Genomic DNA, 132994 nt, shown 5'->3' with positions numbered 1-132994 from the left:
AGGCACAGAGCAATGAGGTAGCCATTCCAAGGATGAAGAAATTGCAGTGAAATTCTTACAACCTCTGGGTCCAGAACTGAGATTCCCAGGCATGCTCCCTTAATTATTTTGTTTCCCATATCAGTGACCATGACCACTTTTTTTTGTTCTCTCCCAGTGAAAACTATAGTTCAATGGTTTCCTACATTTGTCTTGTGAATCCCTTTCATGAAGGACAAAAAGAAATGTATTTTGAGTCCCAAGCATGTTAATATACTATACATAAAATTCTTTACAATTATTTACTGCTTAAGACACTATTAAAGAATTTTCAGCAACAAAAAATGTGTTGTGAACCCCCAGTATAATTTAATACTTTAATATATATTTATTATATTAATCCGCAATTAATATTAATATACTATTAATTTTATATATTATTTTACAAATATCTCATTTGATCCTCACTACAATCCGCTAAGTAGGTACTATTATAATCCTTGTTTTACTATTGAAGAAATTGAGGCCAAGAGAGGTTAAGTGACTTGTCTAGGGTCACACAGCTAGTAAAGTGTCTGGCAGTAGATTTGAAATCAGGTCTTTCTGACTCCATTGTGCCACCAACTGCCTCCCTGTACTTGCAAATCCCCTTCCCAAACCACTAAATGGAAATCAATGCTATAGCTGAACAGCTTAAAATTTAGCGAATTGCTCACCATGACTATAGTGTTCACTGTGAACTTGGGTTTGAGGGGATTTTTTTTTTTTTAATAATCAAGCAATCGGGTATTGGGGCTTGTGAGACTGTGAACTACCCAGGGTTGACACTATTTATAAAGACAAAGTGAACATTTCATTAATTTATTTTGATTTATCAACAATCACTTCCATATGCTTTTGAGTTTTAAATTTTTCTCCTCCTCCCTCCCCAAGATGGCACACAATCTGATATAGGCTCTACATATATATTCCTATTAAACATATTTTCACATTAGTGATGTTGTAAGTAAGAATTAGAACGAATAGGAGGAACCGCAAGAAAGAGAAAACAAAACAAAACAGAAGAAAAGAAAGAGCAAATCATATGCTTCAATCTGCATTCAAACTCCATAGTTCTTTCTTTGGATGTGGATAGCATTTTCCATCATGAGACCTTCGGAGGTGTCTTAGCCCTTCTCAGCAATGCAAGGATCTAAATCTGTCAAAGTTAGTCATTGCACTATGTGGCTGTTACTGTGCATAACATTCTGCTTCTGTTCACTTCACTCGGCATCAGTCCATACAGGTCTTTCCAGGTTTTTCTGAAGTCTGCTTGCTCATCATTTCTTATAGCACAATAGTACTCCATTACATTCATATACTACAACTTGTTCAGTCATTCCCCAATTGATGGGTATCCTCTCAATTTCCAATTCTTTGCCACCACAGAAAGAGCTGCTATAAATATTTTTGTACATGTGGGTCCTTTTCCCATTTTTATGATCTCTTTGGGATACAGTTGTAGAAGTGCTATTACTGGATCAAAGGGTATGCACATTTTTATAGGCCTTTGAGCGTAGTTCCAAATTGCTCTCCAAAATGGTTGGATCATTTCACAACTCCACCAGCAATGCATTAGTGCTCTAGTTTTCCCACATCTTCTCCAGCATTTATCATTTTCCTGTTTTGTCTTGTTGGCCAATCTGATAGGTCTGATGTAGTACCTGAGAGTGGTTTTGATTTGCATTTCTCTAATCAATAGTGATTCAGAGCATTTTTTCATATGACTATAAATGGCTTTAATTTCTTCATCTGAGAACTGCCTGTTCATATCCTTTGACCATTTATCAATTGGGGAATGACTTGTTTTCTTAGGATTCTTATAGTGAACATTTCAAACCAAAAATGGTAAGCAGACTTTCTGGGTGCCCGGAGGGAAATGCTGCAGGCTTTTCTAAGGGAGTCCAAGGGGAGAGAGGAGAGATAACATTACAGCCTGGGACTCTGTACTGGGGAAAGATTTCAGCAACTCAGAATCCATCCCAACAACATTTTCTTGTGTCCAACTGGCCCACAAAGTCTCAATCCCAGAGTGTGGCACATTCCTTGCCTTTGTCTCTCCCTCAGCTTCTGCTCCGCCGTCTTGCCTTCTCCCTTTCCATGAATGTTCTAAATCTCTCATCAGGAGAGGTTCCTTCTCAAGACTAGCTTCAGCTTGGATTCATTCAGACTGTGGCCAACCTTGACCTCCCCCTACCCCTAGCTTCTTCGCAGGCTCGGCTGCATCCTCTGCTAGCATTTACATAGTCCTTTTAATTTTATCTCATTTGAGCTTAACGATAACCATGTGAGATAGGTGCTAGTATTATCCCTATTTTATAGACAAGGAAACTGAGGCTGGAAAAAGTGAAGTGATTTGCCCCCATCATACAGGTAGTAAGTCTGAGGGAGGATTTGAATGCAGGTCTTCCTAATTCCAACACTCTAGCTTCTGAGCCTCCTGGCTGCCTCCCAATTTACAAATAATGAAACAGAGAAGCTAAGTGATTTTTTCCCCCAGGCAAAGATCTGAAACAGGATTCAAATGCAGGGCTCCTAATGCCAAGTTCAATGCTTGTCCCAGCCATGCCAGGATGTGGTCATCTTTGCTGGTTAGAGGGCCCACTGCATTCTATAATAGCTCAGTGGTTTTCAGTTGTATAAACAAACCAGAATAACTCCATGGACCAAAGATAAGAATCAGTCAATGTTTTAATGTCTGGTTGGAGAGATTACAAGATCAGATTTCCTCTGGTGCCCATAGAAAACGTGGGAATTTTCTAATCTTGGTCACTTAAGTATTCCTGATGTAAAGTACTTATATGTTATTAGACAGAAATGAAGTTTTGTTTGGAGATTAATTTTTCTGAAGAGTCAGTATTCTCCAGTTAAATATAAGTCCTCTTAGCACATTTCTTTGAGAGGGGTAAAACTTTTGAAAACTTCATGGATGTTTTAAAACCCTCAGAACATTCATCAGAGGGTGTTAATGGGACCTTAAATCACATAATCTAGTTTTCTCATATTACATGTGAAAGGGGCCTCTACAGTGATTCAGTGAGCAGGGCCCTTCCATTACACACCATTATGTCTTTCAGGAAGCAGGCTCTCTGGCTTTCATGCAGGGTGGTGGAACAGGACTCCCATTGACCAGTCGTCTTATTAGAAACAGATAGAAAAAGTGTTGTTTACAATTCCTAAATGTAATCTAGCCTAATCTCCCCTTATTCACAATTGGGCACAGTTTGTGGTCCACACAGTTTGTGTGCCTGGTCAAGACATAGGTACTGATAAAATTGCTTCTCCCAACCTATTACATGTTCAAAGTGGTCTGTTGCTGGGACTCAAAGGGGATTTTCAGAGGAATTCAGTGAACTTGTTGAGGCTGAAAGCAACGGGCCTTTTTATTTGGCTGTTCTAAAAGGAAGGCCACCTGGCTTAATTGGAGGTACCCAAGGGAGCAAAGAGAGGAAGGCAGGGGTCACAAGGGAAGGATAAGAGGGCAATGCTCACCCTCAAATTGGAGCAGTTACCAATACCACCAAAGCAGGACAGAGATGTCCAGCCAGGGTTGCCACCAAAGAGTCCCAGGCATGATGGTGGTGGTTGTATGTCCTTTGCTCTCGAAGAGGACCATGACACTCCCTGATATCATGGTCCTCTTTGAGAATGAAGGACAAACAACAATCCTGTGAGCAGTAGGAGTTGCTCCTCTGGGGACCCAACTGGAACTGGCCAGTTGGGCAATACAGTTCTTTTCTTTCTCTGTCTGGGTCGGTCTGTGTTGGATTGTGTCCCTCTTCGCCTCTCCCTCTCTCTCTCCCATTTTGGAAACATCACATGATATCTTGGGGTTTACAGGCCAAATTTCTTTTTTAAGGACCATGCCTTAATCCAAAATCACTCTGGCTCTCACTAAAGGGCCAACAATGGGTCCCAAGCCAAAACCCACTTGGTCATTGTTTGGGTTCTGATAGACTCAGAGTGAATGTAAATAGGAATTGTTTCTGTTTTGGCTCAGGCATGATGGTCCTTGACCAAGGAAGAAGGATGGAGTCCATGATGATCCTGAAAGACCTGCTTCTTTCTACCTCTTGGAACAGGTTTACATGAAGTTCTTACCCATTTTAGGGAGGGGCTCCTGGATCTGTCTTTACACTTAAGGGAAGCTCAGGAAGTTGACAAAGGCCAGATGTTTTTATAGGGAGGGACGGGGTCTCACTTAGACATATTTGATTGACTTTCCACCTCTCATGTCACAGGATAATCAGTGAAGTTGCATGGGAGATGTTTCCAGAATCAGAGAATTCCCATCAGATCCTGTAGGAGGAAAGGAGGGCCACTCGGGAGGAGGAGGAGGAGGCGGCATGGCTGGGAAACAGGTTGGAGAAAGATTAGATCTGAAAAACTAGAGCTTGTCCAGGTCTTCAACACTGTCATAATCTGGGCAATATGTATTCCTCATCCACCTTGTTTCTCCTATGTGGATGGCCAGGGTGGTATCTTTTGGGTCACCTTGGATTACTATGAGGAGGACCTGAAGGGTTCTAGGAAAGTGGTGCCAAACAGAATCAGGGGCCACTAGTCTGTATATAAGAATCTGTGGATGCATATTGACCTATTATTTATTTTGTCAAATATTTCCCAATTACTTTTTTCATCCAATTCCCATAGTGTTTGGTGGTGTTGCAGGACACAGTGCCACATCTGACACTTCTGTCTAGGGCTAGATTCCATCAATGCCTTATCATTTGCTAACAGGGACATTTATAGAGCCTCTCCATCAACAGGAAATACATATTCTGGTTGGAGTTGGTGAGGGGCATTTTCTATGACATTAGTGAACAGTTATCCCTCAAATATCTCTACAGTCATATCCGCCATGGAATATTCTGTGATTTTTACATATACGTGGGAGATAATTTATAAGAGGAGAATCTTTTTTTAGGTTGCTTCTTGCTGAAGTCAAATGATTTTGAAAAGTAATAATCAAACAGACTCTTAAGTATATTTAATGTGAAAGTAGGATATGAGACATTTATTCTTTTTTAAAAAGTATTTTAATTTATTATTTGTTTTTAACATTCTTTCTTTTTAAATTTTGAGTTCCTTATAATTCCTGTATATCACAAACAAAACCCTTCCAGAAAGAAATATCCAATTTAAGACAATATATATTCAATGACACCCTAATTAAATTACCAAAACATATTTTACTGAATTAGAAAAAAACAATAAAATTCATTTGGAAGAGCAAAAAGTCAAGAATATCAAAGGAACTAATGAAAAAAATGTAAAGGAAGAAGGTTCAGCAGTACCAGATCTTAAACAATATTATAAGGCAATAATTATCAAAACTATCTGGTACTGGCTAAGAAATTGAAAGGTAGATCATTAGAACATAGCAGACATACAATTTGCTGCAGTAAATAAATATAGTAACCTTGTACTTGACAAGTATAAAGACTTAAGTTTTTGGAATAAGAATTCATTATTTGTAAAATATTGTTGGGAAAACTGGAAAGCAGTATGGCAGAAATTGGGCATAGACCAATATCTTATACCACTTACCAAAATCATGTCAAAATGGATACATGAGACCTAGCTATAAAGGCAGCTATTACAAGAAAATTTGAAGAATATGAAGTATATTACTTATCAGACTTATGGATAGATGAACAATTTATAAATAAACAAGAGATGGGGAGCAGAGTGCGGTGTAAACTGGATAATTTTGATTACGTTAAATTAAAAAGGTTTTGTACAAATAAAATGTATCCAAGATCAGAAGGAAAGCAGAAAACTGAGAAAAAAATTTTATGGACAGTTTCTCAGATAAACTTCTCATATCAAATATATAAAGAACTTTGTAAAATCATTAAGAATACAAGTCATTCCCCAATTGATAAATGATCAAAGGATATGAATAGGTAATTTTCCAATGAAATCAAAACATCATATAGTCACATAAAATGCTTTGAGTCATTACTTATTTGAGAAATGCAAATTAAAACAATCTTGAGATCATACCTATCAGATTAGCTAAAATGGTTGAAGTGGAAAGTGACAAATGTTGGAGCGTATGTGGAAAACTTGAGACATTAATGTACCGTTGATGGAACTGTGAACTGATCCAACCATTTTGGAAAGCAATCTGGAATTATGACCAAAGAGTTGTTCTATGTCTCTGTTCTTTGACCCAGTGATAACACTACTGGGTCTATTTCCAAAGAGGATTAGGAAAAAAGGATTAAAAATCCATGTTCTAGGGGCTGGTAGGTGGCATAGTGGATAGAACACTGACCCTGGAGTTGGGAGGACCCGAGTTCAAATTCAACCTCAGACACTTGCTAGCTGTGTGACCCTAGACAAATCACTTAGCCCCAATTGCCTCTAAACAATAACAACAACCTTTGTGTTCTATTTGTATAAAAATATTTATGGCAGCTCTTTTTGAGGTGGCAAAGAACTGGAAATCTGGGGGATGTTCATCAATTGGGAAATGGCTAAACAAGTTGCGGTATATTATTGAGATGGAATACTACTGTTCTATAAGAAGTGATGAGCTCATTGATTTTAGAAAAACATGGATAGACTTGCAGGGAAGAGTGAAATGAGCAGAACCAAGAGAACATTGTATACAGTAACAGCAATATTGTTATAAGAATAACATTTAGTGACTAAATCATTTTGACTTTTTTTTTTTTGGCTTTTTTTCTTTTTGGTGAGGCAATTGGGGTTAAGTGACTTGCCCAGAGTCACACAGCTAGTAAGTGTCAAGTGTCTGAGGCTGGATTTGAACTCAGATCCTCCTGACTCCAAGGGCAGAGCTCTATCCACTGTGCCAACTAGCTGCCCCCATTTTGACTATTATAAATACCCAAATAAGCTACAAAGGACATGAAGGAAGACATTATCTGTATCCAGAAAAAGAAATGATAAAGATATATAGAATGATCATATACATATACATATATGTGTCTAATAGCCATCTCTGGGGAAAAGGAAAGAAAGAGGAAAAAAAGAAATTTATATGTTAATTTTATTATATATTTAAAAGGATAGCAAGTCGTACAAAATAGATTTACAGTTTCATGTGAAAAAATGTTTTTTTTTTCCAAATCTTTCCCTCCCTCCCACCTTCTAGACCCACTGAGAATGCAAGCAATATACTAATTATACATGTGCAATCATGTAAAACATATTTCCTTATTAGCCATTTCAAAAAAAGCAGGAAAAATTAAGTGAGAAAATTATACTTGAATTTTCACTTAGAGTGTATCAGTTCTCTCTGTGGAGGCAGACAGCATTTTTTTTTTTAAATCATGATTCCTTTAGAATTGTCTTGGATCTTGGATCTTGTACTGATCAGTGCAGTCAAATCTTTCACAGATGATCGTTATCACAACATTGCTATTACTGTGCATAATAATCTCCCAGTTCTCACTTCACTTTGCATCAGTTTATATAGGTCATATTTTTCTGAAACCACCCTCTTTGTCATTTCTTATAACACAATAGTATTCCACCACAATTATATGCCACAACTTGTTCATCCATTCCCCAACTGATGAGCATCTCCTCAATTTCCAATTCTGTGTCATCACAAAAAGAGGTGCTATAAATATTTTTTGTATGTTTAGCTCTTTTTCCTTTTTCTTTAATTTCTTTTTTTTGTTTATTTTTTGTTTTGTTTTTTATTTATGTATTTATTTTTTGGTGAGGCAATCGGGGTTAAGTGACTTGCCCAACTTTAATTTCTTTAGGGTATGGACATATTAGTGGTATTGCAAGATCAGAGGGTGTGTGTAGTTTTATAGCCCTTTGGGCCTAGGTCCAAATTTTTCTCTAGAATGGTTGGACCAGTTCACTACTCTACCAACAGTTCATTACTTTTTCCTCATCCCCTCTAGTATTTGTCATTTCTGATAGATGTGAAGTGGTATTTCACAGTTGTTTTAATTTGCATTTCTCTAATCAATAGTGATTCAGAGCATTTTTTCATATGACTGGAGATAACTCTGATTTCTTCTTCTGAAAACTGCCTGTTTAAATCCTTTGACCAGTTATCAATTGGGGAAAGGAGCCATTTGTTTTTAAAATATCTATTATGCCTTATGGAAAAATAACATGTTTATTTCAAGCTTCAGAAAGGACCCTCCAAACGATTGATCACAAAGTTCACTTGGGTGATCAAGGATGGTAGACAATGCCTTATGTTCCATGGCTCTGTCTGTTTCAAGAGTGACTTAGAAGCATCTGGCAGCTTGTTGCTTGAAATGTAAGCTCAATATAGGAGAGTAGTAGTATAACAATGTACAGTGACCAGATCTACAAGTAGGCCAGGGACATTGAAGCTTTTATCCAGGGTGGGAAATTTCCAGGTGCCCATAGCACTGGCTTCTTCCCTCGCCTGACCTCCCCCTTTTGGGTGTGGCGGCATCCTTATCCTTAGGTGTATTTCTTCCCTTTTCAGCATCTTAGAAACCACGTGATATCCCAAGGCATACTCTTCCTCCCGGTAGTTCTATTCCAGGTAAGGCTATTCACCTTCTCCTCAACCTTTCCTAATTGTTACTCGCCCCAGATATAAAAATCGTTAGTCATCCACCTGATAACTTGTAACTTCTTGATAGTTGATGGGCAGTGTATGACTCCTATCCCTGCCCTCACTGTCTGCTCCCCTCTAACCTCTCCTATCCATCCCCCACTGTCAGTGGTGAGCCTTCAGTTATAGAGCAGAGTAATTTCTCACCACAAAAGTTTTGAGGTCTAAACTTTCCTCTCTGTTCCTGCTGTCCCATTACTACCTCCTTAATTCTAACTTGTAGTCAAGAATGTCAGGGAGCTGGTTTTTCCAAGGCCTCCCATCTAGGGCCGGATCTCATCAAAATAATGTAGAAGCTAGAACAGTGTCCTTCCTCCCAATTTTTAGTACGTACTTCTCTGTTTGGAATTACAGATATCACCTCCCTGGGCTGCTTGTCAGGTTCTTTCTAATACCCAGTGCTTGTTTCTACCATATTCAGAACCCATCCTTTCTTCCCATCAACCTGCGTGGCATGTCATCTTTTTGAGTACTAATCCATCATCAAAAATTATATTAAGTACCAGACACTGTGCTAGGTGCTGGGGATATAAACACAAAGAACGAAACATTCCCCGTTCTCAGGGAGTTTACATTTTAAGAAGATAACCAGTAGCTCATCAGAATTTAATGTGCTGACATGACAGGAGAGGTATAGAGAGCTCCTTTCTGAAAACATGAACATTTTAACAGTATTTTCTGAAGATGTCCATCCTCGTCTTTATCATGAACAACTCTAGTGGTGGCTATTTCAGACTAAATAAGCAGACAAGAGTGATTTTTTTTTTTGTTAGGTGAGGCTTTTAAGCTCATCTAGAGTTTGTGCCTATGATGCCCGTGTCCTTTCAGTCAACAAATGTCTTTTTTTTTTTTCTTTTTGGTGAGGCAGTTGGGGTTAAGTGACTCACCCAGGGTCACACAGTCGGTAAGTGTCAAGTGCCTGAGGCTGGATTTGAACTCGGGTTCTCCTGATTCCAAGGCCAGAGCTTTATCCACTGCACCATCTAGCTGCCCAACAAATATCTTTTAAAAAATTTCTTGTTTAAAATTTAATTTATTCTGAAGTTAACAAACACCCAATAAAATCAGTGTTTCCCCAAATCTATCTATATATACACATATATACTATTTTCTCCCCCCCTCCCCCACACATAGTAGGACAGGAGAAATTATACATGAAACTGAAAATCTATTATGTAGAACTTGCTTTTCTTCTAAAACATATAATAAAGTCAACATATACCTGCCATTCTGTTTGTGATTCTTTCTGTTTGCTTCTCATTTTGGGAAAGGGAAACATTTTATGTCTAACCTATCTTTCCCACTTTCTAAATATGGAGGAATAAAATGAAAAACAAAACCACTGTAATAAATACACACAGTCAAAACAAATGCTCACATTAGCTGTATATTTAAAAAAAAAAAAGTACGTGACATTTTGCACCTGACATCTATCGCCTTTCTGCCAGGAGGTGGCAGCTCACTGCATCATCTGCCCTGTCAAGTTGGGGTTGCTCAGGACCCTGACTAGAGTTCTCAAGTCTTCCAAAGTTTCATCAAATGTTAATTAAGCACCTTCTGTGTGTGAAGTGATTTGGAGGATATATAGGTGCTCAAGACAGTCCCTAACCTCCTTGGAGTAGATGTGTCTTTACTGCTCTCTCAGTTTCTCTCCCTGCTTCAGTTATCCAAGCCAGGGAAGCTGAGGGGATGTGGGCTGGGGTGCAGGCTGTGTTGCCACCCTTGTGGGTGATCAGAATAATGTTTTTAAATGCATAAAATCAAATACGTAGGATTACCAAGGAAACCAATTACATTGAAATGAAGATGTGGTTTTCTTCCTGTCCAAGTTCACACACCCCATGAATCTATCCATAGACCCCCATATTAAGAAACCCTGCTTTAACCCTAGCTTCTAGGCCCAAAGCAGAGATCAAAATAAATTCTCTCTCTCCCTCGATTTGGACCTGCCTCCCTGGTCATGTGAGGTGGTGGTAAGTCGGGGCTCTGGCTGGAGGATTCCTGTTACCCACCCGTGATGGGGCACAATGGGGACTCAGTCCTGGGTGCTAGCTTTCTTACATCCCTGCGGGCAAGTTAAAGGTGGAGGTAGGGAACATTTATCCCCAAGATAAAGGAGTGATATTTCACACATCTACAAAAAATTATAAAATACCTGCTATGTACCAGACGCTGTGCTAAGCATTTTACAAATATTTTCTCATTTTATCCTCACAACAGCCCTGAGAGATAAGTCTTATTATTATCCCCATTTTCCAGTTGAGGAAACTGAGACAGACAGGGGCTAAGTGACTTGTCCAGCGTCATGCAGCTAGTAAGTGTCTGAGACCAGATTTGAACTCTGGTCTTCCTGACTCCAGGCCCAGCACTCTACGTACTGTGCCACCTAGCAAATTTATCTTGGACAAAAGTATTTTTATGGAGGGTACTTCCAATAGTCTCTTGATGTCCCTGGCTTGAAATCCTTATAACATCAAAATGAGCAAGCACAGCCCCAAGAAGAGATGAGAAAATGCAGCAATCTTTTGTTGAAGAGGAAGGGGACTTAGAGGTGTCAAATGTGGTAGAGGTTGTCATGATTGAGGTGTTGGTGTTTTTTCTTTTTTCTTTTCTTTTCTTTTCTTTTCTTTTCTTTTCTTTACCTTCCCCACCCCCACCCCCCAATCTTAAATCTTGCTTGGTTGCAAGGTGATTGAATTTAGGACATGAATTTAGGAAGTCCAGAGTTTTACTCTGGCCTCCTCAGGCACTTAATAGGAATGTGACCCTAAGCAAATCACTTAATCTCTTATCTTCAGTTTTCTCACCTGTAAAATGGACATAATAACAGCCCTTATCTCACAGAGTTGTTGTGAATATCAAATGAGGTAACATTTTTGTAAAGTGCTTTGCAAACCTTAAAAGTATAAGTGCTAGCTATGTTTCTGGATAAGTATAGAAATTCAGAAATAAATGTGATGTAAAAACATTATTTTTGGAGAAGAAAATGGCAAATGGAAAAAGACATGGCCAATCATTCTAGTACATTTGCCAAGAAAACCCCATGGATAGTGTTGGCCTTTCTATTGCCTTTAGGATAAAATAGAAACTCCTCTGTTTTGCTCCTGAAGACATTTACAACCTGTCTGCCACCTATCCTTCCAATCCCATTGAACATTATGCTCTGTAATTTTTCATTCTAGCCAAACTGATCTCTCTGTTTCTTATATATAACTCTTCAATGACTGTGTCTTTGCCCTTGACTGTCACTCATGCCTGGAACGGAGCCCAGCTTTGCCCTCTAGCTCATGAAAGTCTTTCCTTCAAGATGGGAAAGGGAATAAGCATTTATACAGTGCCTACTATGGGCCAAGCTCTGTACTAAGTGTTTTACAAATATCTCATTTAATTCTCACCAAAACCCTGCAAGGTAGGTGCTGTTATTATCTCTATTTTACAGTTGAGGAAACTGAGGGCAACAGAAGTGAAGTCACTTGCCCCAGGTCACATGGCTGGTCCATGTCTGAGGCCATATTTGAATTCAGGTCTTCCTGACTCCAGCACTGGCACTGTACCACCTAGCTGCCTTAAGGCGCAGCTCAAACAGCACCTTCTGCATGAAACCTTTCTTCCCCTTCACATTTATGTGGTAGGTATTACAGTCACTTGGGACTATCTCTGACTTGAGGCTGGCCCAGGGTCCTGATTAAGGTCTCTCTCTGTTGGGCTGACCCAAGGATAGTCTGGTCTATGCATGTCCGTGTATAGAGAGACAGACTCTATTCATGTAGGGCTGGGGAAGGACAGACTGGTAGCTTACTATGTGTCAGGCACTGCACTAAGTGCTTTATGTTTGATCCTTTTTATTATGGTTTGATTTTATTATTATTTGATCTTTTACATTTATTATGTCATTTGATCTACAACAACCCTGGAAGGTAGATGCTATTGCTATCCCCATTTTACAGATAAGGAAACTGAGGCCAACAGAGGTTATGTGACTTACCCAGGGTCATATGACTAGTCAAGTGTCTGAGGCTAGCTTTGAACTCAGGTGTTCTGACTCCATGCCAGGTACTATCCATTGTGCCACCTAGCACTGCCCCATGGTAAGGCCCTTTTCCCACCATGTCCCTTATTATGCAACCCACCACTCGTTTATATTCTCTTTTGTTGATCTTTTTTTTCCCTACTTTTGTCTGGAAATCTCCTCCCTATGTCCATGTCCTGTAACTCATCTAGATGCCCCCAGACATCCCAACTTCCCCTCTCCCAGGACAAGTAGATTTTTCAAGCATCAAATTGTCCAGACCTTATCTGGTATAAGGTCCTCATCTCCCTTCACTACCCATCTCTCTTCACTCAAAAGTACATTTGTCAATGGAACCCCCTTTCACCCCCCAAATAGGACCTCCATCTTTTACCCCCTCCTTTTCAATCTTTTCCCCTCTCCTCCCCCACTTTCCTGTAGCCTCTTCTTTTTGATTCCACAGACATCACCTTCCCCTTCTTGCTAGCCCTTGATTTGACCTTGGTACACCATTCATACCTCTCTGTTCTGCTACTAATTTCCCATCTTTTATGTACCCTTATGCATTGTAGTGTAATCCCACAAAAGAAGCATTCCCCAGTAGTTGCTGGGTTCTATCCATTATACCCACTCCCACCTGTTACCTCTACCAGATTTCCACTTTCACTTCTATATCCTTGTGTATATTTAGGAAGAGGTCTCTTATCAGTCTCTCAATTGTCACTCTTTTGCTCTTGCTGTTCTCCCCTGATGCATTTATTCACTCTCACATTTCTGTTGTTTGGGGTTTGAAAGGCAAACTCTTCATTTCAAGTTTTCTTTCTAAAAATGTTTCAAACTCATCTTTATTATTAAACATCTGTTGTTTTTTTTTATCCTGTATAGTTAAGCTCAGATTTGCAAAATGGGTCACCCTGGGCTTCATCCTGAGCTCCATTGCTCTTCAGAATGTATTATTCCATCCCTCCTCCATTTTCTAGTGGGTGTGGAATAGTCTTGCATTATTCAAATGTCCTTTCCTTTGTATTTGAAGGTCTTTCTCTCTATAGCTTGCAGAACTTGTTTCTGAATTGAATTGTTAAATTTAATCATTGTGTGTTTTGGAGTTTGTAACCTTTTTTTTTCTTCTAGACGCAATATGTTAATTTTTTTCAAATGGAATTTCATTTTCTATATTTAGAAGTTCTGGGCAGTCCTATTCTATTATTTCTTTCCATGTGGTTTTTTTTTTTTATCCTGCAGTGTTTTTCTAGAAGACCTATGATACTTGGGTTGTCTCTGTGCATATTGCCCTCAAGTCCATTATGTTTTGTTTGCATAATGAGCATCTTTTCTTTTAACATTTTTTTTTGCTTCTCGCTTTCTAGGTTGTCCTTCAGTTCTGTGTATTTACATTCCCAATCTATTGTTCATTTCTTGGTTTCTTTGTTATGCCATGCTGTTATAGATCCAAGTTTTTCTATTTGGCTCATAATTTCTGCTATGTAAAACATAAATTCTGCTCTCGCAATTCTCATTTCTCTTTCAAACTACCAAGAAACAGCATGTTGTAGTTCCACATTTTCCTTAAATTCCACAGGATCTTCTGTCTCATCAAGTGTTGAATCATTTTCCTTTATTTCATAGCATTTATTCATAGATGTCTGAACTTGTTTACTGGATCTGGAAGACATATTTCCTTCTGTAGTTACTGTTTTTCCTGTTGATTTATCTGTTTATGTTCAAAATCTTGGAGTTTTCTTCTTCCTGAAATCTTTAGTACTTTGTCTTTTTTTTTCTGGCTTATTTTTCTTATCATTCACTTCCTGACTCTCTCCCCTCTCATTGTGGTTTTCTTGGGGGCTGGCTTTCAAAGTATCTTGGCATCCTCCCATATTGGACATTTCACAGTTTTACCAGCTTCATTCTCTTCCCCATGTGATTTTTGGGTGGTCAGAACTAGCCCTAGCTGGATACTGTTCTTTCTTTCTGGCTTAGTGGAGTGCATGCGCGCGCGCACACACACACACACACACACACATGTGTTCTGTCCTGATGACCTGTCCCTCTCCCTCTTTTTCTCAATTCTAGGCACTGGGAATGACAGAGTCTACTTTCCCCAGGAAACAATGCTTCCAGGTTGGAGACTCCAGCAGGTTTATGCTTCCAAAGAATTGGGACCAAACTGGCTGTCCAAGGCCTGAGCAAACTTCTGCAGGCTGGAGCACTGAAAAGAGGGAGAGGGGAACAGAGCCCAGGGGTGTGTTTTGATGTAAGCCTGTGTCATGTCCTTGGGTCTGCTAGTGCAGTTTCACTGCCCACAGCATAGGGTTTCTGTTCTGGAGAGGTCTGGAAGAACCTGGGGATTGCAGAGAATGTGATCTGTCCTCCTTGCCTTATTGGCTTGTGAAGATCAAACAAGTAGCTGAAAGTGCTTTATAAACAGTAAAGTTGTAACACTTATGTTGGATTCTCCGTCTCCTGATGCAAAAAGGTCCTCTCTCACTCTCTCTGGCTTATCTGTCTATACCCAAATGAAACTCACCATACGTCACTCTCCAAAAAGGTGGCCTCACCTTGCTCATTTCATTAATCTTAACCATTGGCTCCTACCCAGGCAGCAGCCTAGGATTACCAACTTGTTGGACTGTCCTCAGAGAATAGGTGTCTGTCCTGCTTTAACCCCTGATTCTCATAAAGTATCAAACAAAATTTACATAAATATTTTACATAATAAAGAATAAAGAACCTGTACCCAAGCCCATGACTTGTAAAGAAATTTCCTCTCTTTCCTGGTAGTCCTATACTTTATCACCTTCCTTTCCCCACCCTGGGATCCATATAGTTCTCTACTGGGGTAAAGAGCTAAAGAACTCTGGCTGGTTTGCTAGAGTTAAACAAAACAAAACAAAACATACTACCTCACCCCTCCTTTTAGGGTATTAGCCTTCCTCAGGGACTGCCCTGTATTTCCAAATGACTTAAAATACTGCAGGATTAAGAGACTAGGGTTTAGGTTTCAATTTCCCTACTAATTTGCTGTATGTTCTTAGGCAAATTATTTAGCTTCTTGGTGCTTTATTTTCTTCATCTCAAAAACAGAAGGGAAAACTCCTGCCTGGTTTACCTGGTCAAAAGCAACAATGGATATGAAAGTTAAAAAACAATGAAATGAATGAAAGATTATTATTACAATATCTTACACATTAGGAGCTATCTGTGTAAAGTAGCACATTTTTCCAAGGGACCGGGGACTCCATCATCTTGTGCGACATAATTGGCTAGTATAAGTTTTCTTCCCAGGAAAAGATTTTTTTTTTTTTAAATGGAAGGTGGGGAATGGGGTAAGGGAGTAGATAGAGGGAGAAGAATGAAAAAGTATCTTAAAACTGTTATTTCTATCTTTTAATTTTATATTGGTTAGATTTCCCCATGTACCATCTTCCCTCCCAGAGGCTCGTCCCATATAACAAAGACCATTTTTGAGGGGAAAAAAAAAAAAGAAAAATGAAGAAGAGAAAAAAATCTTTAAAACCGATCAGAAACAATATCTGAAAATATATTCAAAGTTCTAAACCTTGGGTCTCCCACCTCTGCAAAGGTGTGGGAGGAGGTGTCTTTTTCTACCTCTTCCTCAGATCTGTGCTATAGTAGGCGCTTCAACTGCTGACTGTTCTTTATAGCTTGGCAAATTAGAATGAATGAAAAAGTATTTATAAGCACTTACTATGCTACATTCTGGGAATACAAATAAAAATTTGCTCACTCCTACTGCGAGAGAGCCGCTAGTGGCACTGTGGATAGAGTGCCAGGCTTGGAGTCTGAAGACTACTCTTCCTGAGTTCAAAGCTGGCCTCAGAAATGTACTAATTGTGTGACCTTGGAGAAGTCACTTAATTCTGCCTCAGTTTATTCATCTGTAAAATGAGCTGGAGAAGGAAATGTCAAACCACTCTAGTATCTTTACCAAGAAAACCCTAAATGGGGTCATGAAGAGTTGGACACCACTAAAATGACCCAATAACAACAAACTGAAGAGAGAACAGATTCTCTGACTCTTGTCCCATAAGAGTTGCTCTATTTAGTTGGCATCTTAGGCCAAGTGTTTAGGTAAATCCAGCTTTGCTGGATTAGATGTAAGCCAAAGATGTAAATAAAAAATTCCCACCCTAAAGGAACTCATAATCTCTTAGCCAGAGACAACCCATCTAGATGAGTGGTGGCCAAGGAAGGGAATTTTGGTCTGAGGAGGTAAAGGGATGGTGAGCTAATTCATGGGACATCCAATTGGCATGTCTCTTCCAAAAGCATGGCTAATATTAGTTTAATATAGCCATAATAGGAAGTGAAAAGAGGCAGGTACTGTGTTGCATGATGGCAGGTATATGGTAAGATGGCCTGGCTGGTTGGGATGTGAAGCATGGAGACAGATAAAAAAAGGGGCAGCTAGGTGATGCAGTGGATAAAGCACCAGGCCTGGAGTTAGGAAGACTCATCTTCCTGAGTTCAAATCTGACCTCCGACACTTACCAGCTATGTGACCAGCTATGTGCCTCAATTTCCTCATCTGTAAAAGGAGCTGGAGAAGGAAATGGCAAGCCATTCCAGTATCTCAAACATGAAAACCCCAAATGGAGTCATGAAGAGTTGAACATGACTGAAAATGACTGAATAACAGCAGATAGAAAATGAGATGAATTGATACGAACTTAGTCACCAATCAGTGTAGCTCAACCTCAGGACAAGAGTTCCAAAGCCAAGTGAATTAGGCGCATGTTTTCTGGAGGTCCGGAAGGTGCTGTTTCTGGTGGGGAGCACCAGGGTGATTGTTGCAATGCAGTTAGAAAGATGGGTTGGGTAAATGACTAGATGGGGGTGTCAACCTAATTATTAGTCTTTTTTAAAAAATTATTCATCTTTGGATAGAGCACTGGCCCTGAAGTCAGGAGGACCTGAGTTCAAATCTGGCCTCAGACCAAACACTTGACACTTACTAGCTGTGTGACCCTGGGCAAGTCACTTAACCCCAATTGCCTAAAAAAAAAAAATTCGTCTTTTATTTATTTTTATTTTAAGCAATTGGGGTTAAGTGACTTGCCCAGGGTCACACAGCTAGTAAGTGTCTAGGCCAGATTTGAACTTGGGTTTCTCCTGAATCCAGGGCTGGTGCTCTATCCACTGTGCCACTTAGCTGCCCCTAATTATTAGTCTTTTAAAATAAGTCCAGTCTGTGGGAAAGAATCTGCTAGGCCTTCTTTACCTAGTGAATCCAAGTAGCCAGAATCAGGACATATTGGGCTTGGCCCTCTCTTTGATATCACTGATCTTCTAGTTAGAAACTTAGGTTTGGGGTTGGGTGTGTGTGTGTGTATGTGTGTGTGTGGGTAGGGATAGTATAGAGCTATAATTTTACTGTTATATGGAACTCTCTTGTGAAGAAATTCCTTCTACCAATATTACTCTCTTAGAAAGTTTCCTAGGATACTAAAAAGTAAATGACTTGCCCAGGGTCACACAGCCAGCGTGTGTCAGAGGTGAGACTTGAGCCTAGTTTTTTCTGACTCAGTGGCCTATTCCCTAACCACCTGCCTTGCCAAATATTTTAAAAATCAGTTTTATTGATGCCTTTTATTTTTATACTCAAATCACTTCTGAAAATTCCTTCTCCCACCTTATATTAAAACCTCTATTGTAATAAAAATACTTAAGTAAAAACACCTAATATAATGACTGTGACTTGTAATAACATATTCTGCCTTAATAGTTCCCTGTCTTCCTACTGACAGGAGGAAGGTATGACTAACAATGAATCATGCAAAAATGATGGTAAAATCCCAACTGAAGCTTTTCATGGATCCCTTATTTCCTCAATAGATCTTATAGTGGAAAGAGGGGCAGCCCGGGATTCTGGCCCCCTTGGAAGATGGCCACCAAACAGACTGAGCCAGTTACCACTATTGGCCTTGAAGATCTGAACCCCGAGTCCTCAGAGCCACAGAAAGGTAGGAGATTTTAAAATGCAGCAAGCGCTCTATTATCCTTCTAGAGGAGTGAGCAACTTGTCCCACAAAAGGTCGCCCTCTTTGCTTGGCATCTTAGGCTAAGTGTTTGCTTAAAGCCAGTTTTGCCTTTCTTCCTTAGAGCCAAAGACATTCACGGTAGAAGAGGCTGTGGAGACCATTGGATTTGGACGGTTTCACATAGCACTGTTCCTAATCATGGGCAGCACGGGGGTAAGCGTTCTTTTGTTGTTGAATTCTTCAGACAGCAAGCTATTGTCCTGAACACAGACAATAAGCAATTGACTTTAAATCATCCACAGCAAGAATGATTTCAGGGGTAAATAATTTTTTAAAAATTCTGTTGACTTTTTAAAGAGATGTTTTCCTGTGTATAATTGAATGGGGGAATATCTCATGTTCTTGAAATTAACACTACTTCAAAACCAAATAAGCCACACCATAAAAAGTTCATCTATCCCAGATTACATATCCTAATCTCCCTGTCAGCTTCTTTCCTACTTCCCACTACAATTGTATTCTGGAAAGACACAACATCAATCCTGAGCGGCTATAAGGCACTGATGTAATGCAAAGTTGGCTTCTTTATTTCACTTACCAATTGATAAATTTCCTGGGCCAGGGAAGTATTGTTTTTATTTGAAAGTCTTCTATTTCTTGCCATGCTAGAGTAAATAAGAGTAGTTATTTGGCAAGGCAGGTGGTTAGGGAATGGGTATTTGATCCCAGAGGTGAGAGGGAACCACTGAAGTTCGAGTAAGGGGCCTCATTTTATAGATGAAGAAACTGAAGCTTAGAGAGGGTTATCAATGCCACATATTTACTAAGTTTCAGAGGTACAGTGGTACAGTTGTGCCATGTTACTCTTCCTCTTACTTAACTCTTTGTAGTCTGACTTCTGACCTCATGAAACTGAAATTGTTCTCTCCAAAATTATCAATAATCTCCAACTGCTAAATCTAATGGCCCTTTCCCAGTCCTAATCCTTCTTGAGCTCTGTCAGCCTTTAATATTGCTAAGCACCCTCTTCTGGAATTTCTTTTCTCCCCAGGTTTTTGTGACACTACTCTTTCCTGGTTCTCTTCCTCTCTGTCAGACTACAACTTTTCAGTCTCCTTCATTTAAATCATTTCCATTAACCGTTAAGTATTGCCCAAAGCTCTGTTCTGGGCTTTCTTCTCTTCTCCCTCTACATCATTTTGCTTGTTGATCTTCCCAGGAGAAAATGATTATCATCTCTATGCTAATGATTCACAGATCTACTTATTCAGCACTAACCTCTCTCCAAATATATATTGTACATCTTTAACTGAATATCTTTTTGACATCGTAAACTCAACATGTCCAAAACTCAACTCATTATTCTTCCCTCCTTCTCCCCCCGCCCCTCGCTGTCCCAACACTAAACGCTTCCCCTCTTCCTAATTTTCCTTTTAGTGTCAAGGACACCACCAATCTCCCACTGACCTAGGCTTGCAACCTATGTTTCATCTTTGACTCTTTACTCTTTTTCATCCTTCGTAGCCAATCTGTTTTCAAAGTCTATCTATTTCACTTTCATAACATCTCTTGTATGTTCCCCCTTCTCTCCTCTGACACTGCCACCACCTTGATGTAGTCTCATCATCTTATACCTGGACTGTTTCAATAGCTTGCTAGTTGGTCTCCTTGCCTAAAGTCTCTCCCCACTCCAATCCATTCTCCACCCTGATCTCGTCACTTCTAACTCCATTCAGTAAACCCCAAGGACTTCCTATCACCTCCAGGATCAAATACAAAAATCTGTTTAGTATTCAAAGTCTTTTATAACCTGGTACTCTCCTACCTTCCCAGACTTCTTATGCCTTACTCCTCCTCATGTACTTTACAATAATGACGCTATCTTTGCTGTTCCTCAAATTAGATACTCCATCTCCTGACTTTGGTCATTTTCACTAGCAGTCACCCATACATGGAATGCTCTCTCTCCTCATCTCCCTTCCTAGCTTAGCAGGCTTCCTTCAAGTCCCAGCTAAAATCCCACCTTCAATAAGAAGACTTTCTTAATAGAAGCATAAAAAGGTAAACAAGAAAGAGAAAACATAAGATTCAATAAGGTTAAACTGTTTGTATTCCTACATGGCAAGATAATATTTTTAACTCTTAAAAACTTTATCATTATTAGACAATTAGGAGTATACATAGAGAGAGGGTGTGAGTGTGAGTTGACTATAATGGGATACTATCAAAAAAAAATAAGGGGTAAGAAAGAAGATTGCACTGGAAGAAGAGGGAAGAGAGAGATAGAACAGGGTAAATTATCTTGCATAAAAGAAGCACAAAAACGCTATTACTGAGGAGGGACGATTGGGGGGTGGGCAGGGCAACAATTGAACCTTATTCTCATCAGAATTGACTTAAAGAAGGAATAGCATACACACTCATTTGGATACAGATATCTATCCTACCCTATAAGGAAGTAACAAGGGATGGAGATAAGAGAAGGGGGCTGAGATTGATATGAGGGAGGGCACATTGAGGGAGGTGTGGTGATCAGAAGTAAAACACTTGTGAGGAGGGACAATGTGAAAGGTAAGAGAGAGAGGATAAACAAGGGGGAAAATAGAATGGAGGAAAATACACAGTTATCATAACTATAAATGTGAATGGGATGACTTTACCCACAGAATGAAAGTGGGTAGCAGAATGGATTAAAAACTACAATACTACAGTATACTGTTTACAAGAAACGTATCTGAAGCACAGAGACACACACAGAGTAAGTGTAAGGGGCTAGAGCAGAACCCAATGCTCCAGCTGAAGTTAAAAGGCAGGGATAGCAATCATGATCTCAGACAAGGCAAAAGCAAAAATAGAGCTGAGTAAAAGAAATAAGGAAGGAAATTATACCTTGCTAAAAGGTACCATAGACAATGAAGTAATATCAATACTATACATATATATATATATATATATATATATATATATATATATATATATATGCATGCACCAAATGGTATAGCAGCTAAAATTTTTTTTTCTTTTCGGCTAGGCAATGAGGTTGAGTGTCTTGCCCAGGGTCACACAGCTAATAAGTGTCAAGTGTCTGAGGTCAGATTTGAACTCGGGACTTCCTGACTCCAGGGCCAGTGCTCTACCCACTGTGCCACTTAGCTTCCCTGAGTTAAATTTTTAAAGAAGCTGTATGAATTACAGGAGGAAATAGTAAAACTTACTGGTGGGGGACCTCTACTTTTTCCTCTCAGAAATAGATAATTCTAACAAAAAATAATAAAGAAGTTAGGAAGGTGAATAGAATTTTAGAAAAATAGATATGATAGACCTCTGGAGAACATTGAATGGAAATAGAAAGGACTATACCTTTTTCTCTGTGGTATGTGGCACCTACACAAAAATTGACCATGTATTAGGGCATAAAAACCTCATAACCAAATGCAGAAAAGCAGAAATATTAAATGAATCCTTTTCAGATCCCAATGCAATTAAAATGTATTCAATAAAGAGCAGTGGAAAGAGATAAAAAATTAATTGGAAACTAAATAATCTAATCCTAAAGAATAAGTGGGTAAAAAGAACAAATCGTAGAAGCAATTGATAATTTCATTAAAGAGAATAACAATGAGACAAATACCAAAATTAATGGGATGCTTCCAAAGCAATACTTAGGAGAATTTTTATATCTCTAAATGGTTCTATCAATAAAATAGAGAAGGAGCAAATCTATGATTTGCTCATGCAACTAAAAAAAAAGACTAGAAAAAGAATGAATTAAAAATATCCAATTAAACATTAAATTGGAAATCCTGAAAATTAAAGAAGAGATTAATAAAATTGAAAGTAAGAAAACCATTGAACTAACTAATCAATAAAACTAGGAGCTGGTTTTATGAAAAAAAACTCATTAGTTAATTTGATTTTAAAAAAGGAAAAAAGAAAACCAAATAACCAGTATCAAACATGAAAGGGATGAATTCACCACCAAGGAATAGGAATTTAAAACAATTATTAGGGGCAATTTTGCCCAATTACATGCCAATAAACGACAATCTAAGCAAAATAGATAAATATTTACAAAAATATAAATTACTCAAATTAACAAAAGAGGAAATAGAATATTTAAATAACCCCATCTTAGAAAAAGAAATTGAACAAGCCATCAATGAACTCTAAGAAAAAATCCCTAGGACTAGATGGATTCACAAGTGAATTCTACCAAACATTTAAAGGACAATTAATCCCAATACTATATAAGCTGTTTTGGAAAAAATAGGTGAAGAAAAAGTCCTACCAAATTCCTTTTATGACACAAATATGGTACTGATACCTAAAGCAGGAAGAGTAAAAACAGAGGAAGAAAACTATAGACCAATTTTTCTCACGAATATTGATGAAAAAATTTAAAATACTAGCAAGAGGATTACAACAATATATCATAAGAATCATGTGCTGTGATCAGATGGGATTTATACCAGGAATGCAGGGCTGGTTCAATATTAGGAAAACTATCAATATAATCAACTATATCAATAACAAACCAACAGAAATCATATGTTTATCTCAACAGATGCAGAAAAAGCCTTTGACAAAATACGATACCCATTCCTATTAAAAACACTAGACAGCATAAGAATAAAGGGGGCTTTCCTTAAAATAAGAAATATCTATCTAAAATCATCAGCAAGCATAATCTGTAATGCGGATAAGTTAGAAGCCTTCTTAATGAGATTAGGGGTGAAGCAAGATGCCCATTATCACCACTATTATTCAGTATTGTACTAGAAATGCTAGCTATAACAATAAGAGAAGAAAAAGAAATTGGAATAGGCAATGAGGAAATAAATTATCATTCTTTGTAGATGATATGATGGTATGCTTAGAGAATCCTAGAGAATCAATTAAAAAACTAGTGGAAATAACTAACAATTTTAGCAAAGTTGTAGGATATATAATAAACCTACATAAATCATCAGCATTTGTATACATTACCAACAAAGTCCAGCAGCAAGAGATAGAAAGAGAAAATCCATTTAAAATAACTGTAGATGATATGAAATACTTGAGAGTCTACCTGCCAAAACAAACCAATAACTATATGAACACAATTACAAAATACTTCTCACACAAGTAGTCGGTTCTAAATAACTGGAAAATATTAATTGCTACTGGGTGGGCCAAGCCATTATGATAAAAACTACAATACTGGTTGTTGTCCTTTGTTGTCAAAGAGGATTAAAATGACATCACTATGCCAGAGTCAAGTTTCAGTGTGTTTGACTGTGGCTGATCAGACCAATAGGAGCTCAGAGTGTTCTACCACAGGTTGGGCACAAATAGTTCATATGAACGTTTGGAGTGGATTCTTTAAATTTGCATTATCTTGAATTTCTTTTGAGCTATTTCAATTCTGCTTTGCTCATAGAGCACAGCACCTTTTCTGATGTGGGCATGCCATATTGGAGTGGTCCTGTGCCAGTGTCTCCCTTGTCACAATCAATTCCAAGTTCTTAAGAGAGACCTTGAGAGTGTCCTTGTATCGCTTCTTCTTCCCACCGTGTGAATGCTTGCCCTGTGCGAGTTCTCCATAAAATAGTCTTTTTGGCAAACGTACGTTTTGCATTCGAACAATGTGGCCAGCCCATTGGAGTTGTGCTCTCTGACATAAAGTTTGAATGCTTGGCAGTTTAGTTTGAGAAAGGACCTCAGTGTCTGGTATCTTACCCTGCCAGGTGATCTTCAGAATCTTCTAAGACAATTCAAATGGAAGTGATTCAGTTTACTGGCATGGTGCTGGTATGCTGTCCAGGTTTCACAGGCATACGGCAACGAGGTCAGCACAACGGCTCTGTAGACCTTCAGTTTGGTAGTCAGTCTAATACCTCTTCTCCCCCACTTTCCTTCGGAGCCTCCCAAACATTGAGCTAGCTCTGGCAATACATGCGTCAACTTCATTATCAATGTACTTATTCAGTACCATACCAATGAAACTACCAAAACATTATTTTTAGAGCTAGAAAAAAATTAATAAAATTTATCTGGAAGAGCAAAAGGTCAAGAATATCAAGGGAATCAATGGAAAAAAATGTGAAGAAAAGTAGCCTAGCTGTACCAAATCTCAAATTCTGTTATAAAGTGGTAATCATCAAAAGAATCTGGTACTGGCTAAGAAATAGAGTGATAGATCAATGGAATAGGTATACAATATATAATAATAAATGACCATAGTAATCTAGTGTTTGATAAACCTAAAGACCCAAGCTTTTGGGACAAAAACTCATTATTTGACAAAAACTGCTGGGAAGACTGGAAAACAGTATGCAGAAACTAGGTATAAAAAAAGAAAATTGGGGGAAAATTTTTACAGCAAGTGTCTTTGATGAAGGCCTAATTTCACAAATATATAGAGAACTAAATCAAATTTACAAGAATACAAGCCATTCCCCAACTGATAAATGGTCAAAGGATACAAACAGGCAGTTTTCAGACAAATCGAAGTCATGTATAGTTATATGAAAAAATGCTCTAAATACTATTGATTATGAAGTATCACCTCACACCCGTCAAATTAGTTAACATGATAGAAAAGGAAAATGATAAATATTGGAGAGGATGTGGGAAAACTGGGACATTAATGCACTATTGCTGGAGTTGTGAACTGATCCAACCATTCTAGAGAGCAATTTGGAACTGTGCCCAAAGGGTTATAAAACTGTGCATACCCTTTGATCTACCAATACCAAAGAAATTTAAAAAAAAAAGGAAAAAAGTTAATTATTTCAATTGTCTCCAGCTCTTTGTGATCCCATTTGGGGTTTTCTTAGCAGAGATACTGGAGTGGTTTGCCATTTCCTTCTCCAGATCATTTTACAGATGAGGAAACTGAAGCAAACAGGGTTAAGTGACTTGCTCAAATAGCTTAGTGTCTGAGGCCAGATTTGAACTCAGAAAGATGAGTCTTCCTGATTGCAGGTCCAATGCTTTATCCACTCTGCCACCTAGCTACCCTAGGGACTCTTGTGTGCTATACTAAGGGGAACTCCACGCACACCTCCCCCCCACCCCATCCTGCCCTCATTCATGTGATACTTTGTAATGATTTTCTAGATGTCTCATACCTTTGCTTTCTCTAACTGTACTATAAATCCCCTAAAGCCAGGGGGTGTGGCTTCTTATTTTTTTGCTCACAGCAATCATCAGTACAGGGTATTTAATTAACAAATGAAGGAGGGAGGAAGACAGACTTGAAGAGAAGCCGTGGCATGCTGGGTACTCAGACTTGGTGTTCTCCTTCTAAAGGTGGCTGAGGCCATGGAAATCATGTTGATTGCTGTTGTGTCCCCTGTTATCCGCTGTGAATGGCATCTGGAGAACTGGCAAGTGGCTTTGGTGACCACAGTGAGTAGCCACTCTCAGTGCTATGAATGTATAGGAAGTAGGTGCTCAGGGCTTCTGCATACCATCTCCTTACCTTATCCCAGCTATGAGCTCCAAGACTGAGAATTCTAGAACCTGGTCATTTATGAGCAATTCTTATAAATCAAATTTCTAACAATTTCTATCTAGTTTATTTAATAGGTTTGCTTATTTATTTTATCCACTTAGTCTTAGAGAAGAGAGTGTTACACTGGTACTTTTTAATGGATCTCTAAACCTCTATAACCCCTTCACTTCAACAAGCCTTCACGATCTATTACAATTCCAGTTTAACCACTTGCTTGTCATAAATGATGCCATAGGTTGGCTTTGGTCCGATGAAACCAGTACCTTGTACACATAGGCACTTAATAAATTTTTTTTAGAATGAATGAATAAAACCATGTAATGTGTTTCTGAATATTTCAAGGGAGATTTTGAATATGCAGTTTATCCCATCCTTATTTAAGTATGATTCTCCTCTGTACTTGGTGCCCTGTCTTCTTCCTGGTTTTGTTTTTTTGGTTTTTGTTTTGCCCCAATCACTGTGTGTACCAGTGTAACACTCTCTTCTCCAGGACATGATTCTGAGACAGAATCCCTAGATTTCACCAGTTTGCCTGGGGGATTCATGATAAGAAAAAGAAAGATTAAGAGCCCCTGGGTTATACTGTTCATAAGAAAATATATCTTTTCATTTATATTTGTTTTTTAAAGTTACTTTTAATGATCTGTGTTATTTAAAATTTACTTAAGTTTATATAATATATTGTTATTTATATCAAAAATGCTTGATTCCCTGGGTGAGTGAGCACCCTGCTGCCACATTTTGGCAGCATACTTTAAGTAGCAGTAAGCAGGAGTCACCAAAATCCACTAAACTCTTATGTTCTAAAATAGCAAACTATGTCACAAAGAATCCACTCTATGACACTCCCTTTATCAACTCCATTAGCCCCTGCTTTCTCCTATTTAGAGGAGATGGATGAATGCTTAAGCTGATAAATGAGCATATTTTAGATTGTGGTTTAACTAATATTTTCTCTCACCTCCATAGATGGTGTTTTTTGGCTACATGGTGTTCAGCATCCTATTTGGCCTCTTAGCTGACAGATATGGTCGCTGGAAGGTATGTTAAACCTGAACATCTAATGTGGAGTTTCTTGTTTCCATTATATATATTTTTTAATTTATGATTTTATTTTTAGTTCCAAATTCTTTTCTTCCTCACCTTATCCCTCATCTATTGAGAAGTCAAGAAAAATAAAACCCATTAAAAATACGTGTAGTCATGCAAAACAAATTTCCACATTAGCTATGTCCATAAAAAAACAAGAAAAAGAAAGAAATAAACTTCAGTCTGCACTCTGAGTCTATCATCTCTTTATCTAGAGGTGCTTCATCATGAGTCTTGTGGAATTATGGTTGGTCATTGCATTGATCAATTATTAAGTTTTTCAAAGTTTTTCATCTTTACAATATTTCTGTTGCCATAGATTTTGTCCTGGTTCTGCTAACTTCACCTTGCATCAGGTCATGTAAGTTTTCAAGGTTTTTCTGAAATCGTCTCCCTCATCATTTCATATAGCACAATAATATTCCATCACATTCCTATGCCATAACTTAGTCATCATCTAATAGATGGGCAGCCCCTAAGTTTCTAAGTCTTTGCCACTGCAGAAAAGAACTGCTATAAATATATTTGTACATATATACACATTGTACACAAATATATTTGTACACATGTACATATTGCATATAAACATATTTGTACATATGCACATACTGTACACAAGCATATCTATACACATATATACATTGTACATAAATGCATTTGTACATATATAGTACATAAGTATATTTATACATATATTGTACATAAGTGTATTTGTATAATAAAAATGACAATTCTACCTAAGTTAATTTACTTATTTAGTGCCATGCCAATCAAACTACCAAAAAATTATTTTATAGAGCTAGAAAAAATAACAAGATTCATTTGGAATAACAAAAGATCCAGAATGTCAAGGGAACTAATGAAAAGAAATACAAGGGAAGGTGGCCTAGCCATTCCAGATCTTAAATTGTATTATAAAGCAGCAATCATCAAAACTACTTGGTGCTGGCTAAGAAATAGAGTGGTGGATCAGTAGAATAAGTTAGTTATGCAAGACACAGTAGTCAGTGACTATAGTAATCTACTATTTGATAAACCCAAATACCCCAGCTTCTGGGATAAGAACTCACTCTTTGACAACAACGGCTGGGAAAACTGGAAAAGATTATGGCAGAAGCTAGGCATACATCAAAATCTCACACCATATACCAAAATAAAGTCAAAATAGGTTCATGATTTAGATATAAAGGCTGATACTATAAGCAAATTGGGAGAGCAAGGAATAGTTTACCTATCAGATTTATGGAGAACAGAAGAATTCATGACCAAGCAGGAAATAGAGAACATTATAAAATGCAAAATGGATAATTTTGATTACATTAAATTGAAAAGTTTTTGCACAAACAAAATCAATGCAACCAAAATTAGAAAGAAAGTAGAAAATTGGGAAAGAATTTTTACAACCAGTGTCTCTGGTAAGGGCCTCATTTCTAAAATATATAGAGAATTAAGTCAAATTTATAAGAATACAAGTCATTCCCCAATTGATAAATGGTCAAAGGATATGAGTAGGCAGTTTTCAGGTGAAGAAATTAAAGCCATCTATAGTCATATGGAAAAAAATGCCCTAAATCACTGTTGATTAGAGAAATGCAAATCAAAACAACTCTGAGGTACCACATCACACCTTTCAGATTGGCCAACATGACAAAACAGGAAAATGATAAATGTTGGAGAAGATATGGGAAAATTGCAACGCTAATGCATTGTTGGTGGAGATGTGAACTGATCCAACCATTTTGGAGAGCAATTTGGAACTATGCCCAAAGGGCTATAAAAATGTGCATATCCTTTGACCCAACAAGGGCCAAATTCTAAGGCTGTATCCCAAAGAGATCATGCAAATGGGAAAAGAACCCACATGTACAAAAATATTTATAGCAGCTATTTTCGTGGTGGCAAAGAATTGGAAATTGAGGGGATGCCCATCAGTTGGGGAATGGCTGAACAGGTTGTGGTATGTGAATGTAATGGAGTACTATTGTGCTATAAGAAATGATGAGCAGGTGAACTTCGTAAAAACCTGGAAAGACTTGCATGGACTGATGCTGAGTGAAGCAAGCAGAACCAGGAGAACATTGTACACAGTAATAGCCATGCTGTGTGATGACTAACTTTGATAGACTTAGCCCTTCTCAGCAATGCGAGGATCTAAGACATCTCCAAAGGTCTCATGATGGAAAATGCTATCCACATCCAAAGAAAGAACTATGGAGTTTGAATGCAGATCGAAGCATACTATTTGCTCTTTTTTCCTTCTGTTTTGTCTTGTTTTCTGTTTCTGGTGGTCCCTCCTATTGGTTCTAATTCTTCCTTACAACATCACTAATGTGAAAATATTTAATAAGAATGTATATGTATAACCTATATCAGATTGTGCACCATCTTGGGGAGGGATGAGGGGAGCGAGGGGGAAAAATTTTAAACTCAAAAGCTTATTATGGAAATGAATGTTGATAAATCAAAATAAATTAATAAAAAAAGGAACTTGTTGGAGAAAAGCCTTAAAGGCTGTGTTTTGCTCTGTAGAATTAAAAGCTTCTTTTTAATGAATAGATAATAAACAGAGGAGATCTTTATTCTTTATGCCTCTTAATCAGTCACGTACATGTGGCTGAGAAATCTGATCTGCCATACAAAATTGTCTGTGAGATTCTATCATTTCCTTTAGGATATTTTCATCAAGGATACCCTTGATAGAGGTGAATACCATTCACACAAAGATTTTATAGAGATGAGAATCTTGCTATGGGTTGACAGCTGTTAATGATTTCTTTTAGCTTAAAATCTATGAACCAAGGGAAACTGAATATGGTCACACAGGAAGTGGAAAGATTAAACATTGACATCTTAGGCAACAGTGGAATTAAATGAACAGGAATGGATGAATTTAATTCAGGTGATCACTACATATACTACTGTAAGCAAATATCCCTTAGAAGAAATGGAGTAGCCCTCAGTTAAGGCAAGAAAAGCAGTACTGGGCTATAATCTCAAAACATGACAGAATGGTATCTGTTTGAATCTAAAGCACACCATTCAACATCATAGTAATACAAGTATATATTCCGATCACTGTTGCAAAAGAGGCCAAAGTTGATCAGTTGAAGACCTACGAGATCTTTTAGAAATAACACCCCCCCCAAAAAAAGATGTCACATCTATCATAGGGGATTGGAATGCTAAAGTAGGAAATCAAAAGATAGTTGGAACAGGCAAGTTTGCCCTTGGAATACAAAATAAAGCAGGGCAGAAACTAAAAGTTTTGTCGAGATAACTTGTTGGTCATAGCAAACATTCTCTTTTCTTTTTTTAAAAATTAATTAATTAATTTTTAGTTTTCAACATTCACTTCCATAAGCTTTTCAGTTTTAAAATTTCCCCCTTCCTCCTTCCCCTCTCTCTTCCCCAAGACAGTGTGCAATCTTACATAGGCTCTACATATACATTCATATTAAACATATTTTTACCTTAGACATGTTGTAAAGAAGAATGAGAACCAATAGGAGGAACCATGAGAAAAAAGAAACAAAACAATGAAGAGAGCAAATAGTATGTTTCAATCTGCATTCAGACTCCATAGTTCTTTCTCTGGATGTGGACAACATTTTCCATCATGAGTCTTTTGGAGTTGTCTTAGATCCTTGAATTGCTTAGAAGCGCCAAGTCTATGAAAGTTAGTCATCGCACAATGTGGCTGTTACTGTGTACACTGTTCTCCTGGTTCTGCTCACTTCACTCAGCATCACTTTGTATAAGTCTTACTATGTGCCAGGTACTGTGCAAAGCGTTTTACAATTATTATTTTTTTAAGAGATTAATGTATTTTTAGTTTTCAACGTTCACTTCCATAAGATTTTGCATTTTAAATTTTCTCCCCGTCTCTTCCCCCTCCCAAGATGGTGTGCGATCTGATATAGGCTCTACTTACACGTTCATATTAAGCATATTTTCCCATTAGTCATGACGTAAAGAACAAACCTCTTGATGAAGGTGAAAGAAGAAAGTATAAATTTGGCTTGAAACAATATAAAAAAACTAAAATCACGGTAACTGGTTCCATCACTTCCTAACCAATAGAAAGAGAAGAAATGGAAGCAATGTCAGATTTTATACTCTTGGTCTCAACAATCACTGAAGATGGCAACTGCAGCCATGTAATTAAAAGATCCTTCTTGGAAGGAAAGCTATACCAAATCTGGAAAGCATATTAAAAAGCAGAAACATCATCTTGCCAACAAAGGTCTGTATAGTCAAAGCTATGGTTTTTCCAGTAGCAACAAATGAGAGTGAGAGTTGGACTATAAGGAAAACTGAGTGCTGCAGGATTGATGCTTTCAAATTTTGGTGCTGGAGAAGACTTTTGAGAGTCCCTTGGACAGCAAGGAAATACTTAAAGGAATTCAGACTATTCTTTGGAAGGTCAAATACTGAAGCTGAAACAAATACTTTGACCACATAATGAAAAGACGCTTCTCATTGGAAAAGACCCTGTGGATGGCTAGAGGATGAGATGGATAGATAGTATCATGGAGCCGGGAGCATGAGCTTGGATAGATTTTGGGAGTCAGTGGAGGGTGGAAGGGCCTGGTGTGCTATGGTTTATGAAGTCTCACAAAGAGTCAAACATGACTGAACGACAAATGATTTGATTGTCTTTTGATAACTACATAATTCGTGCTCGTTTCTATTCTTATGTAATTTTCTACACATAAAATATATTGAAAATTGATCGATGAATGCCTTTAAAACTGTGTTGCCTCCAGTATGGATTTAAGCTGTGCATCGGTCAGGTCCGGTAATTCTTCTTGACTTTGTCTTTTTAAGAGCCATTTCTACTTCCTGATATAACACATCAGGCAGTAGGTCACGTGAGTCTAAATGTGGTTTGGTGGTTTCATTTCTACTGATGAGAATAGACTACTAAAAAAACATTTGCAAATCTGTTGTGTTCTATTTCTATTTGTTGATCTTCCAGTTGCATTCTTGAATAATAATAAGATAGTTATATAGCATTTTAATGTTTGAAATGTGCTTTATGTGTATTATTAATCCTCACAACTATGTGAAGTGCTAATATTATCCCTATTTTACAGATTAGGAAACTGAGGCTCAGAGAGGCTAACTGATTTATACAGGGTCATGCAGCTAGCAAATGAATGAAGTAGCGTTTGAGTTTGGGTTGAATTTGCTGACTCCAAGTCTATGATTCTGTTCATTACGTCTCTCAGTTGTATTCTAGGATAATCTGTATTAGTTGGATCTCACATCAAGCTTCTTGTAAATTTATTTTTCCCTCTGCTTCTCTTTGCTGTTTTATGAGTCAGCATAGTTATAATTTCTTGTACTCTAACATAGCATCGCTCTTGCTTGGTAGCAGTCTTTGCTTGGCGAGGAGATTAGTGACAATGAGGAGTCAATATCTTTACATTTGTCTGTTTTCCACTTTCAGAGTCAGTGACTTGTTTGAATAAATCAGATTGGAGCTGTTATCTTCTCTTATTTTTATCCTTCCCCCTCCCCCCAAATTAGTATCGATTTCAGTCTTCTCTAACTCATCTAGGATCTGACTATACACAGGTAAACTAATTAAAAAATAGTTCCCCTGTTGGTAACAAGTCATTTCTTCTTTATTACGATTTGATCTATTTCATTTGCCATAGTATTCAGTGCTTATGACAGCACCTTCAAACTCTTCTTAGAGGAAAATATTCATGATATGCTTGTAAGGTTTCTGAATACTTTGTAAACGTTTAACTTCTTTTGTTATTTAAACCTGAGGCATATTTTCCAATTTATTTTTCACCATCCTCTTGTCTGTCCGTCTTTTCGATGAAGTCCAAGGTCCACATTGCGAAGACTTTGTGAAGTTCCCTGTGGTGTTTCTCTACTTCCTTGTTTTCTTAAACAGGTATTAGAACATAGGCTTCAATTATCTTCTTGGTAATATTTTGGCTTACATTTTTCATAAGCACTGTAAAACAAGTTGGCCAAATATGCTTATGAGAAGATCGAGTACAATAGCTCCATTATTTGTCTCTCTGCGGAAGACCTCAGACACATCCTTCCATTCATGCTCAACTTCTTAATGTCTCCTAGTCTCACTTTTAGTGAAATTAAAATGGATGTGGTTTACTTCTTCCAGCCAGTTATCAACTTGTTGGTCATTGGATAAAGATTTCCCATTTTGATGACTAGCGGTCATATTGCTCTTTGTAGATGGTCTAAAAATAGTGATTTTTGCATCCTCTGTCTTCCTTCCACCACTGGCACAGAAAGTGGAAAGGGTCCACACTGGACAGAGGGACATTTTGGTTTTTTTTATCTATTTTGAGGATCACCATGGCCAAAGAATTTATAACCTGGAAGCTATACTATTGGTGACGAGTCATCCTCATTTTGATTGTCCTTTGACATTTGACACATTCTGTCATTGGGACCATACTCAAAGTTTTTGCTCTACTGGCCAAAGCCTTCAAAAACTCAGAGTGTTACATAGTTAGTAATCCTTTATGAAAATCCTGAGTTCTTTCTTACTATACTCGTAGAGTATAAGCTCTGACAGTTTCTAAGAGTCAAAACACAAACTTGGTAATGGATTTTATGCCTGGTATCCAAGCACCAGAAAGTCAAACTAAATTCTTGGAACACAGAAGGCTACCAGCAGATGATACTCTTCCCACCCACAGCAATTCATGAAGATCATTAATGGAAATGTGGAGAGTTTATGACCTTCATCTATGGAGGGAGTATCTACATAAAGTTTAGCTAGAGTGTGATGAGATCATGGCTATGCTAAATTAAGAGGTGTTAATATCATTATTTGATCCTCTAAGATATTAGAGGCTGCACAAATATAATGAGGAGAAAGACTGGGAGAAAGATGACCTGGGTTTTAGTTTTCAACCTACCACTAATTTGTTTTGTGATGATAGACCCAAGTCACTGGTCTCTGGTGAATCATTTTACCTTTCATAGTCTAATTCCTCATGTATAAAAAGATGGAGTTAAACTAGAGGTCTCTGGGGTCCCTTTCAAATGAAATTTCTATACCAAATGCCTGCCTCTCTGAAAGCATCCAGATGTTAAACATTTTGTACACACTGTCAGAAAGTGAGTTTTTACATCTGAACTGAGTTCACTAATAATTTCTTTTTTTGTTTCTTTATGTTTTGCCTTCAGATTTTGCTGATCTCTTTCCTCTGGGGGGCATATTTTTCCCTCTTGACCTCCTTCTCCCCATCATACATCTGGTTTGTCTTTCTGCGGACGATGGTGGGCTGTGGTGTGTCGGGACATGCACAAGGGTAAATATTTCATTTCTACCACGTCGGGGAAAATGTCCATTTGTAAACATGCTAGTGTTAATGACTATCAGCAATGACAAAATTGATTAATTCTGCCTCAATTATACTTTGTTTCTCAGATTTCAAATTTCCTCTTTTGAAAGAAAAAACTAATAATAAATGGCCCATAAACATGTGCTTAGGGTAGCAAAGGAGAATAATCCTTCTACAAGAAATGTAGCTTGGGCTACATTTAAGTGGTCTGAACATCACTGGCTCTGACCTTCTTAAAAGCTGGCCCACCATTTTCAGGGGAGGCATGGTGTATGATTGACCCAAGGATGCAGGGATTGTAGCTTTCCTGCTGTCCAGTGGTACATTCTTGCTAATCTCAAGTTTAACCTTGCTTCCTCTTCTCCAGATGGTCATTTCTTGAACTTAAGATTTCTCTAACTCTAGCAAAGCAACTGCCCATTCCAGTGTGGCCTCTCCTAAATTCCCTTTAAGTAAGATATCTGAACATTTGCTGATCTATTCAAACTCCACAAATATTACATTTCATATCGGAGAGTCAGTCTTGGCAAATATTTTCGAGAGGCAATGTAGGATAAGTAACACAGTGTATCGGGTGCTGAACCCGGAATCGAGAAAGTTTGGGTTCAAATCTGGCATCATACACTTACTACCTATGTGACTCTGGGCAAGTAACTTGCCTGCCTCAGTTTCCTCTTCTGTAAAATGGAGATAACAATAGCATGTACCTCCTAAGGTTGTCATAAGGATAAAATGAAATAATTTTTGTAAAGTGCTTTGCGATCCTTAAAGCCCAGGGGTGTGCTATATCCAGCTCCTATCAGTTCATCAGAGTTAAATGTTAAATTTTCAGTGTGAGCATTTACACTTTGGAAACTGGTAAATGTGCAAAGCAGGGCCTGATTTATTGTTTTGTGGATTCTCTGAACTTAAGCAGGTGATGGAGAAATTGTTAATAATTCAATTAAATCTAAATGTGTTGTGTTTTCAGAGAGCTGGTTGTTAAATATTTCCCAACACACCTCTACTTAAAGCTGTATTATGCTATTATTATTCATTATTAAAGCTATGATGATGATGCCCTGGACTGGGGGTGAGAAGACCTGAGTACTTACTGTTCCCATCTTTCCCTTTTTACTAGCTGTGTGACCTTGAGCAAGTCACTGGAATCCTGACTCTCCATGTCCTTGTTCACTAAATAGGTATACCTACCCTATGTCTACCTCACAGGGTTGTTATGTAAACGTAAGGTGATGGGTTTATTGCTAATAATAATATCATTGCTCACCAATAACATTAAAGTTGAGTGTTTAAACTGAACAAATAACATTGAGAACAAAAGTTATAAAGAAATACATTGCTTGACTTAACAAATTTTACTCCCTACTCCAGACAATAGTCAGTATTATGACATGTAACAGTTATTGATATATTAGCAATTGATATATTGATATATCGACAATTTTGATATATACCTCTTGATTTCTCTGGGATTTGGTAGCTCCTTTTGTGAAGAAAAATTTTAAAAATTAGAATTTGATGAATACAAAATCCTTTTTTATTTTTTCTTTAGACTCATCATAAAAACAGAATTTTTGCCCACAAAATACAGAGGTTACATGCTGCCCTTATCTCAGGTAAGGTTAAGTAGAAATTCTATGGAAATTGAAGGCAGGAAGACCTGCTTGAGTGGGGACTATTGCATTTTTGTCTTTGTATACCTCGTGCCTAGGTCAGTGCCTGGCTAGGCATACAGTAGGTGATTAATAATTTTTAAAAAATTAATATCACATAACTAGCATTTTATCATTTCAGAGCCTCTCTAGCCCAACCCATACCTCAAACATAGATCCTTTGATATAAAGTGAAAAGATATAAATTGCATGCATAAAGTGAAAAGCAACTAGTCCTGATTTACATTGCTTTTTTTTTGTCTGTCATAGACATGCTTTATTTGGTTAGTGAATAACAATGGACATATTTAAATGCAAATTAAAATCCAAAGTTGATTTTCTATCTTTTAAACTTGCCAAAGAAAAATATGGTTAGAGATGAAATGAATAATAATTACTATTCAAAATAAATTACATAATGCAAATCAGAGAAGTTATTTTCTGGCTAACTGACCAATGATTAAAAAAAAACTTGATTCATACTATTTCTGTGAAAATGTATCCATTAAACTAAAATTTAACTTATTTTCCTATTTCTTTTTAAAAAGTTTTTTTGATGTTGCTTCTTTTGTATTAATGTCATTTCTCAACATTGCATCCCTACAAATATATCTCACTTCACTTTGTAATGTAGAAATACAGTTAAGCAAAACTGATTGACACACTAACTGTATTCTGACAGTGTATGCCTCATTCTGTACCCATAGCTTACCTCTTCTCTTCTTAAAGGACAGACTCCTTTTACCTTTAGTCCTCTGGAGTCAGGATTGGACATTGCACTGTTGTGTGTTCTGATAATTTTTTAATGTTGTTTTGCTTTTCATTATTGCAGCCATTGCTCAGATTTTTTTTTTGTTTGGTTAATCAAATCTTCTTAGATTTCTCTGAATTCTTCCTCTTCACCATTCTATGAGGCACATTCCAAACCATTCACATGCCACATTTTCTTTGGCCATCCTCCAATCAATGTGCACCCACTTTGTTTCCAGGGGTTTTTGTTTTTTGTTACTAAAAAAAAAAGTACCACTCTAATTATTCTTATATATAAGGGGCCTTACCCTCTCTGTGTTTGGAGTATATGTCCAGTAGTGGTGTGGCTGGGTCAAAAGACACATATTCTGTCACTTTTTTTTAAAGAATAATTTTTTAATCAATAAACATTTATCAGCTGCTTACTATATACCTACCACTGTGATAAATTATATCTGTGATAAAAACTTACTACGTCCCCAGCACTGTGATAAGCTATATATAAGATAGAAAGAGACAAAAAAACACGGTCCTTGCCTTCAAGAAAATAATATTCTAATGGAGGAGGCAAGATGTAAATAACTATGTATATAGAATATATGGGAAGGTAATCTTAGAATCTCTGAGGCAGCTAGGTGGCAGAGTGGAGAGAGAGCCAGGTTTGGAGTCAGGAAGATCTGAGTTTAAATCCAGCCTCAAATACTTATTAACTGTGTGATCCTAAATAAGTCATTTAATCTCTGTCTGCCTTAGTTTCTTCATCTTCAATGGGGATAATAGTAGCAACTACCTCCCAGCTTAGTTGTTAGGACAAATAAGATAATTGTAAAACACCTAAAATAGTACCTAGGACGTCGGTGCTGTATAAGTATTTTTAAAAGAAGAATTTTCAGAATGATTGGACCAGCTTATAGCTCCACCAACAATGTATTAGTTTGCCTGCATAGATTTTAATTCTATGGTTCTTTCCTCCAAAGTACTTTCTCATCTGTAATATAATTTTATTTTCTTAGAATCCCTAGTGATTTCACACCATATCACCTGCCCTGATTTAAAGAGGGCTAGTACTGAGTCTTCCATTTTCTAGTTCTCCTCTGATGCTTCAACCTTGGTTGACTTAAGGGGAATACCTCTGGCTTCTTTAAAATGGTGCCAACAGACACAAGAGCTGGCGGGTATTAGTAAACTAGAAAGGCTTCAGGTATGGGCTCCATGATTGACTTTGTCATTACTTAAATTTACAGAAGTTTCTTGTCACAGGATGATGGAATTTCTTGTCCAAAACAACTCTCAAAGCCTATTTCTCAGGCCATAGAGGGGTTGCAATCTATATCAGTGGAAAGAATAGCTAAAAGGAATGAAACCATATATTGTTGGAACTTTCTTTGGATGAGGAAATTTGAGGCTCAGGAAGCCCACCTGACACACGTAATGGCAGAACTTGTACTATGACCTAGATCTCCTGATTCCTGTCCATTAGTGCTAGAGACAGTATGTCAGGTTATCAAGCTGTTGATCACTATTGACAGAGGGCTTTCAAAACCCCCATGGACGTCACTGATGATTGGATTGCTCAAGATGATAAAATTCTCAGACGAGATCTTTGGGAGAGAAAATGCTATAACTAATTAAGCACCTTTGATTTCTGTTGTCTTTAACCCTTTTTATTTTTTCATTGATTAGGTTTTCTGGCTTGCCGGTTCTCTGCTAATCATCGGGTTGGCATCAGTGGTCAACCCAACCATTGGTTGGCGCTGGCTTATTCGCATCGCCTCCATTCCTGGCATCATACTCATCCTGGCCTTCAAGGTGAGGGTGGCTGTCTAGGTCACTAGGTTCTTGGCTGCTGCCAGACCAGCTACTTCATTACCCTAAATACATTTCTCGTTGCGAACTTTGCTCATGCTTCACCAGCCCCTATCAACACCTAGAATGCTATGCTTTTCCTCTCTATCCATTTATATCTACTGCCTTTAAAGTAGGATTCAATACTATTTCCCTTGGAAGCCTTCTCTGATTAACTATATCTTACTCTGGCCTATCCCTAATAAATCTCATCTTATCACTTATATCCACAATGGTTGGCCACATAGATTTAGAATTAAAAGGGATCATCATAGAGTTAAAGCTGAAAGGAAGCTGAGACTATCTAGTTCAACTCTTTCATTTTACAAATGAGGGAACTAAGTCCCAAAAATAGGTGATTTAGAATTGAGAAATTGCAAAAGCATTCCTGTAGAAGATGGAATTTTAGTTGGGTCCTGAAAGAAGCGAGGCAGTTCAGGAGGGGGAGATGAGGGAGAATTCCATGCATGAAGGACAGCCAATGAAAGTGCTTAGAGTCAGGAGATGGAATGTCTTGTCTGGGGAATAGTAAAGAGGCATGACTTAGATGAAGATCCAGTAAAAGGAGGCTTGGGAGCGATCAGACAGGTAGAAGGAAAACCAAGAGGGTAAGGACTTGAAAATCTAGAGAGAAGACTGTATCAAGGAGAAGAGGGTGATTGACAGTGTCAAAGATTGCAGAGAGGTCAAGAAGGATGAAGACTGAGAAAAGGCCATTGGATTTGGCCATTAAGAGATCATTTGTAACTTTGGAGAGAACAGATTCAGTTGAAAGATTTGGTGGAAAGCCAGACCATAGAGAGTTAAGATGAGAGTGAGAGAAGAGGAAGTGGAGACATCCTTGGAGACGGCCTTCTCAAAAAGTTCAGCAACAATTCTCAGCATTACAACGATCCAAGACAATCCCAAAGGACTAATAGTGAGGCATACTCTCCACTTCCAGAGAAGGAACTGATGTTGTTTGAATACAGACTGAAGGACTCTATTTTTCACTTTCTTTGATTCTTTTTCTTTTATTTGAGTCTTCTTATACAAAATGACTGATATAGAAATGTTTTATATGATTGCCCATGTATAACCTATATTTGATTGCTTACTGTCTCAAGGAGTGGAGGAAGGGAGGGATAGAATTTGGAACTCAAAACTTTAAAAAATGTTTAAAAATTATTTTAACAAGTAATTGGAAGAAAAATAAAATGTTTTTAAAAAAAGTTCAGCAGCAAAAGGCATGAGAGATATGGGATAATAGTAAGTGGGGATGGATGGATCAAGTGAGAGTTTTTTGAGGATGGGGGAGATATGGGAATGTCTGCAGGCAGTAGGGAAGTAGCCAGTAGACAGAGAGAGGTTGAAGATAAGTGAGAGAGTAGGGATGATAGCAGGGGCAATTGGTTGGAGGAGACAGGTTGGAAAGGGATCATTTGAGCATACAGAGAGGGTTGGCCTTGGGATGAAGGTAGAGATAGTGACAGAAAGCATCTGGGCGATGTAAAATAAGGAGGAAGGGAGAAAAGGGAGCTCTTGACAAGAGAACTCAGTTTTTTTTCCCCCAGTAAAATATGAGGCAAGGTGTTCTCCTTCTACATGAGATAAATTTCTTAAAATATTTAAAGACAACAGTCATTCCCCCTTAAGCCTTCCTTTCTCAAAGTTAAGCATCTTTATTAATGTGCCCTAAGGATATAGTCAATAAGAAAAAAAAAGCCATCTGTTTGAAGATATTTTTAGCGGCGTTATTTGTCATTGGGGGAAAATAAACTTTGAATCAGTCTAAATAAGTGACTCAGTAAACTGTGGCATATCGAGGGAATGAAATACTAGAATACAAATGAGATAACAAATACGAGATATATTGATTACTGTGGAAAGACAAAATAATGGAGAGCGCAGGAAGCTGAAACTAGATAGCGTCTACACTGTTCAGAAGAAAATGATAGTTGAAGAAAATGGAAGGAAACATAGAAGGAGTAACTGATTAATTGATACGGCTATTTTTATTTAAATTCATTTTCAAGTACAAATAGTTATAAATGTATATATTGATGTTTTAAAGTTATTTTCACTATTTAGAAAAATAAGCCTTAAACCACCTCATGTCTCCAGTTCCTTCAGCCATTCTTCATGACATGGTTTCTAAACCTGTAAGCATCTTGCTCCCCTTACCTTGGTGTAGGAGGAAGAGACAGTTCATCGGTGCTGAAAGTATGGGGCCAGAATTTGAACAGTGCACTCCAGATGGGATGTGATATGTGCCAAGCACAGAGGGAATATCATTTCCCACGACTGGCACACTAGGCATGTGCTAATGCAGTCTAAGATATCATTAGCTCTTTTTACCAGCCGTGTCATGACGTTGATTCATATTGAGCTTTCTGTCAAGTGAAATTCCAAATATTTCTTCATATGAACTGCTGCCAAGCCAGGTGTTGCCCTTCCTTGGCTTGTACAATTGAATTGAAAAAACCTAAATATTGGATTTTGTTTACTTCCATTGCAGTTTATCTTTCTGGCTTCAGCCCAGCGTTACAGCCTGTTGAGGTCATATTCAATAAAGCTTACTGCTGTCATTTAGTATAGTAGTTATCCCTGCCAGGCTTGTGCCATGTGGAACTTTGACTTGCCCTCCTGTATGCCTCTCCCTGGCTATATTCTTCTCCTGTATCAGGAAACTTCTTAATGGAAAAGATCCATAAGAGACATTTTAATGATTTGGAAGGGAAAGTTCATTCTACATGGGGAAAATAGTCCTATTTCTTAATGATATAAAACAGATGATGGCTGATGACCCTTTCTCATTGCCACATGTCTATCGGCAGTTCATTCCTGAATCGGCTCGATTTAATGTCTCCACTGGGAACACCCAGGCTGCTGTGGCTACTTTGGAGCGTATTGCCCGAATGAACCGATCAGTCATGCCGGAGGGAAAGCTGGTGGAACCTGCCTCGGTATGCGTTCAAGCTCAGCGTCTTCTCCCAAGTCTGACATAAGGATTGCCTTGAAATGTGGCCCAATTTGCACTGTCAGAAAGTTCACTGCCTTTTGGAATGGAATGATGAGAAAACATATTAATTGAGTCTATCCTAGACAACATGACTAACTCATCCTGCCAGAAAATTCCAGGGTCTGGATAGAGGGTAATGAGTTGAGGGGTTGGGGCTGCTAGGTGGCACAGTGGATAGAACTCTGGCCTTGGAATCAGAAGGACCTGAGTTCAAATTCGGCCTCAAACACTTGATACTTACTAGCTGTGTGACCCTGGACAAGTCACTTAACCCCGATTACCTCACCAAAAGAGAAAAAAAAAAGAGTTGAGGGGTTTTGTCTGGGGTGTGTGTGTGTGTGAATCAGATTTGACTTTTCCTTATCTTTGTTTCCTAATAGTGTCCCTAAGCAATTTAAGACTTAGAGTGATAGCACCATTTTTTTTTCATCCAGAGACAAGGTTTATCAAAGATCCACCATACTGGCCAGACTCTTAAGGAATCTGAACATTTGTGAGCTATTGGCCAGGTTCTTAAGGAATCTGAGCCAAAGTCTTAATTTGTATCATTAGCCAGTTTGAAGGTCTAAATGCTCACACTGAAAATTTACCATATTGTAATTTACCATATTGTCTCCTGCATTAGACTGTGAACTCCCTGAGGGCAGAGACTATTTACCTTTATTTATTTTATTTATTTTTTTTTGGCTTTTTGGTGAGGCAATCTGGTTAAGTGATTTGCCCAGGGTCACACAGCTAGTAAGTATCAAGTGTCTGAGGCTAGGTTTGAACTCAGGTCCTCCTGACTCCGAAGTTGGAGCTCTATCCACTGCACTATCTAGCTGCCCCTGAGAACTATTTTTTAATAAACGGAGTTCAGCATATTTGTAATTGTCTGCCTGCCTCTGGCAGAACTGATAGAAGAGTGGAAAATTCAGTCATTTGGCTGATTGTTTTGGTTACATCACACCAAACAATCTGACTAATTTTTTCATTAAATTGATTGACCAGTGGATTGTTTTGGTACTGTGGAGACCTCGCTATGTGGGCTTCACTTACCCATAGAATAGACAAAGGTCATATTTCCTCTTGGGCTTTTGCTTAAGCTAATAGCTACAGCATGAAATAAAAATAACAAATTATGTAAATCTATTTCCATTTAAGGCTCTATTTTCAAAGGCAATTTATTTGTGGCCATTGCTCATGCCATTGGTGATTATTATTAGCAAATAAATGTCTTTCATTTAGAAAGCCAAATTTAGAGAAATTAGAGAACCACATTTAGCTAAGACATTCATATTCCACTATTTGGCCTTTAGCATGGATTATCTATTTGTGTATTTCTCTTGGTGTGTTTTTGCAGCATAGTGTTTGACGCATATTTGCAGCAGGTATCTGAAGTTCAGTAATGTCAACATTAGCCACATACTTTCTGGCTAATTTCTTTTCTTTTTTTTTTTTTTCTTTTTTCTTCTTTTTTGTGAGGCAGTTGGGGTTAAGTGACTTGCCCAGGGTCACACAGCTAGTAAGTATCAAGTGTCTGAGACTGGATTTGAACTCAGGTCCTCCTGACTCCAGGGCCAGTGCTCTATCCACAGCGCTGGCTCATTTCAATCTCACAAATAGAACATAATTAAATTGCAACATTATTCAAAATAGCAAAATAAATCTAGATTATTATCTTTTCAAAGATGAATTTAAATTGAGTTTCATTCTTATTTGGGAACTAAAAAATTGCTATTTCAAATGTGTATTCTGTTCTTTTATTTTTTCCATAAACTTCCTATTTATTGCCTAAAACTCACCTGGTGTTGATAATAACGATGTCTGGTTACATGCTAAGAGTAAGGGATAACATGTAGAAGACCAGCAGTGTTTTACTGATACCCTCCATGTCAGGAAATATCAAGGAAGGTTTGGGTGGACCCCACTATGGCAAACTTAGGGTAGGAAATGGACAAGGGTCCCACAGGATGAACAGCCAGAGATGGCCTGCAATTTGCATCATTGGAAAAAACCTCTAAATCAATGAGACCACTTACCCATTTGAGAAATAGTAGCAGTAGTAGTAGTATTAGCATTAGCAGCAGCAGTAGTAGTAATAGCTAGTATTTATATAGTGCATTAATGGTTTTAAAATGTTTTATATGTATTAACTCTTTTGATTAAGAATTCAAGATGTTGCTTTCACATCTGTGATAGTTAGTATGTGTGAAATTTTCTCCTAATGTTCTCAGAATATGTCCAATCTTTCTGTTTCTGTACCATATTGCAACGGCTGACATTTCCAAGGTCGCCACACCTCAGAGGATTTTGATTGGCAGTGACCAGGAGGAAATTTTGAAAAAGAAAAGAAGCAGCAGATTTTTAGGTTAGCCCTTTTCCCTCCAAGGTCACTCAGAGGGAGATAGCTAGATCTGCCCGGGGAGCAGGCCAGTTATATCTCGTCTATGCTTGTGAAAAATCTTTGATTAACTGCCCTGAAGGATTTTTGGTGTGTTAATATTCTCTACTTAGACAAAAATAATGCACATTTCTCTTCTAAGACCTAAGGTCTTCTCTCTCTTAAATATATATTTATTTATTTTTAAACTTTTTTTTTTCTCTTTATATTTTGAGTTTCAAATTCTCTTCCCCTTCCCCCCTTACCACACCCACGGAGAAGGCAATTATACGTGTGAATAATGCAAAACATGTTTCTGTATTAGCCATATTTCCAAAAAAAGCAAAAAAAGGAAAGTGAGAAAATTATACTTCAGTCTGTATTCAGAGTTCAGGTCTCTCTCTCTCTCTGTCTCTCTCTCTCTCTGTCTCTGTCTCTCTGTCTCTGTCTCTCTCTCTGTCTCTGTCTCTCTCTCTCTCTCTGTCTCCCTGTCTCTGTCTCTCTCTGTCTCTGTCTCTCTGTCTCTCTCTGGAGATGGATAGCATTTTTTCATCATGCATCCTTTGAATTATCTGGGCTCATTGTATTGATCAGAGTGGCCAAGTCTTTTGCAGGTGATCATCATTACAACATCGCTGTTAGGGCATACAATGATCTCCTGGTTCAGCTCATTTCACTTTACGTCAGTTCATATAAGTCTTGCCATGCATTTCTGAAGCCTCCCCTGGTCATTTCTTATAGCACAATAGTACTTCATCACAATAATATGCCACAACTTAATCAGCCATTCCCCAGTTGATAAGCATCCTCTCAATTTCCAATTCTTTGCCGCTGCAGAAAAAACTGCTATAAGTATATATTTTTTACATATAGGTCCTTTGTCTTTTTCTTTGATCTCTTTGTGATATAGGCCTTCACACTTTTATAGTCTTTTGGGCCTAGTTCCAAATTGTTCTCCAGAATGGTTTCATCCTGACCCGTTTGATTTGCGGTGTTATTTAAAGTTGTTTGGAGGGCAATGTTGAGAGAGTTCAGCTGATTGCCTCTAATTCACCATCTTAGTTCTGCCCCCCATGCCTTCTGTTAATATTGTATTTTGTAATACAGTAAAACTCTTTGCCAAAAAGTCAGGTCTGCATTTGGGATGTTGCCTATTTAGGGATGCCCAGTTCACAGCTGGACCTTCCCCTACTCTATCATACTACATACTTTCCTACATCCCATAACTATTTCTATGTACTCAAAATACTTGACTCTAGACTTGACTACAGGTTTAGTTATTTTGCTGGTCAGATCGTGCCCCTTGTATATATGTGGTGATGTAGGGCAGAATGTCAAATACGCTACATTGCCCTCATCTCTCCCTCAGGAACCAGATTAAATTATACTTGGGGAATATTTAACAAAATAAATAAAATCAAAATAGAACATAGATAATGGTTAATATGTGGTTTTCTAAGTCGCTTTGTGGCACAGGATCCTTCTGCGTGCTTAAGGGGCTGCCATTTTTATTTGAGTTTGATGCCACTGATGTATGTTTCTTTCCCTGTACTGTTAGAAGCCTGTAATATGAGAATGGTCCATGTCTTACAATACCGGGGTTATACAATGCTCGAAACTTACTTTAGTATGTTCTTGGGGGAAATTAATGTCCACAAAACCAAATATTTTCTATGATGCCAAACTTCTGGGAGCAGCATGTCAGTTAACAGGCCATAGAAGTCCATGTGAGAGGCATATCAACTATGACTTCAACCAAAACAGACCCAGAGACTTGTCTGAAGGTTAGAAGACAGTAAGTGGCTGGAGATTAAGTGATCTAGGTTCATGTAGCTGTTGTTTGAGGCAGGATTTGAATTCAGGTCTTCCTGAATCTGAATTCTTTGATAACTGAAGGAAGTTGGGTGAGGGGAGAGGGACTGTATCCAACTTCTGTTGGCCCCATCCCCGTTCTGGAGAAGAGCAGTGGGTACTGCCCTATGTGGTATGATTTAAGGAATATTGGAAAGCTATGTTGCAAGAAATACATCTTTTATTGACTGAATGGCTCCTTGAAATCTGACCACTGGCCACCCTTTTACACTGAGACTTTCATGACTGTCAATATACCAATACATTCAAGGACTAATATTTTTCACTTCATCATTTATATCTAAGACTGTAGGAATTTTGGATCCTTTGCAGAGAAGATGTTTAATAGCAGAAGGAAGTGCACTGAGTGCCTGAGAGGGGTGGCACTTTAAGGCTGGGGAAAGAGAATAAAACAAAGAATCTGGAACAATCAAAGGCAGATTTTGCCAGATTCATAATGTAATTCTTGTGTTCAAGTCTTCTTCCTGACTAAAGGTCCTGAATAAAGTTCCCCTTTGGGGGGAACTTTCACTTCTCTAGCTCATTGGCCCAAATAAAATAAAATATACTATTCGACAACCTTGTCTGCCTCTAGTTGGAAACTCCTTTTACAGGTGTTTGGGTTGACAAGACTCAAATCATGAACAAATTTATTTATTTTCATTTATTTATCTAATTTATATTTAATTTATTTTCAGAAAGATGGGTGTGTGCTGGCTAAAGTAGAGCACAAAGTCAAAGGGCTTTGTCGTTGGCAGATATGTATGAATGTAATCAGTCACACACTGGAATGTAAAGACAGAAATATGAACCAGGAAGATAGAGGGCAATGGTCTTGATCTTTTGTCTCTTCCCTGGACATTTAAAAATTGGAACCGTATGTAGGTTTATGCTGGACCCTGATTCCTGATCTAGAGAATACCAAAATCTGATTTTCAGGGAGATAAGATTCAGAGAATCTTCCCTTTCCCTACCACTCAGGAAAATTTATTGTAATAGGGACCGACGCTTTAGGGCTTCTCCTATAGCTAGCTACCTTGGTAGCTTTCAGGTATCACCCTTCAATGTTCTTCTTGTGTTTCTATTCAGAATCCCACATTGCTAAGTTTGCTGTTCCTGCTTCCTTTGGAGCTCCTTAACCCTTATCAGATGAGAGCAGATGGCTATCATTCCCTTTCTCACATTATATACTCTACCTCCATCCCATGTATGGTAATTTGTATCACACCTGGAAAACACAGCTTCTTCAGGGACTTCCAGACAAAACCCCATCCCTTGTAACTCATGAATTTATGTCCCCAGTAGCATGTTGACTTGGTGGCTTTTCATAGTTTGATATCCTCTCTTCCCTAGCACCTCAACAGTACACATTTTACCTGTTAATACTTCTTGTAAGTCTAGACTCCAGAGGCTTAGAAAAGCACAAAAATCTCTTCCCAATTATTTCTCAGTCAGGTAAATGTTCTGGGGTAACTGGGTAGGGGTTATTCAGATTACTTGGGGCTGTTTCCTAAAACATTTTTGGGAAGGAGCAGGAGCTACAGTATAAATTCTCTGTATTACTGGGAAGAGAAAAAAAATGTGTTGTTGGGTCATTTTAGTTGCTTCTAACTCTTTGTGAGCCCATTTGGGATTTTCTTGGCAAACATACTGGAGTGGTTTGCCATTTCCTTTTTCAGCTCATTTTACAGGTGAGGAAACTGAGGCAAGCAATATTAAGTGACTTGCCGGAGTCACACAGGAAGTGTCTGAGGCTATATTTGAACTCAGAAAGATAAGTCTTCTTGATTCCAAGTCCAGTGTTCTTTCCACTGTACCAACTATAATAATTTCTCTTTAGCAATGAGAGAGAGAGAGGGTGTCCTCGGTCTCTGAATTATATCTCCTAAAAAGTAGATCTTGGAATCCCTTGACAACAGCAAGGAACATATTGGTGACAAACAACAACATTCCCTGTTCTGTTCCCACTGCTAAGAATGAAAAGAATTCCAAGCTCTTCCTTCCTTCCTCAGAAACCTTGTTTCTGGGAAGTAAAGCTTGTATGTGTCCTAAATCATTATAGACTGAGTAGCAGCCAACTGATTACTACACAGTTCCAACTATTAAATGTCCAGGAGACAAAAAGAAGCTATGGGAGGGAGATGATTTTTTCTGATAGTTTCCTATGGATAACATCACTGATTCATTTCCTAAGGATGACTTCCTGATTCGTTTCTGTGGATGACATCATTGAGGACACCAGTACTAACCCTATGGCTTTCTGACATTTTCCCCAGACTTTTCAAGTAGAAGATATTGTATAGTCATAAAAATAAGGAAATCATCCTTAGCAGAAGGTTCTAGAAACCTTCTCCACAAACAGAATGAGATTTATGTAAGGTGATCATCACTCCTCACTTCATGAGTTTTTTAAAAATTAAATTAGACATTCCTTGAAAGCCCTTGACAATAAAGATCTAGAACTTTCTCTCAAGATTAAGGACAGATTTGTGCCCACAATTGCTTTGCAGAATTTGGGGAATTACTGCCTTTTACTTTAAAGCATAGATGATTAGATAAATATAATTTTTGAAAAACCTACTACTTCTATTTCATTGCCCTATCCCTTCTAAAAGTGCTAAATAATCATAACTCATAGAGCAATCCTTAGTGATGGTAGTAGAGAGGGGGAAAGAGCAAGTATTAGTTAATGTTTCTTGACCTATTGAAAAATGGTGATGAAGAGAAAGAAATGGTGGTACTTGACACATCAGCTCTATGGGGCTATATCATTTTGGTTGTATCCATTAATAGAAAAAAAAAGACTCAGTAATACATTGTATGGGGTGAGGGGGAGCAGTGAGATTGGCCAAAGTAATTTGTACTTTTTTTTTTCTAATTGGTGGCATGAGTAAAGTTGGTAGTTGTTTATATGATCACCAGGGGCCAATTCCCCCATTTTTTGGTCAGAAAGCTGGGATTCCATGAATGTTTCTGAATTGACTCCTGTGTAAAGATGACTGTTAGATACTTTTCAGGTATGTGACTTGTCTGATTTTCACATTTCAGTCACATGTGAATTTCAGCAGAAAGAATGCAGAAATTAGTGATGATAAGGGCTATTAAGCAGGGATTGATGACATATCCTTTCTTCAGGCTTCTGGTAGCTCATACCAGGAAGAGATAGTACTATCTTCTCTCCTTCTAGAAGTGGACTTGGGTAATTGGAATAACTTAGAAAGGTGGCACAGTGGATAAAGCGCTGGGCCTGTAGTCAGGAAGACTCGAGTTCAAATCCAACCTCAGATACTTATTACCTGTGTGACTGTGGGCAAATCATTTAATCCCGTTTGCCTCAGTTTCCTCAAGGTAAAGAGAGTTGGAGAAGGAAATGGCAAGCTCAGACATAACTGAAATTAATGAACAACAATAGCTCAGCTGACCTGGGGAAAAACAGCAGGGCATGGAGGGACCTTTGTTTCTTATCTTTCATTAAGGAATTGAAAGGAAAAGTATTTTGAATTGTTAAGATACATGTTAAAAAAAATATTCATGGGGAGCAGCTAGGTGGCACAGTGGATAGAGCACCGACCCTGGATTCAGGAGGACCTGAGTTTAAATTCGGCCTCAGACACATAACACTTACCAGCTCTGTGACCTTGGGCAAGTCATTTAACCCCATTGCCTAGCCAAAAAAACAAAAACTAAACAAAATTCATGGAATTTGGTGAATTATTCTACTTATTTTGGAATCCAGAATATTCTGGTCCACTAAGATCTTAGAAGGGCCTTAGATGTTTCTTCCTTCACACTGGTCCCTAATTTAATATTTCTCTTCCATTGTGTCAGGAAAAAAGAGGAAGATTTGCAGACCTACTGGATGCCAAATACTTAAGGACAACTTTGCAGATCTGGGTCATATGGTAAAAATGTTAAGACTAAAACTGGTTTTGTGTTGATGTTATTGTTTTGCAAGCCCTCAGAAGGAATCCACTGAAAAGAAGTCTCTACTAGATGGTAGGTACTGGGACCATTAAGATCAGACAGGCAGAAAGTAGCAGAGGCAAGATTCATGGTTGGGTCCTGAGGGCTGAGATTCAAACCCAGGGGTAGGTAGCCTCATAGCTCCGGATGACTGGAAGTCATTTTCTCTTTGTGGAGGCCTCGTGAAATTCCCTTTAGGCTGGGCTCCCTCTATAGCCTTTTCCTCCCTATGCCTAATGTGTCTTCGGCTCTCGGTATAAACAACACTGTTAGTTGTTTTGGGGACACTTCTAGGACACCCATGAGAAGTACAAGTCTTCTAGACCTTTTGAAGTTCACAAGGTCTTATTCCAGTCAAGTGGGTGGGGGAAGGAGACAGAGGTTCTTTTTCCTTCACATTCTCTAAGGGATTCCCTCTTAGGACTTTATTTGGAACCGCTCTCTTCTCTAAACTGGCCAGATATTAGAATGTGGGTTCCAGACTGGTTTGTTGTTTTATGAAGGGCCTCCAAGGAAGCAGCTAGGTGGTGCAGTGGATAGAGGGCAGGGCCTGGAGTTAGAAAGACCTGAATTCAAATCTGACTTCAGACACTTACTGTGTGACCTTGGGAAAGTCACTTAACCCTGTTTGCCTCAGTTTCTTCATCTATAAAATGAACTGGAGAAGGAAATGGCAAACCACTCTCATATCTTTGTCAAGTAGAGTTGGACAGACTGAACCACAACAACAGTTCTCCCAGGGGGTGACTGAGACTCTCCAGCTAAACCCAATACACTTCCTATGCAACATTACTCCATTTCATCCAATGACTTTCACTTCTTCTGAAGACTTATGCCTAGTCTTGGCAGCTAGGTGGCGCAGAGGATAGAGCACTGGCCCTGGAGTCAGGAGGACCCTGAGTTCAAATCCGGCCTCAGACACTTGACACTTGCTAGCTGTGTGACCCTGGGCAAGTCACCTCATTGCCTAGCCAAAACAAACCAAAAAAACCAAACAATCCAAGACTTATGGTTAGTCTGATGATTTAATGACTTAATAGAGGTATTCTCACTTGGTTAAGATAATTCTTTTTGGTGGTGTGTTTGATTTGATTCCATCTGTCCTTACGCTTGTCTCGGGTTTCAGCTCCCTAGTAAGAATAGGACCAAAGGGTGAAGTATAGAAGTATACTGCAGCCCCACGTAAAGAAATCTCAGAGCATTCTCAAAGGAAAATGGACTGCCTTGTGAGTTTCTTGTCACTGGAAGCCAAGTTGGGGGTGTTATAGAAGGTCTTCATGAATTGAGTGGCAGTTGGACTAGATTAGCTCTGAGGCTTCTTCAAGCTCGATTTGGGATTTCATGATTGTGCAAGCACACACTCATCAGGAAGTGAGCAGGAGATGGTCTTAGGGCATGCTAGGTATAGGGCTGTCTGATTATCATCTAAATTGAAGAATAAGTCATGGCTGATTGATGACTGACCACAGTGACTATTTCTAGTAGCTACCCACGTTACTATAAGGCTCCTGATGATTGACCCCAAAGTTGGGATTAACAGTGATCCCAAACGAGGGAATTTGGCTATGACCCCAGCCCCATTACTTCAGGGGAATGACTCACAAGTAGGCATGGTCTGGCACTAAACCCTTACCAGCATTGCTACCTTAGTGGTGCCTTTTCAGAAGCCAGGCTTACTTTTTCAGGCTACTCTTTCTTTAGCCAAATCTGATATCAAATCTGATAGGGCAAATTCGACTAAAATGGAAATGTCACCACAGTATATTCTCTATCATCTGATATGACTAGTTCTAGTTAAGTAAATAGTTTGTACATATATAAATATATGCACATATATCTGTACATGTACATATATCACATAGATTAGAATTTTTAATTAGAATATGAAAACTATAGAATCATGATTCCAATTCAACAAACATGTATTATTAATTGCCTATTATACACAATGTACTTTTGTTGTTATTCATCCATGTTCGACTCTTCCTGACCCCATTTGGGGTTTTCTTGGCGGAGGTACTAGTGTGATTTGCCATTTCCTTCTCCTGATCATTTTGCAGATGAGAAAACTAAGGCAAACAAGCTTAAGTGACTTACCCAGGGTCACACAGCTAGTAAGTGTCTGAGGCCTGATTTGAACTTGGGAAGATGAGAATTTCTGACTCCAGCCCCAGCACTCTATCCTCTGTGCCACTTAGCTGCCTAAAATGTACTCTATCTATATCAGATTGCACTCTGTCTTGGGGAAGGGGGAGGGAAGGGAGGAAGAGAAAATTTAGAACTCAATCATATGGAAGTGAATGTTGAAAACTACAAATTAATTAAAAATAAAATGTACTATAATCTTTAATTTTTCTGTAACTTCATAGGACTTTACTTATAGGATCATTGAATCATGGATAGAGATTCTGAAAGGAGCTCGGAGATCATCTAATCTAAACTGATTGTTTCATGGATGAGGAAACTGAGACATCGATGTGTCCCAAGTCACACAGATGACCGTGATTTCAACCCAAGTCATCTAACTCCAAACCCAGAATTCTTCCCACTACATCATACTATGTCTCTCAAATATCAATTATAGGTCCCAGTTTTGAACTGCCACTCCAAAAATTTTTTTGCTTTGTTTTTTAAAATTGATGCTGTTTGTCCTTATAACATATTCATGTCCAAATGTATCATCCCTCTGTACTGAGCAATCACTTCATTGTATAATAATCCTGGTATCTGGTTGGGTAGAAGTGAGAGCTCTCTGGATTTTTTTTTTTTAATGCCAAACATTGACTAAATGTATTATATAAAGTGATAAAAAAATTCTTCCTTAGTGACCGTGGGTAAATCACTTTATTTCTTTAGCCCTCAGTTTCTTCATCTGTAAAACAAAGGGGTATCCTCAGTTGCTGGTAAGGAAAAATAAACATGTCTTGCTCTGGGACATAGGAAATGGCATCAGGGAATGGTTACATGGGAAAATATTGCCCTCTTATGGGCATTTTGGGCATTGCAGTTAGTGGCTGTATTTGGCTATCTTCTATTTTAGGTGTAGACTTCTCAACTTTTGACACAAATGAAAGAAAATCTCTGAGTAATACAGATTATTGTGGGTAGGATGACAGACGACAGAATTTACTTTATGATAAATTGTTTCTAAGCCCTGGATGAGTAATTTTACATATCTCTTTTAGATGTAACGGTTATTTTTAGTAACTCAATTTAATAAATGTTCTTTTCTTGTTCTTGTCCTTGGATATGAGTAGTCTTCGACATATGATCAACCAAAAGTTATGTAAGAGAAGCATGTAAAGGGTGACATCAGAGGAGGAAATATGATCTGGAAAGAAGGGGGTCTAGGGCAGTTAGGTGGCACAGTGGATAGAGCTCTGGCTTTGGAGATAGAAGGATCTGAGTTCAAATCCAGCCTCAGACACTTGACACTCATTAGCCATGTGACCTTGGGCAAGTCACTTAACCCCGATTGCCTCACCAAAAAAGCAAAAACAAAAAAACAAAAAAGGGAGGGGGGTCTGAACATGGGGCAAGCAAGCAACTTGGCCTAGTATGATAGTATAATGACCAATAAAGCTTTTCCATTGAAAATTATGACTGGAATCAGTCTTCTAGCATTTATTAAACTCCTACAATGTATGAGACGCTGCTAAGTGTTTGGGAGACAAAGGCAAAAACAGTCCCTGCCTTCATGGAGCTCACATTTGAATTGGGAAGACAACGTGCAAACAATAATGTACAAACGTACGTGTGTGTGTGTGTGTGTGTGTGTGATAAACTGGAGATGATCTGAAGGAAGACACTAGCATTAAGGGGACTGAGAAGGGCTTATTATAGAAGGTGGGACCTTATTTAGAATTTGAAGGGAGTCATGGAAGCCAAGAAGCAGAGATAAGGAGGGAGAGATTTCCAGGCCTAAGGGACAGCCAGTGAAAAGGCACCAAGTTGGGAGATGGAATGTCACATGTGAAGAACAACAAGGAGGCCAGCGTCACTGGATCATATGGTATGTGCAGGGGAAGTGTAAAAAGACTGGAAAGGTGTTATATAAAATAATTGGGCCAATATGTAGCCAAAGAGAGGATTTTTTATTTGATCCTGGAGGTAATAAGGAGTTACTGGAGTTTATTGTGGGTGGGTGTGGTGTGAATGTGTGTGTGTGTCTGTGTCTGTGTAAAAGAGAGACAGACACATGATCAGACCTATATTTTATTTTAGGAAGATCACTTTGCTAGCTAAGGAAGGATGGACTACAGTAGGGAGAGTAGAGGAGGCAGGGAGATCAATCAAAGGGCTATTGTAGTGGTCTAGGCATGAGGTGATGATGGCCTTTATGAGGGTGATGGTAATGTCAGGAGAGATGGGGGCATAGAAGAGATGATGCAAAAGTAGAATGGACAGGACTTGGTCACAAATTGGATTTGAGAAATAAGAGAGTGAGAAGTCAAGGATGACAACAAGTGTGTGAGTCTAGGTAACTGGGAAAACACTGGTACCCTCAATAGTACTGTTATCCCTTCCACATCACGACTTTCCCCGTCGCAGTTGCGATATAATGTGGGTCAGCATAAGAAATTAATAGGAATTTTGGGGGAGTTTTGAGGAAGCTGCAGACAACATAGAAAAAGTTTAGATGCTCAGAAATGCATAAAGTATACATACAGTATTGTATAATATCAACACCCCATAAAAGAAAAAGAAAAATTCAGACTTTTTCTCTGGTGGGAAGGGAGGGCCAAAAAATTTTACATGGATTTTCCGGATTGGGAGGTGCCATGCCCTTAGTCACCATGATGTGAAAAGGATAATTGTAATGTGGAATTTAGAAAGATGGGAGACTCGTGGGGGAGGGTTTTGAATGAATGAGTTTTGAACATGTTGAGTTTAAGATGTCTATGAGATGTCCAGTTAGAGGTGTCTTAAATAAGCAATTGGACGTGTAAGACTCTAGGAGAGAGGTTTGGGCTGGATATGTATTTGAGAATTGTCTATATTTGAGATGATGATTGAATTCATGGGAGCTGATGAGATGACCAAGAGACCTGAGGTCCAGAGAGTAGGAAGTGACTTATTCAAAGTCATATAGCTAATAAGCAGCAGAACTAGGTTATCTGACTCAGAACCAAAACTAGGAGCCTTGACTTATGGCAGAGGTGTCAAACATGCTATCCCTAATGACTCCCAGATTAAAATGACTCAGATTAAAAAATGAATATAGTAAAACACTGATACTATAAATACGTGGCTAAGTCATCATGCAACCTGTAGGGATTCTTATGTATGGTTTGGAGGCTCTTGTTTTGATTTGAGATTGATACCACTGATCTAGGGTATCGAAATTCAGAGAGAGAAAAAAATTAAACACATGTACTTCTTCAGAGACAAGTTAGTTAGCAAAAATAGTTATTTAAAACAGTAACCTGTCAGTTCTCAGCGCATTATTAATAACACCCATCTGTGAGCTCTTATAATGGATCCTCTCTATTCAACTGCATTTGTCCTAATTACTTCTTGCATTGTTTTCACATCATAGGTTACAAAGTTGATTCCAAGATGGGTTTCATGGTACAGTTATCCCTTCCATATCATGGGGGTTAGGGGCTTAGCACCCTACAATCAGGAAAATCAACATAAAAATTTTTGGCTCTCCCTTTGTACCAGAGAATAAGTCTGAGTTATTACAGTATTAAAAGATAAAATAGGTTGATATTATACAATACTGTACGTGTATTTTACACATTTCTGAGTTTCAAAACTTTTTCTGTGTCATCTACTGGCCTTCATGCGTCATCTACAGCTTCTGCAAAATTCCCCCAAAATTCCCATTTAATTTCTCATGCCCACCCATGATACATTGAAACCGCAATGGGGAAAGTTGAGATGTGGAAGGGATAACTGTATTTTCACTGGGTGTAAAAATTGGTAATTAAGGTTCTTCTCTGACTCTGAAGCTAGTTCTTTTCCCATTATATTAATGAATAATCAAATTCTTCCTTTGATGCTTCTTAATTAATGGGAATAGGGAATTCCAGTATGCCCCCAACTCTGATATAGACAGGCACGAGTTTTTCATGTCATTTCCTTTTTAAAGACATATTTCTTATTACCCCCACCCCAGCCTTAGAAGGGAAGTTTCCAAATCCTGACACGTGCTCCTTGTTCCCTGCTTTCTCAGGCTTGGGATCTCTTTTGCGTATTACGGGGTCATCCTGGCCAGTGCTGAGTTGCTGGAGCGAGACTTGGTTTGTGGTTCCCAAGCGGAGACACAAATGGTGCTGAGTGAGGACTCAGAGGAGAGCAAGAGCCCTTGTCACTGCCACCTGTTTGCTCCTTCTGACTACAAGACCATGATCATCAGTACCCTGGGAGAGATTGCCTGTAAGCAGTCTTTTGTCTACTGAGTCTCTGCTTTGTTTAACGTGCGCATGTGGTATAGCAGCAGTTGAGGTTCTCACAACAAGGCGTGAGAATGTGACTGGTAGGGAGCCTCCTGCCCAGCAGAGCTGACCCCATCCCCTTGGGTACTGTCAGGCTTTCCCAATTCAGGACAGTATGAAGACAGCAATCTGGCAGTTTAAAAAAAAAATCTAAATTTGAGAACATTTTAAAGAAGTGATGGCTAGTAGAGGCAGCTAGGTGGCACGCTAGTTAGGGTTTGGAATCAAGACAACTTGAGTTTGAATTTGTCCTCAGACCCAGCGTAAGCACCTGCTGTTAGAATCAGCTGAGATAATGTAAGGAAAGTGCTTTGCACACCTTCAAAGTGCTATTGGTCCTCATCCTCATCCTTATTCATCCAGGCATGGATGGGTGCTTGTTAACTTAGCCTATAGAATATAAGCTCTGCTAAGTCTTACCCAGCTGAAAAAGCTTTTTTTTTTTTTGAAAAAGCTTCTGAATACGGACCTGACATCTATCTTTCATCTATGATGATAGATGTACAGTAGAGAAGCGACCTCAGACACCGTCTAGACCAATCCCCTAACGATACTTAGGCCCTGAGTCATTAAGCTGATTTGTCCAAGGTCACACGGATAGTAAGCATATGAGGTAGAATTTGAACCTAGGTCTTCTGATTCCACAGCTACCATTCTTTCTATTGTGCTATGCTGCTCAGCTCACTGCAGATTCAATACAAGAAGGCTGTTCACCAGGTAACGAATTTGAAAAAATGTTTTAAAAAATAAGTAACTTTCGGGGCAGCTAGGTGGCACAATGGATAGAGCACTGGCCCTGGATTCAGGAGGACCTGAGTTCAAATCTGACCTCACACCAAACACTTGACACTTACCAGCTGTGTGACCCTGGGCAAGTCACTTAACCCCAATTGCCTAAAAAAGAAAGAAAGAAGTAACTTTCACTAATTTGCATTAGTGAAAGGAGTTCTCCACACCAATGACATCAAGAAGCTTTTAAACTACTGTCTCTTGTGAATGAAAACTACTTTTTTTTCAGTGCTCTGAAAGAGAAATGTTTTTTGGTGTGGGTCCTCTTCCTTCTGCTGAACCAGGTCATAGCTCTTCCATGCCTTAAAAATTAGAAGATAATTTCTGTGAGTTGAAGTACCCCCCAAAATCACCACCATTATTCTGATGGTGAGTGTCTCCAAAATCAACTAGGTTGGTCATCGGATGATGAACACATAGCTACAACATCATTAGTCTGTCCTTAGAAGCAATGTAATAAAGTGGAAGAAGTACTGACTGCAGCCAGAGGACAGGAGTTCACATCCTGACTCTGATGCTTACTTATTTGACCTTGAAAAAAAATCACTTAACCTCCCTGGGCTGTTTTCTCATCTGTAAAAAGAAGGGGAAGAACTCAGTGACCTCTGAGGTTCCTTTCAGCACTGGACCTATGATCTTCTCTAACTTGGAAGGTAGGACCTGCCAAAGGTTATACTTTAACCTTAGAAAACTCAGGCTCACCTTCATGCTCTGATGAAGCATTGGGCTGAGACTTTATTAGAGCAACTAAAGATAATTTGAAGGACTGAAATGGAAATGACACTTTTCACCGGTAAAATTTTAAGCACTACCAACATAAAAGTACTATTGGTGGACAGCTCAGTGCAGCGGATGCTGGACCAGGTAGGAAGATGGAGTTTTGAATCCTACCCCCAAAAGAAACTGTGCGACTGTGATCAAGTCACTTAACCTCTATGGACCTCAGTTTCTTCTTTAAAATGAGAGGATTGGACTCAGTGACATCTAAGCTCCCTTAAAGCTCTAAATCTATGTTCATATGATCTTTATTGGCCATTATTTTATCCACAAGTTGAAGGTACAGTGAAGGAATCACTTGGGATAGCGGAGAAAGCAATTGGACCCAATTGGGCTTTGATACTCTGAAATTTCAAGAAATGGGAATTTATTTCCAACTGTTTATCAAGGACTATCCTAAATACTTCCTAAACTATTTTTTTGCGTGTACTATCACATCATATGTTAGCAAAGTCTGAATTCAAAAGATTTTCATGTTCTTATGTCAAATGAGGAATTCAGCAAAGATGCTAGACTTGGGACACTCAATTTGGAAGGCAGACAGTCTTGGCTATCTCTCTTCTCTTCTCTTCTCTCTCTTTCCCTCTCCCTCTCTCCCCCCTTCCCTCCCTCATCCTTTCCCCCTTCCTCATCCCTCCCCACCTCTTTTCTATCCCCATTTCTCTCTCCTTCTCTTCCTCTACCCTTTCTTCCCCCCGTTCTCCCTCCCTGTTTTCCCCTTTCTCTTATCTTCCCCCTTTTCCCTCCCTTTCCTGCCCCCTTCCTCCTCTCTCTCTCTTCCTCCCTCCCTCCTTCCCTCTATCCATCCCACACACACATCTCTACCTAAAATAGAGCATCAGGACATTCTTCAGATGCTAGTAATCAGTGAAGTACACAATGTGGTAGCTGGCCCCTGGGTGTTTGGGATAGTGTATTGGGAGCAGAATTTGAGTGGGTGGAAGACAGAGAATATGTCAAAGCAAGAGAAAGTGATAAGTTAGCTAATGTGAGTGCCTGCAAATAGCAGGACTGTGAGTCAGTGCATTGTCAATGTGCTGTAATGCTCTTGTGTCAGTGTGTGTGTGTTGGGAGGGTGGGGTGGGGGAGAGTATTTTGGGTCACAGATGAGCTGAGGCAAGAATGGTGCAGTGACTTGCCTAAGGTAACAATGACAGGCAAGATTTGAACACAGGTCCACCAGAACCAGTGTTCTTCCCACTGTACTAGGTTGCCTCTCTTTGAGCAATTTGAAGGGACGTTTGGGGGCTTGTGGGCTGTCCTTTCATGGGGGTGATTGAGAATTAATGAAATGTATAGGGCAAGTCACTTTAACCTCTGTTTGCCTCAACTCACTGGAGAAGGAAATGGCAAACCACTCCAGTATCTTTACCAACAAAACCCCATGGACAGCATTGTCCATGGGGTCATGAAGAGTCAGATATAACTCAACAACAACAACAGTAATAGCAGGCAGTCTCATCCTAGAACCATCTGATGAGATTAAGGCACATTGGATCTCCCACCTGCCCCCACAAAGTAATATATCAGTATTCAGAGGACTGTGTTGCCAATGCTGACAGATGTAAATATCTGGATTGAGTAGCTATGAGTCCCCAGGAGCAAACTATGTATGGGGAAAAAAGCATGGGGGAGGGTGAAGGTGGGGGTAGAGGGAGGAGACACAGATAGATCTGGATCTTGGTGAGTGATGGAGTTCAAGAACATCTATAAGGAGATCCCTGCCGAAGGGTTTTGCTGAGTCTTTTGAAGACCCGTTTCATTCGTGTTCTTCCACTTAATCCATGTATCAGTAAAAAGGTATGTATTTATACGGATGTACCTATGTATTTGCATCTATGTAGGTATGCTTCTGCATGGGGAGGTAGGTGGCGAAGTGGATAGACCACTGACCTTAGAAATCAGGAAGACTCATCTTCCTGAGTTTAAATCTGGCCTCAGACACTTACTAGCTATGTGACCATGGACAAGTCACTAAACTCTATTTGCCTTAGTTTCCTCCTCCAAAAAATGAGCTAGAGAAGGAAATGGCAAACCACTCCAGTATCTCTGCCAAGAAAATCCCAAATGGGGTTATGAAGAGTTGGACACAATTGAAACAACCTATCTGTATGTGGGTATCTCTGTTCTGATGAAGCAACTGTATTTCTCTGTTCCTTTGTGTTTATGACTGCACATGTGAATCTTCAAGTGAGTCTGAGATCAGCTGGCATCAACAAGTCAAAGAATGCCACCTCGGTCCTTCTCCTTCCCTCCCAGTCTTCTGCTCCAGTTCTCTGGAGATCGGTGGTCCTGCTTCTTGTCTTTCTTCCTCTTCTTCTTTACCACTTCCTCTTCCTTCCCTTATCCCCCAGCTGCTGGCAATCCTTTCCACTCTAGCTTGTCACTTTCTCCTTTCCTCCCCAAATTCCTGCCACAACTGATTAGTACCAACCAACAGTGGTCAGTAAACAGTGGTTTGGAACATTCTCTGGGCCAGGGAAATGTCAGCTCAAAACTTTCTGAAACTATGGGAATTTGGTGCCTCAAATACTGATGACTAGGAGAGATGAATATTTGTATGGTTTGTTTTCACTGGGGAGAGAAAATGGCTAGATTAGTAATTTTATCAGTTTAAGAAGTTGTTGGTATGGAAACTGTGCATTATTTTTTTTTTCAATCAACACACTAATAAAAATAATAACAGCATTTATATACTGCTTCAAGGTTTCCAAATATATTTTATAAAGTTTATCTTATTTTATCTCGCTTAGGAGCAACAATCCTGGGATGTAGGTGCTATTAATATTATTATTCACATTTTCCAAATGAGAAAATGAAAGAAGACAGAGGCTGACATGTGTAGAATCATATAACTAATAAATGTCTGAAATAAAATTTGAACTCAAGTCTTCCTGAGTTTAGATCTAGTGCTCTATCTACTGTGTAATCTTGATGCCTCTGGTAAAATAAGCATTTATTAAGAGCTTAATACATACTCACTATTGTGCTAGGCACTGGGAATAGCAGTACAAAAGAGAAATAGGCCCTGTCCTCAAGGAGTTTACATTCTACTAACTCCTTCTACTATTGCAGATGGTCAATTCAACTGCAATTTAGATTTAAGAGGGCCCCTTCCTGGGGCATTAAGAGATTAGGTGATTTATCCTTAACCACAGGGTGTCAGAAGCAGTCCTGCTGACTCCAAGGTTGGCCCTTCAATCACCAGCCTGCTCTGGGGAGAAACAATATAGAGATTTAACTTCCTGACTTAAAGTGACCCTGTCCCCTCACAGGAGGGGATGACCCAAACTAAGCAATCTGGACTACGACCTAATATATCTATGCAACAGGCTTCCATAACTGTGTTTCACGGAGACAAAGGGCTTCAGCAGATTTGCTTTACATTGAAATAACCAAGGAGACAGCATTCCAGAAGTTTGAATCAAGTTACTTCCGTCTGAAATGACAAGAAATGGTTCATGTCAATGTCGCAATGTGGCGACTGCACTCTAAGATACCAAGGATTGGTGTTGTTTCTTCTCTTCTAGTAAATCCTTTAAATATCCTGGGCATCAATTTTCTGGGAAGACGGATCAGCCTTTCTATCACCATGGGATGCACAGCTTTGTTCTTTCTGCTGCTCAATATTTGTACTTCAAGGTATCTTTCTTTTGGGTGAGCCAAAATAGTTGGGTTGGGAACAGCGGACTGTTGTTGTTGGTGTTCCAAATCTGGGATTTTCATCAAGGTTAGGGAGCTCCCCATGAGGAAACGCTGTCTATTCATGCAGATCAGCAACTGTTCTGGGATACAAGGAAAGGCAAAAGAAACACAGTCCCCGTCTTCAAAGAGCTCACATTCTAATGGGAGAAACAACATGAAAAAACATTGTTCAGTAAAGACATATATATCCATCTATATCTATAGAAATATATAATAAATAGAAAATAGATATTTATCTGACTGTATAGAATTGGAGATCATTTCCAAAGGTACTTTTTTAGGATGGAGGGGAAGGAAAATAGGGACCCAGAAACGTTTCTAGAAAATATGGATTTTGAGTTGAGTCTTGGAGGAAGTTGGGAAACCAGGAGATGGAGGAAGATAAGTATTCCAGATAGCCAGTGAAAAGACACAGAGGTAGGAGATGTTGCTGCATCATCGAATAAGGGAAGTAAAGTCTAAGAAGACTGAACAGGGATGAAGAGGCCTGGAGGTGAAGGACTTTAAAAGTCAAACAATGGATTTTCCATTTGATCTAGACATAATAGGGAGTCACTGGGTTTTATTAAATGGGTCAGAGGGTACAGTAAAATGGAAAAACTTGTGCTTTTGGAAAATCACTTTAGCAGATGAGAAAGGATGGGTTGGAGTAAGAGGAGACTTGAGGCTCAGAGACTAGCTGAAAGACTTTTGTGATAGTCCAGGTCTGAAGCGACGAGGGTCTGCATTGGGGTAGTGGCCACATGACTGGAGAGAAACCTGCATATACCGGAGATGTTGAGAAGGTAGAAACAACAAGACTTGGCCAATAGATTGGATACATGCAGCGAGTGTGAGAAAGGAGCCCTAGGATGGCACGGAGGTTGTGCACCTGGGTGACTGGGAGGATGGCGGTACCCATCTCTTTTGGACATGTTGAGTTTGAGATGCCCGGGAGACATCGGGTCTTAGTTGCCTGGGTGCACTTATTCCAAATCACACAACCAGTATGTGTCAGAAACAGGATGTAAGCCCATCTTCCTGGCTGCCCTTTCAATTCTGCTAGTCCATGCTGCCTCTCTTCAAGTAGTGGTTTTAAAACGTTTTCCTTGACCCTCTGCAATCTCATGAGAGTTCTCCAGGGCATCTGCTGGTTGGTCAAAAATGCCCACTTAGGATATGTTTATGTGAAAATCATGAGATGTTTAGCCCACAGTAGGGAGAAAAGAAAGAGAGCTGGTTTGTTCTAAACAGTGATTCTACCTTCCACCTGCCATCCCAGTTCCTCTCAGTCCAACTGGCCTTCCTGCTGTACAGTTGAAGGGGGAGTATCCAAGAAGTATGTTAAAGTTAGTGCTCAAACCACCCTACCTACATATTTGGGAGGGAGGTGGAATTAGAACCCTTTTAGGAGAGATTACTGTAAATCTATCTGCAAATTAAATTCGCAGGCACAAAACATGACTGTGGCAAAGTCATGTGAAGAGGCTGGATAATTTTGGCAACTTGCCAAAAATTGCTGAGTGCAACATGGAACTACAAAGACCTAGGTTTAAGTCCTGCCCCTTACAAATGTGAGTTAAGAGACCCTGGAAAACTGCTCTAGGCAACTCTGTAAAACATAATTTGCAGAGAAGGTGATGTCTTGCTTTGATAAGATGTGTTTCCTCACCAAGCAAATCCCAGGTCCTATCCCCATCTCTCTGTGTGGCCCAGAGTTCATTTTGAAGGGTCTTCTGGTCAGGAGCATGATTTTAATTAAAAAGAAAAAATCTATGAAACTGTGCAGGACTGCACGGTTAGTGGAAATAAGGGAGCAGGGATACCCCACTTTCATTTCCCATCAGTCCTGTGTGGAAAGCCCTAGGCTAGAGTAGAATGCTTGAGAATATGAAGGGTCCTCATTGAAGGACTAAGGGTGGAGGGAGTCCTGGCCCACAGTCCTATGTTTGGGGACCTAACAAAAGGGCCAATGGAGCCATAACTTTTCTCTTCTGGCCAGAGTGGTTATGCATCCATTTGTTTTTGTCGACTTAAAAACAAACAAAAAAACAAACCCTGACATGTTGGCATGGATGTTGGCTTTGTAAATATTTCTTTATTGCCTTTTTGGTGACCCTAAGCTAATAATGGTTTTTATCCTTTTCCTCCCATTCTCTCTTCTCTAGTACAGGCCTGATTGGTTTCCTCTTCATGCTGAGGGCCCTGGTGTCAGCAAATTTCAATACCATCTATATCTATACCGCTGAGGTTGGTCTTTCTGAAGGGTAAAGTGATTGAAACTGCTTTTGATAAATCATTTAAAGTTTGTGGCCATCCATTGGCAACTTTTCCTCACCCTCCACTAAGACGTTCCTTTTAAGATTTAAAAGCTTTCATGCCTTTCTAAATACATCCCATTGAAATGATGCCCAGCAGGGATTTCTAACTTTGTATTGTTGTTGGGAAAGGACATTTTTTCGCCCTCATTCACTTTCAGAAATTCAACTCATGCAAGTGTCTCCTCCACACCCAGGCTTTAGAGGAGGATAGAATATCACCCAAGCTCAAGATATGGGTGACTTCACTTTTTGTGTGCCATGGAGTCCTTTGGTTGTCTGGTGAAATCTTACGGACTCAAAATGTTTTTAACTGAACAAAATAAGACATAAAGGAAACAGATGATATTGAAATACAGTTAGCAAAGTAGTTTTTAAAAGAATCAAGTTTTGGACCCCAGCTTAAGGACTCCTGCTCTAGTTCAAAAGTCAACCTGAAGCTGTTTCCATGTAAAGAAGGCTCTGAATAAGGGCTGTTGGCAGGCAGGAGGAATTAAATTAGACTCTTTTTTTTCTCCCTGGCCCTTTGAGGGCTCCACAAGAATGGTTGACTAGGGCTCTACAGAAGATAAAGGTTCCCCCTTTCAGTTCAATAGGAAATAGATGATGAGTACCTCCTCCAACCTGGTAGATTAAAAAAGAAACAACAATTAAAAAAAAAAAAACTCTTAAGACATTTTCTTAAAGGGCCAACACTCCTTATAAAGGAACAAAACTATTGGATGAAAATAGATCAGCAAATTGAACAACTAGTTTCATTACATTAGAAAAAACCAAATGGTTCAAGGTCTGGAAAGAGATTATATGGTCTGTTTGGATTAAAGATGTTCAATTTCCAGAAATTTTACAGCCATGGAGAGAAAAAAATAAGTTTTGCAGGAAATTGAAATATATGCAGTACTCATTTTTTAGAGACATGCAATTTCCAGGTATATTGCATCCACAGGAAGAAGAAAAGAAATGTGAGGAAATTGAAATGTACTCAATTCTCATAGGCTCACCAAAAAATATAATTCTAACATCTGTTAGAGTAACAACATAAAAGAAAATCTTTGGCAAAACTAATTTACTCTTAAAATTATCTAGTTTGGGGTATTACCTTAAAAAATTGAGTTTATCCAAGGCAACGATTACAAATTTGCTAATCAGATTTCCTTTGTCATGCTTTCACTTCTTTTGTGACAAGTTGGGTCAAAATTTGGCATCTCTTCATTTTCTGCAGATTAATGAGAAACAGGCAGAAACTGGAGAGCAGAGGAAATTGTCAATGAACTGGGAAAGCAAAGGAAATGGGGCTTTGGAGATTTAAGGTTCTCCCCAGAGGCAAGTTGATACAGAGAGGAATCACTGGGGCTGCTGCAACTGTCATCCATGTCCAGGAGGATAGGAAGCGATCAATCAACTTCTAATCTAGATGAAAAGACATGAAGTTGCCTCAACTCTATTTTTAAATATAATACCCCAAACTGGATAATTGTACAAGCAAACTAGTTATGCTGAAGACAGCTTTATGTTTCTCTTTTAACAGATGTTAGATCAATTTTTTTTTAGTGAGCTGAAAAAATGAGTAATGTATACATTTTTTATTTCCCTCAAACTTATATTCTTTTCCCTGTGGCTACAAAATGTCTGGAAATTGTATGTCCCTAAAAATGAGGGGGCAGCTAGGTGTTGCAGTGGATAGAGCAGCTGGTGCTGGAGTCAGGAAGACCTGAGTTCAAATGTGGCCTCAGTTATTAGCTGTGTGACCCTGGGCAAGTCACGTTAACCCCATTGCCTCCCAAAAAACCTGAAAAAAAAAGTGTATATGAGTATTGTGTATAATTCAGTTTCCTCCTAACTCCTTATTATGCTCTCCCTACCTTGAATCTCTTCTCCTTCTATACATCCCCCAGTTACCGAATCGATTTTTCTAAACTACCTCTGACTATTTCACTTTCCTATTCAAACTATAGTTGCTCCCTCTTACTTGTGGTATCAAATATTAGCTGTTTCTCAGTCTTATTCTGCCTTCTCTTGGCCGTCTCCTGTCCAGCATGGATGCTCTCAATTAACTACTGACATTCTTCCCCTCCTTCAAATAACTTAGAAAATGGCACTGTCCAATGGCATTCAGGTCTATACACAATCTCAGATCCTAGACTAGGGAAGGTAGAAGACAGAGGGAAGGAGTTCATCTTTAATGATTAATGGGGGCTTCTCTTCCCTTCGTCTTCTGCTGCAGGTCTATCCCACCACTATGCGAGCTCTGGGCATGGGAACAAGTGGCTCTTTGTGTCGGATTGGTGCGATGGTGGCTCCATTTATATCCCAGGTAAGATGCTGTGGACTCTAACCAGAGCAGTGAGCCTGAAGGAGGAGACAGTGGAGCTGGAGGTGAAGAAATGGGGATCTTAGGAGTCTTCAGAAGGGAAGCATGACCAGGGATTGTAATTATCAGAGCATAATAAAATTAGAAAGGACCTCAGAGTAACCTAGTCCAACGTCTTCATTTTATAGATGAGGCTATGGGATTTGCCCAAGGCCAAAGATTTCAAGTAGCTCAGTCAAAATTTGAACGTAGGTCTTCTGACTCCAAATCCAAAACTCCATTCTACCATGCTTAGGAATTCCCTTGAGCTGTCACTTTTCTCCCACCTAAATGAAGAGAAATTCTCGTGGCCAGAGTGCTAGACTTAGTGTCAGAAGGACCTGGGTTTGAATCCCACCTCAGACATTTTATTAGTTACATGATCTTAGAAATGTAATTTAATTTCTCTAAGTTGTAGTTGGGGCAGCTAGGTGGTGCCATACTGCACAGACTGCTGGGCCTGAAGTCAGGAAGACTCTGGTTCCCGAGTTCAAATCCTCAAATCTGGCCTTAGACACTAACTGTGTGACCCTGGGCAAGTCACTTAACCCTGTTTTCCTCAGTTTCCTAATCTGTAAGATGAACTGGAGAAGGAAATGGCAAAGCGCTCCAGTATCTTTGCCAAGAAAACCCCAAAAGGGGTCATGAAGAGTTGAACACAACTGAAATGACTAAACAAGAAGTCTTTGTTTCCTCATCTGAAAAAGGAGAGGGTTGGATTTGATAACCTCTAAGGTTCCTTCCACCTCTAAATCTATAATCCTATTGGAAAGCTGCACAGTGCCCTTTTACTGAAAGAAGTAAACAAGCAAAATCATCATCTTTTGAGTCATTCAATAACACAGGCAGCAGGATGTAGTGGAAAGAGAACTAGCCTTATATTTATAGAGTTTGATACCCAAATATTCAAAAGAGACATGGTAAAATACAGAATCTCATTGGTTGACATATGATGCATAAGTTAAAACAAACAAAAATGACCTGTCAGCAGGGTCACAAGTTGGGTGAAGCAAGAGTATTTCCACTGACTAGGTGTCATAAGATGGTCATCTGCTCATGTTGGACAAGAGAATGGTCCAGAGGTACAGAAATAAATTGGAGGACTTTTCGTGTAGTTGAATCACCTCCACTACACTGGGCTTGGTCACCTTGACAAAGGAAAACAAGGGCAGAGGAGGTCCTCTAGTTAGCTTCGGAGGATTAAGCAAGTGAATCTACAATCTGCAGCTTACGGCTCTGGGACCTACTATGCAAAACTTATAATCACTATCCCTATGGAATCATATCAAATTGATAATGATTCCAATAGAGTAAGGGTCCAAATGTGATATTTCTCACACTATCATAAAAGGCTAGGTTCAAGTTTCAGTTCTTACCCTTGTTATCTGTATGAACTTGGACTAATCACTTCACCTTGTCTCAGTTTCCTCATCTGTAAGATTATGGAGTTGGACCACATGATCTCTAAGGCCTCTTCTAGCTGCTATAGTCTAAAGTCTATTTAGTACCAACTGTGTGCATGAGTGCTAAGGTAGGGATCAGAAGAGGTGATGCTATCCCTTGTTACGGGCAGGTTGCAAAACCCCTTGGTGGATTCAGGATCCTAGAGGGACCGGTCAGAGATGGCATCACTGTCACAGGAAGCATGGTTTATTACTGAGAAACCTATCTCCCAGGGGTTTGAATCACCCCAAGGTAGGGCGTATTTGCTCATTTACAACTCAGGGGAATAATCCTGATCCCCAAAGTTTCAACCTCACAGACATATTACATCATCCTAGGTGCAGTCACCTTTCAATGACAAATAATGACCTCCTTCTGGGTTCCTCTTTCTTAAGTTAATGGGGTGTCATGATTGCACACATATAACGTGTATCAGATTGCTTACTGTCTGAGGGAGGGGGGAATCGAGGGAGGGAGGGATAGAATTTGGGACTCAAAACTTTAAAAAAAAATCAAATGTTAAAATTGTTTTTACAAGTAATCAGGAAAAAATAAAATATTATAAAAAAGATAATGAGGTATCTAATCTTAGGGAGGCAGTTCTGGAGTGGATGCATGTTTCTATCTAGGTACCTAACCCTCCACCCATCTTCTTTTTTTATTTTATTTTATTTTTTAGGCAATTGGGGTTAAGTGACTTGCCAGGGTCACACAGCTAGTAAGTGTCAAGTGTTTGGTCTGAGGCCAGATTTGAACTCAGGTCCTCCTGACTTCAGGGCTGGTGCTCTATCCACTGCGCCACCTAGCTGCCCCCCTCCACCCATCTTCTAAACACTCTAGAATCACTGGTAAGGGAGGTGTGGGGACACAGGTTAAAAGTTAAAGGCTTAGGAATAAGAACCCACCCCCAACCTAGGGGAATTTAAGAAGGTATTATTATTAAGTGAGAGGAGGTAGAATCCCAGCAAAGGAGGAGGACAGGACTTATCTTTTACTATGCCCCCTGATATACTTTCCATCCTGAGGCTTTGTCTTGTCCTTTCCTTGCACTGCCCCCCTTACCTGGAATGGACTTCTGCACCATCTCCATCTGGTGAAGTCTTTCTCTTCCCTCAAGGCCCAGCCCAGGTGTTCGCTTCCCAAAGGTTTCCCTGATGACTCCTTTCCCTGCCCCCAACTCCCTTAGTGAAAATGATCCCCCCCTTTCTCAAATTTCCCTTAACACTTTACCCAGATCTTCCTCTTGCTGTCCTCATTTCCTCTCCACCACCCATCATAGATAGTAGTGAACATCTTTCCCCACATTTGATTATAAGCCTGGAGAGCAATGACCATTTAATTGAACAATTCAACAAACGTCTGTAGGTACCTATTATGCACAGGACACCATGGTAGGCACAGAGGATAGAAAGATAACTCAGTGCTCACAAGGAGCTCATGAACTATGTAAGGGATACTGCATGTGCATAGAAAGTAAATTTTACAAAATATACCAAGTAATATTAATTGGGGCAGTGGTGAGAGCACTAATAGCAGGGGAGATGAGGAAGAGGAAGAGAGCGTTGCACTCCATGGTCTCTAAGATCTCAATCTATAATCCTAAGAAGTGAAAAGGGGATGCGTTCCAGACATGGAAAACAGCCTCGTATCCATGGCCCCAGGCAGAAGAGCGCATTATACCTGTGTTGTTGTTTAGTCATTTCAGACTCTTTGTGACCCCATTTTGGTTTGTTTGTTTTTCTTTTGGCAAAGATACTGGAGTGGCTTGTCATTCCCTTTTCCTGCTTATTTTGCAGATGAAAAAACTGAGGCAAACAGACTTGCCCTATTAAGTGTCTGAGGCTGGATTTGCACTCAATGAGTCTTCCTGATTCCAGGCCCAGTGCTCTATCCAGTGTCTGCCACCTAACTACCCTATATTGTACCCAATATGTGCTTGAATTGAATTCAACCAAGTTAACTTAGCTGGAGATGTTTATGTCCTAGGCCCTTCTAGGGTTATACCTGTGTCTGTTCCATGCCTTAAGATGATCTACTTCTACTGCTGCTAAAAGACAAATAAGCAGCTTCGGTGAGTGAGGCAGCCTGATGTGACGGGAAGAACACTAGATGTATTCAGTTCCTGGCTCAGATGCTGCTTAGTTGGTTGATGTGTGAGTTACTTGATCTCTCTGAGCCTCCCAAAGCCCCCAGAAACCCTGGGAAGACTGTGCCCATCGGGACAGATCTATTTATATATAATAGACTCTTCTGGGAACTGACGAACTAGACTATCTCTTCACACATGCCTTTTTTCCTCCTTTTGAAGAGAAAGGTTTGGACTGTCTTGTCCTCTCAGAAGGAGGAGGATACAGAGAATGAAGGGGAAGAGAGAAAGAACCTGGGATGAAGGAAAGGGGAAATTATGACAGAAGCTTTTCTTCCATTTTGGGGAGAAGGGCTTTGATTTTCCTGAGTGCTTGCTCCCCACCCAACCCCCCACTCCCATCTCCTGCCCAGATGTTTTTTTTTTTTTTTCCAATTTATCTTATCTAAGTTTGTTTGTCCATAGTTGTTTGCATGCTACCTCTTTGAGAGTAGGCACTTTTTCCTTCCTTTGAATGTTCAGGGCACAATGCCTGGCATGTAATAGTCACTTAAATGCTCAATGATGATTAGCCTTACTGGCCAAACTGGAAGGCACTTCTTAGAATAAAGAATTTCACTCTCCATTTTTTTTTAGAGGCAACTGAAGTTAAGTGAGGTGCCCAGGGTCACATGGCTAGTGAGTGTCAGAGGCCAGATATGAACTCGGTCCTCCTGACTCCAGTGCTGGTGCACTAACCACTGCCACCACCTAGCTGCCCTGAGTTTCATTCTCAAGATCTAGAAGGGACGTTACAAGATCATCCGGTCCAGGGGTTTCTTAATCTGGGTTCTGTGGACCCTCAGAGTCCATGGATAGATTTTAAGGGGTCCATGAACCATATTAAGGGAGCAGCTAGGCGGCACCATGGATACAGCACTAGACCTGGAGTCAGTAAGAACTGAGTTCAAATCCTGCCTCAAATATTCACTTGTTGTGTGACCCTGGGTAAGTCACTTAACCTTTTTTGCTTGTTTCCTCATCTTTAAAATTAGCTGGAGAAGGAAAGGGTCAACTACTCCATTATATATTATATACCCACAATACAGCCATGTTAATTCCACTGATAGTACGTAAGCAACTTGAAGAAAGACTAATGGAGTCTTGGAAATGCAGATTTGGGGTTTCTTAGCATAAGTTATAAGTGGGTTGTGGCACATGAGGACCTGATGTGAAGCAGGAGAGTCATTAGAAGTTAGGGACGTGAACATAGAGGCTGACGTTAGAAGCTGCATGCGGAAGCCGATATGCCTGAAAAAACACTGGGGGCAGAGAAATGAAGCGGAGACAGAAGAAAATAGCAGATACTTGGAGCTGAAACCAGCTGATTAAAGACAGGCAGCCTTTTGCAGGTGATAAAGGGAGCTGTTCTGAATGGAGGAAAGCTCTGATGCTGGTAGCTGACTGAAGAAAAATAGAATTCTGTTTTCTGAAGGACCGGGAAAAGGGTGTCTTGCTTGATAGAGCCACTTACAGTTTGAGAAAGGAAACCTTTCAAGTTTTTTAGAGACTTGCCTGTTTTGCCCTTGTCTGCCTTCTGTGTCTTGAAAGAAGACCTGAATTGCTTTGTAGACATCAGGTTTAAGGGACCGGATTTTCATGGAAATAATGTAATGCAGCCAAGGGAATATGTCTAGGAGGCTCTGAAGATTCAAGGCTTAACGCTCTTAAGTAGTAGAGAAGTGGCTTTGTTTAGCAGGTGAATGGAGAGGCCCAGTAGATTCTCCCAGTAGGAGAGATTCCTCCAGCAGGTGTCACATGTTCCCTAAAGAGATGAAGGACCTCAAGGCCAGGAGAGCAGGGTTACAAGGACATGCTTCCATATTCATGGCTCACTGCTGGGTTTCTTTATTATTGTGGCCACTCCCACCCAAAAACACCATGTACATTGATGGGCAAGTATAATCCAGGTTTGTGGGTATATTTATTTTCATTATTCTTGCTTCATCCTTTTTGTTTAGTAAGTGTTTTATGACAGTGTTTAAAATAGGAAGCACACTGGTGGGGACTCAGGAGTTTTAGATGTGGGTAGTAGTCTCAGTTCCCACTAGAGTTACCCTAGGACTCCTAGGAGAGTGAATTGTAACTTATTAAGGAAACCACCCTAATCAGCCAGTATAGATGCTGTTTGGGCTAAGTTAGCCCTAGTCTTGTAAGAGAGACCTAAAGAGAAGTGGGGGGTCAGTGTAACACCCACATTACAAATTCAAAACATACCCTAATTAGCCATCTAAATATTCTTCTATGACTTTTCCCAAGCAAGGATAGAAATGGCATTTCATTATAATTTGTCATCAATGCTCATAATCCTTATGCCATATAAGCATTGGTTGAAGGAACTTGGGTTGTTTAGCCCTGAGACGAGAAGCTGGGGGAATCGACAGAGATAACTGTCTTCAAATACTTATAGTGTAGTCATGTGAAACAAGGATTAGGCTTGATTACGGAGAGATGGATTAAGAACAAGGGACAGAAGTTGCAAATAGATAAATTTAGACTTGATGTGGGGGGGAAAAACTCACTCTTCTTTTGAGACCATCCCAATATAATAGATTTACACCCAGGCCCTCTTGTCTAAATAGTCTCCCTCAAACGTCCCTGGTGATGATAAAAGTTCTGAGGGGTTATATCTATCATCTTACTACATAGGGACGCAACAGTTTAACTTTTTGTTTAATTCCTTATGATTTCTCACTCATGTTTAACATTTTATGCTCCTTGAGTCTTGGGTTTGAATGTCAAATTTTCTCTTCCGCTTTGGTCTTTTTATCAGGAATACTTGACAATCTTCCATTTCATTAACTGCCCATCCCCCCCCTTACCCACTCACCCCCTCCCCCTGGATCATACTGTTTTGCTGGATAGGTTACTCTTGGTTGTAATCCTAGGTCCTTGGCCTTCCAGAATGTCATAATCCAAGCCCTCTGCTCCTTTATAGTGGTAGCTACTAAATCTGGTGTAATACTGACTGTAGCTCCATGGTATTTGAATTATTTCTTTCTGGCTGCTTGTAGTATTTTCTCTTTGATCTGAGAGTTTTAGATTTAAGCTATAATATTCCTGGAAATATTTTTTTTTAGGATTTCTTTTAAGAGGTAGATTCTTTCAATTTCTATTTTGTCCTCTGGTTCTAAGATATCTGGACAGTTTTCCTTTTTAACTTCTTAAAATGTCTAGGTTCTTTTTCTAGTCGTGGCTTCCACATAATCCAGTGAGTCTTAAATTCTCTCTTCAATCTTTTTTTTTCCCCAGGTCAGTTGTTTTTCCTAAGAGATTTCATATTTTCTTCTGCTTTTTCAACTTTTATTTTTTTTCTGATGTCTCATGGAGTTATGAACTTCCACTTCGCCAATTTTGATTTTTTAAAAGTTATTTTCTTCACTATTTCTTGTACCTCTTTTTTTTTTTTTGTTTACCATTTGCTCAATTCTGATTTTAAAGGAATTTCTTCAGCATTTTTTGGTACATCTTTACCAACCTGTTAGTTCTATTTACATAATCCCCTTGCATAGCATTTGCCCCCCTTAATTTATTCTCTACAGCTCTTATTTGATTGTAAAAATACATTTTTAAAATTGTTTTCTTGAACTTGGAAATTGTGGGCTTGTGTCCAATCTGCATTTTTTGAGGCTTTGTTTATAGATGTTTTCAAATCATAGTCTTCTTCTGAGTTTATATCTTGAGCTTCTCTGTCACCATAGTAACTTTTTATGGTCAGGTTTCTTTCTCTCATTTTCCCCCTCTATTTACTTTGGACTTTATGTTAGAGTTGGGCTCTGTTTACCTCTGGGGGAAATGTCTGGCCTGAGTTTGCCTTTTACATCCTTCTGCTACTTTCACAGCTCAGTCTAGGGGCCTGTAAGTTTTCAGGGCTTCCAAAGTGATGTGTTGTAGGGGTAGGTCTGTTTATTGCCCTTCTAGTCTGCATACTGCAAATTCCTAACCCATTTTGGTTGTGTTGGCTTGTATATAATTAAGATTCTGTATATTGCCGCTTGACTGGCTCACAACTGGCCTGCTACGAGGTTTTGTAGGTTCAAAAAGGCTGACCCGGTGGCTCTCTTCCGCTGCAGGCTTATGTATGGCGCTAAAGGTCAGAAATGAGTCCCACTCTTCTCTTGAGCTACCTGTGGTTCTAGGACTAGGACCTTTGGACTAGGATAGAACCCCTGCTCCCTCTCAGCCATGACTGTTCCTTCCTGCCCTGTAACTGTATACCAGTTGGAGTAGCCAGATGGGGCCCATTCCTGCTCCTAGTGCTAGTATAGGGATCCCCTGGGTTCGGTTCTCTTTCTGCTGCTGGGCTGCTCCCCACCGCTGCTTTGGCCCATTAACATGCTCCTGTGCTTGTACTACATTTCTGGCCGGTGCCCACCCATCTACAGACCAGTTTATTTTCCCAAGCTGATTTGGGGTGGAAAAATGACTGTATGTGACTTTTTCTTGGCTTTCTGAACGGGCATACTTTATAGGTCATTGTGGAGGAGTTTGTGAGAGAATTAAGAATTAAGAATAACTGCTATCTCCTGCTCTGCCACCTTGACTCTGCTCTCTGGGTAGCGGTGAATGGAAAGTAGACTTTGGCTCTAGGTCAGAAGTTTTTAAGCTGAGGTCTATAGACAGATTTTCAGGGGTCCATGAACTGAGATGGGGGAAATTTTTTTTTTTTTTGTTACCAACTTTCAAATCCAAATATCATTCTGTATGGAAATGTCTTGCATGACTTCACATGTATAATTGATACACTACTTGCCTTCTCAAGGAACGGGGCAGGGGCAGGAGAGAATTTGGAACTCAAAATTTAAAAAATGTTAAAATAAAAAATGTATTTGGGAAATATTTCATGTATATGCATATACATATATATGAGAATAATATTCTGAGAAAGTGCCCATAGGCTTCATTATATTGCCAAAGGGGTCAGTTTCCAAATCTGAAAGTGAGGAAATTGGACTAGATGATCTCTAAGCTCCCTTCTGGAACAAGCACATTTTAACTATTAGTATGGCCTGGATAGTCAAATCATAATTCATTTAATTCTCTATGGACAGGATGTTTTAAAAAACATACTCCCCTTTCTCACTACCAAAATGATAAGAGGGAAAAAAAGGAGCTATCAGTGAGAAAAGATAAATGAAGGACAGGGAAGAAGGAAAAGGAACAATGCCTATTCTGTGCCAGGCACTGGCTAAAGCACCTTATATAATGACCTTATTGGATCCCTACATAGACCTGTAAGGATTCTGAAATTCCTCCTTTGATTGTCTGCAGGCAGAAGCACAGTGAGTGGTGCTCATCCCAGTCAATGCCCAAGCACTGAAAAGTGTGTTGTACAAAGAGCCCTGTTCCAACACTTACTAGTTCTGTGACTGTAGGCAAGTCACACTATTATATGTCTGCAAAATGGAAGGTGTGCATGATATTCGCACTATGTCACAGGCAGGTTGTGCCAGAAATAAGTGCCTTGAAAATTGTAAACTGTTAAAGCTGTGACCAAGTGGTAAGTGTACAGGATGGAGGGCTGGAAAGGATCTTAGAGGTCATCCAGTATAAACCCACTTCATTTCATGGCTGAGCAAACAGATCTAGAGAGACGAGATGATCTGCCAAAAGTCAGAGCCAGAAATCAAAGCTAGGTCCCTTCAGTCCAAATCTGTCTCATGTAACACGGCAGGTAATGCCTGGTCCTGCTGAAAGTGTATGGCTTTTCTGGCACTCATCTGCTCATAGGGGCCCTGCTGCACCCTGGAGTCCTGTAGGATGCAGCCAGTTAAACTTACTTTCTCCGTCACTTGCAGGTTCTTATGAGTGCATCATTCCTGGGAGCCTTGTGTCTTTTCTCATCTGTCTGTGTTGTGTGTGCCATTTCTGCATTCACACTCCCCATTGAGACTAAAGGAAGGGCTCTTCAGGTAGGTAACAATGCTAAACCATTTGGTATTTTACACTACCACTTATTTCCTTTGCTTTCAGATACACCTCTTCTATGAAAGAGATGATAAATATGTTTACACTGGAGTGCATTTGATTGCAGTAGGGGACAACACCCTTTAGGGGAAAGTCTTAAAGAACCCCATGATGTGTTATACATCTAAATAGACATTCCACCCAATGGAATGCCTCAACATGGCAGGAGGAGAATCTTAAAGCATCAGCCAACAGAATACTAACTCTGCCAAGTTTCACCAAGCTATAGAAATGTATCTTTGAATCTCAACTATATCTTCTTATACAATTTATAGTTTCATCATATCTATATTATTCTAGCATATATAACCTACTAGGGTGCAATCAGTAAGACACTACTTTAATGCCTTGACTCCCAATATAAATGAGACTTTTATCAGAGAAAAAAAAAGATTTTTCCTAATTTCTGTCTGTCTTCAATTTCAGCTGCACTGGTTTGTGCAGACTTAATAATTTTACGTAATCAAAATGATCCATTTTGCCTGTTGTGAACCTTTCTAGCTCACGTGTTGATTTAGCGTTCTTGGATACACAACAGTTCATAGTTTTGTACTTCACTGTATTCACCACATTCATTAATCCTTATAGTACAGTAATATTCCAACACATTCATGTTCAACCAATGAGATTCCCCAGAGATTTCAACCTCAGTCACTTAGCCAGACGGTTCACAGATGTTTACTAAATGCTTACTATTGGCCATCGCTAAACAGTGATGATAAAAAGAAAAGTAAAAAACTTTCTCTGCTTTCAAGGAGCTCCCACTCTATTAGAGAAGAAAATATATAAAGAACTATGTACATCCAAGATATACAGAGTACATAACATAGAGGGTAAAGGGAATGGAATGTGAAAGGGAAGGCCAAAATAAAACTTCTTTTTCATAAAACCCCACATCTCATCCATATTTACCTGTTTCTGTTGAGGACACCATCATCTTTCTGTCACGCAGGTTACCAATCTCCATCATCCACAGCTCTTCCAACTCGGCCCCAACATCCAATGAGTTGCCAAACCTTGTTTATTTTACCTTCACGTCTCTTGTTCGCATGTTCCCTCTAGCCACAGAACCACCACATTCAGACCTTCTTCACCTCTCCTACAATAGCCCAAGCGAAGTTCCTGCTTTATCCGTTCTTCCCCCAAACCATCCTCTACACAGATGCCAAACTGACTTTTGAAAGAAGGTTCAGTTGAGTGATAGGGTCAGAAATCAGATTGGAAAAGGCTGAGAAGAGGAAATAGAAGCAATGAATTTAGGGCACTTTTCCAAGGAGTTTGGCTGTGAATGAGAAGAGAGGTTTGAACAACAGTTGGAGGGGATGACACAGTCTAGGAATGTTTTTAGGCACTAGACAAGGTAGGGATTAAAGCCGAGGGATGACTGTGAGAGGCTACAGGCTGAAAGAAGTGGGGCCAAAAGTACAGAATGAAGGTTGATTTTGGAGAAGGATCACCTTTCTTTTATAAGGAACTAGTAAATGGAGGATGAAATTAAAGATGTTTGAAAAAGCTTCTATTTTCTCAGCTAAATAACAAGGTGAGGTCCTTGGTTAGGAGGGTAGAGGAAGGAGATTGAGATAAAAGGTAGATTTGAACAACCTCGATAGGGAGTAAGATTGAGAATCAGAGTAGTCTCGTTACAGGAAAGGCACACTGAGGTTAACAAACTTGTAGAGGACCCAGTCAGCTTGGTTCTATGATTTCTTCCAGTCCCACTCAGCAACACATGAGATGAGCAGAAGAGGGAGGCGGTAGACATAATCCAGAACTGTGAGTTCACTGTCGAAGGGGCAAGGAATTTCAGAGTAGATGACCGAGCAGAGGTGAACTATTTGACTAAGAAATTAGGGTAGGAGAGAGGAGACAGGGACGAAGGCTTCAGTGGGGACAAATAGGTGGAAGGATCAGGCATCGAGAGAGATGAAAGAGCAAGTTATGATCTTATAAAATTATTTCAGAATGGAGTAACCTTGAAGGCGGCAGAACTCTTTGAAATGTGGCTTTGTATCCTTAGCCCCTCTCATTGCATGGCACTTTAAAAATTCTTACTCAATTCACTTGATGGCTCTCACACTACCCTCATGGATAAGATATATACTACATAATAGTATAGTTAAGAGGTGACAGAACCCAGTTCTTTTAGGGAGGGTGTAGATGTTAGCATTGAGGGAGACAGCTTTTGGAATAAGCCTCCTAGCTAGGTCCCTGGTTCTGCTCAATGTTGTCCCATTTGGAGATGAAAGGGGAAAAAAAAGCTCTTAGCAAATTTGAAAGTTGGGCTGAATTTATTAAGCAGAATTGTAAAATTCATTTAAATTGTAAAGTCAGTTAAAAAAAAAATCAACTTCTAAAGGATAGAATATGGAGAAGTGCCTAGAAAGCCATTCATGTGAGGATGATCTGGGGGTTTTAGTAAGCAATGAGCTCAAGGGGTTAACAGGAGCAACAAGGCTGCCAAAAAATGCCAATGTACTTAGGCCAGTGGTGCTAAACTCAAATAGAAACAGCATCATTAGTCCACATATAAAAATCCATGTGGGCCACATGTTGACTTAGTTTTAAATGTAATACTTTCCAGGTCAGGGGTGGGGAACCAGCAGCCTCAAGGCCAAATGTGGCCCTCTAACTGAATCCAAATTCGACAGAACAAATCCCCTTAATAAAAGGATTTGTTCTATAAAACTTGGACTTAGTCAAAAAGCCACACCTTTCATTCAAACCTGTTCCCCAGCCCTGTTATAGGTATTACTGTATTTTGATCATATTTAGTTTATTATTGGTTTGGGCAACATGTGATGTTGCAGGATGTATGCAGCTCTCTGCCTCAGGCTACATTAACAGAAGCATATGGCTGACTGGAAGATAAGTGAACACAGGATTACCCCGGTACCTGTTTATTGCTTATAAAAAGGCATTTGAGTTTATAGAGCAAACAGCACCTTTTAAAGCTTTTCCTCCTAAAAGACAACTCACATCCTTATGTCCAAATTATACAACATACCTTGAAAGATGAGATAAGCTTGTTCAATGACAGTCTGACTAGTAACACACGAAGCATAAAACCAGATGTGCTCAGCCAATATGTCTGACACTTGGATGGAGAAGATCCAGAACCAGAGGCTAAATTTAAGTGGTTGAAATTAGCTTGACTCTTGCAGTTGTTCCTGAAAAACCAAGCAAACGGCCTCCTTTTAGAGGCTGAGATCCAACAGATAATCTTGATGGACCTTGGCTGATAGTTCACCACATAATACCCATAATCACTCAATAGTTTTAACTGCCCAAAAAGGAAAAACCAAGCAGGCAAAGAAGGCCTGTAATCCAAATTATCCTACACAGAAGGAGTTAGTTTTTAACTCGGCACGTGACAAAAAAAGTAGTTACTTTAACAAAAACTTTGTTGATTGTGAGACAGACAACTTATCCATTAACATGAATCTTGGACACTGTAGATGGATGATTTTGAAGCAGGAATGAGCAAGAGGAAATTGATTGGATGGCCTTTGGGAAACTACAAAGGTTTTTCAATGACCCTAGGCTTCCTCTTAGCAAAGGTTCGTTTTTCCAACATTAATATTAGTCTTCTAGGGATGATTTATGGCTGTGAGTATTGTAACTCTCTCTAGTCTCTGAAGTATTAAAGCTGAGTATTGCCCAAAGGGAAATGGAGAACCACAAGGAGGGCACGAACAATCTGGAAAATATTACAAACACAGAATTATGCAGGAGCAGTATAAATAATGTCAACCACGAAATGATGAAAAGAGACAGGCCAGTTACACAGGAGAGTTAACCAGTAGACAGTCACCTTTCTCTCTGGAATCCTCAACAAGGATTCCCACCATATTGGGTGGATGCCCTAAATTTGTGAGAGGACATGAACAAAAACTGGACAGCCAAAATGATGGTTAATGATCTGCATGGAGGGAATGACCATTATGAAATAACTTACTGCAATAGTGGAATTTCCAAAATAGGAAAGGTGATTGTCTTCCCTAATTTGCCCCGGAAGAGTACATCTGTAGCATTGTATTCACCTCTGGGTGCCATAAGATGAAAAATCTTGAGATCACACCATGTGAGATTTGGTTGAAGCACCTGAGGATGTTTAGCCTGCTTATTTGAGGTCCATCCCAACTCTAATACTCTGGGAACTCTCCATGCAGGTACTGTACCTCCTTGGAAAGTTAAGATAGTATCGTCCATTCCTTTAAACCATAAGTTCCTAAGGTGGGCAATAACTGCCCTCTGGGGGGCGCTGGACCGATCCAGGGGGGTGATAGTAGTTGGAAATGATGCAAATTAAAAAACAAAACAAAAACCATTAAAGGATTAAAGAAAGTAGATTTGCAGCAGGGCGCTGAGTAATTTTTTTTTTTTTTTGAAAAGTAGGCAGTAGGCCAAATAAGTTTGGGAACCTTTGCAAGTTTAAACTAAGGAAGGCCACCCTACCCATAAGTAGTAAATGCTACAACAGTACTTGTACCATTTCAATATACCTCAATGTATTACTGGCTTTGTGGAAGAGTCTGAGTCCAAATACTAAGAATTACCATATGGAATCACACCTTTTTGATCATTTCAAAGAGATTAAAATGGGGTTCTTTCCCATCTGTCGAGGAATTAGGTTGAATCTTAAAGTTGTTCCTAGACAAAAGGTCTGTTCCTCTTGCATTAGGATAAGAACAACTAACTTTAGAGATGGTGTTCAACTATAACGTATGCTCTGACTAGTATATAGATCTTAATCTTAATTTTATAAAAAGAACGTATCAGGTTGCTAAGTAAATTAAATTAATGACCAATGTTTGGCCTCTAATTTGATTAGTAGAGCAAAAAGTGATCATTATATTCTGATTTATTCAATTTCTTTTTTTACAGCAAGCAAAATGAAGACATGCAAACGATAACCAAATGAGAAGTATATTTTATTTTTCACAAACATGTTCTTGAGGTAGCTTTATTTTACCCTCTCCCTACTCCTACAATTTGTCTTGAATTCACCTTTGTATAATACTATGTTACTAAGGAACAACTTTTTTATGGATTTGAAAGGTAGCTTGCTTTACTGGAACTTTTCCTCCCAATATTCAATAAATACCTGTTATACAGCCCAAAGTAGTCTCTTCTTATCCCAGCAGGTATCAGAACCAAAAAGCTTCACAGATCTTTCTCTACCTTTTTGGACTTCTACAACAGTACCATTCAATGCCCAACAAATGCGCATAAGCGAGTCTTAGGAAAAAAGGATTTCAGGTTGCACTTGATGCCTGGGAAAGGTTGTATATGTAGGTATTTTTGAGAGCAATCTTGACCCGGGAGTAAGTCATTTAACCTCTCTGACCTTGGTTTTCTCATCTCACAGATTGGGGATTTGGACTACATGACCTCTCAGGTTACTCTCATGCTGAATGTCACTAAAACATACACATGGATTTCAGAGTTATTTATACCATGATTTTAAAGTTTGAATTTCTGCTAACTTTGCCCAAATTATTAGAAAACCCACTGGGGTTATATTTATAATACTACCATCAATTTGAAACCAAATGGTAACAGGAAAAAGTACTAGCTCTGGAGGCAGAGGCATGAATAAAATCCTGGCTGTGTCACTTAATCAGAACCTCCCTAGGACTTGTTCTCCTAATCTATAATATGAAGATGTCAGAAGGTTAAGTGTATTGCAACTCTAAATCTATGGTTTTATTACTTAAAATAATTTCTTTAAGTTGAATTTCCAGTTTATCAGTCATTATTGTTTAGCAGTGAGAAAAACCGTGCACTATAAGGAAAATGGATTTTGAAAACCAGGGGCCTGGGTCCTACCATGTAGGGGATGAAAGAATATAAGTCCTACTTTTTTGACCTTCCAGCTTTCAAATCCAAAAGATAATACCTGCAATGTCTACTTTATAGGGCTGTGAATGAGGCTCGTATGAGAAAAGGAATTTAAAAATTATGCACACACTAAAATATTACATAAATGTATGACATTAACTAGTAAATATAATTTGCCTTGCTTCAGAAGTAGGGCACTAAAAGTGAATTTTAAAAATGTTAAGATTCTTCGGAAGATTTCTTTAAATTAAGAACAAAAAGTTTCTTCGATATTAGAAATACTTCTAAATTTATGTTCTAGAATGCCGGACTGTTACATATCCATTTTTTTCCCTCCCAAGGTGTGTACCAGGAAGCAAATTAAATTCTATTTTTCTCAGAAGAAAAATGAGTACAGGACTTCGCTGTGCACTTACAACTTGAAGAATTTTAAAAAATATTTTGTGTAGACAAATTCTTTCAACATTTTTAAAAAGGTTTTTTTTTTAGTTGCCCCCAAGGATCCTCAGTAGGGTTAAACAAAAGATTTATGCTTAACAATGAATCTATAGGCTCTGAATGAAATGCCCAATGTATCGTGACTAAAAATGACACAAAACACTTTAAAAGAGGTTTTCATTTCAAAACAAAGGTTTTAAACAGGCAGAATATCAATGTGTAACTTCTGAACCTCTGGCATTTTGTCCCCAAGTCTTGTTTTTGTTTTAACCTTTAATAACTTCAGAAGTAGGAATGCGCCAAAATTTACATGAACAAATTTGAAAGGATAATTAGATAAAATGTAAAAATATTGATAAAATTCAACATAAACATCTCATTCTATTAAGAATTTTAATTAGCTGCTGCTCAACGCATTTGCAGTCCTAGACTTACGATTATTCAGAGAATGAGGTTTTGATGTGTTCTCACAAGAAAGAATCTGATGAAGACAGAGAAAGTGACCAAGTAAAGTGGACCTCCTCTACTGATCCACTGGTCTGACAAACTGTTATCCAGAAACTGTTGGTAAATAATGCTTAATGATTAGGGTGCGTCTTCTTTTAAAAAAAAAATTCACATAACTAAGTGTAAAAGAAATCTAAACAAACATTTAGAAGATGTTTTATGTAAGTCAGTAGCACTTATACTTCTGAAGGTACTAAAAGCTTAAAACTTAAACTAAGACTTTTGGGTCATCTGATATATGGCTACTCAACCTTGTGATTAAGGCTCTGTACATATTTAGTAAAGTGGTCTACATTTTAATTTAACTGAAAATGTGCTTAGTATTTTAAAACTTCATAATTAAAGATATCGAATTCCTACCATTTATGTATACAAAGACAGGAGGAGTCTCTTAAAATGCCATGTTGAACTAATTTTGCACGAGTAAGTATATTTTAAAGTTCTTTTGAGCTGAAATATTCACATTATGAACATTCATTCAAGTTTCTTTTATTAAAATCAAAGCACCACAGTCTGCCAAAAACAAAACATTCCATACATAACAGTAACAAAGACTACTGTATCAGATGTCCTTCACAATAAAATAAGTGATTCTTCCATGAAGAAAGAAATCTGTAATCTGATTGGCTAGCATTACCCAGGAACAAGATCCACCAGTATGTGAATTATGGCCCATTAATTTCACACCCAGTGTTACAAAGATGAAAGCTAGGTGCAATCAGTTTGTAAAAAGACATTAAATATAAATTTACACAATGTTATAAAATGTTTAAAAAATATTTACATGGTTATTTTAAAGGGTTAATTTTTAAGACGGAATTGGGTGGTTGAACTCATGGTGATGCTTGTAATTCAAACAGCCAATCAGATCACTCTATTTCTCTCATTTATAATGAATGCAGGACACATACAAAAAATGAATAAACCTTCCATTTCAACCTATAAACCTTTTGATCACATGCAGCAACTTATTTTTCTGAATTCATAATATTAATTTGTGGACTAGGCCCTAGGAAAACGGAAGACCCTTCCCCTACTTCCCTGTCCTACTAGCTTCATTATGGGATTTTGACTTGAAAGTTCAAGCTTGTCTGATAAAATAAGACTTTGTAATTCATCATCAGAGTAACTAATACTCACCCTTTTGACTGTGGGGACAACCTCATACTCTGTTTTGAAAGTATTCATAGGTTACACTCTATTGGTTCTGTTGTACAACCACCACACAGTCTTTAGGTTAGAAGAGGGTACCATTGACAGAGCAAGGGGAGAAGACTATTAGGTTTGTTTCCTGGCATTTATTTTAAGTGCTATAAACTAGCAACCTTGCTCCCTTCAAAAATGATCTAAAGGATGGCCTAATTTCAAATTAGTCAAGGAAAGGAAATAAATAGAATACCATCCAATTTTTAAGGAATATTTCACTACCAAATACTGACATGAAGTAGTTTAAATTCAGTAATATAAGTTACTATATTTAAAGTTCTGCTGCATTAAGAAAACTCTGAAAAGAAATAGCTTGTGAATACTAGGCCAAGTGGTCTTGTCAGTAAGTCACTGCTTGTATACCTGGCTTCCCCTGCTACAAAGTTGTACAATGCTTGGGGTGCATAATAATTGTTCAGGACGTTGGGCCAGCCTATTTTTTACTGTCTTCCAGAACTATGATACTAGGGCTAAGGTAGAATAGAGTTTATAAATGGGGCTACTGCAGTTCTGAGATTTACATCTCTGACTCCTGCAACCATTCCGAAGGGAAAGCCTTCATGGGTTTCCAAGACAGAAGTAGAAGCTGGAGTTCACAAGTTTAGGTCAGGGAAGCCTGAGTCACAATGAACACTTTTTAACAGCCCTTTCTTCATCCCAGGGATGCGGCAAGACTACGGTTCTCTTAATGTTCTCTGCCAAAAGGGTACAGGAACATTATGACTAGGATACAGCCAGGCACCAGGGGGACTTGTTAATAAGGTAGCAGGCAATACGAGGTAATTTAAGGACTGTATCACTATAACTTTGTAACCTGAGTCCCAAGCACATAGTAGCAGGAGCTTATATGCTTCATTGAAATTAAGATATATAGGGCATTTAGAAATGCTACAGAAAATCGCAGAGATGATCTCACACAATGTAATACTGAAACAATCAATGTTCCAGGTGGCCTTATAAGAGATACACTCAGAGGCAGTGTGGTGTAGTAGAAATACCGGATCAGAAGATCCAGATTTAAGTTGTAGTTCAGACACTTACTAGCCATGTAACCTTGGACAAATTAACCTCTTTCATTTTCAGTTTCATCATCTGTAAAATTGGAGTAATAACACTTAAGACTACCTACTGTTGTGAGGAAAGCACTTCAACCATAGGAACAAGAGCTTTCTCTCTCTCTCTCTCTCTCTCTCTCTCTCTCTCAAATGCTTAAATATAGCAGAGGTAAAGCAGGTAACCTGACAGTTTGCACTGAAAAACAAAAAAATAAAATGGTATGGCACTGAATACCACAGTAAGAGGTATGTATGTACACGCTTGCAGGAATTCTGGCTCAGTTTTATTTGGAAAATTACATTCTCCCCCTGCTCAAGCTTCACATCCCTTTGGTTGCCCTCCTTACAACAGTCTAGCTATGTTGTTCTATTCCAACCCAAGGGATGAGTAGGGAAGGTCTATGGGGTACGAAATTGTGACAAGAAAAGTAGCCCAACAGACAAAACACTCATAACAGCTCAAGAGCTTTTGTGCTAATAATGCCATTGCATACCTAGACTGACACTGCTGAAAAATGTCAACTATTAACAACAGCTTTTCTCAATTTGTCCACAATGATACTCAAAACCGTACAGACACCTCATAATAGTTACTTTCTTCAGTCTACAATCCAGGTTTAAGAACTCTAAAAGATCCTACAAAAGCTGACATGGAAAGCGGTATTAATATTTTAGGAGCAAGAACTATCTCTGTACAGGAAATGGGAATGAAACTATTGCTTATGGTTAATTTACTCCGTGTGTCATCCTCAGCCGCACCTTAAGACCCAACTAATTAGCTTCAGAATATCATCATACAGCAATGTTTTTGAAGTGCTCTGGCCAGATATTTGTCCTTGACAGGTGGTATAAGCTATAAGGATTCTTCTAACTTCAGCTGTGGTATATTATTACCACCTCAAACAAAAGAAAATTTCACCAAATTTCTGTCAGTGTAAAACAAACATTTCACCAAATATATTAGAAAATTACAGCTAGGCTATTTCATTCCTTCTTCCCTAATCTACATTTTTTTCCTTTTAATAATCTGCCCAAGCCTGAAAAACAATGAACAAAAAGGAGTAAAGGATGAGCAGATTTAAGCCTGGCCCAATATGAAATCAGGAGAGAACTTTATGTTTCTATCAGGCCTGATGGGAAGGGAAATCTAATCAAAGGTCAACCATAAAGAAATGTTTAAGATGACATTATTGAGATCTGACACTATTACAAACCAAGGCAGGTAACAGCAAACGCTCCAGAGAACATCTAACAAAAATTCCATTAAAAGCTTTACACTGAAACACAGTTTCATCCTAAACAACACGAGACAGTGAGAATCACAGAAACTACTTATTCTTTTTTTTTTTAAAGTTCATTAATGCCCAAAAGAGTATGGTGAAGTAACTTCACATCACATACAGCACAAATGGCTGCATTTCAAAAAATTCAATCAAAAGCCATGTGGTAATGAAGGAGGGCTTTTATCAATAGTAAAAAACAAGTCACATCTGTACTTAATTTGTTAGAGGCAGTAACAGAGAAGACACTAGTTCCAGAAATGAATGACTAGTAGCCTAAACATACCTGATACAAAAAACATCTTCACAGACAAGCCAAAAAATAAATCCAAGCATTTGTTTTCCTGATTTTTCTTTAATACACTCTCCATATTACATGACAGACCATCAGGTACTTCCTTAGTGGCATCTACCTACACTGCAATCGCACCAATCAGTATCCTAGGACATTTAATATCATATTCGTGGCATACTGTTAAGTACAGTAGAATAGACTTATAATGGCCAGCCACGAGCCTTTGGTAAGAATGGGTAGTGGTATCACATTTTCTGAAAATGGATTAATTCACACGTTGAAACCACATTTAAATTTTCAACCTTAACTCTAAATAAAGCCTTTCTCCTTTCTTTAGAATACAGTTATGCAGCTACCCTTTCAGATACTGTTTTATGATTTCAGAGAAGGAGAAGGGTCTATCTCAAAATTCAATGATGCTCTCCCCCTCCCCTTCCATAATGGAGGTGGGTGTGAGGAGGTGGAGTGGGGGAGGAATATTAAGGAAATCAACAGCTATTAAACATCCACAAACCCAAAAGTCAGAGTGGTCATGGATTTTTCCTTGCAATTATGTTAATCACTAATAAAAAGGTTAAAAAAAAATAAGTTCAAACCAGTCCTTGCTACTGTGCCACTTATTTAAACAGTTGGCGGTCATCAATGCTTTTGAGACGCTTTTTCCGTGGCTGAACAAAGTCATCATCTGAATCATCACTAAATATGGTATCCTCCGTTTCATTCTTGAATTCCTGCTTTGGAAATTTTTTCTCTGGATAAAGGCTTTTCAGAAGGTCTTCAAAATAGCTTTCAAGTTTTATACCAGCGCTGGCTACTTCAGAATCAGGCTATTGGAGGAAATGAAAAATGTGATCAAAATCGATATAAAGAGAAACACCAATTCATTATAACCTCATACCTTTTCCCTATACAAAAGTTTGATCAGACTTGACTGGCTGTGTAGGAATGATATATGAATGAAAGAATACTGAATACTGTTCTGGTCACTGTACATCAAGACAGAAACAATTGGGATAAGGAGAAAAAGTCCAGAAAAGAATGTTTAAAACTATGTTTCTCCACGTGCTTGGAAAAAAATTCAAAGGCCTAGATAGCAGGTATACAATTAAAAAAACAAACAACTTTATCAAGTGCTTACTACGTGTAAGGAACAGTGTAAGACTCTAAGTTATAACTGTCACAGGGACGGATGAATTCCATGAGAACTCATAAAATATCTATTAGGAGACTCTTTAATCTGGAACCAGGGGAAGATACGGTTGAAGTCTATATGACTGAAAAATACACAGTTCAAGTGAACGTGAACAGAACTGGTCTCCAATCCAAACACACCTAGATAGCACTCCTTGAAAGGAAGTGGGTAGTTTCAAAACACAAAGAATACTATACTGTTGAGAGTGCAGCAAATATATGCAAATCATCTCCAAAGAAAGATCATAAAAAGCCTGAAAATATGCAAAAGTTTAAGAAAAGTCTACATAATTATGGATAGCCCAAGCAAAAGATAAGCTGTTCCTCAAACAACTTTGACTTCTCAATTCCTCAAATCAAAAATACTATAGGTATTCAGTGCTGTTAGAATCAGAGAAAATTTTAGGATGTTACTTTAAAAATAATTATCTACGTTTTGCGTAATGACAAAATTATTTTCCAAATGGATAAGGCTCTCTCTCAAGATAGCAGAAAACTGGTCTTCAAAACTTCTCCTGATTAATATGAACTCTTGCAGATTTTTACCAAAATGATAATAAATTTGTCTTTGTAAGATGTAAAACATTTTTAGATGTTCTGAATTAAGAATATCTCTAAAATAGCACTGTTATTTTCTTTTCTCACCTCATTGAATTCAGCACAATTCTCAAAAATCAGTCGGAAATCAGCCACAAAATCTTCAGGTTTTGTATACACTGGAGAATCCACTTGAAGCTTCTTCTTAATGGTAGACAAGTCCATAGGATTTTTAATTATTTTGTAGTAATCAGGCACCTTTGAAAATAAATCAGGTATCATTACTTGTTGGTATGCTTTGTCTCAAGAGAGATTATATATTTGTTAAGTTCTGGAGTTAAGATGAAATACCTCTGGATGCTACTAGCCAACTGTTCTACGTAGCTTCTGTTAAAGTGGTGGTTTATAAATAGCATATATAATCAACAGAAATTAAGTGGAAATACTGGGAGAATTTCAAAATAATTTATAGTAGGTCTCAGACTCACTGATTAGGAAATTAAGATGGGAGAAGAGGGAAAGTCTGAGAAAAATAAAGAAGTGAAGTTTGTGTTGTTACCTCAAAAGCCTCCCCAGGTACGCTTTTTCTCGAGCTATTCTTTAGTGGCTATACACAAATACTAGTGTAAATTAAGTTTGGCTTTTAAGCCTTATGACAAATGAGCAAATTACAAGTTTTATAAAGGTTTAATCTGAGGGCAAAGGGATCTTCCCAGCATCCTGAAATGAGGGATACCTAAAATGCAAATCCATGAAGGAAACTTCACTAAACTGGTTAATCTGGGGCAAAAGCTAAGTTTTTCTACCTTATTAAAGGTACCTAGAGAGTTTGTGTTATGTCCCTTGAGCAACACAATAGATAATACCGTCATAGATTTAGAATTTGTAGATCTTAGAAATCAAATAAGCCTAATGCTCTCTTTATACAGATGAGTTAACTGAGGACTGGAGTAGTGAGTGAAGTAATTTGCTGAAGATTATACAGGTGACAAAGCTGGGATTTGAATGCATGTCCCCTTATTTAAAAAATCCAGCATTCTCTTTATTATACTTAGGATTAATCAGGATTCTACTTTTGTAGACAACTGCTAGATCTCAATTACTATAAATAATTGAACTTTTGAAATGGTAGCACATATTTTTATTTGTACTGTTCAAAGTTATAATTATGTAAAATATGGTAACTGTCCCAGCCCACTGGAAATATGCAATGTGAATCAAAATAATGTGATTGTTTCAAAGGATAATTTTCTGGAACAAAGCTTACTATATACCAAGAGTCATGGGCAGCAAAACTAGATTAAAATGTAATGAGGAAATACTGAATACAACCAGAAAACTAAAAATCAGCATTATTTTACGTTGTATTATGTTTTTAAGTCAATCTGTACCCACAGGCATCCCTTTCATTTTGAGTTTGACACCACCCTTATATATTATGCTGCCCCTAATAAGAATTTATAGATTTTAACAAGCAGTTTCTTACTTGGAACACAAACAAGAAAGAAGTTCCCTAAGCTTCCTGAAAAAGCAAAAGTAAATTTGCTATAAACTGCTACAGAAAGTGAAGGTATGATAGAAGAATTCAGGTTCATTTAGGAAAAATATGGCCAACAAATACAGAAACTTTAAGCCAGTTTATGAAGTTCTTTAGACTGAAAATATTAAATGAGTACTGAGTCTTAAGCTTCATGGGTTTCATGTGCAAATTCTAAACAAAAAAAAAAATCTGGAAAACACTGTACTGTCAAAAAGAAAGCTCCCCCGCCCCCCAATTTTTAATGGACAAATCACATTTCTTTTTATTACAAGAACTGAGTACTGACATGAATACTTACTGTAGAAGGAACTGGATCTTGAAAAGCCAAGCTCATCTCATGGCAGTAAAGGAACAAAAGTAGTCGTTCACACTTCTGAACAAAAAAAATAAAAAATAAAAAATAAAACAGGGCTACACAAATGCAAATGCATACTTAACAGTCATTCAGTCAACAAGCATGCTATATGCTGGGGATAAAAAGGAAAGCAAAGAATAGTACCTCGTAAAGGTGCTAACAAACTAACCAGAGATATAACATGAAAACTACTCATACAAACAAGATATATGTAGGATAAATTGGAGATAATCAGCAGAGGAAAGGAACTAATGCTAAGAAAGATCGGGGAAGGTTTCTTGTGGTCATAAAATAGAGTAATGAGAAGTGCTGGGTAAAGCCACTTACTTTTTTTTGAAAATAGAAATCATTACCAGGTAAATATAAATGAAATACAAATGATTAATAATCACACTGGAGGGACTATTATGTGTTATGACCAACTGAAAGAACTGGAAAAGTTTCTGCTACAGATCACAGTACTATAATGTTATCATATAGTGGTGATCAAAAAAAACAAAACACAAAACTCTGACCATCTGCTACAGACACATAAATATCAGGTGACTAACTCTTGATTTGCTTTGCAGGTAATTAAATTTTGCAGAATATGAAGCTAAATAGATCAGTGAAACTGGTATTTTAAACATGATTCTGACCAATTAAGAAAGAAATGTTATACACCTTCAAATTGAAATAGGTAGGGAACTCTAGGCACAATGACACACATTTTGGAAGTTAGGAGAGCAAATATCAAAATATTTAGACAGAATAAGTAGGATTTATATAGCAGAAACTAAGCTAGCTTAGGAAGGATGTGAGTTTCTCAGGAACAAAATTCTGGTAACACAGCAGCAAATGATTCCAATGAGAGAGGGAAAGTATATCTAAGGAGATCAAAATGGCTATATTAACAAAGGCAAGACTGAAAAATATAAGGGAAATAAAATTCACTGGCACTTTTGACTAAAAAACAAACCAAACCAAAGAAAGTGGTGAAAAAGTGTGTATCAAAAGGAATTACATGGAGGGAAAAAAAAAAAAAAGGGGGGGGGGGGGGGGGGGGTGGAGAAAGAGAAGAGATGAAGGTAAATAGAGGTGGCTTAATAGTGGACCACAACCTTAGTATAAGGGTGATGCAGTATTCAAGAAAGCTAACGCAATCTTAGACTACGTTAATAGAAGCAGTGTGTACAAAATAATGAAAAAGATATTTCTCTCATACTTTGCCTTAATCAGAACTGGTCTGGAGTATGATGCTCAATTCTGGGTGCTAGATTTTGGAAAGCACATTGATTAATAGGAATATAACAAGGATTTGGGTAAGGTTGTTGAAATAATGTTGAATAAAGGAACTGGGGGTGCTTATACTGGAAAAGACTTAGGAAAGACATGAGTATTAACATTATTCAATTATTTTCCTCAGTTCCTGAGAACAGAACCTGGTTGAATGGGTTAAAGTTAAGAAAAGGCAGGTTCAAGAGAAGGTAATATATTCTAATCATTAGAGCTACTAAAAAAATAGAATGGGTTGGAGACTAACATGGAAGCAATCTGGGGTCTAGAAGCACACAGACTGGATATCAATTTGTCAGCGATATTCTAGATGACAGTCTCAGAGGAGAGTTAAGATGTCCTCTGATGTTACAGTTGAAAGTAACAATTCTATGTTTCTATATTGGGGACTAGAGAACAAAGACAAACACATTTTTCTGTCTTTCACATATGAAGAAATAATGTTGATGAAGGCAGTTTGTGGAATATACTATTTTGAAAACTGAAATGTGATAAAAGAAATATTACTGAAAGTTACATGTTACAGGTCCACTTAATTATTGTTTTCTGGGAATATATTTGGACTTGGTAAGGGACATGAAAGCTGGAAAGGTCAAGGGATAACTAAATCATCCAGGACAGAAGAAACTAAATAATAATTACCACAGCCTTTTAGGACCAGGTTTAGTCAAACTTGTCTATGACAGACAAGAAAATGGTATGGGTGGACAATAAGTACCAAAATCTTTTCCTGATTATTGCAAAGCAAACTGGAAGAAGCTGCAGGTTGTAGTATCTACAGAATCTAAAGATGTCTTAGCATCCTTATCTTTTTTTGAGTGCTCTAGGCCCACGTGCACCAGTCTTCCCACGTTTGCTCCTTACACACTGGTATAATATAGGGTGATATTCTCTTACTTGGAAAAATCTTCAAAGGTACATAACTTTTACAACTAAAAGGGACCTTAGAGTCTATCAATACTGATACTACTTTATAATTTATTACTATCATTGTTATTTTAATTGTAAACTTATTTCTTCAAGTAACCAAAATTAAAATACACAAATTAATTTTTAGAAAACTTTCACCATAGGGTCCTGAGTGATATTTTCCACTGTGGGAAACATCTCTACTTTTATTATAAAAGCATTACCAAAGTATTTTAATTTAGAGGAGGGAAAATCACTTTTACAATCGACTTTTTCAGAAAACATTTCTTCACTAATATGAAGGAAGCCTTGATTGAGAGGTACATTCAAAGGCTGGATAATCACATTGAACTGAAACTTACCCTTTGATCTATTGGTGTTAATCCTACATGCCCTTCAGATTTTCGTTTTTCTGAGCTGTAACTGGGATCATCGCAATCATATTCAACTTCTGGTTTGGATAAATCTCGACAAAAAGTACAAATCCACTCTCCACTAGGATAAAAAGAAAAATGACAGTTGAATTTTTAATACAATCCTGGATTTTTTTTGGAATTATATTTACCCTTGTGTATAATTTTTAGGAGCATTTCTCCGTCTTTATTATGAAAGATTTACAAGAAAATTAATTCACCAGGAGTTCCACTTTTCCCTCAGTCCAAGTATAGGGCAGGTTTATATTAGGTATTTATTCATGAATTGTCCAATATGTATTTTATTATATATATAGTACTGGAAGAAATAACCTCTTTCAGCTCAACATTCTCTGACCTATAAGAAAGGCCGTGGCCCTCCTTGGGCTTCACAATCTAATTCAGATAATAATCACATGATAAAGTTAGTTAAAAAGTTATGCATTAATAACACACCAAAAAAAAACCCCAAGTGCTATATGTACTCAAAGAAGAGTCATTTTCTATCTAAATCCTACCTAGATTTAGGAATGGTGGTTTAAACTCAAGTGCTAGCCCACCAAATCCACGAGTACAATGTGATAAAGACAGGAGGGCATTATAGGCGGAGGAAAATCATGAACTTAAAAGTCGGAAATATGCATGGCAACTTTGAGGTATAGTAAGGGGGCAAAAGAGGTCAAAGCAAAAGATTCATGGTCATTTAAATCAGGAAATTAACTATCTATGTACAAAACAGTGCAAGGTGCTGGAGATACAAAGATAAACATGAAACACCTCTGTGTGAAGTTTTATGCTGTGCTGGAGAAACACATGTTTACAAATAAGCTAATCTGAGCACTAACACAGAGAGTGGGGGGAGGGGGAAGGGATAGCCTCCAAAAATGCTACTGCTTCTAAGAGCAGTATCTATAAGGCTAGAAAGGCAGACGGGACACCAGATTGCGGAACACTTTAAATACCAGGCCAAGGAAGTAGTATTTTATCTCAAAGAAAGTAGAAATCAGTCAAGACTTTTAAAAGCACAATAGTGACATGGTTAGAAATGTGCTTTAGCACGTTAAGTTTTATAGGATAGAGATTCAAAGAAAATAATTAGAAGCTAACTGCAAAAATCCAGGTGAGACTGTCAGCAGGGGTAAAGGGATAAATGTGAGGGATGTTGTAAAGATATCACTGAATAATTCCTGAAAAAGGACAGAGTGGAACCAATTTATAAAAGGATTTTGTGGTTAAATTTAAGATTACTGATAAAATTAAAGACTTAATTGGCAATGGAGAGTCAGTGGAAGGCTTTGAGCTTTGAGTTAACATCATAATTTGCTGATGTTACAAAGGATGGATTAAAGGGATGAGAAAAAGCAATCAGTTAGCATGCTTTTGCAATAGGTTAGATGGGAGTTGATCAAGGCATGAACTAAGGTAGACTTAAATGTTTTTTTCACCCCAGATATCTGATTAACTGTCTATTTACTCTATTCAAATGGCTACCACAAAAATTTAGACCCATATATCCTCTTGTGTATTGTAATGGCACCTTTGTTCCAAATCGTTCCCACTGCCAATTCATCCTATACACAGCTAAAAAAGTGATTTAAAAAAAAAAAAAAAAAGTAACACAGGTCTGCCCATGTCAATCCCCTAATCAACCAACAATAGCTGCTCGCTATCCCTACTGCCTTTATAATGAAATTATTAAGTTCCTCTGCCTAGCCTTTAAAACTGTTGACAACCCAGTTCAACCTGATTTTCTAGGGTCCCCTTCCTATTCTCTGTGGCCAGGCTAAGTTATTAGTCCTCACACATAAAACAACATCTCCTGTCTTTATACTTTTGCATGAAATGAACTTCCTTTCTCATTGCCACCCTGTGTTTCTTTAAAAATTCTGTTCAAACACCATCTTCTACATACATGAAGCTTTTTCAGACTCCTCCTCCAGCAACTTTACGTTTCTATTTATTTTGTAAATACTTATGTAAATATTGTTTTCTGTAATAGAACTTAACTTAAGCTCCTTGAGAGCAGGGACTCTTTCATATTTGTCTTTGTGTACCACAGTACCTGGTTCATAGTAAGCCCAAAGGAAATGCTTATTGACTAGCTGACAGGTATTTCAGAAGAAATGCAAAGATTTAGTGACTAACTAGATAAGGGAATGAAGTTAGACTAGCTAATTTTTAAAGCATCTTCCAGATATGAGAATATAATAACATAGCTGCTTTTAATTCTTTTAATTTTTTCCACAAAGGACAGAACGAATTGCAAAATGGCGTATGAACAAAGATAGTAAGTAAGATGGGGGAGGTAGATAAGTCATACTTTATCTAACACAGAACTTAACATTTAGGTAGAACTGTTCTGTTGGAATCTAGAAGTGAAAATTTGATGGTTATCAACATAAGTGATGTTACAGAACAGGTGCAGGTCATTCATGTGTATAAAGAGAGAAAAAGGACTGAGCTTTAGGTTGCAGGATCATAGATTAAAGAATGAAGAGGAAATATAATTAGTTCAATCTCTTCATTTGTTAGGTGGAAGCAATGTCAGCAAAGCGCAGTAGCATGGATGAATTTAGGAAAAGTTTCTCCTTCAAAGGAGGTGTGGTATAGGGTTGATTAACCTCAAATGTTAAAGAAAATGGCTAAAAAGCTCTTGAAGGTCACTGAAGACATTGAAAAAGTACAATTTTTATATAATATGAAGGTTAAGGTAAGGAAGATGTAATGAAAGTGGCAACATGCAAGATTCTTCTAAGTACATAATGTTAATTGAATGCCAACGTAACTCTGAAGTTCAAAAGACTCTAAACTAAGGTATGGAATGATATTGCCTGTACTGACTTTCACAAATGTCTTTTGAAATCAATCACTTTTTAGAGGACACAAATAACAGTTTTCAAATGTGATGGATCAATCAACACTTTCTTACATTCTTCGAACACTTTGAAAAACAGGGCTGTAAAAACAAATATTATTGTTTTTCCATTTTGTAAACAATCTTTAGCTTTCCTCAATTCTTCCATAAAGTCTAACTTGTTACAAGGGCCTATCATTAAGAATTCTATTCATATCTTAAGTTCTATCCATAAGTATGAAAAAATTTCAGTTAAAATAAACATTTTAGAAAGACAAAATTAAAGACACACAGGTACATAGAGGGATCATATCTAGTCTGAGAGTAAAATGCAGGTTTGATGAGAACATTAAATAATGCCTTATTTAAGCTTTATACCACCCTCAGCTAACACAGTACTCTACAAATACTAGAATATTCATTGAATTTGAGGAAAAAATTAAAATAGAAAAATTCGAAAACATAAAAGTACGATGGCAGATCCCGTTAAACCTATTTTATAGAACCCAAGTGACTCTACTAAATTCTATCTCTTAAAGCAAAAGAACAATTGGCTAGTTAGTAACAGCTGACAGAGGTGCTCCCGATACGCAATTTCTGTGGGACATACCGAGTTACTAAACAGACAATTATTTTAGCATCGAAAACAGTAAAGAACAGTAAGAATGAGACGCAGAGATTCAATTTACCTTGGGAAATTCATCAATGTAGGCACATGACAAGTAAGATGGAACACTTTAGGGCATTTCTCACAACAAAGGAGCTCCCCTCCATTCTGACACACTGCACACCAGTCTTCATTGGGGTCATCTTCTTTTCTGCTTTCTCCACCATGAAGGGGTGACTTCTGTGAGGTACCCCCCCATCCAGACTTTCCGTTTGAAGGACTCGTGTGAAGTCCTGGTCGATCGCCTGTGCTGTCAGGAGCATCTGTTCTTAAAGCAGCTTCCTCAGATGTGGTGTTATGGTTACTGTCCAAGAGCAGTGAGGTAAGTATGCTTCTTGGAAAGTTGGTCTGCATGGGAAAAGGCAAAAAAAGTTTGAAAAGGACTCTTTTTTAAAAAATCCCCCTCCCCCCATTACTGTTATCCTATTTGGCTGATTTTTCTCCCCTGCCTCAAGACAACATAAAAATTGAATATTTGTACACATTAGACATTCTGAATAAACATGTTTCAAATAATGTCATCTTGTAACAAAGTTGGCAAAATTATATAAAAAATATGTTACAAGGATACAAAATGGTATTCATGATACTTATTGACATTGTTGCAACATTTTTTTTTTTTAAAGTCAGTTATTTCTAATGGTGGTGGTAGATTTCCTTTCTGCCTAATGACTATAAAAATTTCACCCTTCAAACTAAGAACAGTATCTATGATGTATATGGTTACATTTTGAGATCTAGGTTCTTCATCTGTTTCTTGCTTTACTACAACAATAGGAAAATCATAATTCTCATGTGGGCCACTATTTTCCTGCTTGATTCTTATTGGTTCCAACATAACCACTGGGACTTTGTGTGTAGAATCAGCTCCTGTTGGTTTGCTGGAAGAGCCAGAGCTATAAAAAAAAAAAAAAAAGGAAGAGAGAAAAAAGTCTGTATGCTGTAAAGTTATTTGCAATATTACAAGCAGGATATCCTTAGTATGGGGAAACAAAGTGGGTTTCTAGACTTATCATTCCTACTGAATACTCAGTAACAGGAACCAAGTCTCTCTAATGGAGAGGTATTAGCAATACAAGAGCTGTCTAGAAAAACTGCTTTCATTTCTAATTGAAAAATGTCAAGACAGACAGATACCTATCTACACATGTGAACACAGAGCATAGTGAGAATATTCTGGAAGAAGTAAGGTGATAAACAGAAACTTTGCCCATTTTTGATTGTGGCCTTGGGTTATTCATGAATTTCGCATCTATATTTAATGGTTCCTGTTTCCAGGATTCTATTTAATAAGTTTAGCAGGTTTTTGAAGGCTATCATAGAAATATAATTACCATTTTTATAACACGTGGTCAATGGGGAAAAAATGTATTTAAGTTCTAAACAATGTAAGAGTGAATTTTTGTAACAAAACTCAAATGTTTTTGCTTGACCTAGTAGGTTGATTCTATTAATATCCTATAGCCTTCCTTAAAAACAAACAAACCGGGGTAGCTAGGTGGCACAGTGCATAGAGCACCAGCCTTGGAGTCAGGAGTACCTGAGTTCAAATCTGGCCTGAGACACTTAACAGTTACTAGCTACATGACCCTGGGCAATTCACTTAACCCCAACTGCCTCATCAAAAACAAGACAAAAAAAAAAACAAACCCCCAAAACACAAAAGAAAAACAAAACATAAAAAAACCCTACAAAACCAAAACTGACCAAGATGAAATTAAGATAAATTTATCATCTATATAATTAAGAAATTTAAAAACTCGACATTAAATACAAAAGACAGTAAAAGCCTTGTTAAAAAAGCATTGAGCTCACTTTAACTCTTTGTGGACAGGGCCAGGTGACAACTCTGCCTGCTTATAAATTATTATAAGTATAAAGGAGATTTATTATAGGTGTTATTTTCTTCTGCAAGTTGAAGGAATATGCATGTGCTTCTAAGTTGTCAAGAGGAGAAATTCCATTCAGTGAGGACAGCAAATATGTAAATTGAAACTATTAAGGTGGTGTGCTCCGAACTAAGAAAAGGATCCACAGAGTACATTAAATGTGGAAAAGTTCTTTTGAGCAGTATTTGTGACTGGGGCAAATAGGTGCTACCATTTATTCACCAAGCTTCTCCACTGTAAACACCGTCCCCCACCCCAATTACTTTTGGTCAACACAAAAGCACTATTCACTAATTTACTGTCTATACTATCATATACTACACCTTTAGGGGCAGCTAAGGGGCACAGTGGATAGAGCTCTGACCTTGGAGTCAGGAGGACCTGAATGAAAATTCGGCCTCAGACACCTGACACACTGTGGCAAGTCACTTCATTCCAACTGCTTCACCAAAAACAAAAACAAACAAACAAAAAAAAAACCAACAAAAAAACCCTACATTTGCTTCTATTCAATTTACACTATTCTGACTTCATTTCCACACTTTATTTCATTGCAAAAGCTCTCTTATAATTAGTAATTACATAATTACGTATTTTTAATAGCTACTTAATTTATAATAATTTAACTCATTATATTTGGAATAAACGAAGCAAAATGCTTACAACATACTAGAATTAGCAAAATTAATTTATACACTGAAATAGTCAGCTTACCTTCCTCTGCTTCCAACACTGGAGGCACTAGGTGAGCGGATTGGTGGGTGTACACTAGTCATAGTTACAGGTCCTAAAAATCAACCAAAGATTACTTGTGTACTTGAGTTAAAAATAAAAATTAAAAAAGACGTGCAAATAAAAGACTCTGAGTGTTGACAGCATATAACTAAGTGTTAAACTTTGTGATACAGAGAAATTCCATAGTTATTAAAAGAATAGAATGGTGTAAGGCAAGAGGAAATTACAGTTGTAGGAACAAACATTAGCAAAGATGAATGAGCACATGATTAAAAGAACAACATAACTAAAACCCCTATTCAGAATAGGCTTCAGTTGGTAGCCTAAGTTTTTTGGTTTGTTGAGGAAGGCAAAAGGAAACTACTAAAGATTCTATAGCAGGAAAGAAACAATGAAAAACTATTTAATGAAGACTGTTTTAATGGTGCTGAGTCAGGGAGGCTGCTTTAACATAGAGTCAGAACTAGAATGGTGGGTGTCAGTAGAAACAGGAAGGAAATAAAAGAATTTGATGGATGTGATGAAAAATGGAAGGAAAATTAGGGACAAGCTATGCATCTTCATATTATTACTATGACTATTTAAATACCATCCTAATGGCTGTTAGGTTGTTTAAAAGAAAAACTCTTCCCATAACTATACCCAAAGGCCATAAAACTGCATATCCTCTGATCCAGCAATACGCAAAGAGATCATAAAAATGGGAAAAGGACTCATATGTACAAAAATATTCATAGCAGCTCTTTCTGTGGTGGCAAAGAAAGGGAAATTGAGGGGATGACCACGAATTGGGGAATGGCTGAACAAGTTGTGGTATATGAATGTAATGGAATACTATTGTGTTATAAGAGATGATGAGCAAGCAGACTTCAGAAAAAACACGGAAAGACATATGAACTCTTGAGTAAAGTGAGCAGAACCAGGAGAACACTGTACACAGTCACAGCAACATTATGTGATGACCGACCTTGATAGACTTAGCTCTTCTCAGCAGTGCAATGATCTAATAAGTCAATTCCAAAAGACTCATGGAAAATGGTATCCTCATCCAGAGAAGGAACTATGGAGTCTGAATGCAGATTGAAGCATACTATTTTTGCTTTTTTTTTGTCACGGTTTTCCCTGTTTGTTCTGATTCTTTTTTTTTTTTTAACAACATGAGTGATGTGGAAGCATGTGCAATATGATTGCTTGTACATGTATATCCTTTATCAGATTACATGCCATCTTGGGAAGAGGGGAGGGGAGGGAGAGGGAAAAATTTTGAACTCAAAATCATATACAAGTGAATGCGGAAAACTAAAAAAAAATTAATAAATTTAAAGACAAAACTTTTCCCACTACTTTCTTTAAATATAGAATTTGCTTTTCACAGTGCGCTTAGGACAAAAATAAACAAAAAAAATCATATTCTTTGTTGATGTTTTCTGGATAATTAAAGTAGGAAATGGGTACAAAGTATTTCATTAAAATGCAAAAATGTAGCTGAAGACAAAAAAATTCATTAAAACAGGATTTTTCAACCAAGGTAGAACCAATAAAATTTTATAGACTTTATGATGCTAGGAAAATTTATGTAAATATAAGAAAACCACTGGACTTTCACCTTATCTTTGAAAGTATATTTTCACAGTAGAGACAACGGAGAAGAAAGCAACATAGGGCTATGGCTTTAATGTGCAGAATAGCAAGCAGAATCTTGGAAATCAAAAAGCATGACTAAAACACTCATAGCCAGGGATGCAGAGGGGGGTGGGCAGGGAGGATCTAATAGTGGATTAATGAGGATAAAAAAATTAAAATGACAAAAAGGGATTTTAACCTTCTAAAATTGAACTAATATATAAATATTGAATAGTAAGAAGCTGAACTTTACTGCCCAGCTTATCTTGTTTTGTTCCAGATTTCTAACATCACAATATATGGCATCAGTGAGATCCCCAAAACAATGAATAAAGACAGGAAAAGCTCTATTTACAGGAAGGATTAAAAGCTACATCCATAAACCAAAACAAGTGCTATACCTGGGAGACCTGGAGATGGTACAGATGAATTTGGTGACTGGACTGTTCTGTTCGAAGGAGGTCTTGGTTGGTTGTGCTCTACACTAACATCTTTTCTCACAAGATTATCCAGCACAAGAGTACTTGAACAGTCAATCTTGCAAAACAAACAAAAAAGAGCAGTTTTATTTGAGGAATTCTGCATTTGCAAGTTAGGAACCACTTTAAATTTATCCAAAATGTGTACACAAGCCCACATCAAACCTATATATAAAATCAAATGAGCAAAGTATATTATCATATGGAAGTTCTGGCATTACACTATTTCCATAAGAAATGAAAGATGCAATTCATCTTAATAGTCTACCTTGAATACACCAGAACACTGTGTAAAAACACAGATACATACACATAGGTTTGTGTGTGTGTGTGTGTATATACATATGTATGTACATATTTAGAGGAGATCTAGTACAGTATATTAAATGATTTTAGTCAACTCTAGTGCCAAAGATCAAAATAATATTAATTAAAAAAACCCTATTCTGGCCATTTTGGTTGCTACTTCATAATTAACTGTTTTACTTACTCCTCCATCGAACAAAAACAAATTATTTCTCAAAGTTAAAAATATTCTTTTGGAGGGTTCTGCCTCACTAGAAAATACTTTAAATATCTTGATTTCAGCATGGATTCACCCACGACCTGCAGAGATGACCACACTTTCTACATATCAGCATATGCTAACCTAGAGTTACTGTGACTAAAAATGAATCCCACCAAAGCTGAACTAGTATATGGCGTTTCTAAACTTAGTCCTATCAGTCCTCCCTTGAACATAGTCAAGTCTATCATGTGCCACTAAAGACGTATCTTCATAAAAGCTTCTAGTTTAGGAGTAAGTGCTAGAGCTTGGGACTCTACTGGAATCATCCTGAAGGTCAGGCCCACTTTAGGAAGAAGCAGCAGCACAGGTTTAAACAACTTCCTACCCAATAAATTTACTATGGACAGGAAATCAGCAGGAGTACATGTAGCAAATTCATAAGTCTATGATTCATGAAATACCAACTTCAGTATAATTATGCTTAGAAACAAAGCTATCCTTGAGAATCTTGCTTTAACACTAGATATATAGGAACAAGATTTGTTACTTGACTGCTAAATAATCAGTAAATATTATTGGTTTTATTAAGACTAAAAGCTGAAGGTCAGCTCATTTGCATGATAAAGTATCTTCATATAATTTGTTCATCCTATAATGAATGTCCCTCCTAAGAGTATTATAAAAAAATAATGAAAATGCCTCATATTTGATAAATCACATCCTGTCTGATTCTCATTCTTGTTGTTGTAACTACCTTCACTGAATAGTGAGGGAAGTGGTTAAAAACAAATTCAACCTCTTACTATGGTCTGGGACTGCAAAAGGAGCAATGAAGTCTATCCTGGGTAGACCAGGGGCACAACAATGGCTCGTTAAACATCTATCACAACACCTTCTATGTGGTTGAACAAATATGAGCACCTTGGGATGAACACAGACCCTTTGGAACAGGGTCATTCTGTGGAGCTGAACTTTTTGACTCTGCATGAAGGAAAGAAAAAAATTCTGCTTCCATCTATGTTCACAAAAGACATGTTCCTGACAACTTATGTAGAACCAAGCACATGAGCTAATGGATACGGGAATGAATAATGGACATTAATAAAACGATTTAAGATTTATGACTCTAGAAAGCTTAAATGTTTTATGCTTATCACAAATAAAAGAAAGTCCTTTTTTGGGGGTAGTCAGAGCAAAAATACTGTTTTTTTGAAACTAGCAAGGATTCAGTATAAAACATAATTCAAAATATAAATTGCCTCTATGATTCTAATGCTTTTAACTATACTTTTTGTGCATTAAAAAAAAAATGTAACAGGGATAAAGAAATATTCCATTGTCCCATATATGTTCTAAACCTGTATTTAACACCAAAAATTAAGCCAGTAACTGAAGTATTTTGATATAATTACATCTGGAAGAGAAGGAAGATTATAGGAACTCCCCACTGGAGAACTCAGGTCAATCATAGGTGGTCCAAAAGACTTGGCATCATATCCAGCTGCACTAGTAATGGTAGGACTAGAAGGAGTAGACGTGGTGCTACTGGCAGTTGAAGGAACAGTTGATGCTGGTCCACTGCTAATCTGCCACTGGCAAGGAAGAAGGAAAAGAAGTAACAATCTACCATCATTACACTAGGAAGTGATTCACTGAGATTTGGGCTTGCAAAATTAACTACAAAGTATATTATCTTGATATTTTACAGTTCAGTTAAAACTAGAAATTAAAGAACAAAATTAGAACACAATGTGAAATAATGTAGAATTTTGTGGGGAAATAAAATAAATTGAAAACAACAATCTCCTTGAAGTTAGTAGGAAAGAGACTTAATGTACACATTTATTTACCTTATATCTCTCTTTGTGAATGGCCTCTCCTCTACTATGACATGTAGATGGACCCCCTTTTTTCAAAAAGTAGTTTTTAGTTATTTATTTTGTTTTTATATGACACACATTTCCCAATGAATCCCCTCCCCCACACCTTCGCCTGCTGGGGAGTAATCTAACTATTAAAGCAAAGTAAATAAAAAGAGAAAAAACAAACAGTTCAGCAAAAATAACCAATATATTGAAAAAGTCTGATATCATATATGCAAGGTTTCACTTTCCAAATATCAGAGTAAAGTACTTTATGGGTTCTCTTCTTTGGGGCCAAGTTTGGTCATTATAACTTCACAGCATTCAGTTTATAATGTTTTGCTGTTGATCCATTTACCTTGCAGAAATCATTGTGTAGGCATATTGTGGTAATTGTATACATACAGTTTTGTTGGTTCTACTTATTGTACTTTACATCGGTGAGTAATTCTTCCCATATCTCTAATTACCATATCCATTATTTCTTGCAGTACACTAATATTCCCTCACACTGATGTACCACAATTTGCATAGGAATTCTTCAAATAATGTATCTACTTCCTCCCCCACTCATCCAATCTGCTACTACAAAAAGTGCTACTCTATATTTTTGTGTATATAGGGTCTTTTTTTCCTGTTGCTAACCTCCCTGGGCCCACACCCAACACCTGTAATGAGTTTACACATACCTATATACATCAAACCATAATAGAAAATGGCATGTGACAGAAGTTCTGGGCTCCTGTCCTACTTACTTACATTTGTGACCTTGGATATGTCCCCGAAAGCCTGAATTTCCTTATCTAAAAAATCCTCCTGGCTGTATAAAGCACACATGAAATAATATATCTAGAAATGCTTTTTAAACTGATATACAAATACATATAATAAAAAACCATCAAGAGGAAAAAGTGCATTTTTCAGCTTAATAGTACTATTGTTCTGAGAGAATACCTATAATCTGTGCTATAATCACCTAGCTGCATGAATAAAATTTGTGAGGTTTAAAAACTTGGTGCATAGTTCCCAGATCAACATCAACAGGAAAAAATTATTGCATAATATATTTATTCCATGACACATAGTATGTCTCCAATATGATTCGATTTCTAAAGAGCTAAGAGTATATAATGAAAATACCTGCAACTACAGGCCCAAACTCACTGAGTTATTACGACATTTACTGGCTTTGTTATTGACTTTTCCCTAGCAACAGTCAGTTCTGCCCTATGTTACAAAAGAAGAAGCCTAGAGTCTAATGCAAAGTACTGCAAAATCCACACAAATTGAGAGTTACACAGCTGGCATAAAAGGAAAAAATAAAAGAATTACCAATTAGGAAAGGCAAAAGCCTGGGACCATTCAGGATGATAGAATTTATAGGTGAAAGAGATCTTACAGCAAACAACTGTAGACACCTAACCAATCAACAAATAATAACTGTTATTAAAAATGAGTCATCAATAAAAATATTATGTTATGTTCACTATAGCATTTATAAAGTCATATAAGTGATATTTTTTTAAATGGAAGTAAAATCACTTATATAAAAGATCCAATTTTTCAGAATGATCCTCATGCTATTAGTATATATAGGAGGCAGGAGAATTACTATGTTTTTTTTTAACAGGTGTCTGGCTCTATATAATGTGTATACACAGACAGACACACACACACAGAGTTATGAACTGTTTCTATAATTTCTAATTCTCTTATTCTGGAAAGAGTAGCATGAACATTTTAACTTCTTTCCATCACAGTTCCTCTATAAATCCTAGAAGACACTGCTAAGTACAAAGAAAAAAATTGCCTGGTTCATTATTAATTTATGAAAAAATATAATTTACTCTTTAAGAGATTCCTTTCCCAAGTAACTTACAGTATTAGCAAAAGGAATAATATTGAAAAAGGAATTAAGTTGAAAATTGTAAAAAGTATTATTTCCCATTGATTTTTAAAAAATCAATGAAAAACTGAATGAAAAATGAAGGCATTGGAATGGAATCAAAGTCTCTAACCAAACAAATAAATGAATAAATGAACAAATAGGTCAGACTTGGACCTGGAAGGAGCCTCAGAGGTCATCCAATTTAACTCCTCCTTTGACAAGAAGGAACTGAGGCCCAGAGACCTTACGTGACTTGCCTAAGATCACAAAGAGAGTGAGAAGAACCAGATTTTGAACCCAAATCCTATGATCTCAAATCCATTAAAGTGAGAATAGGTATATATATAACGTGTGATCCCTGATATTTTGAGAGCATAGAAAATCAAGTGCTTGTAAGAAGTACATGCTTCTAAAAATATAATTTTTTCCTTAAAGCCTACCAAACTATAAATAAAGACCTTAGGTTTCTCACTACATAGTGATAAAAAGACATTTTTGGCACTACTTTTCCCATTTATCTGAATAAATAACTGAACAGTCGCTACCTTCAACACATAGTACCATTCACTCACATCAATATGGTTCACCTGTAGGGGTGCACATCAGGAAGGCTATCCAAGTAGTTTAATAATGGATATGAAGAAAGTGAGAGGACAGCCAACCAACAAGTGGAAATAGCTGAAGAAGTTATGATATGAAAATGTGAAGGAATATTATTATGCTCCAAGGAATGATGAAAAGGGATGGTTTCAGAAAAACCTAGGACAACTTACATGAACTGATACAAAGTAAAATGAACAAAATCAGTGGAACTTTGTAGGTGGAAACAGCAATACCATAATAATGATCAACTGTGAAAGACTTGGTTACTCTGATTAATATAATGATCCTTCAAGACAATTCCAAAGGACACATGATTAAAAATGCTATCCATATCCACATAAAGAAATGAATGGACTGGCAGTGAAGAATGAAGCATATTTTTTCCTTTTTTGGAGGTTATGGGGTAGGTAAAAGAAATGGTAGATGGATCATGACTCATGTGAAAATGGTTTGCATGAATTTACACATAATGGGTAAGTATTTCTTTCCTTCTCAATGGGTGGGGGAGGAGTGGAAGGAGGGAGAAAATTTGAAAGTTAAAAAATGCTTGTTACTTGTATACACAAGTCAGAAGATCTTAAACTGGGGTATAAATGACACTCAGTTGCCTATTTCCTTATCTTTCAAATCACATCTGAGAATTTCTAGCAAGGTTTCTTAATATTCATTCTTCCATCCTAATACCCTTCCCAGACCCCCAAATCTATTAGAAGCAGTAGTTACAGTCCTATGAACAATAATGATTTATTCTATGCTTGTCCTTATATCACTAAAGAGGTGAGATTTAGAGGAAAAAAAATTATAAACGTCAAACATTAGGAATCTTATGAACTATAGAGAAATAACAAAGTAATATGACATGGTTATCACATAAATTTATAGCTGTGTCATTTTTGACTTTATTTAGGAGGAAGTAGATTATAACTAAGAAGAAAAAAAATGTTACCTGTTTTATGGCTTGCTGGGCCAAAAATGCCATCTGTAGTGGATTGGGTTTTATTGCTTGACGTGGTATATTCTGGTTGGGAGGATATCTCAGTTGAGGAGGATGAGGAGGGAGAACTGGTCCATTGGGTTTGGGGTTGTGATTTTGAAAATTTATCAAGCGAGGAGGTGGCTGCTAAAACAACAACAAAAAACAAAACAAAACCCCAAGTTAATATTTTCTTTAATAACCGCAAGCTGCAAAAAATACGTAACTTTTCACTGGAAATGAGAATTTCCAAGAATAAAAGATCAGTAAGAAAGACTTTTATACTGAAGAAACTCCTTCATTTATTTATGCAAAGTTGGTACAAATCCTGATCAGGTTATATTTATCCAGTTCCTGGAATTTGTAAAAAAATTAATATTCTATAATAAAGTTTTGTGCCATTTCTACACGGCTTTAAGGGTTAAAGTTTTTCCTTCAACAACCCAGAGGGGTGGAGTAAACATGTTATTAGCCCCACTTGACAAGAGGGAAGCGGAAGTTTAAAGAAGTTCCAGGACATCCCACCCACCCACCCACCTTCAGTCTCTGATCAATGACTCAGCATTCCCACTGGCTTGACTCAAGCCCCCAGGCTGCAGCTCCTGGTCAGGAGCTCTACTCTTAAAGGTAACTCCCCACCTGTCATTCACCCTCCTCTGGAAACAAAAGTGCCATCCACATACCACTCCTGGGAAGGATGTATCGATCACTGGCTAATACTCCACTCACTACTTCTGTGCTTTTCCTGACACAATTGTCCTGCCTTGGTCACTGCTCCCATTTATGCTTTGTCCTCCTTTTGAGAATATAAGTTCTCGGAGGGCAAGCTTTTTCCATTAGTATCTGAGTACTCAGCACACCAATTTAAACAAAGCAAATGATTAAAATCCACTTCCTTCTTTCCATAAAGATACTAAGGAACAGAAGTGGAATATAATTTCAGGTCTGCTGGATTTAAATGAAAACATTGTTTTCCACAACATTAAGCTATCTGTACAGTTTATAATCTTTCCATATATCTCATCCACGAATGCATGCACTGCATCTGGTCAATATGTATTAGAATTTGTCTACACAGATGTATATCAGTCAACAAGCATTTATGTACTTATTATACGTGAACACACACACACACACACACTCTCTCTCTCTCTCTGCTTTTACCATCTTTCTCAACTCGCAACTGATTACTGTCTTTGCCTAAAGGGATCATCTTTTATGATTAGGAGTACTACACTGTACTGATAGCTTCACTTTCTACCTTCCCCTCCAACCCAAAAAATCTGACCCTCCCCCCAAAGTACAGGTGTAGTACATGCGTGCTCAGGTGTAAGTATGAGTACATGACACATCATATATACATGTATGTGTGTGTATATATGTGTGTGTGTGTGTGTGTATGTATATGTATATATTAGATCTCTATAGAATGTATTTCTGCTCGTTCACACATTTGCACCTGTAGATCTAAGTATAAATACTCCTTGTAATAAACTACTGAAGCCTACTGAACAGGTTATATATGTTGCTTAACATGAGTATTAAAATGGGTTTTAATATATTTTTTGCCCCATAAAATATATCCACACATGAGATATATTCTTCCATATTGGGCCATGTTGATATTACTACACCCTATAATTTCACAGGGTTAGGTTTTTTTGGGTGGGAGAGAGGGAGAGAACAGCAGAAGAGAAGCTATTAGTGAAGCTATCAGTACACTACTTTTAATCGTACTCTCCAGCCAAAGGCAGAGTAATAGACTGACAGTAAAGAAAAGGAGAAAAGCAATAAATAGAGGTAAGATCTCCAAGTACCCCAACTGCCTTTATCCCCTAGGGGAGGGATGAAAATTTGTTGATCTGAAGTTCAATATCAAACATATACATTTATTTACATAACTGTTTCTGTTTATATGTACCTTTGGAAACAAGAAAAAAATGCAAGAAAATGAATACAAAAAGAACAAATACGTTACTAATTTAAACAGTATAGCAAATAAATGAGGTAAGCTGAGAGAGTTAAAAGTAGAGAAACTGTATATCTAAAAAAGTGATCATAAGATGCTAATTTTGTGTAAGAAAAAAACAGCCAACTTATTCACAAAATGGAAATTCTTTTTATTGCTTGAAGACTCTACTAGGAATCTACGCTAAACTACTTTGAACTAGGAAATGACAGAGAAACTTCCTTTTAATTCAGAGTATCACAGAATTTTTAATTAAAAGTGACTTTAGAGATTATCTAGTCCAACTGCTTCTTGTATATGAGGTGAAACTAAAGCTCCTACCAGTTAAGAAACTTGCCATAAAGGTCACACAAGTAATAAAATACAAGAAACCAGGATTTTAAACCAGGTTATCTGACTTCCAAAGCAGCTACCGCTATATAACTCTATTGTATAAAGCCAGAGTAATTCTGCTTTATTAAAATCATTCCTAAAGATATACATAAAGGGTAGTTAGAATATTTGACTACTGTCAGCAAATGTGTATAAAAATGTCCTTTAAGTTGTTAAACAGATGAACCTAAAAAGATATTTTCTAAAATTTCTAAAAGTAAAAAAATAAAAACAAAAAAAACTTTAAAAAAAACCACACTCCAAATATAAAACCTTTTATCCTAATCTAACACGAGTATTGTCATTTTAAGACATGTTCTAGAAAATATTTGGAAAAACTAGGCTCTTACATCAAATAGCATGTTTATTTCAATGTGTCAATATGATTCATAAATTTTTCTGATTCAGGAAGTAATATGTTATGGTATAATGGTTTTTATTCAAATGTTTTAAACTATCTATCAAGTTTTCCTATAGATTGTATCCCTGCTATAGCAATTCTAGTTAAAAAGGGACAATTTAAAGAAGCAAATAAATAGACCATTAAATCCAAATGGTTAAACTAGCACTACCAATCAACAGCTCATTTGCAGATCAACAGCTTCACATATTGAAATTTTGGTGGACAGTCTTACCATACACTGCTAAGAAATGTAGTGTGCTCTCTCTCTCTCTCTAAGAGTGGTTAACCCATTTATACTAGAGGAAGCTCAATTGGGATGGGGCTGACTTCCAAATTTACCTGATGAGAGATGGAAGGCTGCTGGATGGGCCCCTGCATTCTAGGGTTTGGTAACCCCACAGGAGCTGGCCTCCGTTGCACCTGCTGTCTCTGAGCCATTACCTGTTGCTGCATGTGTTGCAGTCGTAATTGAGCTAGGCTGATCTGTGTTGGAAACTTGGATAATTGGTTGGAAGATAAACCACCTGGTGGCTGTGAATTCTGTTCCACCACAGGATTCTGCTTAGGCAAATGGGGCTGGCTCTCTTTATCCTCGATTACTAAGGAACCTGATTAAAAAGAAAGTCAAATTTAATATTTTTCTGATAACTACTAAAACTGAATATTGTTTTAAAATCTAAATAGCAATCCCATGAAATAAGTTCATTTACTTAGAAGTTACTACTACAGTCATTTCACTGACCCACATTATCAGCCACCTCATCAATTCACTCTCTGCATGATCATCCCACCCTTACTGATCCGTTCATCCAGCAAGTCAGACACTCTCCTCTTAGTGTACATTAAAATATTTTTATCCACGCTTGATTTCAGAAATAAGGCCCTCATTAGAAGTTCTTACTCTTACTTCATGAGTTACTCAATATCCAGCATGGTTCAGGCCTGTCCTCATTTTCTCTTCTTTCTACAAACTAACATTATCAGTAAAAGTCTGCTTACTCACATGGTTTCTTTCTCTATGTAAATTACTGTTTCCCTCTATCTCCCTCACTATCACTAGTACAACTATTATATCTATCCACATTAAAAATCTTGGATTCAAGGGAATGTATATGACTCTCATATATCCTCACCACTTTAAACATTTCTCTTTACAATACACCTATTTTCATTTTTCCCCACAAAAGAAAGGTGGAAGAGAATTCAAATCCATGTAATCAAGAAGATTCTAACCACTAGAGGTGTCACCTGCTAGACAAGCTGACCAAGGAGGCCAGGAGTTTTTTCCCAGTAGAAGTACACAGTTTGAATGGCCACCTGTCAGAGATGCTGCAAGGCAGATTATACACTGAACTGCCTAAGGAAAACTTCACTTTGCACCTGGATTACTGCAGTAGTCTCCTAACTTGCCTCCCAGAGATATGAAATCTCAGCTTTTCTTTTTGGCCGGGACATTCCAAATCTCTTCCATTTTATTTCTTACTATACCTTCACATAGACTCTGAGGAGAAATAGCAGCAAACGAAGCCTTTAATTTTTTTAAATATGTTCTGTCAACCTGCAATAGCAGCCTCATGTCCTTCACGTCCCTTAAAATACATCTCCCTCTATGAAGAAGCCCAATTTACCACACCTCAGCACTTTACTTACAGTAACAAACATTTCTATCTGTGAATGTGTTCTGAGGAGAGACTGGGTAAAAGTGATTCACAGTGGGTAACATGTGAGAAAGATACCATTTTAAGTTAGAGACTTTTAACCTAGAAGGCATGGATGTCGAATGGGTCAGTGGAGAAATTTCCATTTGAATAGGTAAAAAAATTAATCTTTATTTCAATATGATTTATTTCCATTATGATCCAATGTATTTCATTGTAGGCATTTAAAAACATTACTCCAAGCACGGTATGTTGGTATATATTCCTGTAATCACAGTTACCAGAGAAGTCAAGATTGGTGGACAGTTTGGAGTTCTGGAGTTCTAAGCTACAACGGGCTACTGATTCAAGTGTCCACACTTGAATAAGGTAAGAAAAAAAGGAGGAAAAAAGGAAAAAAGAGGGGAGAGAGAAAGGAGAAAAGACACAAAATGAAAACACTGGATCTTATTTTGAAAAGGAGTCCATAGGCTTCACCAGACTACCAGAGGCCCAGAACACAAAAAAAGGTTAAGAACCCCTGATTGAAGTCAATGTTTCTATGAATGCATCAAACTATATTTATAGTCACAAGTATTGCCCCAAATCTGACACCTCACCCTACCCTACATGTAACTGTACGTAAGTGTCTAATGAACATTTACACTGTCACTAATGTAATGTCACTAACTCTAAACTGAACCTCTGGGAATCTTAATCACAAAAAATTTTCTTAGGTTCCCTTCACTTTTATGGCACTGCTGCTCTGTCCAGAAATTGTCTCTTCCTTTTGTCCCTTACAATTTTGCCAGCATTAATTCTCTAGATGTATTTTTTTCCCTACTCTGTTTTTGGTTGTGACGTTTTTGCTTTGAAACAAATTCGCCAATGAAGTATTAGTTCAGAGTTTATGAAAGAGTGTGTGTGTGTGTGTGTGTGTGTGTGTGTGTGTGTGTGTGTGAGAGAGAGAGAGAGAGAGAGAGAGAGAGAGAGAGAAACTGGAGATAATCTGATAGTTGGATAACTGGATTTGGGGATAATTGCCTTTATTTATATATTTAATGCATTTAAAAAATTACTTCCAGAAGCAATCCATAGGTTCCACAATGCCAAAGGAATCAATGAGTATTGTTAAGAATCACTGCCATAAATACAAGGCATTCCACTAGATAAATGGATATCTTCATGATAACACATCAGAGAAATAATACACATCAATAACATAGGCTAATAAAATTATTTAGAGGGAAATCATATTTTTGATAGCATGTCAGCTAAATAGCGGCAAGTAAAGCAGCAGACACAGATAGAGAAGACCCTACCTAAATTGAAAATATTTTGAGCCCAGAAGCTAGGATCACAGTGAAATTGAATAGTGTTATTGGTCACTGGTGAAGCATCACACCTGGCTCGAAGAAGATGCCGTAATCGATATGTGATCTAAATAAAAAATGTAAAAACATGAAACATTAATAGTTAACAAATATGTGACAGTAGTAACAACATTTTAAGGTAACAACAAGGATGAAATAAACCTGCGTTATGAGATATAAAACTCTGGCCTCCTCTCAATTCCAATGACTCAAAATCTGTCTATGTTCAGCTACTGAATCAACTGCCTGAATAGAAAAGAGTTGCAAGTAATGGTGAGAGAGTGAATACTTTTCTAGGTTCTTAACATCTTCCCACTATTTTCTCTTTTTTCCCTTTGGTTCTAATTCTTTACAACATGACTAATGTAAAATATGCTTAATGTGATTGTATGTGAATAGCCTACATCAGATTGCACACTGTCTTGGGAAAGGGGGAGCGGGAGGAGATTGAGAACTCAACTTTAGAGAAGTGAATGCTGAAAACTAAAACAAAAGAGTTTCTCAGATACAAAGAACATTGAGCATTTGAAAAAACAAGTTATTTAAGTTTTTGAAAACTTAATATATATTCAGAAACTATCCTTACAAATAGAGAAATCAATATCCTAACTGCCCATTCAAAATTTGAATGTATCCACATAGCATCTGGGAAGCACACATAGTACAAAATCCCAAACTGGGAGGGGGAAGAGGAAACAACACTTCAGGAACTTTAAGAAAAATGCCAGGTTTCAAATGGATGTTTAAAAAATTTTTTGAAGCTGTGTGACCCTGGGTCACTTAACCCTGATTGCCTCACCAAAAAACAAAAAACAAACAAAACTTTTTAACCCCGGAGTCAGGAGGACCTCAGTTCAAATCCATCCTCAGACACTTGACACTTACCAGCTGTGTGACCCTGGGCAAGTCATTTAACCCTATTGCCTAGTCAAAAACAAAAACAACAATAAAAAAAAAACTCAAAAACCTAAATAGTTGAAAAGATACATTATGACATACCTTACAAATTCTAGCATTGGTATTTCCACCTGCCATAGATCTAAACTCCTCCCCTATAATTCAGTTTAAGGTTCTCTGAAGCACCAAACTGTGGGTTATAAATAAGGCAATACTAAAAAGTGATTCCATAGCAAGAGGGTTTTTCCTAGATGAACTCCATTTCAACCATCTAGGAGTTAAATCTTATCTTGAATACTGCTATGAAGGTGGCAGAGATATGAAGTTGGTCACATAGCACTTAAGAGGGAAAGATATCCCTTATTATCATAGCTATTTGAAGAAAATTACTGTATTTGACACAAGATGAAGAGTTGAATGTGAGAGCCAAGTATGAATGGAAATACAGTGAAGTTATATACTTTGCTTAAAGATTAAAAAATATAAAATTAAGATATTTATCTATAATAATAAAAATACAATGCCACATATAGGAAAAATTAATTTTAACAAATTAAAAATGTTTATTGATCTTCAACTACATGGAACACAATGTGCTAGAGAAATAAAGGTGGAAAAAATGCAGGTACTAATATAAAAGCATCACCTGTGAAGCAGGTTTTTTTCTAGAAGTTCTTTGTAAATTAAAACGATATGCAGGGAGGAGGGGATTATAATTGATATAAATTTTCCTAGTTTTTGTGAATTCTGATAATTTTACAAATTTATTCTACTACATTACTTCATTTTATATATGAAATGCCAAAACTCCCTCTTACCAGGCGTTTGCTATAGAGCAGAGCTGTGCTGCTGCCACTTGAAACTGCCCATTTGGAAAAATGCATGACATGTTCCAACTGTTTTGAAAGCCCCGCCACTTCCTGTTGCTGCTGCATAAGTTTCATTCGGTGGTCCTTTGCAAGGCTCTGAAACCAAGAAACAATTCTGAGTTCTTAACCTCTCACAGATGCTCTTCCATACCGCTATACTCCCACACATCTGAGGCCTAAGCACCTAGTTAAGAGATAGTCAATATACCTCTTCACAACGACCAAATTCTTCAATGTCTCTCCGTCTTCCTTCTATGAGCTACCATGCTAGAAAGGTGAAAAGGTAATCATTACCCTTAATTGGGCCCTGACACTAGGATGAGCCCAAAGAAGACCCTTCATGCATCACTTGGTGAACCTTAGAGGGAAGAGATGACGTCAAAAACACACTGCTGTTACTCTGCCTAAGCTCAAGAATTATTTTCCAGATGGAAAACCAGGCCAAGTTACTCCAGTCAGTCATGGCTCTAACATTCTTTGACTCTCTCAAAGTCTCACTGAACTGACATTATCCTGACCAAGGGAAAGAACAATTACTGAAGTGCTGTTCTTAGAAAAAGAAACACCTCACTAGCTTTAAGAATGCTGAAATGTGCTTTTCAATCTTTACAGTTGGAGAACCACCAGGTTTCTATGACAAATCTCCATGAGCATAGTTATCACTGCTGCGTACCAGAGAAGATCAGCTCTGAATCCTCACTCAGACTTTGGGGTGTGACCACAGACCTTAGTCTCCTCAACTTTTTGTGCTGCAAAACTTGTGGGGAGCCTGCAATGGAAATGTCAACACTGATGCAGATTAGGAACTCTGCTGTTACTGAGAGTCTGAGTATTACAATCACAACACACAGGCTTTCAGAAGTGACACTACATGGTGTGGGAGTGAGGACCCAGATTTTCCCAAGCTGACCTTCTATACCTGCTTATACCACCCTACCTAAATGGGAAGACCATCCCATACGGCACTTATCTCACAGGGTTGTGGTAAAGATAATACAAGAAGAAAAATGATGAAAATCTTAAACTGCCATTAAAGTCAGCTGTTATTATTTTAAACTAGATATTTTTAACTGTGACACCTGCATATGTATTTGAATCTTATTTAACTTTGAAGACCTAGCTCAGGTCCTACCTTCTGCGAAGAAGCCTTTCCTTAGGATTCCCTCAACATTTATTTTCTATAACATTAGAAGGAACTGAGGGTACCAGAAAGAATACTGGATTTTGGCAATGGACTCAAAGTGAAATCTTGCTTCAGATGGTTACTGGGACATGTAACTCTCTGGGCTTCAGTTTCCTGACCTGTAAAATGATGATAATAATACTCAGACTACCTACCTTACACCTTATAAGATGAGGAAAGCACAGTTTCAATCTCCTTGCCAAAATGTTATCAATCTCCCACTCCCTTAGAATGGGTAGCCTTCAAGGTTCTATAATCTGCCTTCATTTCTGCGTATACACGCTTAACCCTTGCTGATCTCATTTTTGCTGATGGGTTTAATTATGTCTGTGAAAATTACTCCCTAATGTTTATATCCAGCCCTAATCTACTCAGGTCCACAATGTTCTGAACTCTTCCTACAACCAGCTCAGACTCTCAGTATTCAAAACTTCATCAAATTCTCTTCTTACCCAACTCTTCTCAAACTTCCTAACTTCTACTGAGGGTACTATGAAGCCCCCAACTACTCAGTTTGGAAGCCTGAGAACTTCTCCCTCATACTTTATTCCCTCAAGCACCCTCAATACATCTATCAGTCGTTTTTCTCTCCATTTTTTTTTAAAGTGAGGCAATCAGGGTTAAGTGACTTGCCCAAGGTCACACAGCTAGTACTTGTCACGTGTTTGGTCTGAGGCAGGATTTGAACTCAGGTCCTCCTGACTTCAGGGCCGGTGCTCTATCCACTGAGCCACCTAGCTGCCCCTTTTCTCTCCATTTAATACAGATACAACACCCTGGCTCAGGCCTCGGTCCTGCCTGGACTATTATAACAGCTTCGTATTTAATCTTACTTCCCCACCTTGACTGTCTCCTGCTCAAAAACCTGCAGGAGATTCTTGTTGACTCTAGGATAAAATACACAAGTCAGAATCAGGTACCTGTCCTTCCTAATCCGGTTCCTAGCTCATTTTGTTGCTTACTTTCATATAAATACTCTCTGAGGATTTAGCTATGTTCCAGCTAAACTGGCACATAAAGTCTTCTCCCAAATTTCACCTTCAATGTCCTACCTTCATGCATTGACATAGACCAATACAGAACACGAGTGAGTATTAAGAGAATAAAGAGACTTTTTATGGGCTTTTTTATGGGTTGAGGATCTTAGATAATTAAAGCTATTAGCTGTCTAGAACTGGTTTGTTACACTTATTTCATGTTAGGATTAACAATCACAGTTGAAGTAGTCTGAAATGCTGCTTCCAAAATTACACTATGGGATTCTTGAGGTAAAGAGCAATCCTCTAGCTCTAAGTGCCAAATATAATTTCCTGTAATGAAATCTCATAAATGTTGTGGACTACTAACAATTTAGTTTTCTATTAATGTTACTCACTTATTCCCACTTGTTAATTTTCAAATGTTAATTATGAATTTTTTACTTTTGCAATGATTTATTCATTCAAATATTATTAATGGCAAAAAAGATGGAGGGAAAAGCTCTGTTCATGATGAAATTCAACCATTCACAAGGAAAAATAATTTAATGTATTTCACTAAAAGATCAAACTGGAAGTAACTTTGCACACAGAAATTATTCAAAATAAAATGTATAATTAAAAATGTAGAGCTTCACCATAACTAAAAAGTAAACATGAGTTTCCAAAGCTGATGTAAACTTCGTAAGTGCAAAGGAACCTACTTTTCAAGGATTATAGCACTTTGCATTTGTAAAGGACTTAGTAGCTTACAAAGGGTTTTTACAGAATTTCAGACCTACAACACACCTAGGCACTTTCATACAAGAATCCCCATCAAGGTGACCTAGGTGTTAATTTTGCTTATTCACAGAAGTTAAATGACCACACAGTTAACAGGACAGAAAGGGAATTCCAATATGAATCTAGTACTATTTCCACAGGATACACCATCTCAGAAAAAGGGAACTTACCTCTAGCTGATGCAGTAGAGCTTTCCCTTTTTTGTTTATTTCTACCATCAAGGTAAATATAGCAACTTTAATGTCCTGTTCCACCTGCTTTTGATTTTGATTTACTTCAATTATTCTGGAAAAAAAGAAGAGGGAGGAATCTAAAGTTTAAAGATGAAAGGAAATTGCTGAAACCGATTAAATACCTTAAGTTAATTCAGAACATTTCCAGCTTCCAAGAGTTAATAAACTTGACAACGTACATCTGTAGGCTAAACTATCCAATAGCACAAAAACCAAGTCTTTGAAAGGTAATTGTGAAATTAAAATTTTGATAACAATCATAAAAGCTTGAGACTAAATTTTAGATTACATTTCCATGAATGAAAATCACAAATCAAGAATCTGGCTAAAGGAAAAGGTAACCACATTATGTTTTAAATAAATGTAATAGTATATCAGGAAGACTGAGGAAATGGCCCTGAAGAAACCTTAATAAATAAACCCATTTCTAAAGTACAAATTTGCTTGACAGTAGTTTCTAGGGTGTTTTACCTCAATTGTTGGATTATGAATTCCAAATGATCACAGCCAATAGGCTTTAAGAATTGCCTTTTTTTTCTTTGAGACCACATGGTTCACCCATGATCTCTTGAGCACAATGACCAGCTAACTGTTTTGTTCTGATTAACCCTGTTAATATCTAAGAGTTTTGCCTTTGGAATAAAGGATATGAGATTAAGATTTTCATGGTGGCTGACACAGATGGGGAGAAGAGAAGGGAGAATATATTTGATGGGCTTACAAAAGCTGAAAAACAGGTAGGATTCCTAAGATAGGGAAAGTAAACAATGGTTCACAGACATTGGTGAGCTAAAGTAGTTTTTCCTCCCTTACAATTTTAAGAAAAAATGGAATTCTTTAGAGAATGGAGATACGTGGAACAAGGATTAGAAGGCAAGATTTGAAGTCAAGCAGATCTGGGTTCAAGTTGAACCCTTGTCACAAACTGACTTTGCGACTCTGGGGCAAGAGATTGACATCTCACTAAGCTAAGAATGTCCTCACCTGGACTTCCATATACCAATACCAATGAAATCACAGATCCAGTCCCTATCTCTATGGAAGAGAAAATCTTTAGAGGAAAGCACAAAGAGGCAAAAGGAGAAAGTAGTAAGTGGAGTAAATGGAAGATAAAACAAATTAAAGGAGAGGACTGGTGAGTGGGACAAACTGGTGAAACAAATAGGATCACAAGAGTGGAAGGAACTTAAAGGTTTTCTAGTCCAACTCTCCTGGTTTTTAACGATGAGGAAATTGAGACTTAGGGAGACTGCAATTTTCCTAATGTTGCTTAAAGCAGAAGATAAGTTAGAGTGTGATTTTGGAGTTCTTGTTGAGAATAAGGAATGGATGTTGGAAGGGTTTATAAAGTGCTTATGATGTGGTGTGTAAGTTTTAATCAGGGCTTAGGATTCAGGTATGAATACTCAACTCTTCCCAACAAACAAACAAACAAAAAAAGCTCACCCGACAGGACAAGGTGGATAATTGTGACACTACCTGGCATGAAACAACCAAGTGATTCGTCCAAGTTCCAAATGTAGGCCGATCTCTTGGAGAAAAAGGTGAACGTCTCTTCACACTCCAGGTTGTAAAGAATAATGAAGTGTTTCTAAAGGAATTGAGAGGCTTTTTAATGGGGGAAAAATGGGGTAGACTGGGGAGATGAACTTTGTCAGAAGATTAGAGTGGAAATATGTAACACAATGGAGGAGGGAAAATGACAGCTGTATATTTATAGCAAAAAAACACATTTGTGACTCAGCCTAAAGGAGGGAGGCTGGATGCTCTGAGAAGGAAGCAGGCACGTATCCTTCAAAGAATGATAAAGTAAAAACAAAGAAACAGGTGAGACATCATCCAGTAAGGGTCAAAGGAAGAATCAAAGGCATGTTTCATAATTCAGTTCTCAGAAGTACTGAGACAAATGTCAATCTGATGACAAGTGAAAGAACTGCTGTCTTCATATAGCATGATTGTAAGACACAACAAAGAACTAAGACTTATCAAAGAAAACAGACTACCACTCACTTCTGGTGATTTATGCACATAATACAAATGATACTGACTAAAGAAACCCAAGTAGTATTGTCAAAGATTATGGAGTCTTGAGTAAGGAAATAAAGACCACAGGGACACAGGTTATGTTTTCCTCACTGTTGTTCAATGAAGGTAAGGAATGTAGAAGACAAATACTGATTTGGGATATGAAGGCAGTGACTTAGAATAGAATTTGGAATTTGAGACGACAACCGATAATGTAGGGAGGATAAAGCTAATATATGAACAGTTAGGGAAAAGGGTCAAGAGGCTTGCACTGAAGCATGATATAATGAAAGGCATTTCAATTATGGAGCTATTTAATGGAATTTTACTGAAAGCAGAAGAGCAAATATCTTCTCAATTTGCCTTAATCATGATTGCATCATTCAAAAGATGATGGAAACTGAAAGGAGAAATTTTATTTTGGACCTTGTTCTCTACATTGTAGCTACTGGGGATGGCATAGTTAGCAATGCACTGGGACTGAAGTCAGGAAGACCAGAGTTCAAAATCAGGCTCAGACAGCAACCAGTTAGCAGGATGACCCTGGGTCAATTAGTTAACCTTCATTTGCTTCAGTTTCCTCCTCTTTAAAATGGGGATAATAGTAGCAACTATTTCTCAGGGTGCTTGGTGAGGAACAAATGGAATAACTGGAAAGCTTTCTGCACAATGCATGGAACATAGTAAATGCTATGTAAATGTTATGTTATTATCATCATCACTAACCAAAAGGAACTGGTTGCTAACATAAAAATGATGGGAATTCTGGGAAGGAAGCAATCAATACTCTCTCTATAGTTTATAACAGAAAAGAGAATATCCAGGCATAATTAGACATACAATCTCAATCTGAGGGGAGCAGATATCGAAGATTTCAGAAAAGAATTTCAGATTTCAAAACTAAAATTTGACAGGGAAAAGTCTACAAGATAGCCTAAAATGGATATGAGAGGCTCAAGAATTAAACTAAGGCACAATGAGAAACAATTCCAACAAAATGATATGGATACAAAGGTAATTTACCCTACAACTTAAGCTTCGAAAAAGAAAAGCACAAATAAAATCAATCAACAAGTATTTTCAAATGCCTGCTGTGTAGCAGGCAGTGTTAAGAGATGCTAGGGATACAAAAACAAAAATGAAATATTCCTTGCCCTCAAGCAGTTTAGACGACGACCACGAGGAAAAGGGGTAAACCCGAAAGAAAGACCTAGACCAGGGGTTGAGGCACAAATCCCTGTAATAGAAGGATCTGATCTATAAAACTTGGACTCAGTCAAAAGGCTGTACCCAAGGACCCACCTAGAAGGACACATGTGGCCTCAAGGCCACAGGTTCCCCACCCCTGGTCTAGATAACTCTCTCTTCTTTGGGCGTCATTGTTTCCTATTATACCTAGACCATTGTCCAAGTGGACAACAGAAAGCTGATAGAGATGCTCAACACTTAATTTGGCTGTTTTCTTTGGAGAGAATGACTTTTATTGGAAATTAGAGAAGAAATGGCTAACATGGATTTGATACTCAAGATAAGTAATGAGGAGGGCAAAAGTTACCTTGAGTTGCTTGTAACAGATGAGCTTCATAGGAAAGATTGGCAGATATAATCAGAAATCATGGTCACTGTTAGTAATAGTGGAAAAATTGTGGCAAATGAGAGAGGTACTATACATAGCACTGTACAATGGCAAGATGACACTTGGAACACTGGTGTGTCACTGCACATACACTTTAGTGTCCAAAGTCAAAGAACATGAATAAATTGGATATTTAAAAAATAACTGCAATGATGAAATGCTAAAAATTAATGCTGAACAGGGTAAAAGCAAATAGTTGCTGCTCAAGATATATTATCTCATGTATATATATATATATATATCATATATTTTTAATATGAATTAGCACCATTCACATATATATATAATCTCATATTTTTAATATGAATTAGCACCATTCATAATTTTCATAGACTCTATGATAATTTTATTAATACATATTCACAAAAAACAACATATAAGATTTCATGTGATTCATGACATAATAATTTGTTTAATTTCATAAATGAATTAGCTTAATTCAGGTAACTTTAAAACCAGCATTTCTTAAACCTTTTAGGTATACTTAATGATTTATTCTGTCTCACAGTGACAGACCTATTAGAAAGTAGTGTTTACATTCTTACTTCCTTATTTGTCCTGTAGGGAATGGATTAAAATCAGAGTACCACTAGGAATTTACTGAATTTCAGGAATTTAATATGTTAGGACTTTTATACCTTCTGGCATAATCTCATTTTGTAATTATAGTTCTCATCTTCACACGGAAGGTGCAGAAAATTGCCTATGAGGACCAAGAATTTTTGAATTACAGTATACGGTATTATCTATTCAAGTAGAAAACAACAATCAAAACACAGCAATAACAAATTTTTAAAAACTAATTAAATAAGAAGCTCTATACTCCTTCTCTAGCTCTAGAAAGAGCTAACTTTATGGTATGATTTCAATCTGGTTGGAGCAGACAGGAGGTTCCATTTCCTGAGCTGTATGAGTTTTATTTGAGAGAATTAAAAAAATATTTTTTCCCTTGGGTTAGGGACAAGTGGCTAGCAATAGATGTAGGTGTATAGATGGTCTTTTGAAATAAAATTAAAAAACTCAAACAAACCTACAAAATAAAGACCCAAACATTGTTACTCAATGAATGAAAGGAAGGTGAATGGATGAATGAAATGTGACCCACTCAAATTGGAAGATGAAAAAATACGAATCTTCACAATTAAAGTATGGATATCACTGCTCCAAATTAAAAAACAAAAAAAAAAAAAACCAAAACATATTAAGTGTGTAAACAACAAACATAATATAAATCAACCTGATAAGCTAAATCAATGAATCGCCAAAGTATGGATTAAACAGATTTGTAAAAAGCTTCAATACTGTGCAACTGTACTCTTTCACTGCCAATGTTTCCAATAATATTCAAAAGCAACTTTACTACAGCTACTTATATGTATAATTTAAAAAAAAAAAAAATTTTCCCCCTTTCTTGGACTGCTAGGTTGTACAATGGCTCTCGGTCTGGAGTCAGGAAGACTTGAGTTCAAATACGGCCTCAGACGCTTACTACCTGCGGAACCCTGGGAAAGGTATTTAAATTCTCATGTGCCTCAGTTGCCTCATCTGTAAAATTATTGTGAGGATCACATGACAATAACTGAAGCTCTTAATACAGTGCCTGAAACACAGTATGTGACATATAGATGTTAGCTATTATTATCTTCCTCCCTTGAGATAAATGTTCTTTAACAAATAATTCTAAGTTTACCTTTCTGGTTTCCTAGCCTATAGTAGAATTGCAAAAGGAAAATGGAAGGTCAGATAAAGGGGAATGGTAATCCTAGACATATACAACCTAATATAAAGAAGAGGGCCCATCCGTCCCCCAACCCCTTTTACTCCCTTGCCCTTGTAGCCAAACCACAAAGAACTTTATTGTCAGATAGTTAAACCAGATATTTTCACAATGGTGTCTGCTGTAATTAATGGCTAACCTGCAATTGGACTCAATTTAAGGAGGAAAGTACATGAAATTCAGAAGATACCACTTGACCAGGAATATCTCATTTCTGGGGAATTATACAACTGAAAACAATCTGAACAGCATCAACAAGTAGGTATTGCGGCAATTATGAAATTTTAAAGAGACATTCACAAAACATTTTTTAAGCAATTTTTAAAGCTAAATTTTAAGCAATGTCACATGGCAAAAATTAATGAAAACAATTATCTAAAAGTTACTACAGATTGCAAGATGAAATATTTTTATAATAAAATGACTAATAGTTTATTACCTGTTTTGAATTTGATTTCCAGTAAACTTTATGTATTTTGTTTTTTCCATTAGCTTAGTAATTAATGTATCTATGATCACTTTTTGATTCTGAAAAGCTTCTTCAATAAACTGGTATCTAAAGGAAATAAGTAAATTAACACATTAAAAAAATCTAATTGATCTACAATCAAAACAAATTCACATAGCTAAGACAAAGAATGACATTTTGGTATAAGTAAGGATTATCAAGTAATTGTTTCTTAATAGCATTTTTAAAAAAAACTGTTCCAACAATTTGGTTCCGTGATAAATTGCTCCTGGTGTGGTAAAAATCATATATAGACAAATTACAAAAACTACAGTGGATTCATTATTACAAGAATTTATTCCATTTAAAATAGAACAATTCAAAAGATAATTCAAATGAAATAAATTTATCAGTCCTATTTCAGGTAATGGCTTTTTTTTTTTTTTGATTGATTGGTAAAACATGAGGTGGCAGAGTCCTTCTTTGGTAAGTTAAATATAACTGTACCTGAGTCCAAGGAGCCCGCAGAGAGAGAGACAGAGAGAGAGAGAGAAAGAGTGTGTGTGTGAGAGAGAGAGAGAGAGAGAGAGAGAGAGAGAGAGTATGTGTGTATACATATTTGCCTCCAAGTTTTCCTATCTTCTTCATACCAAAAGTTACCTAAAACGAACAATCACAATAAGGGAGGCCTGAATTACTAGTTTCTCGTATGGTTCTGAAATTTCTATGGATGTTGCAGAAGGTTTATCTTCTACTAAAAGTAAAGGCTTAAATACATTTCAGCATTAAGAACATACTTAAATTGACTTTTGAGGAAGTGGAAGGGGCAGGTATCTATCTTCTACAGCACACTAGAATTAATACCCTAGTTTGGCCCCCTCAGAGCAAAATACATGATAAATTTTTTAAAGGTACAAATGTAATGGAACACTATCCTGTTCTAAGAAATGATGAAGTTTTTGAGAAACTAGGAATATGATACAAACTGATACAGAGTAAAGTAAGTAGAACCAAGAGAACAATTTATATAATAACAACAGACTACGTAAAGGCAAACAAAAACCTAAGACCTTGGATTAACATAATAACTAGCCATAATCCATAGGATCAATTAAGTACGTTACAAAACGCTTGACAGAAAAGTGATGGATGAAAAATATGAATGTATGTGGGAAACTGTTTTCCTTTCCTAGGGGTGGGTAACCTGGGGACTCCAGGTCACATGTAGCCCTCTGGGTCCTAAAATGCAGCCCTTTGGCTGAATTCAAACTTCACATAACTAATCTCCTTTCCCTTAATAAAAAGATTTGTTCTGTAAAACTTGGACTCAGTCAAAAAAAACAAAAACAAAAACAAAAAAAAACCAACAACACAAACCAAAGGCTGCAGCCAAGGCCCAAGAAATCTACAAGCTGCCCACCACTGCTGTCCTAAATCATGCATTATTTGTTACAACAGTTTTCTTTTTCATTCCAGGGAGACCCTTGGAGAAAGCTAGGGGGACAGAAAGGTGGAAGACAAAAAGATGCTCACTGAAAGAAAGTATCATTAAATTATTATGCATGCGTGCACATATGAATAGAGGTACCTGAAATAATTCCAAAGGTACATTAAAAGGCACAAGGAAGCTAGAATGTGTCTACAAATACATCATATAATAATAAACTGATCTATAAAATTTCAAAAATAACTAACTTATATGTAAACCGTTAAATCTTACATCTAGTCCTCAGATTCTCTAAAGTTGTCTAAAAGTGAGAAGTCTAAGCCCTCTCCCCCCAATTAGTTTAGTGTACTATGTTAAATACAGCTGATTAGCAGCACAGTAAGTATTGAAAGCCTAGGTTTCACAGAACGTCAGAACTAGAAGGGATGTCAGAGGCACTCTAATTAAACCCAGACTTGACACCAAAATCGCTTATATTATATCCTCAAGAAGAAATCCCCATCTTCTATAATGGGGAGATGGGGAGAGGAGAGAAGGACTCATTAAGCACCTGACCAGGAAAGTTCATTATTCTTTTGGACAGCTATGACTATTATGAAGGTTTCCTTACATTGAGTTTTAATTTTCCTTTCTACTGCTCCTAGTTTTACCCTCCTGAGGCTAAACAGATTGAGTTTAAAATCTTTATCCAAAACTCAGTATTAAAGACTATGTCCTCCAGTTAATCTTTCCCCTGACCGATCCCCACAAGTGCTCTCACCATCTTGGTCACCATCTCTAGTACTCTTTCCAGCATGTGAGGCAACAATAAAGGTTATGTTTGATGAAAACTATGGCAACCCAGTACTCAATATAATATTCCAGGTGTGTTCAGATCAAGGTAGAGAATAATGAGAATTATTGCCTCTGATGTTTTGGAAACTATGATGCTCTTAATGCAGATTAAAATGGCATTAGATTATTTGGTTGCCATGTCATACAGATGATTCATATTGAGGAAGCAGTATATGGAAACCCACCAATCTTATCCAACAGGAAATAATATCTAGCTGTGGCTCTTTATGCTTGTGTTTGGGATGTAGATTTTTTGCACCAAAGTGAAGAATTTTATATTAATGTAAATTAAATTTGGCAGTAACTAATTCATCTTGTTGAAACTGTTTTGGATCCTGACTCCCTAAAAATACATCATTCACAAAATTCAAGAGCATGTCATTAAGCCTTCATTTAGACACTGAAAAAGAATATTGATTAACAGAGAAAAGATAGTATCCTTAAGGCACTTCAATAAAGATTTCCCTCTATATTAATGGAATTGCTGAATGCTATAGGGCTTGATCAATCTGAATCTAACCTAACTACATTTATTTTTAGCTAGCACACATCTCTTGATGTTCTGCATAAGGATAACATGTGGGGTTTATGAAAGCAGCGCCTGATGTTGTTGAGTTAGCATGGTGTCACTACTCTTGAGGGAGCTGAATTTGGCTTTTTCTGTTTCTGGCTCCCAATCCAAAGCTCTCCATTACAATCACAGTATCTTAATTGTACTACCTGGTGTCTGTTTTACAGGATATTCAGGTCTTATTTATCTGTACGAAGAACCATCCCTTTTGTTCATTTACTGCTGGTTTTGAACTGAGAGGAACGCCTTGTGGAGTGGTGAATAGAAACAACTTGAAAACCAGGAAGACCAGGGTTCAGTGAGGCCTCTTACAAACACATTATGACTATGTGACCCTAGGTAACTCATGTAACCTTCCATTAATCTAGACCAGAGGTGTGTATGGTGGGGGTGGGGATTAAAATTTCGAGTTCTACCCCAATTATAATATTACTTTGTTGTTACCTATGTTCCTTATGTTCTAATAACTGGCAGTCTCGGCAAGTCAGTTTGTCACAGGTCTCACAATAGAGCTTCAGTTGCTCCTTTTTATGATAAGGGCAAAATACTGGTCGCTGACTGGTCACACCAACAGCTTCTGTAGAGACAACAGGAGTGAGAATTCCTATTAGTAAAAAGGGAAGAGAGGGAGATAAAGTTTATTAAACTGCTAAAAATCAAGTACTTAATTGAAACTTTGATCCTCAACAGTTTCTTCCATATGCCAAAGAAAACCAGAAACCAGAGATAAAATACTAAGGTAAAAGACTAGAAAAGTTATCCAGGATTCAGAGAAGGATGGGAAAACCTGTATGAACTGATGCAAAGTGAAGTAGGCAGAAACAAGAGAGGAATATAGGAAATGATCTGATGAAAAATATAAATATAAACTATTCTAAAAGACAGCTGGACCTTTTAAAAATTTAATGACCAATCAATCTCTAATCCAAAGAACAGATGATTAAACATACTTTCCCTCCTCTTGGTGAAGGGGTGTGGGGCTTGACTTGGGGAAAGTGAGACAGAGTCAATGCTTCAAGGTACTCTGTAAAAAATGATTTTAACTGTTTCTTTGTAACAAGAATGGTCCAACAGAAGTATGGTCATTGGGATGTTAGGAAATTCCTGTGATATAAAAACAAATGACATCATTAAAACTAAAAAACAAAATAAAATTATATAATTGTCATAGTCTATACCCTAGAGAACTTTTTGCCTCTCTCATTTATTATCTGGGCAAGTCTCTTAACTTCTCTACTCCTCAATTTCCTTATCTGAAAAATGAAGAGTTCAAAGAGACAGCCTAAGCTCTCTTACAGATCTATATCTAGGATATTATGATGGCAATCTCAAAAACCCTACTTTTTTTTTGAACCTCCATGTTCTCTTTTTATTTAAGTTCACCAGTGTGAACTGAAGAAAACTAGCTTTCTTCCTGGTTTCTAAAAACCACTACAATGGAAAAATATAACCAAATCAATACATAAAACAAAGAGCTCAGGCTCTGGATCTAAATGAATCATATAGTGATGTGGAAATGACTATGGGTAAGCAATGACTAACATATAGTTTCACTATGTGCCAGTAACTGTCATACTGTCAGGGCTTCACCAGAAGAAACCAGATTGATACGGCTTTTTGACATTTAGATAATCCTCTGTTAGCTGAATTCTGGATTTTATGCCACATGTAAATATCTCCTTTGTAGCATTTCTTAATTTTGGGGGCAGCTAGGTGGCGCAGTGGATAGAGCACCGGCCCCGGAGTCAGGAGTACCCGAGTTCAAATCCGGCTTCTGACACATAATACTTCCTAGCTGTGTGATTTGGGGCAAGTCACTTAACCCCAATTGCCTCACTAAAAAAAAGGGATCGTGCTCCAAGGAAAAGTACAAAAGTGATAAATCTCTGTATATACTTCAATGACTGATAAAGATACTGTACTAATTGTTCATATGGGGAAGGAAATGAGTTTCAGACAACAAAACAGTGAAATAGATCAATCACAAAGGGCCCAGGGAAAGTACAGTTCAAATGTTAAATTCAAAGAACAAATAATTGCTAACAGCCTAGTTAATCCCTAAAAAGCAAACAGAATATGGTGTAATCTTATTGAATGTGGTAGAACAGTGAGAAGAACAGTTAAAAACAAACAGATTCTCAGAACCAAGATGGCACAGTTAAGGCATGGAATCCAGGAGTAAACCTTAATTTCACTGGAATTGGCCTAAGGAGGGAATAACACACACACTCAATTGGGTATGGAAATCTCTTGCCCTACAGGAAAATAGGAGGGAAGGTAATGGGGGTAAGGGTTACAGGGAGGGTACTTTTGAGAAGGGACAGGGTGAAAGGAGAGAATAGAAAATGGGGGGCAGGATAGGACCGAGGGAAATAGTCAGTCTATCACAATATGACTTCTATGGACAAAACACTTAAAACAAGTGTCTTGCGACTACATACGTATAACTTATATCAAATTGCTTGCCTTCTCAATGAGGGTGAGTGGGAAAGGAGGAAGGGAAAGAAATTGGAACTCAAAATTTTTAAATGAATGTTAAAAACTGTTTTTACATGTAGCTGGGAAATAAGATACACAGGCAATTGGGTATGAAATCAATCTTACCTACAGGAAAATAGAAGGGTAAGTGGATAAGGAGGAAAGGGGGTGAATGGGGGAGAATGGGGGAATGATAATCAGAAGCAAAACACTTTTGAGGAGGGACTGGGTGAAAGGAGAGAATAGAATAAACAGGGGTAGAGGAATAGGATGGAGAGAAATACAGGTAGCAATAGTTAATTGTGAAAAAAAAATTTTTTTGAAGCAAGTTTCTCTGATAAAGACTTCATTTCTCTAACATAGAGAACAGTGTCAAATTTATAAAAATGAGAGCAATTCCCCAATTGATAAATGATCAAAAGATAAAATCAATTTTCAGAAGAAGTAATTAAAACTATCTATAGCCATATGAAAAAATACTATTTCACTATGGATTGGAGAAATGCCAAGTTAAAACAATTCTGAGGTACTACCTCACACCTATTAGATTAGTTAACAGGACAGAAAAGGTTAAGTGACAAATGTTGGAGGAGATGTGGGGAAAATGAGACATTAATGTACTGTTGTCAGAGTTGTGAACTGATTAAACTATTCTATAGAGTGATTTGGAACTATGCCTCAAAAGGCTATAAAACCACATAGCAATACCACTACTTGGTCTGTATCACAAAGATATAAAGAGATAAAAAAACAAAAAGGCAAAGGACTTACATGTACAAAAATATTTATAGCAGATCTTTTCCAGGGATGAAGAATTAGAAATTGAGAGGATGTATGTCAATTTGGGAATGGCTGAGTAAGTTGTGGTATTTAATTATGATGGAATACTACTGTACTATGAGAAATGATGAGTAGGATGCTCTCAGAAAAACCTAAAATGACTTACATGGGTTGATGCAAAGTGAAATGTACTGGGTACAAAATAACAGTAATAATGTATGATATTTGGAAAGCAATTTGGAACTTTGGAATTTTATAGCCACTTTTTATAGCTATAAAATACCCTTTGACCCAGCAATAGCACTTCGAGGGCTGTATCACAAAGAGATCAAAAAAATGGGAAAAGGACCCACATGTACAAAAATATTTATAGCAGCTCTTTTTGTGGCGACAAAGAATTGGAAATTGAGGGGATGCCCATCAGTTGGGGAATGGCTGAACAAGTTGTGATATATGAATGTAATAGAATACTACTGTGCCATAAGAAATGACAAGCAGGCAGATTTCAGGAAAACCTGGAAAGACTCGTAAGGACTAATGCAGAGTGAAATGAACAGAACCAGGAGAATGTTGTACACAGTTAACAGCACATTGGTTTGATGACTAACTTTGATAGACTTATCCCTTTTCAGCAATGCAAGAAGCTAAGACATCTCCAAAGGTCTCATGATGGAAAACGCTATCCACATCCAAAGAAAGAACTATGCAGTGAGAATGCCTCAGCTATTCTCAGCAATATACTGCTCCATGACAACTCTGAACGATTTAGGTTGAAAAATGCTATCTATTCCCAGGGAAAGAACTGATGGTGCCTGAACACAGACTTCTCATTTCTTTATTGTTCTTGAGGTTTTTTTTTGGTCTACATTTTCTTTCACAACATGACTATCACGGATATGTTTTGCATAACTACACATACATAACCTATATGGAATTGTGTGCCTTCTCAATGAGAAGGGATGGAGAGGAAGAAAGGGAGAGAATTTGAAAACTCAAAAGTTTTAACATGTTTAAAAAAAGAAAGACAAAAGCACACAGCTGCTAAGCATTGTTATTTAAAAAAACAAAAACAAAAAAAGTTTGTCATGGGCAAGAAAACACAAAAACAGAAGCAATCAGGATTGGACAGGACTAATTTGTCCTTATGAAACTCACTATTTTGAATAAGAATATAATAAAACTGTTGTCAGCATAAGGCCAGGTGAACGTGTAAGATCTATGCATCCTCATCAAATCACAAAACTGGAACTTATACAACCTGTATATCTGTATTCCTGTAACTTATACAACCACTGGCTTGATGGGTGACCTTGGTGAAAAACATTTAATATCTCTCTGAACCTCAGTTTCTTTAATGGTAAAATTGGGACACTAATTCTTATACTGCCTACCCAACAGGGCTGACTCTTGTAAAATGTCCAAAAACCTTGAAATGCTATATAGATATAAATGCTATAACAAAAGAGCCTACTATGTTCCAGAAACTATTCTAAGAGTAGAGGACATAAAGAAAGGCAAAAATAAGGTCACTGCTTTCATGGAATTCATACGCTAAAATGATTTTCATAATGACTGCTTTGTCAAAAAAAAAAACAAAAAAAACCCAACCCTCCCCCCAAACTTGTGCATGGATTAACAGTATAATTTGATATAGCAGCACTAATTTCCCCTACTTCCCTATTACATCTATTTACATTCTTGGCTTTTTATTCCTTGATATGAATTTCATCATGTTGGTTAATTCTATGAAGTAGTATTTTGTTTACTTGGACCTGAGGCACAGTGCACTATAATTTGGCCAATATCGTGATTTCTTTTCTATGTTGGCACAGAGCAGCAATAGACCTTGACTATTATTTTAAATTACTGAGGTATTTCTTCCTATAAAAACTGATTTGTAGTAAAATCCTATTTTTCTATAAAGTAAATCATTAGATATTTATCAACATCAAAATTCTCAATTCTCAATACAATCCTGAGATATATTAAGTCACATTTAGTAAATTAGCAAAGATGCTTAAAAATATGAAGTTTTAGAGGCCATGGGAAGACAGGCTCTAATTCACTGCTTCTGGCAATGTTAAATAGTCCAAGATGTTAAAGAAAAGTATGGAGTTAAACAAGAAAGGTCACTGATTAGGCACTGAACCAGAAATTAGAGTAACTGACCTATCCCTCATTCTTGCCCCATGCAGTTTATTGGTAGCAAGAAAACAACATACTAAAATAGACATGGATACACATAAATTCAGAATATCATTTGTGCTAAGAAAAAGCTATACATAAGACACACATCTAATGACTGTGGAGGGCTGGACATAAGATATAGGAATATAAGAGTATTACTATGCTGAATAACAATTAAGAATGCAGGGAAACATGGGAAGATTTCTATGAAGTGATTTAGAGTGAAAAAAGTAGATATTCCATTGTGCTATTAGAAATGATGAGGAGGCAAGAATTCAGAAAAACGTGAAAAGACTTACTATATGAATTGATGCTGAGTGAAATGAGCAGAAGCAGAACACTGTACACATTAACAGCCACATTGTATGATGACTGACTTTGATAAGAACTTTCCCGCGATGCAAGGATCGAAGACAACTATAAAATACTCACGATGGAAAATGGCTATCTACCTCCAGAGAAAGAACTTGGGGTGGTCTGAATGCACCCAGAAACATACTATTTGGTCTCTTTTTCTTTTGCTGTTTTGTTTTTCTTTCTCGTGGTTCCTCCCATTAATTCTAATCAGTTTTTTATATCATGACTAATGTGAAAATATGTAACATGAATGTAATAAGTACAGCCTATATCAGTTGCACTGCATCTTGGGAAGGGGGAGGAGAGGTAGGCAGAGAAAATTTAAACCTCAAAATTTTATGGAAGTGAATGTTGAAAACTAAATAAATTATTAAAAACAAAGACAGAAAATAAATATTCCAGAAGGCAAAGGAGCTAGGATTACAACCAGGAATCATCTACCCAGAAAAACTGAGTATAATCCTTTATGGGGAAAAAAAGACATTCAACGAAATGGAGGAATTTCAAACCTTCTTGATGAAAAGACCAGAGCTGAATAAGAAAATTTGGCTTTCAAAGATAAGACTCAAGTGAAGCAGAAAGGTAAATCATAAGGGACTTAAGGTTAAATTGTTCCCATTCCTACATGGGAAAATACTTCTAAGAACTTCGTCATTATTAGGGCAGTTAGGAGGAGTACATATAGACAGAGAGCACAGGTGTGAGCCGAATATGAAGGGACAATAATTTTAAAAAGACAAAATTAAGGAGAGAGAGGGGAATGTACTGGGAGAAAGGCATGAAAAAGCTTTACAGCAGAGGAGAAGATGGGAGAGGTGGGGGGCTTACTTTCGTCAGAATTGGCTCAAAGAAGGAATAACATACACGCTAAATTGGGAATAGAAATCTATCTTACCTTATAGAAAAGTAGATGGGGAAGGGAAAGGGGGTGTGTGTGTGTGTGTGTGTGTGTGTGTGTGTGTGTGTGTGTGTGTG

At 37.7% G+C, this 132994-nt stretch overlaps 2 protein-coding genes across 3 annotated transcripts in view; one reads left to right on the top strand and one right to left on the bottom strand.

Moving 5' to 3' along the window:
- Window positions 1–18516: 18516 nt before the first annotated feature.
- SVOPL (SVOP like) lies at window positions 18517–77057 on the top strand. Its single transcript, XM_027842298.1, has 15 exons — window positions 18517–18595; window positions 18735–18826; window positions 25907–26005; window positions 27081–27152; window positions 34383–34507; window positions 36093–36156; window positions 38626–38751; window positions 41604–41732; window positions 49830–49903; window positions 56146–56348; window positions 61504–61615; window positions 63826–63907; window positions 66200–66289; window positions 75692–75805; window positions 76923–77057. The coding sequence occupies exons 1-15, from the start codon at window positions 18517–18519 to the stop codon at window positions 77055–77057; spliced, it is 1596 nt and encodes a 531-aa protein (XP_027698099.1).
- Window positions 77058–83119: 6062 nt separating this feature from the next.
- Window positions 83120–132994, bottom strand: part of TRIM24 (tripartite motif containing 24) — a 106732-nt gene continuing 56857 nt past the window's right edge. The window contains exons 4-19 of one of the 2 annotated variants that reach the window (XM_027842315.1): window positions 126662–126794; window positions 123357–123473; window positions 117417–117531; window positions 114253–114399; window positions 112487–112604; window positions 109867–110135; window positions 106757–106930; window positions 102870–103049; window positions 100872–101007; window positions 98827–98899; window positions 96951–97119; window positions 96246–96571; window positions 92652–92784; window positions 90049–90123; window positions 88319–88468; window positions 83120–87309 (exon numbers count right to left, since the gene is read on the bottom strand). In XM_027842315.1, the coding sequence (XP_027698116.1) occupies window positions 87100–87309; window positions 88319–88468; window positions 90049–90123; window positions 92652–92784; window positions 96246–96571; window positions 96951–97119; window positions 98827–98899; window positions 100872–101007; window positions 102870–103049; window positions 106757–106930; window positions 109867–110135; window positions 112487–112604; window positions 114253–114399; window positions 117417–117531; window positions 123357–123473; window positions 126662–126794 (2525 nt within the window). In that variant the 3' untranslated portion in view covers window positions 83120–87099. The remainder of the gene's footprint in view (window positions 87310–88318; window positions 88469–90048; window positions 90124–92651; window positions 92785–96245; window positions 96572–96950; window positions 97120–98826; window positions 98900–100871; window positions 101008–102869; window positions 103050–106756; window positions 106931–109866; window positions 110136–112486; window positions 112605–114252; window positions 114400–117416; window positions 117532–123356; window positions 123474–126661; window positions 126795–132994) is intronic. The other variant, XM_027842316.1, reaches the window with a different exon arrangement.

Source organism: Vombatus ursinus, unplaced genomic scaffold (assembly GCF_900497805.2).
Source record: "Vombatus ursinus unplaced genomic scaffold, bare-nosed wombat genome assembly UNPS02014870.1, whole genome shotgun sequence".
NCBI classification, from domain to species: domain Eukaryota; kingdom Metazoa; phylum Chordata; class Mammalia; order Diprotodontia; family Vombatidae; genus Vombatus; species Vombatus ursinus.
Note: the sequence above shows the minus strand (reverse complement) of the source record. Positions and strands in the feature narration are given on the sequence as shown.

Coding starts and splice junctions, on each gene's coding strand:
- SVOPL (XM_027842298.1), top strand. CDS start 18,517: ATGGCCACCAAACAGACTGAGCCAGTTACCACTATTGGCCTTGAAGAT. Junction 34,508..36,092: donor GTGTCGGGACATGCACAAGG/GTAAATATTTCA, acceptor TTTTTTCTTTAG/ACTCATCATAAAAACAGAAT. Junction 36,157..38,625: donor ACATGCTGCCCTTATCTCAG/GTAAGGTTAAGT, acceptor TTCATTGATTAG/GTTTTCTGGCTTGCCGGTTC.